This window comes from Coloeus monedula, assembly GCF_965178545.1.
Source record: "Coloeus monedula genome assembly, chromosome: 7".
Taxonomy (NCBI): Eukaryota; Metazoa; Chordata; class Aves; order Passeriformes; family Corvidae; genus Coloeus; species Coloeus monedula.
This window is the reverse complement of record NC_138787.1, coordinates 19,116,778-19,260,956: the sequence shown is the minus strand read 5'-3', so window position 1 is coordinate 19,260,956 and position 144,179 is coordinate 19,116,778. Positions and strand designations below refer to the sequence as shown.

The 144,179-nt window shown below is 38.6% G+C and overlaps 1 protein-coding gene across 6 annotated transcripts; it reads right to left on the bottom strand.

Moving 5' to 3' along the window:
* Positions 1-56,464: 56,464 nt before the first annotated feature.
* On the bottom strand, positions 56,465-129,723 carry SP3 (Sp3 transcription factor). Of its 6 annotated transcripts, none has more exons than XM_082284725.1 (16): positions 129,423-129,722; positions 128,960-129,084; positions 128,665-128,781; positions 117,583-118,948; positions 105,119-105,311; positions 99,292-99,488; positions 96,906-97,103; positions 93,669-93,767; positions 88,420-88,542; positions 88,166-88,272; positions 83,252-83,354; positions 79,884-80,028; positions 77,122-77,208; positions 74,948-75,041; positions 73,216-73,372; positions 56,465-57,117 (listed from the first exon to the last, which is right to left on the bottom strand). In XM_082284725.1, the coding sequence occupies exons 1-8, from the start codon at positions 129,427-129,429 to the stop codon at positions 93,751-93,753; spliced, it is 2,220 nt and encodes a 739-aa protein (XP_082140851.1). In that variant the 5' UTR covers positions 129,430-129,722; the 3' UTR covers positions 56,465-57,117; positions 73,216-73,372; positions 74,948-75,041; positions 77,122-77,208; positions 79,884-80,028; positions 83,252-83,354; positions 88,166-88,272; positions 88,420-88,542; positions 93,669-93,750. The 6 variants fall into 6 exon arrangements, with proteins under 6 accessions (XP_082140851.1, XP_082140853.1, XP_082140852.1 ...); XM_082284726.1 differs by lacking the exon at positions 56,465-57,117 and adding an exon at positions 60,211-60,300; XM_082284727.1 differs by lacking the exon at positions 83,252-83,354.
* Positions 129,724-144,179: the final 14,456 nt, after the last annotated feature.

The following is a 144,179-nucleotide window of genomic DNA, read 5'->3' as shown; positions in this document are numbered from 1 at the left end:
AGACCGCTCTTTCCACCAGTCAGCAAAAAGGATACTAGGAAGAAGGGCAGAGATTTCTTGTTTAAATGAATTGAGAGGAAAGGTTTGGAGAGTGAAGAGAAATCCAGAAGCACAAATCTAAGTCACAGGATGCCTTAGAGGTACTGATTTCCCTGGTGTGGGAACAGGCCTTGACTTGCAAATGTGAACTGTGCCGAAGCTATTGCGGATTAATGTTGGGAAAACATTCTCTGTCACCTGGTAAAAGTTATTCTTCCTGCAACCTCTGAATTTTAAATGGTTCCTTGTGATCTTACAGGGGGACCCTATGCCATTTTTTACGCTGATGTGAACCTGAACTCACAGACAGACTTGAGGATAGTCAATATCCAGCAAGAATGCAGAACATCACTGGGACCTCTGCGTGCATTGTGGTTGTCAGAGTATTTGTCAAAACAGATCCTGCCAAAACCCCCCTCATACTTAGCAGGCTAGAGGAGTTCTTAGAGACTCTGCAGCAATGCCAGGGTAAGGTAGCTTAATTTGCATTTGGTGGGCTCCAAACACCAGTGGATGGCACAATGAAAACGGCACTGAAATCCAAATGCTAAATAAAGTTAATTTCCACTAAAAACCACTAAATTAAAAAAATCAACATTTCGAATAACGCAAGCCAACACAGTCTAAGAAACAGCAGACATAGTGAGAAGGAGCAACACGGAAAGTAATTACAACAGAAAGGCCCCACAGTGGAGACAGGAAATACAAGGTTAGACTTGAGCATACACTGCAATTTGGAAATGTTGCCTTAGAGCCAGAACATCACTGCTCTGAAGCTTCATCTCATTAGGATTCTTCATTCTCATTATGATTCAAGGGCTCTGCTTGGATTTCATCTTCCATTGGACTGGATTTAGCATGGCAACACATGGTAGAAATTAGCAAGGAACCACTAAAGAGAAAAAGGCACCCCAGCTACAGCTACTCTGGTAACAATTTCAAATGTAAACATCTTAGTATACCCAAGTATTTGGGGTGGTATTGCCTTGTTGATTTTTTTTAATTAAAGTCAAAACTCTTGCAGAACCTTTGAAATGGTTTCTTCAGTCAGAAAAGAATTTTTCACCAAAAGCTATCTTAGTAAATCTTGGCCTTAGCAGCTGACATATTTGGATTAAAAATTAAATAGGGCTCTGAGACTTGAGATTCTCAACACGTTTGAGATTTTACTTAGGTGTTTGTTGAACAGTTTTTATTTTATTGGTTCACTGGTCACTTTGCTTTCTCTTTTTAAAAGCAACAGCTATAATTTTACTAACAGTGAAAAAACTGCCAATAGCACTGTCATAGGTTAGCAAAGCATAGTCTCGGATGTGATGTTCTTGCAAAGGGGTGCTTACAGCTCCTCTATGACCTGACAGAGCCTATCAGCTGGCCAGTTTGAATATGGACAATTTTTTAAGCCGCTTAAATTCTGACCACCTCTGTGATCCACACTTAAGAATAGACAAACCGCAGGCAGAGCTCTCTCTCGTTTCCGGCACTGGGACAGGTGGCTGCGGGGCCCTGTATGGGAGCCACGGCCATCCTGGAGCCCATGGGCCCTGTTCCACCCACGGAACCTCCCCACAGCCCTGCTGTGTGCGGATGGAGCAGCCCGGCTCCCCCGCTCCACTGTGGCCAAGATTCAGCTGAAGCTGCCTTGCTGTCCGGCAAAGATCATGTGACCAACAGCGATAAGCAAAATTCCAGCTGCAAGGCCGAGGTGAGATTAACCCTTTTAGTGCTGTGAAGAGCTGAAAACCTGAGGGAGGAGAAAGAGGAGATGCTTAAAGCTGAAATTCTGTTGTAAAGCTATGATATATCAGACTACCCATTGTAATTTCATGAGGGCATGGGGGGTGGAGCGTTCAACTGGTACTTGTGAGCAAAAGCACCTGCGCTGAGATAGGCAGATGCTGACGCAGCTGTAATTTGATGAGAAGTTTAAACAGGGAGAGATGGAAGCGATGAGGACTTTTGCTCCAAATGGAAAAGGAGAAGACCTCAGTTCCTAGAGATGCTCCCAGAGATAGTCCTAGAGTTGAAGATGAGGAGGACCCTTTGCTCCCAGGGAAGGAAAGGGCCTCTGTTCTTAGAGATGAAATGCTCCCAGAGATGGGTGAAGATAACTTTTGTTTCTGAACGGCTCAACCTTAAAATTGCACCCCAGTAATTTAAGAGTGGACCCTTGAAAGCAGCTGTCGGAAAAGCTGCAAGTCGAGGGAGGGGACTCACATGCGAGCAGAGAACCAACCCGGGTGGCTGTCTCGTTGTGATAATTTCTCCATAGCATGGGCAACAGAGACTCCTCTTCCTAAATGGACTGAACCAGGTTATTATGGAAGTGGTAAACAGACTGAACATCTCAAGGGTTGTCTTTTTACATTGTCACTGGGAGAAGGGAGAAAGGTGGGGGGAGGAGAAGAGTTCTGAAGGTGTGGTATGATTTTTTTTTCCTTTTCCCCTCTTTTATGTCTGTTAATAAATTTCTTAATATTCTTTCAAGTTTTATACCTGCTTTGCATTTCTCCTAATTCTTATCTCACAGAAGGTAAATAGTAATGAGTATTTTGGACCAAACCACTACAGCACTGAGCAGAATTTTAGAAAAGCAAATACAGACAAAATACCAGAGAAAAGAGATGCATCAGACTGTGCAGTATCATCTTAAGAAAAACTGAAAGTTAGTGTTCTTGTATCTGAAACTAGAAGCACTAGAAAATGTACTTATCCTACCATAACAGTGTTACAGGGTCATCAGGAACAGCTCTTCTCTAATTAGGATTTTCTCTGACCAAAGAGATCAGATGCATTAAAGCAGGGCAGTTTATATTTGAAAGCACCTTTCAGACTTTCAGTCTCAGTCAGTCTGCAAAAACCATGTGAACGTGTGGCTCATTGACAGCACCACAGGGGCTCACACAGTGCATGACACTGACTTATCTGTAGAAAGAAGATGAAGTACAGCCAGGTGACGCATTATGTCCTTCTCTTGAAAAAATATCACAAGTTTAATTATTTTCTTTTGCTGCACAAATATTTTCACAGCAGCTGGTTAAGATAATATTTACTAATGTGTAGCATTCATATCTGAGTTTCCACGTGCCCCCTGTAATTTGGGCTTGGCTTTCTGGCACTTTCAGCAAGATGTTAAGCTTGTTTCAACTGCAAAAAAATGCAAATTTTCCATTTGCCTCCTCCAGTTTGGATTTTAGAGACATATAAATAACTTTAAGAGTTTGGGCACAGTGCCCATTTTTCACTGCTTACTTTATGTTAGGAACATGAGTGGTACAGCCAAAATAATGGAAACCAATTATATTACCTTGTAAATTATAGTAGTTAAAAAAATAAAATTATTGAGAAAATGTAATAAAATAAGGAATGGTAAGAGATAAACAACCTAGTGTAAATATTTTGGCCACCACTCCCTAAACTGTATTTAAATCTAAACATGATTTTAGAGTGAAACTTTTCTTTTTATATTGCTATGTCCTAAGCTGTAGAATCCTGTTTTCCAGACATCCTGAGGTGAAAGATGTGAAGACCAAAGCAGAGGGATACACTCTTGCCCTGAGAAACATGGCTTAGAGACTTAGGTACAGGGCTTGGATTGTTCCACGATTTGTGCCCTTTTCTTTCATCATTTTCCCCGGCCTGAAAAAAGCTGGCAAAGCTTAGGCCAAATTTTGTCTTTAATGTGAAATTGCCCATGTGACTTTAGAGGAGATATGATTAGTCTAGAATTTTATACAGAAATGAACTACAGCTTTGAAAATGGGAACAATGGCTTGAAAGCACAGCTGAACCTCATGCTGAGACACTTAACTGATGCATGGAAAGTCATAATAACAGCAATGAAAGATCTGCAGTATAGATATATTTCTGGGAGTGGTACTTATATTAAATTAACTGTTGTGGAAAGTTTTACTTCAGAATGTGGAAAAATCTGGCCCACACCACTTAGAAGGGATTGCTCTACCTCCTTAAGAGGAAAGACAGGTGAGAATCACCTCACTTGCATCCTGGCATGATGTTTCCTAAAGGTGTTTGTAAGTCTACTGACATTAGGCAATGAACTCCAATTTAAGTGTCCTCAGGAGAAAACTCACATTATGAAGCAGCAACAGAACAAAGAACTTCATTGCCCTGGAAACTCTGCTGCTCTCCAGAAGGAAGGCATGGCAAGACCAGTGAGCTCTTCTGCACCTTTACTGAGCAGCCTGTGCAAGCTGGGTCTACCAGACAAACAACACCAGGACCTCAGGACTATGTTATTGTCACTGACGTCTGCTACTGGTCACTGCTATCACTACCCATGTTCACTAGATTACCTTGCATGTTTCACCATCTGTGAATTCCACCAGCTGTGCATTTAGTCCTGGAAGACTGGACATCCTTTTACAAAGCTGAAGACTAATCCTGCTTGCTCTGTATGAACATAACCAGACCAATTTATTCATGTAAAATGGTCTTTTTCTTTGCAGAGGTCCCGGAACAGAATTCTTCATACAGCACAAACAGCATTTAGGTTCTCCTGTAGAATTTTAACAACTGCATCAAACAATTCCTTTCCCTTTCTGAGGAATGGAAAAATGCAAAGTGTCCAAACTCCAAAATGTGCCCCATTAAGCATGAAGAAAAGAAAGTTTTTATGCATTTACTATCTCCCATCTTCCTACCTCCAAAGTATTAATTTACTTTTTTTTTAGCTCCACTCACCTGCTTCACATGCTGTGTTAACAACACTGAAGTTGCTAATAAATACCAACTGCCTTCCCTGAGAAGAAGTGGATAGTCAAGCTCAGCCTCATACATCAGTCACTACTGTGTGTAAGTGTAAAGATGCATGTATGTACAGGTGGATGTGTCATTCATGTATTATTATTCTAATTTATAGGAAGAAATTTACACAATAAAATCCTCCCCAGTTAATTGCACTTAGAAATGTATCACAAAGCTGCAGTGAAATTTCCGGAGTTCTGCCAGCTATGTAATAATAATCATCACATATTTGCAAGGCTGCCACAAAACAACACAATTCATAGTTGTCCAGAATGTTCAATATTGCGACAAAAAGCACAAACTGTAGTTCAAATAAGTCTTCACTATGAATGCACTGGATCATTTACCTTAACAATGTGAACGTGCTCTCATTATTATGTTCAACTTGATTAGTGTGTAGTCTAACATTTAAAAGTGCACTTCGGATGAAAGAAGGTATGAATGCATGATTGGTCCTAATAAATTGAGCAACCCCATAATGAACTGCGAAGGATCTACAAGAAACCGATAGACACTGGACAGAGACACTCATAACTAGAAAAAAAATGGCAATAGCAAAGGGAAGATGGAGTGCTCTCTCCTATGAAACAAAGAAATAGACCCTGCCAGCCCACCTCAAATTTGCAAAGTCTGAACAGGAATAGATGGCATCCCTTTCAGCATTAACAGTGATAATAAAAGTAGCGAGAGTAGGCTTAGTATGGATGCTCTGTAGCAGCATCTGCTGGTTACTACAAGGAGAGCCATCATCTCCTTCAAAAATTGAGAAGATACCCCTGGGTAGAGAGGCATGACTTTCCCCATGCTGGAATGGTCCATTGGACAGGCTTCAGGATTAAGCTCCAGGAAATAAGAGTATAGCTATTGTACCATGCCTCAATCATTCTGCCTGTAACTTGAAATTATTCAAGAACCTCAACTGAAAGCACTTAGCATTTTATGGTACTGTTAAATCTTCACCACTGACACAGTTACAAAGAAAGGAAAAACAGAGAAGAGAATATTTGATTCAAGGGAGAAGCCAGCATTTGCAGATGTTACCAAAACAAGGAGGAAATATATTTGTTTGGACAAGAAACAACAACCTTCCCTCTGGAGGAAAAATGAATAGAAACCACAAACTGGATGCTCATACTGTATGTCATGGGCACGTAAAGCAGCAGAATGGACTACGTGGCTACCTTTGTGTGGTGATGAACCAGCACTAGTAAACCAATCCTTTTCATATTCTGAGGAGTTAATAAAGTTTCCTATATGAACAATCTCCTTCTGCCTGAAGGGTAACCTTTTTCTTTAGTTCACTTTGAAGTGGACTAAGTTAGACTGCAGCAAGGCATTTACTGGGAGGGGGGGGAGGGGGGGGAGAGGGGGGATGGGAATAAAAAGAAAAGCTCATTGTGAAGGGCAGTGTGGAAGACCTATTTCAGTTTAAACCCTCTCCTCTTTCACAGAAACTTCCTCTGCCAGGTGATGAAACCCCCAGCGTTGGTGGAGCCAGCTGAGAATATCTATACACAGCACAGCGTAGAGTGCAGCTCTTTCTGGAAAGTTTAGATTAGATACAACAAGCAGATATGGTGCAATGCCTCAGCCTTCCCAAAACCCTTGCACTGTAATATTCTGTTTCTTCAGGATTTTCATATTGCTTTCAGTACCTGACCTAATTTGAGCCATTTCCTTACTGCATGTCACATTTGAAGAAATAGGATGAAACGATTGTTCATCGGCCTAATAACAAAATCTTCTCCTTATATACTGCCCATGTGTTTCTGGCTGAATATACCTGCAAATGGCCTAAATAGCTGAAAACATACCTACTTAACAGAAATCAGTTTTTTTCATCCCAGGAAGTAAGCAAAAAGTACCAAACAAAATCCTACTACAGCATCCCTGCTGGCACTCTTTGTGAATGGGTGTGGCTTTCTCTATTGAAAAGAGGAATGCAAAAGCCCTCTCAGGCACATGATGATTCTTAGGACATCCTGTGCAGAGCCAGGGGTTGGGCTGGATGATCCTGATGGGTCCCTTCCAACTCAGCAGATTCTGTGATTCTGTGAATATGATACAGGTCTAAAGAGATGGTGGAAAGTACACTGCAGTAAATTTGGCATATGATACTGTTCAATGAATAATGAATATGAATTGTTCAATGCTTCAGTCTTTTTTTCCATAAAACAAGACTGATGATGCATTTTGGTAATGATAAAGTAAAACAACAAGTTCTAAGGTTTCCATGCTATTGCTTCTCCCCAAATTATCATAGTGGTTATGTCATCAGTTCCAGAGGAAAAAAACCCACAATCAAACCAAAGAAGTGGGGACAGAGGTATTCTTCCTGCCACACAATTGGTGGAGTTTTGGGTTGAGTCAACCTTCTGTTTTGTTACACACAACTAGAACTTCAAATTTCCCTGTGGCCCTATATTTTTGCATAGTTGTTGGATAGAGGCAAACTCAGCTGGTCAAGTAACCATGACTGAAGCATATAACTATGCCTCTGTGCCCACTACAGTACCGTGGCTCTTGGGATCTTTCAGCTACAATGGTCTGGGGTCTATGGCTGCAGCTACATTGTGTCTGCTCTTACCAAGCCCAGTTTTTATGACTCAAGAAACTCACATGTGTGTGTGAATTACTGGCTTTTCAATTGACAGTGAGGGAGCAAAAAATCATCTACAAAATAAAAGCTTAGCTACTTGCATAATAGTCTCACACATTTTACCATGTGTTTACTGTCAGAACGTGTTGTAGTTAATATCTGAATTTCTGCCAGACTGCTGACAGACAGAGTATGATCTATTTTAAGATTTTTCTTTTTTTTTTGGTGAAGTTACGACTGCTAGACTGTAAATACTGTGTGCAATAATAGAAGCATTAATTTGACATAGCTATATGTTTCAAAAACGTTCGTAGTTTCCTTACATTTTTCATTCTCTTTGCAATTCCAATTAGAAAATGCATGATCATTGGTGCCTGGAGTTGCTACAGCCTATTTTAAGATACAAAAATTATACGAAATATTTCGTTCATTGCTGTTGTTAAAATGGTGGTTTGTTGTCTAGTAACTTTAGATTTACCTATAGTTCCTCTTAAAATCAAACACAATCCTGAAATCTCTATGCACATCGTGGCAAAGGACACCAAAGGAAATCAGAGCAAGGGAGCACAGTGGAAACCTGATAAACTTTTCCAGCTAATTACAGGCTTATCTCTCTATAAGGCAAACAAAAGTAAATGAAAGAGCTCTAGATTCAAGCCACAGTAGAATTTTCCTTTCCTAAGTTTCATGGACAATTTCTTCACTCCCCAGGTTTTACATGTTTATACTTTTAAAACTTCAGAATGATCCATATACTGCAGGGGATTTAAATGGCATGCACAAGGAATCCTAGGGCATCCTCTACCTATTTCTTGTTTGTATCTCCTGGAGCCAAATTCTTTAAATGACAACATCAAAATCATTACATTCTGCTGCCTTTCATGGCTGTTGCAGTTTTCTCATATTCCCCTGTCTGTTTTAGAGCATACTGTGAGATAGCTTTGGGTTATGTAATGAACATCCTTAAACCAAAAAAACATCATTCAAAAAGGACTCTTTATCTTCATTGTTTCTGCTAGGGCACCAGTCATACATCCATCCCATTTAAAAACAATGAACATTATTTATTTTTCTTGTTTTTAGTAGAGCTGTATATGGAAGATTCATTTTCTGCCTTGATTCCTTTACACTTGCATGTGCTAAAGGAGAATACATGTACTTTTCCAGGATGGCAAAACACAGCCATGAGAAATCTTAGTCTCTAGTCAGCCCTATTCAAGTCCTTTTTTTTTTCCCCTTCACTGAGCTTTGCATAAAGCTAACCCAAACCCACATGGATTTCTATAATATCCAAAAAGAATGACAATGACTGATGTGATGTAGGTGGAAACTGCCTGAAGAAACCTAAATTGTAACAGGAAAAAAAAATTGACATTTTAGATTTTAAATGTTACACAGTTTTTATAAAGCCTCAGTCAATTTATTTTATTTATTCTAATGAAGAGCATTACAACTGCTTTACTGCACTGAAGCAAGCATCGATCACACCATTAATCACACCTTGTGAATAGTCACAAATCAAGTTCTAACAGCAAGCACTGAATCAGGAGCAATGAAGCATAAACTCCTTCACAATTTATGATCTCTCCAATTGCATCTTTTCAACCATTAAATTGCAAGATACCATAAATTTTTATCTTCTTCACTTCAGTCACATTATTGATTCTGCCTTGTGAAATATAGAATAGCTGTAAATCTAGGCTATTGAATTAAATTTAAAGTCTTGACTTCAGAAAAGAAACCCAACACACTGCCATGGCTGTTAATTTACACTGAGGAACAAATGATAGAAACATTAAAATTTAAATGGACAACAGGGATTTCAAAGAGCCAGGGTTCTGTCAATCCTAGTCCTTGTCAACCTTGAGGGTTTTTCTTTTAGCCAAATTTTAGATCAAAAAGTGTAATAAAATAAAAGCTCCAGGTGGATGCAGAACAGATTATTCTTGCAAACAAGTAAATGATTAAGAGGGTAAATCAAAGCTACTGAATAAATGTTTAGGTTTAAAAAACTTCACTGAATTCAGCACAATTTACCTAATTACAAGGATGCGGTGCTATAATACAAATAAAATTGGCATAATAGAGTACATTTTTACTTCACTTTACTAGTGAAAAGATCAGATCCCTTAATATGCCCACAAGATTGTCTCTAGAACATCATAGGCAGGTTTTCCAGGGAATGGTGCATCCATCAGAAATGAAAAGGAAGATACACCAAAGTGGAAGCCTTCATTAATTAGTGGGAACAATATATGCAGATAGAAATAGAAGCTCCCAAGGGACTGGAAGGATATAAAAGTAGACCTGGGAAACATGTTTTGGAAGAAAACACAGGGGGGCACCTAAATTTCCAGGTTACTGGTGGAGGAGTTTCATGAAGCTGTTGTGGGTTGCCCCTGTGAAAGTGATGTCTAGACAAGGCCAAATGCCAGGTGCTTGCTGCTGTTGCTCTACATGCCCCAGTTTTCTGGGTGCCTGGACAGGGATCACAGTCCTCTCCCAGACTCTGAGGTATTTCTCCTTCCTGCTTCAGGGAAACTGGGTTGGTCCCCTAAAGGCCCATTGCCTTCAAGGTGAATGCCTTATACCAGCATGACAAAACACACTTCCACCATTTCCATTCCCAGCAAAGGAGCCCCTGCCTGACAGTGAATGTGCTCCTGGGTGCACAGCTCCCTGACCCACTCACTGTCCTCCAAGTCCCTCCTGCATGGATCACAGTTGTCCTCACCACGAGCCCAGAAACACATCATCTGTTACACAGTTTATAGGATTCAGAGGCTGAAATTGGTTTTCTGGCACATGGCTTATGTAAATCCCCACCCCTTAGAAAAAGGCCATAAAGCTATTTGCCACTGGCAGGAACAGAAGCAGAGCAGACAGAGGCAGGGTGTCATGTCTGTCCCAGCCTCCCACATCAGCCTAACCAGCCGTAGTCTCTGGATCTCAGTTTCCGTATCGCAGAAATGGAACAAAGGAATTTTTCCCTTCCAGGGAGCCAGCAGCAGGAAGGACCCATGGCCACTCACCATAGCTGTACTGAAGAAAGGACAAAGGACTGGGTGGTGAAAGAACAGAGCAGAGGACACAGGCAAGGCAAGAGCTGGCAAGGCAGGCAGGGCCCTCCCCTCTCCATGTATGCAGGGCGTGGAATGGGGGATTTAATCTCTAAGAGCAGTTCCACATCAGGACCACTGCCAGGAGCAAGCTCCTTGTGCTACTGGTGATGGCTGCCTACTCTGCTTGCAGATGTGTGTGTAGGAGGCTGGGGTGGAAACAGGGGTGGAGCAGGTAGACAAGTCTCTGGCAAACAATTCAGCCTCAAGGGAAGGAGGAAAATAGGTCTCCTAGCCCAGGCTCTGTTGACATACTCAGAAGTTGCCTAGAGATATTCAATTGTCTGCCAGGCCCAATTCTAGCTATATTCAATCACGTAAATCAAATCAACTAAAAGGGTGGTCTGAAGAGTTTGTAGTAGGAAGCACTATAACTGAGGGGTGGGATCATTCTTATCTGACCAGCATGTACGTCTTCAGCAGTAACTTTCCTTTCTTTCCTCCATCAGCTTTTCCAGCCCATAATTATCTCCCTTTTTTTTCTACATAGAAAAAATTTGCCAAGACTAAATTTTGTATCTGGTTTTATGATTTCACTTCAGTCCACAGCTCAAGAGTCAAGAACATAATCCTTTTAAGGAGATGAAAAGTAGTAATCGCAAAACTCCAATTCGAAACAACCCTATTACTTCTTGTACAACTTACTGGTAGCACTACCTTACTTTCTCAGTACATTAGCATGCTCTAACAGGTCATACTGTCATTTGGCACCACACTTCACAGGGGTATAACACTCCCCCCTCCTCCCCCACCCTGAATTTATAACAAAAATGTTGTAAATTCCAACAAACTACAGAAAGCAATGTTGGTGACTCAGTATTATACCCCAAATATGCTAAGTGCACTGCATTCCTAGGCTGCTGTTTCCCACTAGGGAGATGAGTACTCAGTGCTTGGGATTGATGCGGCCCATATTGAGAAAGGAGTAACTGGCATCATTTCTCCAGTGCCAGTAGCAAACGTCTCTACTGCTTTTCGTCAGAACAGCCCTTGCTTTCTAGCCCAAGGAGAAATGCATTTCAGTACTGACTGAGCCAATGCCCAGCAGAATCCTTCCACATAAAGCCACATACAAATACAGAGTATTTTTTAAGATCATTTTAGATTATTTACAATCAGATTCACAACTCATTTATGCCAAAAACAGTGTTTGTTCTGAGGATTCTGTGTTGTGCTTGTACTATCTCTGGGCTTTGCATTCCTACTTCTTTGTTGATTACTGTCACTTGGACTTCAATATTATGATCTGCAAACCTCCCTGGATCATGTAGTACCCATCCAAAACATGCTGCTGCTCCTCTTACTGTATTATACTAGTTCATATCTGGAAAGGAGTATCCTCTTCCCTTTTAACATCTGGAACTTTTTCAGAACAAAGAGTAAACTTTGGGTATTAGGTCAAGGAAATAAACATGAAGGAAACTCTATTGCTCTTTTTTCTTTGATCAATCAGTTACTAAATTCCATGAAATAATCAATTAGCCAGAAAACAGAACAAACGCTGAACACAAAAGACATGCTACTATCAATAAATATTTTTGGCACATAGCCGTAGAAATGACCAAATCTAAAATGGCCATAGGCTCAGACTCATATCCAGAAGTTTAAATATTCTTTCAGACTTACATCAGAATTCTTTGACTTGCTTTGCTCTGAAGTTTGTTTCTTATATATTGGAGAGAAGATGTGTGCATCTGAAGCCCCTGGGCATACTGTTTCTGCTGCTGGCCAAAACTTCCATGATCATAGTTTCTTTCATTTCATTTCCTATTTCAAGTGAAAACTGAAAAGCACTAATCAACCGAAATGCCAAATTACAACTATGGGAAAGCACAAGCCTGCAGGAACAAATAGTGCTTGCTTGTAAAATCTTTTTGTTTGTGACTGTTAATTAAAACTGAATCCAGATCAGTAATGCTTCCCCTGCCACTATGGACAAAACTAAATAAAAAAGAAAGAATTGAAGAAAATAGGAGATTGATACGTCTCTTACTAAACTCTCAGAAACATTTTGCACCTTAAAATTTGGGTTCCTTCAAGGGAAAAAAAAAGGAAAAAAAGGGAGAAAAAGGGAGAAGGGATAGTAAGAACTGTCTAGAAACAACACTCTTGTTGCTTGATCAAAATATCTGCTCAGAAATATTGAGTATCCCAGAAACAGTAGGGCTTGTGGAAACAAAAAACTTATAATAATGGAGACAGTTAGGTGGCCAGAATGTGTGTACAGCATGGGGAAATATAGTGCAAATGTGTTGTGAAAGCTGGTGTCCCTGCATGAGGAATAAAGTGCAAAGCCTAGGACATTCTGCTAGTAGGAAAAGGCATGGCAAATGGAAAAGAATTAACCATTTCCAGGTTTCTTAATTTACAATACAGATGTAATATTTAGTATATGAATAGCCCAACTGAACTTAAGCATAACAAACCAACACTTTCTTCTTGTGGAAAAACACATTTGAGGAGCTTTTCCTCCTACAATGTCTGTTACGTGATATGTTCCCTATTAACACATTTAAACCCAGACGATTGCATGTGCAGATGAAATATACTTCACAAAACTGAGACTGGCATCAGCAGGCAATCCAGCTATGAGCAGAAACCCTTGAACAGGAAAAAAATAGCAGACAAGCTTTAATGAAGACCTCACAAACAATTCATTAACAATAATACAAGAAGCATCCAGCGCTTTAGTCCCATTTTTGAAGCTTTACAAGTAGTAAATTTTACAACACTTTCTGAGGTCAGGTAAGATATTTTACTGAGTGATCAACAGAAAAAAGTTATGTTCCCAAACTCGGAGTTGACATGTGTGTGCCCAAGGACTATGAGATACAGTTTTTGAATTAGTAATTTTTCCTAACAGAACTACATACAAGCTCACTGGAGACAAATAGAAAGGTCTTCCATTAATTATGTAAGTAAATTCATAGCCCTGATCCCCAGATATCCACTCTTCCTAGGTCTGGACACCAAAACAGAATAATGTCTGTGTGCATGCTCTCTCCCTATGTGCCATGAAAAGTGTTTAATCTGAACAGTGGTGATTATACCTGTACATTGGTGTAGACACAGCATCTAAATCTAGTTTTGGTTTGCCCCACAGGACACAGGATTTTCTTATAAAATAAATAGAGAAAAAAATCAACTTCATATCCCTCTTTAATAAAGAAATTATGCTCCTAATTAGGCCTGCAAAAAACTGCTAGAACTACTTTGTGCCTCTAAACCAAAAGCCTGGATTCAAAGAGACTTTCAGGGATTCAGAAGTTGGACCCAGGTCTGAAATTAAAGCTAAAGACTATTGTACACTCTTCACAAAGCTTTGGTTTTACTTCTGCCTTCTCTTTTTCACAGCTGAACCATTTGATCAACAAAGTTTTCAAAAAACTCAGTGAACTGCTCTGAAACTCACTACAAAGTATGATACCAGCAACTTTGCACAAAAATTTCTGATTTAAAAATGATGGCAGATTTGGTCTAATTATTGATATGTTCCAGAATCTTCTAGATTGTATTTCCTGCCGTTTTCCAATAACTTTCCTGATCAGGCTGAATCTGATCAGAACTGCAACCTTCCCCACTTTTAAACAGTGCCAGCAAGTTGCTTTAAACTCCTGCAGATAATTTTTTTCAGTTCAATGAAAATTTAATAATCAGTAATTCTCTTTGAGAATTCACCTTTGCCATTCCCTTTAAAATAGGAGGGGATGGTGCAGGAAGATGGTGTAGTGCTCAACATCAGGAACAAATGGCTGCTGTCCTTGAAGTGATCTGAGCTTCTAAGGAGCCAAGAACCACCTGACAACCTAAAACATGTAATTATGTGTTAGCTGTCCTTTCCTGATTATGTTAGGAGGAAGTACTTGTATACTGAAATGAGCCCTCTAGCATGACAGAGCTCTATAGAGACAGCTCTGTCGCTTGGAAGGGTGAATGCTACAGCACCCTTTTAATGTTCTTTCTCCAGGAAACAATGGTATTTGTTTGAAGGTGTGAGAAGGAAGACTGTCAAGCAATGAAAAGGACAGATCCATTGTGCAACAAGAAAAGTACTCACTGTGCAGCAGCAGCAGGTGCCAAGGATACTACAGGGTTTCCAGTAAAGGCTGTAATTAGGCCTTTTATGGCTATGACCAGAATCAGCAGTCTGTGAAGAGCAGCAAACTGCTCTCTTCCAGAAAACATAGGATTTCCCAAAGTTTTCCTTGGTCTTTAGAAGGATTCAGCCTTGCACAAAACTCTTCTGAGAAAGATGTCTGCAGTGCAGCCGTATGCAGTCCCATCAGATAGTAGTAAGCAAAAAAAGTAAATATTTTTTAATATATAGTTATTTTCTAAACAGTTACAAGATGCATAAAAAAGGTGTTTCTAATGTGACCTGTAAATCAATACTTGGTAAGCAATAAAATAATTAGCAGAATTCTTTAGAGAATCTGAAAATCTTGCACAGCAATATTTTAGTCAGACTTGGGGAGGATCTGTAGCATTTTGCAATAAAACCTTACAAATTAAAACATAATTTTTAAGAACTGATGTCAGTACAGAGACAGTAATATTTCAAGGAGGGAAAGCAACAATGAATATAAAATAGAAAAATGCATGAGAATAAAGACATAAGTTATACCAGGTCACATATTAACAATCTGTTGTATTTCTTGCTCAGAAGAGTCAATTTTCACCATCCATTTCCATCTCTGGACACCCAGTCCATTTCCATCTTTGTAGATCTTCAAGGACAGACTCTTCAGATTATGACTAACATTAAAAAAACAGAGAAAAATTTTTTTTCTCTCCCAAAGGAAGTATCTTGGCTCAAATTAATTTGTGGTTTAAGCACTGGCTACAGATGGCAGCAGAATCTTAGAGAGTGAATATATAAGTGGATATGGGCAACAGAAATGAGATGGGATTGATGCTTGCCTTAAATAAAAGCCTATATAAGCTAAGTTTGAGGTTGATGAATGGTTTCTGCATATGTGACATTTTAGTGACTGCTGAATGTAGCGATTCTTGGCAGGGTGGTTATGGTGAAGTGATGCTGAGAGCCAGAGACAGTGCTGGAAAGCCAGAAATTATGGGATCTGCTCAGCTCTGTAATTTTGGCTGAATATACCAGTGAGCACATGAGTCACACCCTTCACTTTGCAATTTTTGTCTGGTTGATTGATATGAGAACACCAAGGGATCTCACTGAAGATAGATCTCAAACTCAGATATTAAAAGATTCACCATGAATGCTCATCTTCTCTATTATACAGTGTTTGCTGTCTTTATTCTGGATTGCTTTGAATATCTATTTTGTCATTGTTTCCTTTTGTGCTCAAAACAAACAGCTTTTCTCCATCATGACTAAGAGAAGATGGCATTTAAAGTTAGAGTCATTAATTAGGTAGTCTTAGACTGAATGTGTACATTACAGGAACATTTTACTTCTCAGCAGGTGTATTTCGGAGAGTGTTAAAATATTTAGTGCATTTTGTAATGGCTGTTTGAGGAATATATATGACCTCAAAACATTTATCAACTATTGGTTTCAATTATTGCAATTATGAATGTTGTTAACATTGCAGAGTCAACTCTACTAGTTAAATACAGATTTAGTCAGTAAAAAGGAGAAAGCATGGCTAAAGCAGGTAGAAAAATCCCAGACAGCTCACTGTACAGTAAAAATTTGTAAATGTGAAGATTGAACTAGATACTCAACAAAAGATGGAAAGAACAGATCTACCACAATCTTACTCTGTAGCATTTGGCATGTAAGGCAGGGTTGTGAAAGCCTGTACTTCATCAAGCAAGTAAATTAATAAATACCACAATCCATTTAAGATGCAATAACTCTTATTTACTGCTTAGATTTTCCCCATAGATAACAACAATTGTTCTCTGATTATTAGTTGAGATAATATTTTATTGTGTTTCCCATTTCTCTACAGTTGCATGCCTGCCTAGATTTCAACAACTGGGTAGAGATAAAGCATCATTAGTCTAGAGCAGAATTGCCAATTGAAAAAAAGAATTTTGATACAGGGCATGTGGGAAGGGCAAGAAAACACTTCTATCACTGAAACATGCCCTCAAGTCAGGACCATGTTTGTAAACTACTTGCCTCAGATCCCCAGCACATGACAAGGCTCCAGGCTCTGTTTAGATTTAGCCAACAGTGGACTTTCCCATGTGCCAGAATTAGACTAGCAGTAGCTGCAGAACAACATCACTCTGTTATCCTCTACCATTACTGATGATTTTAAACTGATTCAAGAATTCTGTTGCACACCTTTCAAATCAAAATGAAGTAAGCTTGAAATCAAACCTTAACATACCTACTCAAGTTTCAGAAGTTATGTTTCTCTGTAAGAAAATGCATACATGTTGCAAACCCCCAAGTAAGCAGAAGTGAAGTAAGTGTACATACTTCTTGTGGTTTAACCCCAGCCAGCAGCCAAACCCCACACAGTCACTCACACAACAGCAGGATTAGGGAGACAGTAGGAAGGGTAAAAGATAGAGAACTCATGGGTGGAGATGCAGACAGTTCCATAAGGAAAGCAAAAGCCATGCACACAAGCAAAGCAAAACAGGGGATTAAGTGCTTGCCATGGGCAGGCAGGTGTTCAGCCACCTCCAGGAGAGCAGGGCCCCATCACATGTAACACTGACTTGGGAAGACAAACATCATCTCTCCAAATGTCCCCAGTTCCTTCTTCTTCCCCCCACTTTATGTAGTACATATGATGCCATATGGTCTGGAATATCCCTTTGGTCAGCTGGGGTCACCTGCCCTGGCTGTGTCTCCTCCCAGCCTCCCATGAAGCCCCAATATCCTCACCACTGTGGCCGTGCAAAAAGCAGAAAATGCCTTGGCCCTGTGTAAACCCTGCTCAGGAATAACAAAAAGATCACTATATTACCAACACTGTGTTCAGCACAAACCCAAAACATAACCAAGTACCAGCCATCGTGAAGAAAATTAACCACCCTAGCTGAAACCAGCACAATACTTGATTAAGAACAGGTATGATCAGATGTTTACCATACCATGATTTTTATGATTTCATACATGAAACAGGCCTGACTGCTGAAGACTGCTTTTCTATTTAACAGCATGACAGGCAGATACCATGTTTCCCATAGCACTGTACATTTAGTTTCTTGGGAGCAAACTTGCATCACTGTATAATTAGACAGTTATATTTAAATGCACCTGCTGTGTCAGTGACTCTTCTCCGTGTCTTGATATGTCAAATCTGAAATTAGCCTGTGCCTTCTAGAAATGCCTTTAGTAAAGGGTGAGGAGATACTTTTCTGTAGGGTCAAATCCTGCAGGCGTTGCACCTGAAACAGTGAACTTGTTCCCAGATGTGCTGACCCACCTTCACAGGCTTTGTAGCCTCCAATGGGGCATGTATTGCATTCTTTTCTGTGCCAGCTCAACTTTAATGACCGCAGAAGGACAAAACATTGTTGAGTTCATATTGTCAAAGCAAACAACTGCAAATCTTCCACATGCAAGCATGCTCTCTTTACCTTTCTGTTCTCTTATCCATAACAAGCATCTTTGAAAACCAGGCTGGACAGCAAGGAGCAGAATGGAAATTCTGTTCTTACTGTTACTCATATTGTGCCATTTTGAGCAATAAATGCAATGGTTTTAAAGTTGCACTATCAAAAGAGAGGGAGCATACATGTCAGAAAGTATGATAAGATGTGCTCTTCATAAGTGTCAGTCCAGATTAGCTTCAATGCAGAAAAGCAAATCATTAAAAGTACTACCAACATCATCTTTGTCATAACAACAAAATGAGTAATGACAAATAGTTGGAATTTATATTGGTGCTGGCATCAATAACTTTGCTGGCAGAACCTCACCTAGCATATTTACTTACTCCATCTTTTGGTTTAGCATATTTAACTACATATGGCATTCCCGAATTACATAAACCTGAAAGTGCTGAGTGTTCCTAATTCCCATTGACTTCCCTGTGAAATGGAAAGGATGCCTAGCACCTTGCAGGGTGAGAATGCAGCATTTTCCTATGTCTACTTCTGTTCCTAGCTCTCTTGTAGCAGAATCTCATAATGTGTATTCCAGATGGCTTTTGTTTCAAGCACCATTCCCCTCAAGCCCAACTGCTTATGAACTCCCTATAGATTACAGTCTGGAGGCTGGGAATTTCTACTTCATTCTACAGCAAGGAAATATGTAAGCACTTTAATCTGTGTATTGGTAGCTGCAATGTTATAACAAAGACCCACTTAAGGCTGCACTATACTGAATAGAATTCGCAGATATTAGAAAAGCCACTGATTCAACAATATTTATTACCAATCAGATTTCTTAAATTTCCCAGCAGCAACTATTTCACTAGCAATGAAACAAACACACCAAAAAGATACAATACAATTTTCATGTCCTATCTGCTGCAAGAACTAGTCTCAAAATCAAGCACAAATGAAACCACCTGACTGTGTTGGCTCACTTTCAACACGCCAGTCTCCCTGACTTTGCCAAAGAAATGTTCCGAGTCTCACACTGAGAATGACAGAATATATGACTCCAGTGGCCCATAAAAAGAAGCAGAGAAAATGTAAAGCTGGCAGACAATGTCATCTACTGGCAACAACTGTATGACTTTTCTGTTGATTCTGCTCCAAAGGTGCAGCTTCAAGACCAGAAATATTTGTAACTGTACACATGCACTGTAGTTAAAATACACTCTCATGTATTTTATTCTACTAATGAAAAGAAATGGATGGCTAATTTCACACCTGACATACAGGTATGACTCAACAGAAATAAATGGAACTGCATCACTTGAGGCAAGAATAAATTTGACCCAGAGTTCTTGTTTCATTTTAACTTATCAAGAGAAACCCAGAGCTAAAATTAGCTTACAGTAGAAGTCACATGGTAACATGAATAAATCTCTTCCCACAAGTTCTGTGAAGATGCCTCTGGCTGTGAACCACAGCCATCTGTGGGCAATAATCCTGTCTATCTAATAAATATCAGGCAAAGTCATAAATTACGTGAGACTGCACCATACATTAGAATAAAGGAACAATGACAGATGGCAGAAAGCCCATGAGGTCACTGCAGGGGTGAATAGAAGTGTGCAAAATGTAGTGAAGGAACTGCTGGGAAATGTAGGTACATACAGTCTTCAAAATATTTTGCAAAGAATAAACAAACTACAAGCAAACTGAAAAATATACGGGTAAAAAAGCATCCTTTCTGTGCTGCCATTTCACAGAAATGGAAATGCATCTGTATCTTTACACCCAGACCATGACAACTATTAAGTCTTTGCCACTTAATAGGAAGTGGAAAGGCACAGAATCTGAAAGAGGTTTTGGGGAGAAATTTTGTTCAGGAATTATACAATGCTCCATGTATTTTTTCTACCTGGAAAGTGAAGGTGGTGCAAAACAAACCAGGACAATGATGTGGATGGAAAATGTCTCTTAGAAACAGCTCTAAAATTCATCTGATTTTTGGAAGAGGTGCTCCTCTGTGGTTCCTCCCAGGCACCACAGCAAGCAAACTGTAATATGTGAAATCAGATTCTGAAACTATTAGAAAGCCAGACAACAGCTAATTAAACTGACAAAGAACTTTAGATATTGAAATCTGGCTTCCTACCTTAAGTCTGTCTGTAGCTATAAAATGGAAAATACCTTAGAATCTAAAATTAAACATTTCTTTTGTGGCAAGCTAACCTAATGCTTTGATTAATCTGGTAATTTTACTTATGAACTCCAGCCTGAGTCAAATGTATTCACATAGGCAGTGTCACCTCTGGATACTGCAGATAAATACACTGTTCAAAAATGGCTCATTTCAATCCCTGGAAGTCTTACTGAAATACTTTCATTACTTGGTGCTAACAGAACTTCATCAAAAAAGCAAGAACTCATTGTCATGGCCACCTGCATGTTACCAAGTAGTTGCAATGTTTGTTTGAACAGGACTCACAGAGTGTCCAACTAAACCCAATTTTTTTCCTACAAAACACTACAATGGTTTACCAACTGAAAAATCAAGTAGTGAGCAAAATATGCATTAATGAAAACATTTTGATGATTTCTCAGGTCAACTACATATCATGGGATGAAGGAAATGGGCCACTTTCCATTTGAAGTGGCTTTTCATCTGCTTCTACCCCTTCTACTTCTTCTACTTATAAAGTTCTCTTTGTCTCTAAAGATTTTGTTTGCTAGTCCTGTGTTAGATAAATTTTTTTCCCCACTTAAGAATGCGCTGACAAATAGGACTTAAAAACATTCTTTTGAAAGTGGAAAAAAACCCTTTAAATTGCATTTGCTCAACATTAACCTCTAATCACTTGGGTTAAAGACTTCATATTGTTTCATATACTGATTCTTAAAGAACAATGGCACATACACCAATGGAAGTTTAATCTTCATGGCACTTTCAGGTTTTTCTATGTCTATTATAGTCACTACTGGCAGATTTTGTACAACACTGACATCCTGCACATCTCCCTACAGGACACAGTCCCATTTACACTACTTATTACATTAATCCAAAGACACTGAAGACTTCACAGGCACTGCCTGAAGTGTAAATGACAACATACTTCAGCGTTAATATGTTTATCCCATGGATTCATCAAGCTCTGGGTTGATATTTATAAATCTGACAGTATTGCTCACATGCAACAGTGTTAAACACAAGATTATTTTTGCAGGATTGGGGGCTCATCTACACTACAGACTTGAATAACTTCTGAAAATCCAGTGTCTGCTTTCCAATAGCACTTACAATAATGTTGTGAAATATATAATAATTGAAATCTCTCAAAATCCTTCTGGGAGATGGATATATCAACACTGAAGACTGAAGAATGCACTACTATTATTCTCCAGAAAAGGAATAATACATGAGAGTTTTATCAACCTTTAAACAGTAAACAAAATGCACTGGAACATTCAAGCCAATTTCAGTGGTTGGGAGAGTAACCACCACCCAGAAAATTAGGACAAAATTTTCTGACTGAAACACAAATTAACTGCACTACATTACAGAACTGAGCAACTACACTTTAGATCACACTTTATAAAATCTCAGGCATTCATTAAAGGACAGGTGATGGTTTAAGGCAGTTCCAAATCTCCTCCTAGGGTACAGGGATCACGTGGTATTTTTAAGTCATCTGGAGACGTTAAAGGGAAATGTCGTATCCATCTGCCCCCTATTCACACCAGCCAGCAGGCAGAAGCCAGTCCAAAGTACACACAGATATATATTAAAAGACATGGTCATGGCTGCTGCTGTGTCCTCCTACTTCTGAGGGAAAAAAGGAGGCAAAAATTTTCCAAGCAAAGCTTTGGAAACTCCCAGAGTTGAGACTTTTACATTGAACAATGCATTAAGAATATCTGGGAGGGAAAATCCTGTGCTGGCAGATAGGAGCACTGGATGATCTACAATGGTCTGTTCCATTTTTAAATTCTATCATCAGATTTGTCCTCAAGTACAAACCCTCTAGGAGTTTCTTGGGGGCGGTGCATCCCTCCACAACCCCTACTGCGGGCTCTGGCTTAAAAGCCACAATAGAGTCCTTAGAATCTAACAACAAGAGCTATTCTAGGCGCTGGTTAGGAAAATGGGATTTAAAGGAAGTTTCTACTATTGTGCAAAATTAGGGCAAAAAATCTCCTTTCAGATAAGCAACAAAGTATATCAATTCCAACAGTTTGCTCTCCTGCTGTTGTATCCATCATAAAGAAAGAAGTCTTTCTGTGGTGAATAAAGGTGATCGTCTAATCAATTAAGATTTCATAGAAAATGCGGAACAATTCATCTGTCTGCCCCACCCTCTTCCCAGGTTGAAACAGGACCTTTCCACTTTACTCTGCATGTCACTTTTGTTAAAATGACAGGCACCTCACAGAAAACACCAAACATACATGTAGAGAGAGAAGAATTCCCATTTTGAGATCCACCATACGAGTGAAGGTTTTTGAGCTATGAATTTGATTGCTCTGTATTGGACAATTGCTTATATAGCATGATATGTATCATTTTTGTATGTGTGGTTATTCATGCATTACAGTCCGATCATGATTACACTTTTTTGATTACACCAGTATTATTAAAGGCATTTCTGAAACTGATGTAAAGTGTACATGGCACAGAAGTAATAGTAATACCATTCACTGACCTCATTATTGTCCATGACATTTCACTGATTCAGTTGAATACGGCCAATATCTCTACCAAGCACAATCTATTTTGGCCTATCATGGACTGTGGCAGACTTAGGTTTTTTTTACACTTGTTGAAAACAAGTTTTTTTTACACTATGTTGAAAACTTTCAGCTGAAGTTTGAAAGTTAATTTCTTTGAGCCATAGCTATGTATTATGTTAGTTATTCTTTTATCCTATTTTACTTGAAGATATCTTAGAGCCTCCCAACTCCTCCATTGAAGGATGAAGAAACACCAGATGTTCACAGTACTGAGTCTTAAGGCTAATGTTGCTTCACAATGACATCAAGTTGGTATAGCTCTTATGCTTTAGCCTCTAATGACAAGGACAGTGCCAGAGTATAGCTACATTTTCTCTTTATTTGGCTATAAGTTGGAAATAATTTCTGACTTCTGATCATTTCACATGCAGGAAATATAAGTAGAAAAAGAAGCATTAAAAAATTAAATTTAGAAGGTTAGCATTGCACCTGCAATACCTGAAATATATTCTAACGGAATTTTGCCATTGCTGGTATTTGTTTAAAAGGGTTTGGCTTAATAAACAAAAGAGAAAAAATAAAGAGAACAATAAATTAAACAAAACACGGATTGCTGTCTATATGAAATGCAGAGAAAATGCATAGAAACAAAGAAGGAAAATATATCCTCTAAAAATAAACTATAAGACATTAAAATATAGGTAATGTTATACCTTATCTAATCTACAAAAAAAACCAAAACCCAAAATGAACAACAACAAAAAAACCCAACCAAAAAGATTTGCAAAACGTACCAATTTTACTCAACTTACCTCGGGTTCGCACTGCGATTCATAGAATCTGTTGTTCTACTGGTTATGCTGCATATGCTTTTGAAGTATTGAACTTTAACACACATACTGTTTTATGAATATATTTCCCTTAAAAAGCCCAAGCAAGCAAAGCAGGTGTTTATGGAGTGTATTTGAAAATATGATTTCTTTTACCCGACTTTTCCCCATTTCAGCATTTGGACATATGGTGCTACTCTTGGGGATGGTCCTGTGCAGGGCCAGGAGTTGGACTTCATAATCCTTGTGGGTCTTTTCCAACTCAGTGTATTCTGTGATTCTGTGAAAGATAGTGTCACAGCTGGCAGTGCTTCTACTTGTGAGAAATTAAGAGTCACAAGATCTTAAAATTAAAGATAACTGATAACCCAACATAGATGAATATATTTTACAAACATCCCTGTAGGACTAAAAAACCTGAAAGAAATTCCCAGATTTATATAAAGAATTTCCCACCCTCAATAACTATTCTGGAATATTTATTTAAGAGAAGGAGAAGCAATAAGAAGACAAATAAGTATTATCTTCTTGGGAAATGCTTCAGAAAGAGATGATATATAGAAGTGGAAATTCTCAAATGATTGCTTTCTTTCTCTAGAGAGGGTTGGGTTAGTGTTACGTGACATTTTCAGATGTTTCTAACTTATATTATCATGAAGTGTTCACAGTCCCCTCAAAGCAGTTTTTGCCCAACCCTACTCTTTGCAGCAGTGCTCTTTTTTTTTATCCAAGAGATGAGCAAAAAAAGAATCTAGATGTTTTAAGCTCACAGAAAGACAGAACTTAACTACCCTAATTCTTGTATCTTCCTGACATAAGACAGACACCCCTACTGCAATTTCAATAAAATGCTATGATCTTAAAATATAGCACAGCCATGCATGTTAATAGGACTCAGTATAGTAAACCTATGCACCAGAGAGGCTCTGCAATCATACTGCAAGATCTGGCTTAGCAGAACTGATGAATACCCTATGGGGATAAACTTGGCTCAGACCTCAGTTGATCCTTAGAGCTCTCTCATTCTAGGCCAAATGAAAATCCACAGAAGCAATCGTTAAATGCATCTCCATTTTTTTTCCGGGGAAGTACCTGCAAAATAAAAAGTTCCATAGTGTTTCTATAACTGGAAGCATGAATAAGCAAGACAGGATTGCAGACAGAAGGGTGAACTGTATGCCTGGTGGGGAACGGGCCTCATATGCCCTTCAGATGTTAGAGTCATGATGCAGCAGTAAAAAAAGTAAAGAAAGAAGCAGGGGAAGCGGTCAATAGGTCAAGGAGTACAAAACCCCTACTAAGCCCTACCATGCTGCAAATTGCTATCCTCTCCTCTCTCCCCATCTGCTCTGTGACTGGATCATCAGGCACTAGGAGCTGTCTAGCATGGCCTTGTTCTGGATTTCAACATGCTTTTGAGAATGGTGTAGCAAATGGATGATTAGCTGATCTAGCTACTCAAAACAGCGCTCACTGCTGTTCTATTCATTTTTGTGGCACTGGCCATCTCTCAGTACTTTTGACACTCTTCCTTGGTCACTTTCCATCCCAGTGAGAAGCTCGGGGAGCCAAGTACAGTTTGCCAATTACTTAGGATTCTCTAAAACTGATAAAAAGTAATTAGCTACATTAGCAACTCTGCTAATTATCTCGGTCATTGCAATCACCATGTGAGACAAAACAGTGATGTTGAGGAAGGGACAAAGGCATAACTAACCAGCACAGTAGAAAATTGTTGAACAGGAAGACCACTCACCAAATCACAGGTGCTTTACTATGTATTGATTTATATTTCACGTGTCTTGGTGATCATTACAGCAATACATATATATCACATTAAAGTCTGTTTAGGGAGCTTAACATGTTGAAAGAGGTAGTGTGCTTTTATTTAACTGATGAATGGGCATTTGATGTCACTATTACTGGTTCCCTGCAAAGGAAATTAATATGTCAAACCTTACTTTGTGGGTGTTGCTATGAATTTCACTACATCTGAGGGAAAAAAGAGAAGAAAAAGTATCAGTCTAATATAAAACTTGATTATACAGAAATTAAATCAATTAATTAACATGCAAAGGAAGATGTCTTGCAACTCACACTATAAGAAAAAAGTCAGAAAAAAATATTAGCAGCTAATAGGAATCACAGTTCTGTGATCATTGATTTTTTTTTTACTTGTCAACAGCATTGTCCTTTAACCACCAAGCTACTGTCAGCCTCCTCCTGTTCCATCTGATCATATAGATAAATCACTTGCATATATCCTTATACCCTCTTGTGGCTGACACTAGGCAGCATTAGTTACAAATAAGCTGCCAATTTGAAAAGAATGAAGAAATATAGAAAAATAATTTTAACTTCCCACATAGTTACTTCAAAAGCTTAATGATTTGACCACTCTTTTTATCAACAGGCACTTTATAAGCCTGGCCTGAATAATTCATTGGCTAGACAACTGTGGCAAAAATCTACAAAGTATCACATCCTCAGGGGCAAAACCCAGTAACAATGTTAAATAGTGACCAGACTACTGGATTTTGTTTGAGTGTTTTGTTAGGTGTTTCAGTCCAAATTCAGAATAACATCTTAAGCCTGTGATTAAGGTTCCATTGAATTCAAAGCATTCACAGCACATGCCTAAAGTTCAGTGTTTCCATTTTTTTTTTTTAATATAGCCAGACTGTTAAAAAATACCCAAAAAAACCAAAAAACCCACGACAACAAAAGTACAATACTGTTAGAGATTTTGGCAATTTGTTTCAAGAATACCAGACCAAGTTGCTGAATAAGTTAAGACAATACTGTCTGCATTTCTAGCATGAAACTTCCTAGACTGTTTTCATTATCTAGACTGAAGTACAACCAAGCAAAGAAATGTAAGTAGAGAAATAACTTTTTAACTTCTCTATGAAAACATTGTTTTTCAATCACAGTGCTTGTTAGCAATAGTCCATCAAGTCAATTATAGTGTAATGACAGAACAGACTAGTGACTTTGGTGATTTAGTGAATTGCTGAAAAGTCAAGTATGACAAATGTTGGAGCAATGACGTCCATCACTTTGAAGAAAGTGATCTTCAGCCTCCTTTACAAAGACCATCTCTGCCAGTCCCACTAATGCTTTCTTCTTGGAACCTACACAAGAAGCAAAGATGTATTTGTTAATATACTTTGGGTTAATGGCTTGGATCTGTAGGCAAGAGTAGATAGAGGTGATTTAAAATAATTCTGATTGTTAAAGTAGAAATCTAATTTGGGTAATAAAAATAGAAAGCCTGGTGTTGGCATTGAAATGTTATTATGTAATATTCCATTTCATTATTGTGCAAATCAGTTATTAATATAGACTGTGATTTACATATATGAAGTATATATACACACAATGTCATATGCAAGCTTACGTATTTGTGTGTATGTACAAACATATATATACACATGCTATAATCTATATAAGAGAAAGAAGCAGAAAAGTCAACAGTGCCTTTTCTTGCTGTTATGGCTAGTAAGGGCATTAGCCAGATGTTGAAACTCATAGGCATCAAACAACAGTGATCATTATAGTCTTCAATCACCCCATTTAGAATTTACAACAAGCTAAGCAGAAAACCATTATTTCCACCTTCAGTATAAAGTTTTCCTCTGGCTGAAAACAGAGCTCTGCAATGGACTGATGCACCATCTGTTCTAACTTCAGAACCCTTTTCCATGAAACTTCCAGCAAGGGGAACAAGCTATTGATGAGACCCCGGAATATAAGGACATCATTAGGGAGTATCATAATAAGATTAAAATCCCTTGAGGGATCTCATCAAAGCCCAGATTAAAAAGAAACCAAAAAAAAAGAGAAAAGACTGACATTATAGTAACAAACCATAATATAAGGCATAAAATTAACAAACATTATGAATTAATCATACTTAGACAATTACAATCCATATGGCTAGTTAAACTCAATCTGCTACATGTAGTGGCATAGTCTGGATACTGTATATTCAATGCCAGTGCATTTCTCCCAGGATGTAATTACTTAATTTTGTGAATGAGAAAATGATGTGTAAAAGCCAATGTTTCCATGGATTCAATGCCCCAAGTCAGATAAAATGCATGAATGCTTATGAAATCTCGTGACACTTTTTAACCCTATTTCATCGCACTCATATTACCTTTAGGGATGTAAGAACAGTGAATCACCTTCACACTCACTACTAAGGTTAATACAAGAAACAAACTGTGTTCAAAGTCTAATTTTCTGCAAACAGGATTCCTAGGATTTAGATTACAACAAATGGCATAAGATTGAATCAAGCAGTAGTTCTTGAGGATTTTTACCACTTGAAGCACACACATTTGGATTCCGAGAGCAACCACTTTTTCCTTACCGTTCCACTTATATTCAGACAGGTGATTTCAGTCTCTCAGAGGACTTGGCATTGAGATTCTGGTTCACTTTCCTCTTTTGTCTTATATAGCATGTCACGTCCAGTGATATTATACAATTTGAAGATGTGGGAAGTTGCAACTCCTGAAAAAACCAAAAAACCAAAACCAAACCAACAAAACACCAGACCAAGCCAACTCTAATATTTTAGTCCTTTGTAGACTCTGTAAGGAATTTCAGGCTAATGCTTGTTCCTTTCTCCTACCAAGTTCTGGAGCCCAACTTGTTCTTCTACAACGTCTGGAAGAAAACAGTTTATATCCAGCATAAGCAAATTAGTTGGGCAATAAACTTCACCACTTTACTTGTTCTCTGAACTAATTTGAATTTAAAAAATATGAACATTTTAATTAATGACAGACACATTAAAAAAAGGGAGTTGTTACATGGAAAAAGAACAGTAGATACCTCAGAACTATCTCAAGATTTATTCCATTCAGTTATTCAGATCAGGCTGCTAGAAGGAGGAAAGACTGTATTCTTGTATAACAGAATCTTATGCCTACCAGAGGACTGGTTTTGGAGGGAGAAGACATCATCTTTCACTTAGCTCATTAAATGGTTATTAAAAATAGGTGGGACTAGTGAACAACAACAAAAATGAAACATTTTATGGAATTGTGAGGATTTAAATTGTCATAGGTCCAGAAATTATCATTTGTACTTTCCTATTTAAGTATCCACAAAGTAATATCAAAACCCAACACAGGTCTATAAGCTCCAGGTTTACTTCAGTCATTTTGTTTCAAGAACAACAATCACAACAAAGACATTAAATTACTTTGAGACCCTGGCCATAGAAATCCAAATTACTTTGCATCTTTAAGTGAAAGTGCAAAAAAAATGTTATGACTGTTTGAAATCAGCAGATGTTTGTTAACCTACAACTTTTTTGCATACAAAGGATTTCTGGTTCAGGATTCTTCTTTGTTTTCCAGGGGACAGGTACAAAGAAAAGAAACATTTTCAATTTCCCAATCTCTGACTGGCAGGCCTTATTTAGAAAATACGTACTTTCTTTGGGTCCATAATGTCATTTATCTTTGTTATTTCTGACATGGGGCACCTACTACATTATGCAATTCCAGGCAGATAATTTGGCTTCCTTCATAGTAATTTGATGTGCTCCAAACCTATTTAAAAGTTGCAGTGTGGTTTCATAAGCAAACTAATCCCAGAGAAGGCACAGAAGGCTTTAGAACACAAATGTGCAAGAGCAGAGTCTTGGTCCTGATGACTATGACCAGTAAATGCTTTTCTTGTTCAATAATATACACTTAATTAAAGGAACCAAAGGGCACTCTAGTCAGTCTTGTGGAATTATTGATGCACATTTTGAATGGTTACAATCATTCAGCTTTCAGCCACATGCTTTATAATACCTTGTTAGGAGCACTATATTCACCATGAAATCCTGTGCTTGTCATGACTTCTTGCTTAATTAAAATAATGTAATCAAAAAGCTCACAGAACAAATGTTGACTGAAAAAATTATGCTAATCTTATACATATCTACTATTCACATATTACTTTCAGCAGAATAAGTTGACTAATGTGTTAATAAAATGAAACATACCCAACTATCTTGTCAAATGCTATTTTTATCTCAGCATTTACATACATTTGTCATGAAGGGGGTACATTCTGAGTAAAAGGAATAAACACTGTTATGATTATACATGTCTGACATGATGTTTTCATCTGAGCATCAGGCAATGCCACATGCATAGGAAACCTGCACTCATGCAGTCGTAAAGCCAATGGCTTCATATCAAAATCAAACTTACAGAGAACAGGACAGCTTTATTTAGCAAGGGGATGCATCTGATTAGATTTGTTCTGAATTTGGCCCTGAACACTCAGATTAAAAATGTGGCACAAAACTAGAACCAAGTATAGCCTGCTAGGATTGAACACTGCATTTCACTGAGACCAGAAGAATTTTTGTACAGAAGGAAGAAACTGAGAAGAATCTTCTCACAGTCCATATCTACTTCAGAATGTTATCAGTGTCAGGAAGCGAGGCGGGCCCAATCCCCTCACACATGAGAGACATGCTTGACTCTCTGCACCAGGAAGGACTTAAAGTATTGCACTTACAAAAACTGAGAGCTAAGAAAAAAGGGAAGAGCAGAAAGACCGGTAAGGAGAGGGACTGGAGAAGTGGTGCCATTTCTGCCTTTGGAAAAGGCCAGGTAAATCTATATAATTATGCACCCAAGCTTTCTCAGAAAGGACAGGTCTTTTAGCAGCCTTTCCTCTACTCTCTGAAGATACTGGAAAGAGATAATCAAGACCTGAGCTGATACAGGAGTGTACACTAATGACTTGTCTGCTTTCTCTCTTAGTGCTGCCGGAATTCAAGTACAATGCCAAGAGTATTTCTCACATTCTTGCTCCTGAATATGCTGGGAACTCTCTATAGTCCATTTCTAATGAATACTGCCCTGCCCCCCAAATTCTTTAGTATGCTTGCCTAGCAGCAGCATTACCAAAAAGTTTAATTTTTTTCCTCCAGCACCCATGTAGATGGAATACAATGTGCAGAGATAGATTGACTTTCTCATGAGTCTCCTTGAACTGGCGGCTCTTCTGATGTCAACACTGTTTCACACAAAGTCTGAAATCATCATTGTATAAGCCCTGCAGGGGGAAAAGAAAACATGAACATGTGAGACAGAGCTGTACTGCCATCATCCTCTTACTGTGTTGTTGATTATGAGAATTTGTGCCTAATCCATAGATCAGTCAAAAGCATCAATGGCTTAATGTCAGCGACAAATTCATAAGGTATCTATAAGCAATAAGAATGTTTTATAGCAGCCTTTGGACTTGGACAACTTCAGACCTAAAAATGCACAGGAAACAAATTGTTAATACTAGCAAGAAACAAGATAAGATTAAGAAAACCCCATTAGTAGTTCACAGATCAATAAACATTTTCTTGTCTGAGATTAAAAAGACATAAATATTTCAGAATTTGATAAGCACAAAAGACTGATTTTATACCAAGGAATTTTCAAAAAAGGCCGCCTATATGCTTTCCTAGAATGATGATCCAATAAAATGAGAAAGGTATTGAAACCTGAATTTAGCATATACACACAGGAAAAACTGTGGTAAATCTCTCTTGGGATAGTCAGAAAAAAAGCTCTAATAAACCAGCAATGCTTTACTATTTCATACCATCTTTTACCAATGTATTTCAGGTACTTTCAGGGGAAGAAAATATCCAGGTTTTTCTTAAGTTAAAAAATTTGTCTCTGCCACACAGTCTCATATAGCTTAAATTCTTAATTATTTTAGCTCCCTTACAGTCTTCTGTAGCCTGTTTTGCAATGGAATATCCCAGTATATCTTAAATTTTTAATTATCTCAGATGTATCTACCAATCTGTCTTCATGTCAGTTTCTTGACCTTCAGCTCTATCCTTTGCCCATTTCTTATTGGGAATACCTTAAGACCCAGTGCTATAACTCAGAAAAAAAAATAAAAGGGGGGGGGGGAGAGGGGTTTTTGTATCCACCAAAAAAGAGTTTTAATATTTTCTGGGAGACTTTTTCTTTTTCTTTTTCTTTTTCTCCCCCCCCCTTTTCTTTCCTGGTTTTACTACTATGAAAACCTGCCATTTCCAATTCAGCAGTCTCCCTTAAAAACCAGAAAAGGTTACTCTGCCATAGGATAACACAAAACTAAGCCTGAAAAATCACTTTATTTCTAATTTAACTTTATTCTTTTGCCAAACCCCACCCTGCAGTGTCTTAACTCAAAGTACCATAACAGAAAGCAAATCTACAGAAATGCAGCTGAGTTCATAAAAGCATTCCAATACTCTGGTTTGCCATAAACCTTTATAGATACTTCAAACTAGCAATAGTAAAAGAGAAAAAGAGCCTGTTGCAGTGGTGAGGGCCCAGAACAACAAGATAGACCTTTCTGTGGAGTGTTTTAAACATAGTTCATTTGATTCACAAAGATTTCAGGAGGTCCTCTAGGCACTTTTGTTGGTACCTGTGTTAGAAGGATAACCCTGTCAGCAGAAAAACTCCAATGGCACACCTCATCTTTTCTGATTGGTGATAGACAAAGGGATACTTTTGCATTCACTGAGGTGAAAAGTGAGAAGTCTACCTTTCCAAAGAGGGCTCCACTGTGTCGTTTAAGGGACTTACTTACTTTGGAAACAGGCTGTTCTAGAGAGATTGGAAAGTAGCCTGTCTTTATGAGGCTAACCCCCAGAGATCCACACAAGCATAGACACATAGAAACATTTTGGTTGGAAAAGACCCTTACTGGCTGTTATGTATAGTATATTGAAATACGCTAGACAAGAGGACCTGATCACAGGAGAGCACACAATAGGAGAGACTAAAGGGCACAAGAGCAATGTCTTGTTCAAACTACAATAATTCAGGTTCCAAAAATACTGGTAAAATTAATCACTAACCCTGCCCTAGAGAGAACACTTTCTTTGTTTTAAAAAATCATCAAAATTAAAATCAGAATGGATTTAAAACCAATCATGCATTTCCTGAGCACTGCTGTCATTGGCTTCATGTTTCTTGTTACATTGAATAAATAAAATCAAGAGAAAACAGAACATTTTAAACAGTCACACATCTATAGCACATGGATTCTGTGTGCCTCTGTCTCACTTTTCTGGTTGCTTAGCTTGAGAAACAGCAAAAAAGCATAAAGGCTATTGAGATGGGTCTACCTCCGTGACTCAAAACAATTTTTTTTTCTGTCACAGCCTACTCTTTCCTACGGTTTGTTATTTTAGATGATAAATTTGGAGTAATAATTATGACTGACACAGTACCAGTAGTAAGCAGTAAAATAACAGGCAGTTCATAACAGGCTGTGGACAGTGGGAAGATTCTTCTCAGTTTCTTCCTTCTGTACAAAAATTCTTCTGGTCTCAGTGAAATGCAGCGTTCAATCCTAGCAGGCTGTACTTGGTTCAAGCTTTGTGCCACATTTTTAATCTGAGTGTTCAGGGCCAAATTCTCTATGAAATTACTCTCATAAGATTGACTTCACACAAGTACAGTCACCATTTCTGAGATTTCTGCAGAAAAATATTTTGATCAACTGAAAAATATTACATCTGTCAAAATAGCATAATACATATCCTTTGTGAAGCCTGGGACTCTCTGTGCCTAACATGCCTGCAAGTTCTACCCACTGGGGAAAAGAAAAACCAAACCAGAAATTACTACTGAAAGACAAAGTAACACTGGGGAAGGGTGAGCAGCTGACACCTTTGATCTTCTTTCTGCTGCAGCAGGAAACACGAAGGCTACCTGAGGAATGCCTGACACACTCTGGTAGTTTTAACCCAAAGAAAGCAGGGCAGCTACTCACAGAGCATGTTTCATTCCAAAATACAACGTTTCCTCAAGAAAGCAATAAATTGCCCTGGTTTAATTTGCAAGGTTTTTGTTGGTTTGGTTGGTTGCTCAGGTTTTTTTCAATAAGCTGTTATTTCCCGTAGTCAGGTATGTAAAACTGAATATAGGCAAACAGAACAGTGTATTTTGATTGTGATGCTCCATGAGTAAATTCCATCATGCATGCATCTTTCATTTGATGTTTCCATAATTCCATCCATAGTGCTGTTTCCTCAACTCTCCAACCCCAAAGCCATCTTACCCTGAAACAGCAAATGCCAGCATTCCTTCAAAAAATAAAGCAGGAGTTTCTTCTGTTCTCTTAGCATATGTAAATGCTCTTGAAGAACTCTCACCTATTCTTCTCTTTTGATTTTGCCACATCAAATTTTTCTGCCTCAATCAAGGCAGATTTCTTCACTTCCTACCCAGTGATATTTTTCACCTGCTTGAAGAAATCCCTTCTCCTATTTATCAATCTCTCTTCTTTCATCTCCTGTGCAGCAGGCACCAGTGCTTCTCCTTGCTTGTGCTAAATCTCCCAGGCTCATTAGTCCTCTTCTCCGCCCTTGATCTTCATCTTCTTCACCTTTGTGATTGTCTTCCATGTGCTTTCTGATATCTGTGACTTTCTGAAAACCTTTTCCCTTAGCACTGCAGTACTTCTGCTTTCTTCTGTGACTATCTCTGCATGATCCTCTAACCCTGCAGTATTTCTTGTTATTGCTGTAAACTGCTCACCTTGTACTTTGCTTGCAGGTCTGCCTCCATCGGCTTCTGAGGAATCAGACTATTTCTTTTGTCCTTTCCTGATCAAGATGCTCTGTCTTTCCACCTTCCACTCCATGAGTCATCCTCCTTTTTTTTGTTCTTGTACACCTCTCCGACACATTGATCCCACAGCTTTACCTAAGAGATAATTGATATCTCCCTCTTCCCATTTGGTGAAATCTAAATGATCAAACTTTCCTGCTTTTCTCATCAGCTGTTTTTACCATGTGAAAGGAAGCTATTGTTCTTATAACTATTTCCAAACTTATGAAATTATATTTGGAGAGTGATAGTATTGCATTAGGCTGAAGAAACAAACGCTACACAATTGCAATTCTAATTTCATATTGTATTTGTTCATGATTTTAAGGCTGCAGCTATTTAGAAAGTACTGCAGATTATGCTTTTATTAGGTCATTTCTACTGCCATCAAGAGCAAGCCTTGCTGTAAGCTTTGAAGTTGGACATTTTTGCTGTACACACAGTAGTGGTCAACATAAGCACTATTAAGGTGACATTGCCGAGTCTGTATCTCAAGTAGTTTCAGCTCTTGACTCAGGACTAAAATAGTGAACCAATCTCCATGTCTGCTCAATACCTCGACCTCTTTCTTTAGAAAATAAAGGCTAGCAGTGGGATTTCTAAAAAACAAACAATTATGCCCATCAACCTGATGGGCCCCTAATTTTTTTTTTTTTAAATTTTGTAACAGGGCCGAGATTTGGTACATAAACTCTGCTAACAAGACACAGAAAAGATACAATAATTCCATATTTCTGGCTAAAATATTTTCAGCTGAGCTATGTGAAGACACAAACAATAACAAGGACAACCATGCTCAGACAACCTCTTCTACCACCAATTGAGGCCAACAAGAGACTTTTCATTGACTTGGATCAGGTCCCAATTAGCTGGAAACAGTATGTGCATGCTCCAGCACTCAGGTGATGAAATGGTTTGTTAGCAGACCACATGGTTTTGATTAGAGGCCTAATGAACTAATGCCTTAAATCAACAGGAAATGCAGCATCTGGTCAGCACTTCATTGCCTCCTTAAGCCCCAGACACATCTTAGTATTGCCTCCAGCTCTCTTATGCTACCCCAGTGCACAAGAATATTAAGGAAGTAGTTCTTTAGAAGAAAAAGAAGTAGATATTAATATATTAATTACTACAAGTGAGACACAGGAAAAGAAGTGTTGCTGGTTCCAATATACTATGCATCAAGTTTCTTCCAACTGAGACAAAAATCTTAGGCCTTCTCTAGTTTTCACTGTCCAGTATATTCTACAGCATGTTCTTTGAATAACTAACCAGAGTTAATGATGTAAAACATACTTATTAATTCATAAACGTATTTGTCTCTAGTAGATATTGAAGTACTTTATACTGATATTTACATGCTGTATCATATTGAGATGTTTGTATCTGTGGCAAATAATTTTACTTGGTTTTTACAGAGTCCCCTGGCCCCTACCCAAAATTATCATTAATAGGGATTCCATATTTCCACACAGCTTGTCAGTTTGATTATTTAAGTTCTTATTTGGTGTACTGAAGACCTCAATCACCCCTTCAAAGCATGCAGCTCCCTGTAAGGCCTCCAATGTCTGAAATACATAAGGATCATCATCATCATCATAATAGCATGGCAGCTGTGCTTCCTATAAGCCAGAAAAGTTGGTCCTGTACACAACAGACACACCTCAGCCACAGTGTGCCATCTGCCTAGTTAGCAGTTAGACAGACACAGCAGATAGGAACAGCTGCTCCTGACAATGTGAAAAACATCAGTACTTCCTTAAAGGCTTTGGCAATGTGGATAAACAATTTCAGTGAAAAGAATATTTTAAATTGCCACAAATTTTCGATGCAACTGCTATTATGCATCACACCACAACAAAGTGATTATGCTCAGTAGAATGGATTTTGTTCAGCAACTGTAAGACTGTTAAGGGATCTTTTTGTTGTTTGTGTTGCTTTTGGTTTCGCTTTTTTTCCTCAGTTTTACAGAAAACCAGTTAAAAAGGTTAAGAGACCATTTTGTCATGGACAAGGTTTCATGACACACTGCAATAATGTACTGTGAATTTTTTCTATTTCATTCTTTCAAGTAAAACAATTTTACCTTCACAAGTTCACTATGGTCTTCATCTTGAACTATTTATTTAGGCCATTTATGTAAAGACTGGATTTCTGAGAAAACCTCAATACTGTGTCTGGTCTGCAGCAAAATTAAGACTTATAATAAAGCATTGTGGAGATGGGAGGGTGTTTGGAAATGCAGAGAAACAGCATAATGCTTGATCTTGGCAGCTATATGTTGCCAAAAGTTGGATTTTACAGTGAGTAAATGTTAAAATGCAACAGATGCATGGAAAGATGACAGGCTATAGAGGATGGGTGAACAGATATGCACTACACACACACACACTTCATACCTACACAGTTTTTCTCTTCTCCTTTGTTACTGCTCATGAATAAACAGAAAAATTCTAGGTGTCTGACTCTGGAATGAAGCTGCTCATTCAAACTGGGGTGTCTGTGCCCCTTTTGGAGATCAGCTGGTTGCAGGTAGGAGGAATGGAAGACAGAACAGCTATCTCTCACCTGCCTAACCATGCATAAGGGAGCAGATATTGCATGGTGTCTCTCACCACCTCTTTCCTGTTTGAGTACTCACAGTCTGGAGATGGAATAGAACATTACTGTAAGTAGGCACTGGCAGTGCAGAAGTCAGGCATGGAAAGAGTCAGCAGTACAGACTCCACCTCAGAAATTGATATGGAAATAAAACCGATTTATAGAAAAAAACCAAAAACTATCTGGAAACATAACGCAATTGCTATCTTAAATTTTGTATATATTAAACTTTCTGGCTATCTCCATAAGTGTGAGATTTATGTTAGTTGTGAAAAGATCAGTAATTGGAGGCAAATTAATGAGAAACTTGCTGTCATATTACAGCATGCATTTTTAATGGAAGTCTTTAAATATTTGGACAAAATATCTATATATTTTTATATGTTAATTCTTTAACTGGTAAATGTAATTATCTAACTCTAAAGCAAAAAATATAAAAGGACAAAAATGGATTTAATCAAAATATTCTGTCATTGCCATACATAAGCCACCAGAATATCTTTTCAACAAATGAAATTATTCTTTATTTTATGCTTTTAAAAATGCATTAGTGTAATTGCTCTGCAACAAATTACCTTCTGTGCTATAAGCGTGGCTACAACATCCCTCGCATGTACATCAATTGTGCATATTGTCATGATGTTCTGATGATCACCAGGGGTGAGTTCCCCTAACAGCATGTTTATAAGGGCATTCAGTTGAGCAATCTGCAAAATAATTATATTTCAATGGAGATATTACACTGTGGGGAAAAAAACCTATTATATGTCAAGTGCTAAATGGAGCAGTTATAGAACCAAGACACATTTATTGGTGCTTTTAATCAAAGCGAATAACTTTTGCAAACTAATAATGGTGTTGTTTTCTTACAGTTTTAATTTTACTCCTTAATAACAAAAATACACTTTTCTGCTGGCTCCCAGAACTTAATTTCAGAAGAGATAAATACTAGTCTGATACTGCACTTGGAATGCTAGTCTGTAACTGCACACGTGATAAAGCTAATAGATGTTTAAAGTATCTTATCTCACGTATGCTTTAAAACTCTGTTTCCAAAACAGTCACAATACACTTCATTATTACTACAGGAAATGCAGGGGCTGGGGAGGGGAGGGAAACAACAACTCTTTGGGGCCTGAGTGCCTTGATCATGATGACTTCTTTGTGCCAGAGGAACATGAAAAGCAGGATCCCTGAACAGCTTCCTACATCAGACTGCTAAGTAATTCCCCATCCTGATGGGAATGGTGACACTGAAGAGGTGGCCCCAGAAGCCACTGGCAGGCACTATGAATTAGACTTATTCCCAGGCATCTGGACATCTTTATTTAAAAAAGGATGCTTCTGAACAAAAACAATAAAGTATTTTTGGACTTATTTTTTTGGGGGAGGTGAGAGGGGAGGGAGGGAAGGGGATGGGGAACCCAGAACAGTCCTAAATTACACTTGCTATGAAATAACAATAAGCAAATAAGCAAATCTGCTTTTTAAATGGTTGCAAGACAAATCTTTGACAAAGCCTGCCAAAGATATTAAGGCACTGATTTTAAAAAGCTGATTGATGCAGAATCCCACCTTTGCAATAGGGGAGTGTTCGCACTGATGAAAGAAACAAGAATTTAAACACACACATCCTTAGGAGATTGATACAGTGGAAAGTAGTGTAATGTTTTCTAGAGATCACTTGATTTTGGCATTTAAATTTTATAAACCACTAAGGTTTCAAAGATTTGACTTACACCATAAGACTCATGTCTTTAAAATTACCATTTTTATACATTTTGTGCATAACAGGTTCTCATACCTACTTGAGATTGCAGACTTTCAGATTATTTCCAACTATTCTTTTATATCCTTGAAGATTTCACCATCCTTAGCACAGACTCTCAATATCTAGCAAATCAATTGTTTCAGCTGATTTTGTAGCTTATTTTCACATGCTGCATCTTCAATGATTTTTTTCTGCAAAAAAGTTGCGGAGTTCCTTCTAAATTCACTGTTATTCTACCTAGTGTAAATATTATTTCCTCTAACATCTTATGGAAGAAATTCATATAAATATCATTACTAAGTGTTAATAACATCGCAGACTTTGTCATGTTGCTTCTGAAGATCTTCTTGTTAAACCTGTTTCCTGGAAAAAAGCAAAACATACAGACCTGGAACCTGGGCAGACCAGGTGACTGGAGCTCAGCACCCTGGAGGACAGAACAACCTCTGTCCTAACCCCGGGCTCTGAGCTACACAAGTTAAACTATGAAAGACCTCAGTCCTGTAAAACACACTGTGATCTGCCTGCTCAGAACACAGGTTTGTTATGAATAAAACCTTTGGTGTTCTGCTCTTTTCACCCAGTCTCCTTTGACTAAAAAGTCCTACTTCACACCTTATGTGAATTTGCAGAGACAGATGAAAATAACTCACTTTTTGTATGCTTGTCTTGAATTGTGCCTCTCTCCCCAAGCTCTAATAATAGGATATAAAAGCTTGTGGATCCAAGAGAGAGAATTTAATGGAGATTTCCCTGACATGGAACCCATAGAGTTGCCTCAAAGGAGAAAAGAGCTATAGAACAAAAAAATGGGGTAAAAATCACCAAACTTCATTTTCTCTCAGTATACTGTTTATGCAGTAACACAGCTCATACACTGCAACGTGCAGCACTGAATGAATTTTTAGCCTGTTTCCTACCAGTATGAAAAGAATTATTTTGGTGGCCTACATCCAAAGACACAGCAGTGTCACTGTTCATATTACTCAGTGATTGCATATAATTTGGCATCACTGAAACAATTGCAGCTCTGAAAATGTTGAGCTCTGGGCTATTATGAAGGCTAAATTAACTCTCATCACTTGAGTGAATGATCCATTCACACCAAGGTCAAAATCACTAGTTGAGCAGCACAAGCAAGATGACACTAAAGCTGAGTGACCTGCAGTTGCATATGGATAAGACTTTATTATTCTCTCAGACAACCTGAATATTACTGAAAATATTAAATTAGTTACTGTAGAAAAAAATTAATATCTCTGTGGAAAAAGTAAAATCCAACCTATCTTTCCCCTGTTCGCTTTGCACCTTGGGTTCAGACAAAAATACGAGTGCTATGAGTGAGTGACTGAAGTTGCTGAGGCAGGAATGAAAGTTCAGGAGGAAAATGAGGTGAGACTTTTGGTTTCCTCTTGAAAATTCTTAAACTAGCCTGTAGATCAGGTACTTGAGTGCACTAGCAAGACAAGAGAACAGAGAAGAAGGGAGGTTAACAGGCGATAAAGGGAAACTAGAGTCTCCCGGGGAATAAAATTTTCTTTTTCTGGAGGAAAAACGGTTTTCTTTTTATTCATTTTAAGTTCCTTCTCAATCCGCAATTTGAGCAGATCAAATATGAAATCTCCATGTCATAGAATAGTCTGATACTGTTTTTTCTGAATGGCAATTAATAGTTATAATAAAAAACTTCTTTCAGAACAAAAGGTTGGTTTTTTTAAGTAGTTGCCCAAAAAGACAAAATCTTTCAACTTTTCAGTCAATATTAATCTCCACTTTTTGAGTCAATATTAATCTCTGCATCCATCTGCACAGTCCTAAGTTAAGTTCTCATCCCCCATGGCTCACATTCTCCAGGCAGCCCGTATTTCATATTGCACATTGTTGTGTGACTGCATTACATCCCATTATTGGTGGCAGTGGCTGAACTACAGGAAGACAGCATGGTGTGTCATGGGTTACACAGTTCAGCAGAGACTCAGGTTCCACAGGGGAGGAGCAGGAAAAAAAAATAACTAACTGCAGTTTCCAGTAGAGGCCCGAGGGAACCAACAGCATGAACTGTGGAGCTACTTGGTCACTGGGACCTCTGCTTTATGCCACACTACAGTAATGACCCAGTCAAAATTCTATTTTTGATGGACCATATATGGTTTCATTTACTTTTCTTGACAGGAAATTTACCCAAAGCATCATTTTCCCACAGAAAATATTAATGTGTTTCAGGGGTTTTTTGTGTGTTTGGGGTTTTTTTTGGTGGGGAAAAGAAATTGACTAATTTTTTTTGATTATCCAAACTTCCTGCTCCTCTCAGGAGCCAAGGCTGCATGTCAGGCAATTCTGTCTAAACCTCAGTACACACTTGTTCTGGCCCCTAAACCTAGGTGGCTTTGGTTACACTGCCTCCTCAAACCCACTAAGGTATTTCATTTCCAGTGTGTGAGGATACTTTTATTTAGGAAGATGAGTCTTTACATTCTGAGATTTCTAATTCAGCTTCAACAACAATCTTTCCATCATCTTTGCATAAAATTACACTTCAGTGAGCCTCAAGGGGAGAGAAAAAAGAATACAGACAATAGTCATGCTTTGTACAATTAGCAAATGGTTCTAGGGTAACAGAATGGACAACAAAGATACCCATTTTCCCTTGAGTTCTCCTCAATGCTGTCTAATTGGCTCTGACCTCAGGATCGACTGAGCTTCTCCTATTAGATGTAACAGGAAATGTTGTTTGCACAGGGAGGCTAAGGTCTGTAGAATTATTTGGTTCATATCTTTCAATTCAGCAGAAAATCAGGCAAGAAAATACACCACTCAATAATCTGACATGTTCTTCACCAAAACACAGGGCATTGAAAAGTACACAAAACCACTGTTTATACTGCCAGATTCTTATTGTCACCAAATTTTAGGTAACATTGTCAAATAACTTTAGTGCTTTGCAATCTGTTGATAGATGTTGAAGAAACCTATATTTAGAATAATATTCATTGGGCTAAGAAGAGTGATTAAAGAACACAACTATCTAGGATGAAAAGTTTCCCTGCTTTCAATGGTTACCGTCAGAAACGATTTTCCGTAAAACAATTGCAGAGAGGAAGTGGCATCATAGAGAAAAAGTGGGACTCACATCTTCCACAGGGATCATAGAATCCTTCTGGTTATCGGTCTTTTTAGAACTGTTTTTAGAATTACTACAACAGGTTTGTTAGAAATATTAGTTATTATTGAAGGAAATGAAACCAAAGCAGAACAAAATGAATGGGGCTGAACAGAGCCAAGTAATTCTTCTCTTTTCTGTACTGCAATCTTTCTATATAATCTTACTCTCTAAACAGGTGTTTGACATCATCAGAGGAAATATGCTGTGAAAATGAAAGTATTTCCATTGCTTTAAGGTCATCGGTGTTTCTAAAGCATCATAAACCTGAAGTCTAATCTGCAAAGCAGCTCTGTGTACCAGAACACTTCCTGTTCTGCTGAAATACAGGTTAAACCATTTGAGCACATAGACACAGCTGGTCACCCCTCAAAATAAGGAACAGTTGCTTCTGTCTGTTACGTGCACATCTGAAGCATGCACATAAGAAAATCACTTGGTTGATAAATGATTCACAGTAAGGACATTGTTTCTCCAGACAGATTCATATTACTTTAATCGTGATATTTTCCAACTCATTTATGCAAAATATTTTTGGTCTCTCGATTTCTAAATAAGAAGTTCCTTAAACATTACATTGTCTTGATAAGATATTAAGGTCATCTACAGGATTTGAAATTAACTTACTGCACTGGTGACATCAGACTTGTAATTAGAAATGGAGTGTTTGTTTCCAAGAAGGGCAAGTTCAACATTAAGAACTTAGGAGGTTTGCTTTCACAAAAGTTCTGAAGGTGTCATTTAAAGAATCACAGAACTTTCAAGTTCTCAGCTGTAAAATAGGGCTAATAGCATTTTCCTATCCACAGGAGCCTATATAGGGGCAAGTAAATATATGTCTTATATTTAGAAAGATGAGGAGATAGCAAGACATACAGTAAGGAAGTTTTCCCTGTGGAAAACAAAACCTATAAAAATTTTGTATAACATTCAGTAGACAGTTCTTGTTCAAACAGTTGGTACTCAAAGAGTTACATTCAAACAAAAGCATATGATAGGCTCCCATTCAGGTTTCTCCCCCAAGAGACCTCAGCCATTGTCTCACCAGCCTTTAGAAAGTGCCCCAACTACTGAGGCATTCTTCAATTTCACTTTGATGTTACCCCACATTGTACCAAATATTTAAATACTCGGTGACCTCATCCTTCTGCCCCAAATCAAAGTGAAATTTTTGTCTATATAGACTGCTTTGCAACATTTGGAGGACTGACCAATGGTATGTTTAAGTTCATATAAGTCCCCAATATATGTAAAAATTTTTAAGATAGGAAAGAATGAGAATTATTACCTTCTACACTTGTTTCTTCTAAGTTAGCAGTTCCTTCACCTCCTGATCATTCATATCCCCAAAACATTGGGGGTTTATTTCATAGTTCAGTTTTTAAAGTAGGGTAGAATAGAGAGACATCTAACAGATTCTGGATTATTATGCTTCCAGCTGGTATTTAATTCCTGTAAGTCATTCTTAGGATGTTAGTTTACATTCACCATTGTGTGTGTGCATCTATTTCATTCCACTGCCATTTCTCCTACTGCTTTAGCTGCACATATCTGTTTATCTCACAGCTCCTCTGTGCAGGTGAACAAAGAAAAAGTCTCCATGTGTTATTCACCTGATAAACTTTGCCTTAGAAATAAAGCACAAATATTTCAGGAATAAAGTTATCCAAAATTCTGCAAATCCAGAACATAAAGACTATTGTGCCCATAATTTCTGGGTTCTGAATTACAAGAAGGTTTAACTTCTTAAACTTCAGCTCTTTTCAGATGCTTAATCATTGATTCAAAAGCACATATCCTATGTCCTAGTGCTTTGACAGGTCTTTGTGTCTTACACAGCAGACAGTTGTGAACAAAAAGACAGAAGCAATAAAGAAGCAAGCAGGGTAGTGACTGCATCTTGGAATTTGACTTCTGAATCTTACGTGAAAGCCAGCTGGGTAATTTGCTGGTTACGGAAGAAAAAATAAACTCAGAAGGATATTTTCAGAAGTACTTTGAGATTTGGGAGTTCAATCCTGTAATACTTGTTTCCCCAATTTTTTTAATCCTTTGAGTTCAAAAACCCTCTAATGAAGGGAATTTAACAAGCTACAGGCTCCTACATAATGCAGAGTACTCAGAACATGAGAGATTATTTCAAGTAGTGAAACACTGTTCATTAGGGAAATGATCACATTTGCAAATCTTCTGAGCTCCATCTCCATGTGCTCATCATTTATTTGTTTCCATGGAGTTTTCATCCAATCTTTAATACTTGTCTATAAAATTTAAAAAATAAACAAACAGCTCCTACTACATTCTAAGCAAAGCCCATGGTTTCCAGCTCATCAGCAGGTGAATATTTATGAATATGTATGGTATACTAATGCAACAATAAAAGTTTCAACATTTAAAACCTACTGATGCTGAAAAGTAACCTAAGAGATTTTTGTCCTTTGTTATCGGGAAGGAATCCTTAACTTTATGGTTTGATTTTTTGCTTGTTTTCAAAGTTAAAACACATTTCTAAGGTATTAAAATTCCACAACTAGGAATCAATTCACTTCTTATTCAATGTATTTTCAGTAGCATTAATTGATGAAATGTGTGCAAGTAACAAAAAAGAAAAAACTAAATTTCAAACTTGAGATAAGCAGTTATATCTCTCTTACAGTCATAAAATGTATTGACTGAATTTTTCTCGAGATTCTCAAAGAAAAATCAATTAAGGTAAATGTTTGACACTCAAGGAAACTGAAAGCAGAAATATACATTATTTACCTGCTTTAGTAGATGCAATGGCTCCAAATAAAACTGGATCTTTTAATGGAATTAATGAAAAAAAAAATTCCAAAAGTTCTCTTGAACTTCTTCTCTGGAAAAAATCACCTGGAATATGTACTCAGTAAACAATGTTGCATTACAGCTGCTCTAAGTAACTCATTGTCTGGGTGCTCTGCACCAGTATGAAGTGACTTTATTCCTGAGAAATTACTCTACTATTCAAACAGCTCTAGGAGACATTTGAAGATGATGAATAACCACAATTGTAAGTATCTCCCACATGTAAATCAGTGGACTAAAATGTAAAAAAAGTCCACCTAACTTGCAGAAACATATGGTTTTGCTTTGGGACTAATGATTCATTGAATTCAAAACTTCAAGTAAATCACTAGTATCAAAAATTCTGATTAACAAAAACCAGTTAGCTGCAACACTCCCATTTACAGTGACTGCAATTGCAGTGGCAAAATCATTATAGTACAAGATACTAAAACCAATAGAATGTACTTAGAAATAAGCTTTACAAAAGATTTGGGTTCTGTAAAATGAGTTCAAGCTTAAATCAACTTATATTTAAAAAACTGAACAATGTTATGCTCATGTAAAAATAAATAAAAAAATAAAAACCAGGAAGATCTTTTGCTTCCTAATCTTGTCAGGCACTCTGTTTCATCAGAGCAGAAGGAGCTTCTCCTATTCTTCCACAACAATAACTTCATCTCTGAGGTAACTGTGCACTCATGGACATTAAAATAAATTTTGTCGTCTTTTGGAGACTGAATGGCTTGTGTACCGCTGCAATTACCTCTGAGGAAAAGCTGATGAAAAGAGAAATCTGTGATGACCACTGAAAGGGACTCCTGTCATTCTGAACAAATGCAAGTAAAGCTGGATGCCAGATTAGTGACTTAATCATAAAATATAAGTCAATAGACAGGATTCTGTTATAATCCATCCAAGGCCAGGTTTTCATGGTTCTTATGTTATAAAATAGGATTGCTGCAAAGGTTATGCTTCTAGGGGATTATTAAATGGCCATTTTGAAACCTCCTTTCTTTACACTAAAGCAATATAGAAGAAAATGAAAGACAGTTGTATAATTTCCTGAAAGACACTATGACAAAACTTATCCCCACCAGGAACCGTCTTATCCATCTGAATCCATAATAACATGCATTTAGGTTTGGAACTCCTCCAACTTCAAATTGATTTGCCGAATTTCATAAAAAGTAGTGAAAAAACCACTTTGTTTCCTCCTTGACGACCTCTGAAACACATTTCAGCCTCGGGCACTTTTTAAAGCCATGCACAACAATTCAGAATAGAAAAAAATGACAGACCCCATACTCTAGCAGTGCCTGTAAATACCATTGCAATAATGTTATCATTCACTGTCAGATACTGAAAACGTACAAATTGAGGCAGACACTGTGGGTTCACATGCTACTAGGTGACGCTTTTTCTTCTCACTACTCTTCATTGCTTATTCGGGCAGATACCACTAATGCATTTCCATCCAAAGGAGGGTTATGATAATGAACTAGTAGTGCTTTTTTGCAAGGTGAGTTAAACTAAGTCTGAAGTCTAAGTTTGTAATATTGTACAGTTCACAGACAGAATAATTTCAGATTGTTTCTTAGACCACTTGAGGAGAGTTTATAGGTTCAGAAAACTTGAGCAAAAATCCAAACAGCTTTATTTCAAAGTTCCTTCCTCAAATATCCAGTCTGCATATGTGCTAAGCATGAGGCATACCCAGAGCCTGTTTTGTTTATGACATATCCCCATAACTCTGTGGTGTTTCCTGATCCTGGCCATTCAAGAACTGAGCCGCAGGCCTGGGAATCGAGCCAGACATTTGTAGCAACACATGACAGTAGCATGCCCCTGGAAAACTGAGTACTCTGCAGCCACTTAAAGCCTACTAGACAATGCTCCATCTACACTTTCTTCTTTTTTTTTTAATCACAGTTTATGTCTGCATTACTTTGTTGCTGATAAGCCATGTTTCTGCGGCTTTAGTGCCACAAACCGCTAAGAGCTCATCTAAAGCTTGCTATCATACAGGCAGGAATTGTATTTATTTCTTTGAAATAGAAGATGAAGAGCATAGAGTCAGACCATTAACTTGATTTCCTCATTTTGTCCAATAAAAAATAGCAATTCTGCCCTGAAAATTGAATTTTAAAGATTTGTCTGTGTGTTCCCCGACCAAGAATTTTTATGCGCTAAATCAGTATTAATGTAAATGAGCTACAGTTCCAATAATACATTAACAAACTTGTGGGAATCCTTCAACAATCAGGCCATGTCTTCAGGGTTCCACTGTATGTAACAAGGTGCCTCTGGTCAGTGCTACTGTCTGCGACCTGACAGAATTGCTGCCCAGTGCCCATCATCATGGTAAGCTGGATTCTACACATGGTAGCCCCCATTCATCACAAAATCACCCTTAACATATGAAAACTATTAAAATTTAGAAAGCAGTGTATTTGCTGTTAGAGAAGTATCAGGAAATTCACTAAGATTGTAGACCTGTTCATTTTTTTCCATTACCTAGCCAATAGATTTACATTTTCAGATAGTCAAAGAATTTTACACATTAAAACATTCCCTGGATGTCTATTCAAACTCAAATATAGCTTCAAGGATTTCCTGCAACTCCAATAATCTACATCTGGATGCTGAAGGAAATATTGACTCCCTTCACTTTACTTTCAGAGGTGTTAATAGATAAGGAAGAGCCTTTTTGTATTCAAAATGTAAACACGTGTTAATGAGTATCACATCAATTTGCTTAATTATTAATAAATTCTATGCAAACAGGAAATAAACATATGAAATCCAGCTGTTGGAATAGGACAGGAAGGGGTTCAACTCACATTTCATCACATTTCCAAATCTGGGTTTCATGTAGACAGAAAAACTTTGTGTGAACCAATGAGGAAGAGTAATGCACACAATTGTGTCTTGATCTGGATGCAGTGGCACCCAGAGAACTTTGACATGATCACAGCTTCACTGGGGTTTTGAAGTATAGTGTGACATGACTTGACAGTTCTCCTTTTCACTGACCCTTAGACTGAAATAAGAAAAAATTCTTGTGGACCAATAATCTTACCAGAAGGAACAAACAAGCCTTATATGCAAAAATGGTGTAAGACAATGATTAAATACACAATACTTGCCTGTAAAAGCAATAACACTTTCTGTACTGACCTTCGTCTCTTCCTGCTGTGTCTTCCCCTAAAATGCCTGTGGAGGTCAGTAATGCATAAAGCTAATAGGGGACTGTGAGTGCCAGGCCCCTGCAATGTACTGATGATGGAATTTTTTCTCTGCAAACAAACAAAGGTCTGCTCACTGTCAACACTTCACAGAAAATTGCTGGACTCGTCAATTACGCCGCTATAAACAAATGTATAAGCATATATGTATTTAGACATATACCTGTACACACTCACACACACTTCTAAAATCATGAAGCAAATTAATATAAAAGCAAGGCAAGGCAAATAATTTCTCATCTGGACAGCTTACTATCTAGTCTAACAACAGAAGTGGCAGACAAGTGGGAATATTTCAAATACAGTAAGGGATAAGAGGAGGACAGGTTTACAGAATTATAAATTATTAAGTAGCTTGTTTGAAACAATTCTGCATTTGGGGGTCCCAAGTGAGCATTTCATTTGTTCATTTGTTTAATTAGAGGTTAATAGCTGCATTTAGCTCTGTGGAATGGAACTGCTAGGACCTATTTGAATTACCAAGGTATTAGGGCAAAATTTGAGAAAGTTCTTCCTCTTTTGAATAATTTTTTTCGTTCCTATTCATATAGCCAATTGATATCCTCAGTATGCCACACACTTAGACATCCAATTTGCTACTTAACAGTGCAATGAATGAGCAAACCAGTCAAATGAGCTTTTCCCAGGTAAATAACAGAGCAAACCAATTTGTATATTTAGCACTGGAGAACAGATGTAAGGCGGCAAGACAAAAAGAGAGCTATAGCCAAAAATACAAATTAATATAATTTTATGTTGTTTTATTATAAATAAAATGATAAACACCACCTTTGTTCTCCAAGTGTATATATGTAATTTTATATCCCGAGTCTGCCATTCAAAAGCACTCAGATTAGGCTGCAAAAGTTATCTATGCACAAATTTGAACAAGCAACTCTTGTTCTCAGTTATTTTTGTTCATGACTTTGTTCATGATTGGATCCTCATAAGTCACACAAATGCATTAATCTTTTGCATGAGAAAAGGGATAAAAGTAAGTTTACAGCAATTAGAGTCTATTATATGAATGTTAATAAATATAGTCAAAATCTGGAAATGAATGTTTAAGCTAATATTCAACAGAAAATCCTACTGTTTTACACAAAGCTAGTTAGCTAAGTTGATGTAAAATCTGGTTAGAAACAGTTTTACAGTCAGAGGATATCTAGTTAAGAGTTAGCAGTGGATAGTGTGTAACCCATCCTGTCCTAACGGGCATATCCAAATAGGTCAGAAGAACTGCACCCAGAAAGTCCTCATTTCTCTCCATTGACTCCAAACACAGCCTAAACTGACTAGTTCAGGTGTCATAACTGTCTTTAATTCAACCCTGCCAATTTATAGGAAGGTTAAAAACCTTCTTGCTGTCATTTAATACTTGGATGCTCTATTCTATAAGGAAACGTGTTCATTCCAGAGACTCCTTCATGGAGAAGCAGAGATGAAATAAAGTCCAAGAGAGTGCCAACACAGATATTCAAGTATGGATCTGAACTTTCCCTTAATTTGGAAAAGTTCCCAATTCAAACTTCTCTCAATGGTTTTGCTGTTTAGGATAAGACAAGGCCTGCTTGGATGAGCAAGGAATTATTCTGTAACAGAATGAGTTCACAAAAGATGACAACTCAGGTCAGTTCAACATGGGGCTCTCTGCTACCCAGAGGACTAGCCCTAATCACACTGAGCTAGTGTGGGGCCCTTTTATCAACTCTCTCTGCTAGTGTGCTCAAAAGAGGACTAAGGCTGTCCAAGAGACAAAGAACTAACAAACCTCAAGAAGATACTTGTTTTCTGCAAGAGGATTTCCTGGCTCTCACACCAAACAATATACTACAACAGCAGTCCTACTCTAGCTAAAGTTTATGAGATCTTGGTGCTCCATCTGTGAAAAAAGTTGCAGCAGCATAGCCATGTAGGCTTGACATACCCCAGCCCTTTTCTATCTACCCCAGTTCTTTTCTATCTAGACCTATCACAGTATAACATGGTGACCTGGGTTCTGCTCTGCAGCAACAGGCCGTGAACAGCTCCCTCTGAATTCAGAGGAAACATCTGACAGCTAAGGATTCAGGCTTCTGGATTACCAACTACTTGTATCCCTATGGCATTTATTTTTCTTATTCGGCATTGCTGTTTTCCATATGAAAGTGTAAAGTCATTCAGAATAATTTGACACTCTCTCATAGCATTGCTTTTCAAGGCCAAGTGGTAGTAAAGTCTTCTTCAAGTAGGATTTAGGATTATTTTTTGGAAATCACAAGAATGATGCTGCAAACTCAGATTATTTTTATAAAGAGTTTCTTTCCATGTATGTTTCTATTACAGCTCTTGCAAACCTAAGCAAGGTGAAAATTACAATAAAACAACACATACAAGACAAGCTGGTGATCTGAGACAGCCAGCACGGCATCATTAATGACAAACTGTGCCTGACCAATATGGTGGCCTTCTATGAGGGAAGACAAAATGGTGTCATCTACCTAACTTTCTGTAAAGCCCACAACAGTCTCACAGAACATCCTTATCTCCAGACTGGAAATGGACATGAAAGTGAAGGGTGGGCTATTCAGCAGATAAGGAATAGGATGATTTGGCACAGCCAGAGGGTTATGGTCAGTGGCTCTACATTCAGGTGGAGGCTGGTGATGAGTGGCGTCCCTCAGGGCTCTGTCTTGGGACTGATGCTTTTTAATATCTTTATCAACGGCACAGACAGTGAGACCAAGGGCAGCCACAGCAAGTTAGCCGATTACACAAAGCTGAACGATTGTTCTGTACCAACCCCAACCCCCTAAAAACCCAAAATAAGTAAACAAAAAAAGGGACCATACCACACACATCACCATCTCTCCCCTTATTTTTATCAATTCTGCAGTCACTGAGCTCCACAAGCCCAAGCAACACTCCATTGACAAATCAAAGGACAAGGAGAAAGCACAAATAAAAAATTGACTTCTAACTTGAGACCAAAGTTCGTAATCAGCCTGCAATCAGAATATATTTTAGAATCATTTCAATGTTTCATCAACTGAATTTTCAAAGAATACCGGTGGATTCTTCATTTAGTTCTTGATCACGGAAGAGAAACAAATCCTCTTTTAAATAATTTATCAGCTGCTTTTATGTGGGACTTCTATTCCTCAGTGTAGACATCACGAGAATGGTCAGTCAAAATGCAATGTAACCAGGTAAGCTACACTTTCTCCAAAATTTATGTCTAGCTGGGAAAGCTCTTTTTGTTACATTTTTTGTTGTCACAATGTGGAACACTTGAGAATATACCTTGGTAATTAATTTTGATGCAGTTTTTATTTTGATTGTAAACTCTGATTAGTACTCCAACATATTGATAGTGACAGATATGTCATAACAGTTCATAAAATCATAGTTATTCTTAACTTACCCATATCCTGGAAAATACTTGAGTAACAAGCCTAAAGGTCACTTTTGTTTTTAAAACATCTGTTTCTAAACCCATACTGTTTAACCCAAAAGATACAACCTTCTTACTGAATTAGGGTTCCTTAGAGGTTAAGCAGGTAATCCATGGAGACTGTTCCCTTTTTTTTTCCTTAGCTGCCATTCCTTAAATATGTTCCATCTCAGGAACTATGAGTCATTTCACTTTTAAGCACTCTTATTTCCTTTAAATTTACCTAAAACTTTATTAGACCCAGTCAGTACTGCCCTGAAAGACAGCCCGCATACATTTAAAACATTCCCAATGGAGAATAATAAAACATTTAAAATCTATATTTGATCTGACAACAGTATTATCATGTTTAAATTAGAAACAGATTAGACATAATTGAAGATAAAGAGGACACAAGCATCACTCCCATTTTGGTGGAGTGGGCTTTAAACTATCAGATTCATTCAGAATACATTACGCAGAAACATTGAATTGTTAGCTTTAGACAGCCTTTTCTAAGAGTTTACAATTTCTCAGTTCAGTGAAGCTTGCCACCAGCTTGTTATCAGAACAAAAAATGAAAAATCATTTGGTTCAGAGCACAGAACTGATCTCACCTCCAAAAGTACACGTTTTCTTCTGATAACCAACACTTCTTTGGACTGTAGAGGTACCGCTTCATGCTTTACAGTGAAGTCAATCTTTTTAAGATTCTTCCACATTTCAGGTAATTCCTAACCACATTACAAGTAGATATTGTTTGTCAGTTTGCAGAGCCAACAATCCCCCCCCCCCCAACACACATACTTTCATTCTCCCCAACTTTCCCTGCTTTTTTCCTTTTTTTGAAATATATTAGTTGACTTTGTGTAATTCCTTCCCTATTGTTCTTATGCAGTGACGAAGACGGACTCTTTACTCAGAGTAATTTGCTAAATCCGATTTATGGAAAAGATTAAAGTTTCTTTACAACATCCTACATTTTCTAATTAGAGCATGTTTACATATATTAAATTTGGAAATAATCCTCAGCAGCACAAAAAACACCTCAGTGATGCAACTCATGATAAAATAGTTTGATAAATATATTCTTTTGACCCACCCATAAGAAGGGTGCAAAAATGCACATAGTAACAACTGAATGTATTAGTAAATCCCAAACATGTTAAGTTCTTCTGCTTAACCTGCTTAGCTCTTAACAAGGGTGTGCTTGAACCCACTGTGGTCCAAAAAAATAAAGCCATATTCCTTACATTGCTGTTAGACATCCCAAAGGTTCATCTGCTTTATGACCTATACCTGTTGCTGACAAAAAAGTCAGCCACAAGTGTAGTTGAATATGGACATGGACTTGCTCACAAAATATAATTAGACATAGTAGTTCAAAGGCAAAGATACACAAAGATAGATGGGTTTTTTTTATTGTTGTTTTGAAAAATTTACATGGGGTTTTTGCAAACATTTGTGTTTAGTCTGAATCTCATTCAACTTAATTCCACAATTCTGTGACACAGCTGAACCTCATTACCTCCTTGCAAGTTATATTGCTCAGAAAAGTTTCCTATCACTGTTTGAAGAAAGTGGCTAGAAGTTTAATAAACCCTAGCAATCCTTTGACAGCATGTAAATAAGAACACTGTGAAATACCTGTCTATAAATTGTACTTTTAAATGGATATTTCCATGCAGGTGAAGTTTATTTTTCAGCTGCATTAAGAGGCATGACAGATTAGAAATGAATAGTAAAGAAATTATTTGGAAAGATTCCCTGTTTTCATATGCAGTGTAAGTCTTTACATTTCCTGCAAATGATGCTAGGGAAAAAATAACTACAGAAACACATTTAGTCACTTGGAAAAATCAGGTTGATAGCACAGCTCTGATTCATAAAGAACCAGTGTTTTGCAGACTAAAAGAGTCAAACATTATAATGGTGCTATTTTTACTGCTTCAATTTTTGGTCTGCCAACACTTCCCTAATTAAAGTTACATTAAAGAGCATGGCTCAAATTTTCAAGAGGATTGCCTTCAATCTGCATGTACCATCTCTGCACCATTTCTGCAGCTCTGTGTGCAAACAGGCATACATCATGGAGCAGCAAGAGCTGGCTGCTTCCCAAGGGAAGGTGAGCCAGAAGCCAAAGTTACCCCAGCAGACAACATCCTCATCAACCTGTCCCAGAGGGCCTTAAGCATGGCAGCAGTGCCAGGTGTTTGTAACTGGGTGCATCAATAGCCCCAGACACAGTCAGCAGTGAAACAAATCCTGGGTCCCACCAGCGGGTGCAGCCAGGAGTGGTAAGACACAGAGAGATAAGGGCAAGCAAGAGCACACAGACTCTGGTGTCCATCCAGGAGAGTACGCCTGGAGCACAGGTCCAGAGCCAGGTCCAAGCACCCCCAGGGGGCCGGGCTGAGGAGAGGCTGCAAGACAGGAACAACCTGTAGCTCAGAGAAAGTGAGACCCCAGGGCTGAGCTTCTGTGGTGTCCCCTGGGTGTGGAGTAGAGCCCCTAGAGAAGCTGGTCAGGGCCATTATAACTGCACTCAGGACACTGATAGTTTGCACACCTGCAAAGTGATTAAGCTGCTAATTACCTGATCTACCTGCACAAAAAAATGGATGTCCTAGTCCTGCAAGGTTAAGATTACTCTGTAGATTTTTAAAGTGACAGAATTTAACCTGCCTCCTGTTATGCACAGAAAAACCTGTTAATTTTGGGGCAGAGGTGAATTGAGACATTTTCAGTATTTGTTTGCCAAATTAAAATCATGTGCTACCTGTGAGTTTCTTGGCTGAGATCATCTGGAAAAGGAATTTTCATTTACCCAGAAATGTTCATGTTTCAAAAACTATTTTTGTCCCAGCAGGGCAGTAGACAGAACCATCTGAAAAAAGGGAAAACCTTTCAACAGGTTTTATATAAAACTTGTATATATCAAAATGCAGCAGTGGATTTCCCCGTGTTTGATGCATTCATCTGGAATATGAGAGAGCACCAAGACCAAGGTTCTGCTGTAATCAGACAGTGGATTAAGTCCACTATATCTCACATGCTGTGCTGAACCCCCTGACCAAGAATCTTTAGCTATTTGAGCCATCTGATCACTATGTATCCTTCAGTTCTGCTCTTAGTGCCAAGGAGAGGCATTGGAGAGGAGAAAATGTTACATTTTTTACTTCATTTCAGGATTAACTGAAATGCAAGAACAAACACAAAAATAAGAGCAAAGTCTTTTAGGTGGGCCTTCTAGGACATATTTGTGCAATGTGGAAATCCTATTTTGTGAAAGGCAGACCACATAAACTAATGGTCCTGTCTGGCCTTGAAATCTATGTTCGATTAATAAAGGAGATCCATAGTTAAAACCTGACATCAAAAATGCCTTTAGCATATGACTATTTAGTTGAAAACACTACCTTCCACTGACAAATAAGTTTTTCTTCTTATCATTTTAATTGATTCTTAGGAGGAAAATGCTGGTACAACACTGATAAACACTTTTCATTAAGTCTCTTGAATGCAACTTGAGGACACTAAGAAAAATGTCCTATTTTGGACACAAGTCAACCGAATATTTACCTTAGAACTGGAAACAGACAGCAAATATCATTATATTTTTAAATATATATTCAGTAAAAGAAATGTCCAAGGAAAAGAGCTTTAAAAAAAAACCCAAACCAAATGCATTTAGTGTTATTTTTATTTCACCTATACAAGTGTGTACCAAAATTTAGAGCTGTTATGTTGCACCCTTACCTCCAGTTCTTCATGGGAACCTCACCCCCAGTTCTCCCAGCTGCTGTCTGCAAGTTCTCAAGAGGTCAGTTTCAAGACTTTGAAAATGTAATCTATGGATTACTGTTTCTACATAGACATTGGATCACTGAAGGAGTGGCTAATCATTGAAACAGACTCCCCAGGGAGGTAGTGGAGTCACCATCCCTGCAAATGTTCAAAAACCAAGTAGACATGGCACTTCACCATAAGGCTTAATGGATATAGTGGTTTTGGGTCGAAGGTTGGACTTAATGATCTTGAAGGTCTTTTCCAACCTTTATGAGTCAATGGATGTCCCATTATTTCACCCAGAGCTGTGTACTCTCCTCCTCACACTTTCTTAGTCGACCTATCTCTGGTTTCATGAGTGAGCCTCTACATTCAGCAACTTGTAATGTAAGAAAACGTTGAGGTCATTAGCACAGAACACCTGAAAACTTAAAGCAAACCAAACACATAAAAAATAGTAATGAACAAATAAATTCAATCAATACACAGAAGCATGGTGTTAAGGCGTAGTTGGTGGGCTCCTTTTTCCTCTCTTTTTAAGAAAGAGGGAAATGCATTTCACATGAGTGACAAGTTATTCCTGAGAAATATCACGGACTCATTTACACTTGACCATCTCTTCCTTTTCTGCATCTACTGCAAATGGTCAATAACCCTATTCAGGTTCTCAGTGCTGCAGAACCAGGGGCAGGGACTTCCTGTCTGATAGCAAGAAATAGTTTGGATGGGCATTTGAGGGGATGGGTACAGCCCTATGATCCACATCCATCTTTTAGAAGAGTCCAGGATTGCTATTAATTTCAGAGTTCCTCTCCCAAAGAATGGATCAAAAGTCTGCAAAATATCTCTATTGTCTCATGGCTTAAAGGGATGAAAGGGACTTAAAAAGATCATTCAATCCATCCTTCTCAATATAAATATATATATATTATACACACATGTAAAGAGGAAGATTACGTATATATACATATATATGTATATTTGTGCTTAGGTATGTATAGATAAAAATCTTTATTAAACAGAAACTAGAGAAGCTTGAATAAACCTGATCTGTTTTCCTTAAAATTTCAGGTTCCTTTATAAATTAAATTCACCAATTAAATTTAAAAAGCTAATGGTCAACTTGATCTGAAACAACTACTAAAAAATTGTTCTGATTTGAAGATTTATTAACTTATGTAGAATATTGGTCCTTAAAAAAAAAAAGAAACATGATGAACAAGAGATTTCAAACAAGACAACAAAACAGTACAATGATTTACATTTCATTAATAGACACAAGAAATGAAAGCAGAGGAACCTCTGCAAAAATGGAAATACCTGTTCTTTAGAATACAGTAAGTCTCATGAACATTTTAGAACCTCAGAATTCTAATAAAATTCCAGCTTCCCTTTACTAAGAAATTTTCCACAGAGCAGAAACTTCTTCACACATGCAATTTTATCATCAATCCATTAAGTACCACTCTTTGTTAGTGTTGTTCCAGAACAGACAGTGACCAAGTCCCTCTTCCTCATAGCTACTTCAACTTATTTCTTCCACATCTGATCTACATAATGCTAAATGAACATCCAAAAGTGAAAAAGCAGTAGAGGCAAAGATTAAATTCAAGAAAGAAAAGACATCCTTAAAGCTAAGTCACATGCCAAGACCCAAGATATTGCACCGATGGCAATGACAATTATAACTTGTCAGTTAGCAGCAGGTTTCCTGTCTGCTCCCTGAAACAACTTAATAGGAAATGACTGCTTCGATACATGTTTCTCAAGTATTATAATTTCTGTTTCATGCATCACACTAACATCAAAAATTTAAAGTACCTACTGTCATCAGCTAGACACAAAACACTGTACTTGTTATTACTCACATCCTCCAACATGTTGATTTAACTTACAGCACTTGCTAGTGAGGTGGACTGTGATTCAGATCCTTATGACCATCAGCGTCACTTTCCAGTAGAGCTTCAAAAAAATGCAGTATTGTGCCCAACTTTGTCCTTTGTTTCCTTTTCACTATTGTACAGTGTAATCAACTTACATTTGATTTATTTTTGCCTGTGTAAACTGTGATTTTGATATTTTTATTTATCGATATTTGTTTCCATCTCATATTAAAAAAACCTGCAAAAGGAAGAAATTGCATAAATTTTTGCATGTCCTGCTAGTCTGGCAAAAATACTCTTGCACAAAAACTTGCATTAACATTAAATTTCTAGCAAAATTTTTTCACTGTAGTTCACAAAACACTTTTGTCTGCTATCTGTGGACATAACCCTCACAGCTTATAGAGAAGGAAATTATTGTGGATACATAGCTCAGCTGTACTCGCAGATCTAGGAGCAGAAACCGTATCAGGTGTCCTGATGAAAAGTAGTCACCAAGAAAGCAAATATCCAACCAATAATCACAAAGAAACCAGCAGTTCTTGAGAAATGCCCAGCCTGGAATATGTAGAAGTCATTTGACACCAAATGCTCAGTAAAACAGGCACTGTAAAGCCGAAGACTGCCTGTGCACAATGCACAAGTGAAAGTAGAAGGCAAATTCATGAACCAGCTTTGCAGAGAGTCCATCCAGGTGCAGATTTCAGTATGTGTTAGAAAGGCACTCTCAACTGGGCAAGTGAACCAGAAGTTGTTAAAAAGAAGTTAGCTAATATAATTCAAAGAATATGTGCTGATGGAAATGACGGGATACATTCATAAAACAAGAGAAGCAGAGGTTAAGGAGAGCAGACTATGACAGATCATGGGGAACAGATGGGAAAAGTCCTCACAGCCTCTCTTGAGATATTAGCCTTCTTGGCATAAGTCCTTGGATAGGGGTGAGTCAGATGGGAAAACAGTTACATTCAAATGCCTAGAGGAAAGGTCAATTGTGACACTTGATAAAAAAGGCAAAAAAAAAAAAAAGAAAAGTAACAAAAGTAAGAATAACTGGAAAGGGTCTTTTCCAAAATATTTGACAGTCTGTCTTCAGATGATGCAGCATCATAGCTGTTTTTGATTAGTCCCCCCATAATATCACAGAAATTGCCATTGATATTAAGTCCAAAGAAGGTTTAAAAGTTATTTTACTGCTATTAAGAAGAAGCTGCACTTCAAATAAAGGAGTGGATTTAAATGTTGCCTCAGTGTTTTCATTCAGATACTGAAGAAAACACTTGATAGCTTTGAACAGCCCATCTACAATCATGTGTTCTATGTATTCAGGGTAGAGTTTCCATTCATCAGAAAGAGGATCTGTCTGAAGCAAATACTGATTGTCCTGGAAAGAGTAATTTAGAGAATCAGTAACAGGGGTTTAGAATTGCTCTTCTCAGTGTGTATTTCTTATTCCAGTTAACTGAGTCCAGGAATAAAGAAACTCTCACTTTGATGAAGAAAAGCATTCCCACTATTTACAACATAATTACCTTTTCATTGTAACTTTTACAAGTACATCTGGAACTAGTTACTGAAAACTATTTCCCTTTGGAGTTAGATTTGCATCAGCAAGTGCAAATTCTTGTTCTAGCTTTTACTTAGTCCTGGCTTTCCTAAACGTATTTAGACCTATTTAGTGACAATAGCTACTCCCAGAAAAAAATATGTACTGCATCTACTATCATGCAGACTATCTGGCAAATCTTTTCCACTGTTTCTTGAATTGTGCTTTGTAGAGTTTTTTTTTAAATCAATGGATAGAAGAAAGGATTTCTGTCATTTTTTTCTTGACAAAAAAAGTGTTTGACTCACTCTGTACAACATCGAGTTTCACATTATGCTTGAATATTCTGATTCTCTCATTCACATTTTAAGCAAGTTCTCCCTTCCTGTTCACTATGATCACAGAGATCTGCATTCTGCCAAGTCAGAAGCAGACATCAGTTGTTTGTCAAAACTCTCCAAATCATGTATTCTACTTGGCTTTGCAGCACAGTCTTTCACAGCCTCTGGCATAGATTTTAAATACAATTAAATTTGCAGTATAAGAAGAGTAAGAAAAACTCTTTTCTTTCTAAGGTTATCAAAAATATCTTTAAACAGATTCCTTCCTTCTTTGTTCAATCCATTCTGTACCAAATCCAAATTTACCTGTTATGCTGCAATAAACCATTAATCTTTTCACTTGGGAGGAAAGATAGACAATCAAATGTGCTCAGTCTTCTAGTTTTAAAAACACCTTATGCTAGGTTCTCGGTGTATTCAACCTTCTTATTATGATATATCAGCTGAGTCTGCATCCTATTTATACATTAGTAGACAACCTGGCTTTTAATGTAAACAAAAAGTTCCAGGATAGCCTATAAACCTGAGTATTTCTCACTCTCCCTAAGATGGATGACTGGACAAAAGCAGGACAAGTTTCTCTTACTGCAGCTCCTCCTTTGTCTTTCTATCATAGCTTCTGTGTGACATACTCAGATTTTAGTTCACTGATAATGCAGCAGACTGGTAGAAACATGAAGGTGAACATGACCCTGTTTTGAAACTGGATGATATCAGCTTGTTTGTATTCTATAACGATGTGGTTTGACCCTACGAAAGTCTATTTTACTGGTTGTCCATATGCAAACTAGAACCATTTTAACTAAAATCAATCCAACATAGCAACTTTGATTAAAAAGGTTCAAGCTAACTTTTACAGAGAAACGCAACGTATGTGCCTGGTACATGAGATGTCATTTCCATCAGCAGGAAGAAGTGCCATTAGATAATTTTTTTCTTTGTTTCTATGAAGGAAACTCCCATTATTCACCCCAGTTATGGCAGTAGTTTTGTAAAAATACATATCTGAGAACTGGACTAAAATCAACAATGGATTTTATTTCAGCCCCTGAAAAGCATTTTGCTCAGCCTAATAGCAGAACTTTCATCATCCTTTACTAGGCTCATAAACCACTTTGGCTTGATTTCATAAATTTCGTGGCTGAAGGAACTAGTTTTATCCATTCATTTAATAAATGAATGCATTGGAGGTCAGCCTTTTGTATTGAAAGAAAAGTATACCTACACTCAGTAAAACTACAATGTATGATTAACTACAAACTACAGAGTAACAACCATCTCACAGACAAGATAATTCCAAAACATAGTTGATCATAGTTTGGTTTTGGTTTAGTATAGATGAAAATTTGAGATTACTATGGTTTTGTCAATTTTCTACTCTGTTTTTATATTCCCATACATCTGTCGAAAAAAATCTTTTTTATTTACCTTGCAAAGTGCATCTCTTGCAATGTGAAAGCACTGCAACCTCCTGGTGTTAGAAGGATGTTGTAAAATCTCAACATATTACACCCATTGGAGAAATAGCAGAAAGCTACAGAATCACAAAAGATTTTGTTATTCAGAAAAAGGCGATCGGACACCAAAAAAAAACCCCTTTCTCAAGTTACCTCATTGTAACTGCAGAATTTACTGAAGCAAAATTTATATCAGCCTCCTGAGAGCAAGAGCTACAAGTCTTTGCCATCTCTATCCTGCAGTGTTGGTCTCTTCATTTAGATTTCATGTACAATATCCTTTTTAAAAAATGAAATCTGAGTGGCATTTCTCTCATTCTAAGCCACTAATGCTTCTCAGGGACCACATGTAGTACGAACACATAATCCTGTTACACTCTTTTGGACCCTGAAGTAAAAATTCATGACATTTGATACATAACTTGTATCTTGTGCTTATGTCTAGAATGAAAGAGAACTTTTAGCACAAAACAAAATAATTGCTAAAACAATTCAAAGAAATCCTTAATGTCATGCAGTGAATTTACTACTGGGTTACTTTCTAACTAAAATTACTTCATACCATCCAAATGCAGAGGTACGTTTCACAGAATCGTAGATTATGTTAAGTTGGAAGGGACCAATCGGGATCATTGAGTCCAACTCCTGGTCTTGCACAGGACATCCCCAAGAGTCACACCATGTGCCTGAGAGTGCTGCCCAAATTCTTCTTGAGCTCTGTCAGGCTTGGTGCAGTAACCACTTCCCTGGGGAGCCTGTTTCAGTTCCCAACCACCCTTTGGGTAAAGAACCTTTTCCTGATACCCAACTTCAGCTTCCCCTGGCACAACTTCAGGCCGTTCCCTCGGGTCCTGTCACTGGTCACCACAGAGAAGAGATCAGTGCTGCTCCTCCTCTTCCCCTCACAAGGAAGCTGTAACTGCAGTGAGGTCTCCCCTCGGTCTCCTCTTCTCCAGGCTGAAAGACCAAGCGGCCTCAGCCGCTCCTCATACGGCTCCCCCTCAAGGCCCTTCACCAGCTCTGTTGTGATTCTTTGGACGCTTCTCTATATTTGTTACCTTACACTGTGGTACCCAAAAGTGCCCCCAGCACTCGAGGTGAGGCCGCCCCAGTGCAGAGCAGAGCGGGACAACCCCTCCCTTGCCTGGCTGGCGATGCTGTGCCCGGTGCCCCCAGGACACGGCTGACCCTCCCGGCTGCCAGGGCACTGCTGACTCATGTTCAACTCACCATTGACCAGGACCCCCAGGTCCCTCTCTGTGGCACTGCTCTCCAGCATTCCCCATACATTCTGTCTGTACATGCAGGGGTGCCCAATCCCAGGTGCAGAACCTGGCACTTCCCTTGCTGAACTTTACATGGTTGGTGGTTGCCCAGCCCTCTAATCTGCTGAGGTCTCTCTGCAGGGTCTCCCTGCCTTTGAGGGAGTCAACAACTCCTCCCAGTTTTGCATCATCTGTGAACTTGCTTAGTATCACTTCCAGCCTGCATCCAAGCCATTTACGAGGACGTTGAGGAGCACAGGGCTGAGGATGGAACCCTGTGGAACCCCATTAGTGACTGGACACCAGTCTGAGGTCACCCCATTCACTATAATCTTTTGTGCCCAAATTGTGAACCAGTTACTCACCCACAGCATGACATGTTTATCCAGCTGTGTGCTGGACATTTTGTCCTGAAGGATACTGTGAGAGACAGTATCAACAACTTTACTGAAACCCAAAAAGATTACATCAACTGGCTTCCCTTGGTCAGCTAGGTGGGTTACTTTGTTATGAAAGGAAATCAGGTTTGATAAGCAGGACTTTCCTCTCATGAAGCTCTGCTTGTTGCAACCAGTGACTGCATTGTCTTTCAGGTGTTTTTCAATATGTCCCAGAATAATCTCCTCAATAACTTTACTGGGCACTGAAGTGACACTGACAGGACTGTAGTTTCCAGGGTCCTATTTCTTGCCCTTCTTGAAAACTGGGATGATGTTTGCCAGCTTCCAGTCAGCTGGGGCTTCTCCAGATTCCCAAGATTGCTCAAAAATTTTTGAGAGATTATGCAATGACATCAGCTAGCTCCTTGAGGATTCTTGGATGAATCCCATCAGGCCCCATAGATTTGTAGGGATCTGGAGCATCAGATCCCACATAATTTCAGGGTGGATTGGGAGTTAGTTGATCATTCTCACAGCCATGATCCTCAAGCTCAGGACACTGAGACCCCCTTGGTCCATCATCCATGTTGAAGACAGAAGCAAAGAATGCATTAAACACCTCTGCCTTGTCCATGTCCCTGCAGATATGGACACTTACTTTAATAGCAGTGTGAAATCTAATTTCTGCTGTAGCTGCCAAGATAGCCAACTGCTCTTTTTTTATATTTTTGTTAAAGAGAACAAGTTGCTTCAAACTTTGTGCAGAATTTTTCCTCCTCTTCCACATGATCCCTGCAGAACTTAGAGGAGGAGGAAAAAAATTCAATGAGAAGTATACTTACAAGTATGATTCAATGCTCTTTGAACAGATTTTAAAAATCAAAAAGCATCCTATGAGAACTTTATGAGCACATTTCCATATTTTTCACACACGTCAAAGTATACCTTTAATTGCTTATATAAAGATGTGCAGATCTGAGCTTTTAAAGACAGGAAATAGAACCAAAATGTCACGGGCTACGTCAGCTTTCTTGTACATCTATGCAATCTCTGCTGTAATTATTTTCTATTGGGATTCTAAAGAACTGGATAAAGCCTGTCAACTTTTTGTCTAAAGTTTAAGTGTTTTGCTTTCACTGAATTTCATCAGAAGGTAATTTGGTTGTGAAGGAAAAAAAAAAAAAAGACATTCTAAGCATCTGCATGTTCATTTTAGAGTGGAAGTTTAATATAATTTGAATTTCAATGAAATAAGATGAGAAAGTGTTCAGATTTCAAGTATTTTTAAATTTCTCATGAACATTTCAGAGCCTCCAAAACTTGTTTTTTGGTTCACAAGAGCATCTGCTTTTTCAAAATCCCCCAGTTTCCTGCTACTATTGCTGCACAGTCAAGTTCCTTTTTATAGTATCGCCTTTTCAAAATCCTAATTCGGGGGAAGTGATCTTCCATACTCCTGAGTGTCTCATTTCCACACAAGCAATAAATATCATTACAAACTTGATCAGTAAAGAGAGAATTTAAAAATTTCCATGGCCTACATTTTGGCCGGAAGGATTGGCAAAATACGACAAATCCTCTGAATGGTACAGTAAATATCAGAATGAACTAAATTGTTAAATTCCCATGAAATCTGCTTGTAATCAGGCTAAAAATACTGTGGGAAAACTGCCTGTCTCATGGTTTCTTCAATAATTCTAATTTTGGTTTTGTTTGAAAGTCAGAATTGCCTAACCTGAAAATGTATGGAAATGTTCCAAAAGCCACGGCAGCATTTTGAGAAGATCAGCAAAAACTGACTGCAGGTTTATTTTGATTTCAGTTCAGCTTTCTCCTAAGTCATTTGACTAATTTCAGTATGTGTGGAAATATGTTTCCTTACTTTGTGATTACTTTAGAAGCAGTTATTACCTTAAAAACAGAGAACACAGAGAATTTCATCTCTTACGGTAATTGCAGGCTTAAAAATGAAGACGCTGCTCCAATCAACTTCCTGTTTCTTTGAAGGAGAAAAGATTTTTAATTTCTATCACTGAGGTGTGAAAATGAACAGAAAAAAATTTTGTTCTTCTAGTTATTATTTAACAGGTACATAAGTATGTACTTGTAGAACAGTCAGACTACCAAAAACACTGCACAGCAGGACCTATGAAAATACAGCGTGTGTCTAATGGGAAGAGAGAAAACAGTAGGTATAATCCAGAAAACAGGCAAAGAAAAGTACTGTGTTCCTGAGACTGCACATAAAACTGTAAAGAATATAGAAAACAATTGAAAATACCTAGCTAATTACTTAAAACTTATTTCAAACCCCAGCTGAAATATAACATATCCCTTTGAGAAAAAAAAAAAATATTGAACTATACTAATTAAGGTAGATCAATTAATTTAATTAATACCAAAATGTAAGCAAATTAGTAATTTTAAAAATAATGATTAAATTAAGAAGAGGTGGGAGATTTTTCCTACTTACTGTCTTTTACTCTCAAACATCTCTTTGTATCAGGTAATTTCCTCATCAAACATTGACAGAACAACAGAAAAATTGGGATAAAAGCTAGAACTGGTGGCAAGTCTTTCCAGCAGATTACTAAATATCAGCAAATTTGCAGAAAATTCACTGAACAATAAATAAAGAATTGCAATTTTATTCTAAAACATTTTACCCTAAAACCTGCATATTTCCCAGAAGTTATTCTGTTAAAATGACAGAATAATTTGCTGATTAATTATAGGGAGCTTTTTTTTGTTTTTTAGTGGGAGTTTTTTTGTTTTGTTTTTGGGAGGAGGGTTTGTTTTGTTTTGGGTGTTTGTTTGTTTGTTAGGGGTTTTTTTGGTGGTGGTGGTTTGGTTTAGAGTTTTTTTGCTTGGAAAGTAAATTAGGAATTGCATATGGGAAATATACATAGAATCCTGGTTTAGAGTTACCTTTCTTGCCTCTTCAAATGCAAGATTAGCATTTTGTGTGAATAGTAATGGTGTTGAGGAAGAGATTATTAAGAACTGAATCATGGGAACTAATTTAATGAAGTTATGAAAAAATAAATATAGAAAAACCAAAATAGTGGAAAAATATAGGTACTTTTAGAATGAATCAAAGACATTCTCACAAAAGAAATATAACTATATATAAATAGATAAAAAAATTATATATGCCTTATTTCTATAACTAATTATTAGAATAAACTTTATCTTTGCTCAGTTTGTAGGAGTGGTTCTGAGAGGCAGTTAGGAATGGTGACTGGAACAGCTGGTGAAAGACACATATCTTGTGCTACTGGAAATCAGACCAGACAATATGCCCAAAAAATACCTCTTAAGAAGAAATGAAGTACTTGCATTATCCATTTCCAAAACAACACAGGACACAGAAGTAGCAGTCATAAAATGTGAAGAAACACTCTGATGCAGCATTGTGAGACAGTGCTGCAGCCTGGCAAGTGGCACTGGCCAGGAAAAGCATAAGGGCTTTTTTAGCCCTTAAGCTACAACAGTGGGCAAAAAAGCCAGTGGTACAAAGCTCTAAGGAAACCATTCTGGCAGAATGCATGAAAACAGCTGTCCTAAAGCACTGGACACACATCTGTCATAGTTTCTCCACATACCCAAATAATGGACTGAGATAAGAAAAATTATTTTTCCTCTGATCTGGTTGTATTTTGAGTTAACATCACTTGGAAAAAAAGCCCGTGCTATAGAAGACATTTCTAGAGCTATTGTGAACCACCTGTTGAATCTGTGACAATCCAGTCTGTCCAAAATAAGTATTTTTACTATCACAGAATCATAGAATGGCCTGGGTTGAAAGGGACCTTACAGATCACCTACATCCAACCCCTGCTGTGGGCAGGGATACCCTATGTAAATGTAGTTATAATTATTTCCTTGACACTGTGGGAAATGGCACTGAAGCTACCACTTCTGCAGGTGTCAAGTCTTCAAAAGGCAAATTGCAGGTGCCTAGAGGACAAATTCAAGAAATACAACTAAAAAGTTTATAGTGTGATTTTATATAATTTTTACCAATAACATGTTTGCTGCATTTGAATATGTATTACCAGCAGCAGTCTCAGTTTATGACAGTTCATGGTTAAATACCCCATAAAAGCTAACTCACTTGTTCTATTTTGAACTCGCTACACTCATGCTGACAGCCCAAATTACAGTATTTTATTATATTGCATCTTTACTGTGTATTTTATTTATCTCTGTTGTACCCTTTAGTATTTGGCATCTATTCAAAATCTTTTACCTGTGTTCTCCTGCTGTTCTGGGGGGTTTTGTAGCTTCTTTTGATTTGTACTCAGAGCATTTTCTTTTACTTTCACACTGTACAAAATTCACTAGTTTGGAGAGCTTAAGCAATCTCTCAATGACACCAAATCCCATTTGTTCATCTGATTTGCCACACAGCTGCAAAGATAGCCTGTGTATTAAATCACCAGTTGTAACCACCTGTAAAACACTGCTTGTAAATATGCTCTTCAAGGCATCAAGCCAGCTTAATGTAGCAGTTAAATTTTTAAATGAAATGTCACAGGAAACATGTATGTTCCCTATAAGCAATTTGCAATTCAACTGGTTTGCATACTGCCCGTTTACTGTTTGTTAAAATTCATGTCTTGATTTTTTTATGTGTCTTCATAGGTTCTGCTAACAGAGCATCCATAAAAACTGGAATTTTTCATGGGGCATCTAAGTTTAATCCCTGCGGCAACAGCTACATTGACTTCATTTTTCCTGAATTTCTTTGAAAGAAGATATTTTCTTAGATCTAAAAAGTTCTAACAATGCCTTGATTTGGCAAGACAATTCATTGTGTAGCTCTACAGAGTAAGTACTTTGTCTTCGATTAACTTTGGTTTTCCTCTAAAGTCTGAAATTATGGCCTAATCTCAATATAGGCATAAAATAACATTCTTCTATTCAACAGTTGCATGGATATGAACAGTCAGTGAGCTTTGTTTGGTGACATTTAACTTTATCATTCTTCCATACCCATTGCAAAACCTTGCCTTCTCCCTAAAGTTCCAAAGACGGTTTTTATCAACAACTTTTTCTTTTTATGTATTTCCTTGTCTCTCTGGAAGACCATTTCTAAATAACAGCTTTTGAGGAGAGAGCTTTTCTCCATTTTCATTTGGGTGAGATTTTACAAGGGTCTTAAGCACCTGCATCTTGCAAAAGTGAAAGGAACATAGATAGTAATGGCCCTCTCTTTCTTTTGAAACTTTCTAACAGGTTTGAAATCTTAATGAATTAGAGAATCTACAACATTTATATCAGAGAAAGTTCTATGTTTTATTGTAATACTTTTTATGGAACTAGTGAGTTATTTTGCTGAATATAACTGCTGGATAAAGAAATCCATGCTGTGAAAAGTTAGTTTGCCCCTACAAGAATTACTTTGATCAGCATCACCCTTCTTCAACAGAGAGAGTACATGCTTCCCATGTTTCTCAGGCAGCCATATCCTATCAACTCTCTGCTTTCTTCCTCCACCACAGCACAATGTCCATTTTCTCCCGTATTTTCCTTTCCCCCCCACAGTTCTCCCTTTGTTCTATCTGTTCTCCATTACATGTGGTACGTTTGTATGCTTATATAAACTCCTTCTCCTTATTCCTGATTTTATGATGCATCTATTTTTGTTTGTTGTACATGTTGGGATGCATTTGTACAGCGCTGAAAGTAAACCTCTTCTATCTCAGCAGGAAGCTGTTCCTCAAAGCAATTATGCCTGATGGCTCTCTTTCCATTTTCCATCAGCTTCTCAAGAAATTGTATTTCCTGAAACCCTACAAATTCCCCTTTAGAATCTTACATAACTCTATGTATTCAACCATCTCTTTTTCATCCTTCTTCTCTTTTTCATTATGTTTTTCACTTTGTTAGATATTTGCCTCATTTACTCATACATTATCTATTCTGATACTTTATATTTTCCACCACTATATTGATTGCTATTTTCTTAGAAATTTACAGAGTTTACATAGGATCACGGCACACAGCTCCCACTAATTTTAGTAACTCCCACTGACTTTAATGTGAGTTTTGTGGCTAACTCCCTGGCAACTCAGAAAATACAGGGTCTAGTGGGTATAATCTGAGTTTAGAATCACTTATTTAGAAGAATAAGCTTTTAAAAGTTTTTTCTGGTTTTGTGGTCTTGCATTATTACAATTTTTAATAGCTGAGGGACCAAAGAAGACATTTTCACATAAATTAGAGTATTTGAGGTCTACATGTCAAGATTCAGAACAAATTAGGAAAGATTAGTCATTTTCCCCTGAGTCACCATCAAATTTTGCCCTTGCTTTTATCATTGCAGTCTATGGTGGTCTTCTCTTGTCTACTGCAGATGAAAAAACACGACTTGAATAATGAATGAGTCTATGATCAAAAATATGCAAATCTTGTTCTTCATTTCAGAATTTGGACATATCAACTTCAATTTCCTAAATCCTCTCTTCTAACTCAAGCTATTAATGATGCTAAGACAATTATCTAACTCTACCAGACTGCCTATTGTTCATTCAGCAGAAACCTTTATTTTTAAAAGAATGTCAAACTATTTCTGTAATATTTCATATATTATTTCATTTTTCTTTCATAGTCTTTCTGTGTCTTAAGTAGTAGCCAGGGTGTTCACAGCTACAAGATAAGGAAGCTTTATCTGAAAAAGTAACATATTCTTATAGACCATCTGATATAACTAAGAAAAAAAGGTGAGCTTTTAGACTCACAACCCCTTCATCTGTATCTTAATCTTGTGTTCTTTTCAACAGGACTAAAACCTGCTGTTACTCTTTGGTCATCTAAAAAATATGTCCCTTTTTTCCTCTTTCTTCATGTATCTCTAAAGGCAGTTTCTCCAAACCTGGATATTTGTGCACCCATTTTCCATTCCAGACATCAAGCCAGTTCTCACATAGCTACAATCTCTAGTGCAATTGAAGACAGCGGGTTTTCACTGTTTGTTATATTTGCTTTTAAAGTAAGTCCAGCAGTTTACAAAACATAAACCTGAACATTAGAAATACCTACTGTAAATCAGAATATTAAGTTCTTATTCAAGGCCAAACTGTGATTACCCTTTTTGTAATTTCAAGGGTAAAAATGATACAAGTGCTTTATATCAAATATATACTGGCAGCCAACCACTGCTGTGGTCCTGAATACTTCCAGTGATCAAGGTGTTGGCAGAGTCCTGAGTCACCTTCTCAGACGAGTAAGGAAGCTGGCCATGAAAAAGATACTTCAGATTCCAAAATGGCCAGAGGACCTTAAAGCAAAAACCTTTTTGCATCCTGGGTTTCAGAGAGGTAGTACCTGCAGTATCACTTGCTGTGAGTAAACAACAGGATTACATTCACTGTCTAGTGTTGCTCCTTTGTCAAATAAGCTGTGATTGGAGTCAGGGTCACCATGTTTCCCTGCATACCAAGTGACTTGCAGCCAAAATGACTGGCACGGCCTACATCTATCTGGTCTTCAAACTGTTGCAAGCTTGTGTTGTAAACACGTTAGCATTGATTTTAGTTGAGGCTAAGGAGATGTATCTCCTTTGTCTATATTTTCTTTTCCCACTTTTTTTCTTACTGGGGAGAATTTTATTCCATGTGAAAGTCTTATATAAAACTTGATAGCATTTATCCAGCAATAAAAGTCTTGAACATTGAAAAAAGAATATTTGACAAAATTATTCATTTCCCAACATTTGCTGTTTAATTGCATGAAGACTAAAAGCTACACATGAACCAAATTTAAATAAATTTTTAAAAATCAAGCTGTGAAAGTACAAAATTTAAAAATTAAAAAAAAAAAAGAAAAAGAAAATAAAGAAAAAAAAAAGAGAGAGCAAAACCCCCAAACCTGTGGCTGTGATAAACAGGCTAGCTGCAGCATGATGTATTTTCATTCTGCCACCCATTCACACTATATTAAATTTTACCTCTGAGTCCTGAAAATTGCTCAAGGCAGCTAAGTTTTCATTGGAGGTTTGCCTGGAGCCTTTTTCAGGATCAAGGCCTGCTTCATCAGGTGTCCTACCAACATGAATTACACTAGTTCAAAGTACAATTCTCATACAAATTAATCACAGCACGTGCTCAAATATTTATCAAAATGTTTCTCAACCTAGTAATTTCACTCTATAGAATTTTGAGATATGAAATAGATTAAATATTTTACCTTAGAAGCAGATTCCAGTCCTTTTGACTCTTGAAATGCAGGATTTAATATTGTTACTAAGTGGTGACCATTCATCTGCCAAGTGAATCTCACATGATGAGAGAGCTTTCTGCATTACAAATGTATGGAAAGTTCTATCTCAAAATTCAATTACAAATATCAATACTTGCTATTCAGAGCAACAGCTCCAAAATAAAGCTCTTTAATTTCAGATTATAATTGAAAATGTAACCAAATTATTGTATATTCTATTGCTTTTGACACCACTGACAAATACAGGAACTAATCCTGTACCTGCTACTCACATTATCACTAATGCAAGTAATCCCATTCAAATTAAGAATGTGTAAACAAAAATTATTCATGTAAGTAAAAAGTACAAGATAGAGTGGATAAATCCCCTGAAATTGAATGATACAATCCATTTATTTAGTTTCTTTCTCTAAGGTATGTGGTTTCACATGCCCAGCTGGAGCTGAAAGTACAACTGAGACTACAAAAGCTTAAATAACAGATACTGCACAAGCAGAGGTGTATCAGCTGATACAGCTGTTGATCTTTTGAAAAAAGCAGCTCCCGGGATCTCCCTGCATTCCTCAGTTCATGATCTCCTGCATGCTTATAGTCCAGGAGGCTCTTGACTCAAGCAGAGGGCTCAAACTTAGGAGCTACTACATAAGCAGGCATAGCCTACTTCCATGACAGTCCCATTAGAGGAAATGAGACAGAAACAAACACTGACAGGATTATACTTAGAACTTTTTTCTCTATTTTCGTGCCTCAGTTTTAGATCCTCAGCCCACCACTACTCAGTTACAGCACAGATGACTTACCAAGAAATGGCATTATAACCAAGATAATAACATCAAAGGAGCATTTCAGTAAGAAAAAGTTTTAAAAGTCAACACCATTCTCATTAAAAAGGGCTGAATAAAAATGCTATGGATAAAATCACTTAGATTTAGAGTACAGTTGTTCAAGCTACCTGGTATCTTCAAATATTAAAATCTTGCCATGTTCAGCTCCACAACCAGTATTGAACTATTCTAACCATACTTCTGCCACATAGCTGAGCTGATGGAGACAGGAATACATTTCTCAGTGAATTTTCCATGATTTCTAGTCACCATGAGCCATCAGGCACGATTCAATCTGCCTCTATTGCAGCTGGACTTCTTGCCAGCTGTTACTGACAGTCCAGTACTATATGAAAGTGTCAATCCTTCAAATGGTAAGGTAAAGCCAATTAGTTCATAAGGTTAAAAGCAGAGTTTTGTGGAGGGACATCCTATTTTTATACAGTTTCTTTAAAAATTAAGCAAGCCATATCTAGATTGAGCATGTGTCTTCTGTGCAAGAGTAATAGTCACATTTCACCAAAAATTGAATAAGTCTATTGTGTAAATGAAGGACTCCCTAAGCACACATTAACAAGAGAGACCATAGCCATCTATCATCTCAACGATCGCTGAACAACAGGATCTGTAAGTAATTTCGATAGAACAGATTGTGACAGCTTCATAGGAATTACTGCAAGTTGCAGAGGCAAAAATCTACAGAATAAAAGGAATAGAAGTAGGATGTAGGTTGTTCTGTCAATTCACATATGATCAAGCATTGAAAGCAGCCTTGCTAAAATAAGTATTTTTCTCACTAGAATAAAAAGACGCAGGGGATAGTACAGGAGTGCCTGTAGTGTCACATATGAGCTAACTATACTGAGAAAATCAAATAAGGATCTTGTTGCTAAAAGAAAATATCAATAAATGCAAAATATTTCTTTTCATGTTTCAGTAAAAGCAAAAATAAGCACTGTATTTCTCATCATATATAAAAACATTATACATATATATCTATACCTATATCTATATATCTTAGCTTGACTGGCCTCCCAACCAACCTATCAGTCCTATGAGTAAAGTGTAAGAACAGAAAAATCTGGATCTATTTCTTACAAGAAGGTAAGGCCAAGTTATTAATGCATGACAGAGTCTGGTATAGGTGAAGTAAGTATTCTGGCATTATTTCAGTCATAAATCTTTTACCTCACCTCATTCATTTGTCCTTGTATATCATCTTATACAGAGATAGTCACAAGAAATTTGACAAGTAGGGCAGTGCTAGAAAACTGCACTATCCTTTTCTTTGAGTAACAATTCTGATTTTCGCCATCTTATGGAACTCTCAAACAAGAGACTCACAATGAAATGCTTCAAAGACAGTGAGAGCATATGGCAAAATGCAGCCCTCTCATCTCAACTTCTCTGCAAAAGAACTAAGAAGTTACTGTCCATGAACGATTAGAATTTATCTGCTAGCCCATAGCTGTGAGTAGTCAGAAAGGAGCTAATTTAGAATAGTTCAGAAATGCTTATCCACATTAGTTTAGCCTTTCATGCCAAGACTTCTTTTACTACGACGTTAAGTGTATCTTGTCAATAGGGAGGTGTTTACAATTTTGCACGAACAAAAAGAAACAACAAAGTTTAAAAAGACAAACTGAAAGGAACAAAAGGTAGTATGTCAATGCTCTAGCAGAAGGCCAGTTTTTTACTTACAATATGCTACCTAAAATTCAGCACCTACATGTTAAATAAATAATTTATATTCTCTCTCCTCTGCTAAGAGATTGCTCTGTGTATAATGAACAAAAGCAATTCAGATTGATACAGATCACTTCATCAGTACCTCACTGCACTTTACAAAAGCTACTAATGACCCTTCCTCTCCCTTCTATAGAGCTCAGTGGGAGCTCTGTGACAACGTTCATGGGAGTTGGAGGTGTCTCAATTCTCAGCACTGTTGTGAGAGGTATGAAAATGGTTCACAACTGCAACACATTACAGGAAACTTAGGCCACAAGATGGTGTTCTGAATGCACATTAGAAGCCAAACCAGCAGATCCCAAAACACCTTAATAATGACTGATTCATCTAAATTTTAACACCTCTTTTCCACATTTTTCTGAAACTTTGATGTCTCTCAGTGTTATTATCCACTAACTTCAAACAACTTTTGTAAGTAAAGCACACTAAAAATGAAAAAAGGAGTATTACTTAGAAAAATGTGATAATAGTAAAACAACACAACACATTGCATGTAACAGTTACAGAAAGAGCTCTATGGGAATGTTACAGCATTTGTATTTACTAACCTGTTGTAATCCAGTGGGCCGTGTTTACTTTTCTGTGTTTGCCTTCCAACACCAATAAAACTCCTTCCTCATGAATAAACTTCTTCACTGTACACTTTTGCTCTCTGACTCCCAAGTGCTTTTTTCTCCAGCTGAGATGAGTAGCTGGTGTGAAAAACTTCAGGGAACAGCAAAACAGTTTGAGACATCAAAGCTGCTTCTATCCTCTTTCACCAATAAAATGTTTAATTTGGGCTATTTCAGCAAATGTGCCTTCAGTGACTATCAGTGGCTTCATTCAGTGTTAGTGTCACTAACACTGAAAAATGTTTCTGGGTTTTTTACCCAAGAAACAAGAGTGCTAAAAAATGCAGATTGAGACAACCAAAAAGTAACTGCCTACCTAGAAAACAGTTTTGGCTAGCTAAAACATTTATGCTTCCATAAATTCTGTTTCTAAAACAGCATTAGTGTTGGCAACCTACTCCTTGTATCTTCTATCATATGAAAACTAGAGCACTCCATCAGGAATTTGAGGGTATTTGAAGTCACACATTTGTCCCCTGTTTGCCCTCCTCAGAGTGCCATCTCTGAGAATTCCCCCCCCCCATCCCAGGGATTTCAGGTGGGAAATTTCAAGAAATCAGTTTTTCTCCACTTCCTTTTCTTCCATTAAGTTATCAAAACTCATTTTCCTAATTCAGGCAACCCCCAACAAATTTACAAAATGTAAATCTGACTGTAATAAATACAAAAAGCAAAAAAGGTGAACACTACAGAATGAAAACCTGACAGGGTAGTGACTTTATCCTGAAGAGAGGATTACTTGGCACCAGGTCACAAACTCAGTGCAGACACGAAAGTGAGACTACAGCAGTTAGGGTCAGACTCAAGAATTTAAGTCTTCACTGAAACACCTTCACTGAAAATCCAACTGTGTTTAATTTCAAGATACAAGTTCTTCTGCTCTCTGCTTCAGGGCAGTCAAATGCAATTCAGCTTTGATCGAAAAACCTTATATTGTCACAGCACATATAAGCTGAGGTAAAAAAGGACTAAAACAGCTGTAGAGCTTTTGGTCTGAAGCATTCTGTCCAGAGCTTAGAACCTGTGGCTGTTAAAATCAGTCTGCACAGGGAGAGACAGCTTGGTTCACAAGTTTATAGTTAAATACTCTTTCCAAGTAACTTGGAAACCAAATCCACTTTACTAAAGCCACTTTTTTGAAACAGCCCCAATACGATAATGGGATAGTTTTGATTAATCAAATTTCAACCATTGCAAACATGCCATTTTGAAAAGCAGAGTCCTTCTCCCCAATAACTGCTAATTCCAACCAGAACATTCTGGCTTTCCTTGTCTCAAGTGAACATACACATTGTTTTTCTGACAATTAATACATCATGGACTACACTATGTTCCTAAGTCCACTACTTTTTTAAAAATATAGGACATAAAATTGTATTTAATTGTGTATAGAGCTTAAATAGTAAAGTGATTACCCCAGTACACAGCAGCATTTCAGAAATTTTATTAAACAGAAAATACTACTGCAGAAGAAAAGTTCCACTGGGTAACAGCTGCCCCCTTTTCTAGGGTTCCAAGTATTTGTTGTCTTTTAAATACAAAAAATGTTCTTAAAACTTCTGAATGCATGCACTTTGCTGGTCATTTTCTGTTCCTTCTAGGTCTATTTTGAGAATCTCTGCATAAGCTCATTTCAATTTCTAAGAATACATATAATTATACTCACAAGTCTGAAATCTTGGCACCTCTCTATTTCTAAACATAAGATTCTATTTAATCACATAACTGTACAATATCAGGCTGTGATAGTGATGATGCTCCTGCAAAAAAAAAAAAAAAAGTAAAAATTGTTTTGCTTTTCAGTGCTTGGTGCATAAAAATTAATACCCATTTTGATCTAGAAATGCATGAAACACAGAAAAACATGTAAGTTCTGACAGACAAACTGAGCAGAGATGCATGTGCATTAGTATAACAGGGCACATACTTAGTGGTATCAAGATGATCTGTGGTAGAGTAAACTGAACAAAGGAAACAAATATCTAGAGCAGAAAGGAAGGCAGAAGTAGCAGCTTTTCAGGTTTTGAGGAGAATCTCTTGTATGAATAAAATCCCATGGATTGGCATCAATCTGCAAGTATTTTCTATCATTCTGAAGATTGTTATCCTTCTTCTTTTTCCAAATAAACAAAAAACACCAAATAAATTACCTCAAACCCAAACTAACCAAACAAAAACCAAACTAACAAAAAAAGAAACCTTTTCAAGAAAATAAAATTTAAAAAACCTAGAACAAATACTCAATATCAGATGGTCTGAGTTTTTTCTTTTAATTTTCTTTTATTTCTTCTCAGACAAAATCCTTTGCCAACGTTGAGCAAAAGTTAGGAAAGGTTTGAGGTTTTAAGGGCTCTTTTTATGATGAATACACTATGAACAGCAGTAAAAAACATCATCCTACCCTTCGAGCTATCTTTTCCTCAACATTGTGCAAGATGTAGTAAATATTTACATCCTCATGCTTCACTCTACTCCCCTGTATAATGATATGCTGCCATACCTACACTGTCTTTATCTAACGTCTGATTCATTAATGATTGTAAGGAACACTGAGAAGCTCACTTAAAAGCATAATATCAGAAACAGCTTTTGCAAGGAGCATCATAAATGAAGTGTCATTATAATAAAATTCAACTTTTCTATAAGAAAGGGTACAATTACATTCATATATATTTCCTACACACTAGAAGGAATTATATTGAAAGTTTCTAATCAACAAAAATGCACTGATATCCATGTTTAAGTACAAAAAGGATCATTCAGTAATGACTCTATTTTTAATATCCCATATTTGTGAACTGGAAGCCAAATACAAGAACAGGCTTAAGCTGATCCTTACCAGACACCAGGCCACGAAGGGTTACAATCTGCATCTCTGCTTTGTTCCTGCTCTCCTATGCCAAGGTGCAACAGAGAGGCCTAGCTCCAGGTGATTCCATGTGCCATATGTGCTACATTTCCTGCACACTCTAGGAGCTGGGAACAGGATTTCCAGATTTATAGCTAGTCTGTTTTTCTTGCTTTTTGCCAGTTTAAACCCTCTCCTGTTATTTATACATTTTATTTAATTTGTGGTTGTTTTGGTTTTTTTCCCCAAATACCAAGGACAATTAAAAACATACAACAGACAGGCACAGCAGGAGAAATGGAAGTATGCTCTCAAAGACATACAGCCAAATTTAGCCCTTTGGAGAATCTGGTCACAGAAGCATGAAATTTTCACAGATGTCTGAGTAGTGCAAGGATAGCATGACTGACATGTTCCGCTGTCTTTGCTATCCAGAATATTTTTGTGGATGGCTCTAGATGTGGGAGGGGCTTCCATTTCACAGCATTTGAAAATACATATCCACATAGCTATTTCCAAAAGAGGAAGACATATACTAAAAACGCTGACCCACATGCCAAGCTTTAGCCTCTCTGAGTGGTCCTGCTGGCTTTGAAGGGGCCATTCATACGGAAAATTACATTATTTAGCACAGGCTTAGTTGTATGGCCAGATTTTAGGATGTATGCCAGCTTTGCTGAGGCACCTCAAACTGATTAACAGCTCTGCCATGGAGGGGCAACAACGAACACAGGAGGCAGAGACACTGTGGGTCATGCTGCAGCTGCGCTCTAGAGAGCTTCAGCACTGGTGATGCTGGCATGGGAAGAAAAAGAACAGGGAGACAAGACCATGCAGACAACAGTTTTGAGGCTATTATTAGAGTGTGAGGAACTACCCTTTGCATTAGAGTGTTCTTCTAGTAGACATGTGCTGCATGTCTACTAGAAGAACACTCTAATGCAAAGAGTAGTTCCTCATACATAGACTCTTCATGGAGCAAGCATACTCACCCAGGTTTGCAGAGGCAGTAAGATAGCAATCACTGGCAGTAATTGTTCTCCTTCCAATTAGCATTTGGAGTGATGATGGTCTAAACACTGCCAGGAACAACAGAACAATAAGATAAACCCAATGCTACAGACTAATCAGTTCTCAGATTAATTTGGAAATTAAAAGTCTACAAAAGCCACAAGCATCAGTAAATATTTTTCATTTGTTACAAGTACCATGATCCAGATTTTGCCCTCTCCAAACATCCCTATCTCTTTAAAAAAAAAAAAAAAAAAGACCAAAACATTTTAAAATAAATTCCATGCATCAGCCTATTTTAAGCAACTGAGTCTACAAAAACAGGGCTCAGGGTCAACGGCATTAATCCAAAAAACACTACTTGCTACAAAACAATATACTTAACATCACAACCCTATTTCCACGTTCTTGTCAGAAAGACAGTTTTCTGACCACATTCACATAATTAAATAGCAGTGAATCTTTCATTAAATACAAGGCCTTATTCTCATCTCACAAGAATTGATGGCAAAGTTGCTAGCTGAAGTTTGAAAACAATCACACTCTATTTATATCTAACATACATAACATGCTAAGTTTGGGGTGGGGAGAGGGTCTGTGTGTTTGTTGTTGTTTTCTGTTCTTTTTTTCCCCCCATAGGAAAAAGATCTGGCAGCATACATCTATTTCATGGTAAAAATGAGCTATTAATATTATCCAGTAATTCAGCTGTTTCCCAGCCTTTGGGCAAACTTTGGTGAAGAGAGCAGACTCCCTCTTTTCATACTTGTTAATCTGCCAGTTTCCTCCTCAGGAATTTACACGCAAATATGTTCATTTTCATGCAAGTTAGAGTCTGGTAGGTTTTTTTTTCAAATAGTTTACCAGAGTAATAACTATCATCTGGCTGTAAAGCTACACCCTGCACTATGAGTTAGGTGCTGAGTGTCTGCTTAGTAAAGAAAATATGGTAAACCAATATCATAATTGCACAAAATGGAATCCAGATACAATTCCAGACAGTTACATTGAATGCTGATCACTGGGGAAAAATTTAGATCTTTCAAACAAAAACTCACAGCAACACTAGAAAAAATATAAACTTACAAATAAACTGAAAAACAATTGCTTTATGCACTGAAGTCATTTACCCCCAAAAGATGGGAAAGAGCTTTCTCGTTATAGGAACCTACACTGGGGTAGAAAATACACATTCTGAAATGCCAGATGAAACCCAGAAAATGAATGTTTTCTATTTCTCCTGGGAGACTTTTTAAATTATCAAGGTAGAGACTCAGTAGGAAGCTTTTTAACATGCCAGTTTTATCAATTTTTTCTGCCTTTGGAGTGAAATTGCTGTCCTTGGCTGCCTTGATTTCAGCCACTCTGACTCTCCTTTTGCCAGTTACCAATCATTCTTTCAGTGTATCAGCACAGGTCAAAAGATGAAGACATGCTTACATTCACTACTCCCACACTTGCAGTTCAGCACAGGCTATGGGAATGCAACATTTGTACTGCCAGGGCGCTGGGAAAGGGTCTTTGTATAAATGAAATGCAAGTCTTCAAGTTATGGCCTAGGGGAGACTTAAAGAGCGCTGACACCTTTCAGTTACCCTCCGTGTGTATTCTGAAACCATTGACTGAACTCCCAATGTCTTGTCCCAGCACGCACAGGATTCAGTGCTAACCCTGGAGCTCGCTGCCTGAGCAGACAGTTGTTTCAAGATCCCAGTCAAGTGACTGACACAGCGATAGATCCTGAAAGCCAAAGGTTCACTCTTTCAGTTGAATGGATGAAAATCGCTTCTTGAAACCAGGACTACAGGTAACCTAAGACAGTTCTCTCTCTTGATGAAAAAATGAAGCTTGTGAGATATATTCTGGGATACCCAGAGTTATTCGTCCGACAAGAAATTCTAACACTGCTCAGACATGATCTACATGGTTCAGAATACAATGTAATATGCTCCTCCTAAAAGAAGTTGTCAGTATCTGGTAGATTTTTATTACAATTGCTCACTATAAAATGCACTATTTAATTACTAGCACGAAAGGGATTCTAGCATAAAGGAAGAAGGTGAAATGAGACCTCTCCACCTTTTCAACAGTTAATGTACTTGTGCATGCAAAAATACAATGCTTTCTCATATGTATTTTTAATGATGCATTGGATTTTCTTAGATCTGTGGGATGTAATTTCTCTGTTGGTGTCCTTGAATATGATGTAATACCTAAAGGAATATATGACCACAATATATAATTTAAATAAATCTAGACTTCCTAGGATATTGGTCAAGAAAAGATTTGTGATTTTGTGCCCAACTTGACTGTCCATTAAATGGCACGTGCCTAAGTGCTCAACTTCTAAAATATACTATCTTTTCTAAGACATTTCATGTTGAACTTCTAAAATTAGACAACTACTTCCAAAATGCTGAATTAACATTTCTACAATGCTGTGTATAATCTGGAACTTTACATTTTTTTAACCAGACAACCAGACTTCAAAACATCCATTCTTCAGGTACTATAATAAAGTAGTTGTCAAAATAAGCAAACTTACACAGAACGTAATGACAGAAACCAAATATTTTTAACAGACAGTGTCAGGTTTTCAATAAAATAGAGCACAAGTCAGTTCATGACAAACAGGTATTTTTAGTGTGCATCTTAGAATCTACAAGCTGTAAGCATATACGGCCATTCAATATTTATATGCACTATCAAAGAAGCAACTGAACATAATGTGAATTTTCCTTACCTTGACTGAAAACTCTTGTACCAGGACAACCATATCCACTGGGAAAGCAGTATTATTTGGAAAGAGGCCAGATCAGACAGATGGCAGAGAAAAGGGAACCAGTAAAATGTTCAACGTTGAAAAGTTTCAGTAGCAATGTAACATGCTAAAAAACAAAGAAATTGGTCAGTCTCTTCATCTTCTGATATTACTAAAACCAAACAAAGGTATAGCAGAAGCAAAACGTATTTTTCTAAATTAAATATAAATATAAACAAATAAAAGACCAAATAAATATAATCGTCTGAGATTTTGAGAAAATGATCTGAAATATTCAGTGAAATAAGTTATCAAACAGTACATTTTTCTCTATACATGTAAATATATTCATGTGTTTTCCAAATAGTATGCAGTATGCCACTTAGCTACCTTAATTTTTAGCATTAGTTTTTGAAATTAAGGTAATTTGATTCTTACTGTTTCTATGAACTGTATGACCACCCGCAAATTTCAAATTTATAACTTCGATAAAAAACCAACAGATTTAGTTCAGGTGCATGATCAAGGCTACGCCCTTCAAGTCACTGCTCTTTATTTGATGTAGCACTGCTCACAAAAAAACTCAGACACTGTCTGCTTTAATGTTTCATGCACTGAGCTTAGGGATGCCCAGTGCAACCCCTAAAGAAAAGATTTAACCAGATCTAATTATCTGATCTAAGATATTAGACAAAGATTCGAGCAGATCTGCTTCTGTTACAAACAACACACAAAATGTTGATGTGGTTCCATCATCCAGTCACTTTTATTTCCCACTTGAATAACTGTGGAAGGTTGATAAATTTGGGAATGAAACTCAACTACAACAACTGCATCCCTAGTGGTCAGGGAGATAGGTGGCAGTGAAGCATGCAACAAGCACCTGCTGAGACACTGGGGGCAGTCCTGGTGAACTACAGTGAAACCAGCTATCTTTGCAGACCCTCTGAGCAGTTCAAGGAAAATATTTTAGATAGCCACACTATTAGGGCTCCTGCAAATTTTTGTATTAACCACAAGTCGTGTATCTATACATACTCTCTGTATCTGCTGCTATCCACTGCAAATACATGGACAATATGGATCCCACTGTGCCAGTCATCATGCTATTCAACTATTTTCATTTGTGCTGCCACAAATAAAGAATTAAATATAAAAGTGGTACCTCTGGTATGAAATCTAGCTTTTGTTGTCAAGATTATTTCCTTGCCCAGTGACATAAAAGTGATCAGTATGCCATTATGTGGATAAAACAATTAAAAAGTTTCTCAGAACTAACTCTGTCATCTTGGACAGCAAAATTACTGCTGCAAGGAGCCACCAGCACATTTGTTTTCATTGTAATCAAATGCACCATCCTCATCAAAATGGTAATTTGACAGGGATTTTTTTGTTCAACTCATGACAATTTATCCATGTCAGTATTTATTATCTTACTGTCATGAAAGCTCCTATGCAGACTGCTACTTCATTATCCATACATGAGTTTAAAGCAGTAGTTTGCCTGATCAGAAGTGCCAAGTAGCTTATCATTTTATATTTGCCAAAATTATTTTGTAATAGGCCACTGAGTTTTTCTCTTAGAAAGCAATCTGTACTGAGTATTTTCTTAAAATATTAGATAGCCAATGCCTCTACTGGATTAGTACAGTTCATTGGAGTACAGTGCTATTGCTTCAATTGAATGTATCTTGGAGTAAAAATTTTGGCTAGTTGTAATGAAAACAACTATCAATTCTCAACCATATTTTCTATTTAACACCTCTGTAAATTCTCAGAAGTAATCTCTTTTGTCCACTTATAAGAATATAAAGCTGGAAAAAGTGGATTTATTATTAGCAAAACACCAAGATTAATAAATGCTGAGTCTTGGCAAAAATCTGAACATTTTACATACTCCTCTGGGAAAGTAACAAAGGCACAAGAAAATGTACCAACAAGGGTATAGCCAGGTAACGATATACAGAAGACTACATTAGTGATGAGTATTTCATTTATGAGGGAATTGGACTTCTGGCTGCAGTTTGTTCCTTCAAACGTTAAAATATTTTGTCTGTAAAATGCCTTCCTATATTCTCTGTAGAACATTTTCCTAACCACCACCAACCCTCAGTATGTTCACCTTTGTATGATGCTTGTATGTACTTTTTAAAGTTGTTTCCATCTCTTCTGTCTGAATTTTTTCTGCAGTACACCATCCCCTGACTTACTGAGTTGACCTCAACAGTCAGCAACACTCTTCTTGATGCACTGGTCTTTCTTGACTGGGATTATTTCTAATATCTGCCTGCCTTTGCAGGAACTCCATGGATAAATTCCTGTGATTATGCCCTCCAGTTTGCCAGCTTTCTGTCAGGTGTTTTCTTTCCTTGCGTTCCCCTGTCTGCATCTGAACTCTCTAATCCTGTATTTACACTGCAACTTCTTTGGGGCTCTGGTTAGTGTTTCCCCCACCCCCAGAAATCAGCTGTTTTGACTTCAAATATAGTTTACACATGCCAACACAAAGTACTTCAGTTCCCTAACACCTGCATCTCTCAGTACATGAATTTCCTCTTTTCTCTGACAGCTCTCTCTGGATCACTAGCTGAAGATCATTGTGGCTGAAGCAGAGCTGCTACTATCCTCACCCTTCTCTCTCTCTGAGTTAACCTTGCACAAGGTCTCCTGTCATAATACTGCCATCCTGCCAATCCGTCAAACTTGTAATTCAGATATCTTCAACTTAGACTTCTCGACAGGTCCTCTCTTAATAGCTATATACAATATTTACAGAGCCTTGCTGCTTAGTGCAGGAGGTAAAGTTTTTCCCAACCATCCATATAGACAAAAGTCTCCTCCAAGCTCTTACCATCTTGGTTTCTTCAAATCCTGCCAAATGCCATCCTGTTGGATGGTCAAATAGTGACACATATAATTAGCTACGCTGCTTTCCATGCTTGGGAGGAGATTTTCAGAAATAACTGTGCAGGACCATGTTATCTTCAAATCCTTCCTTCATACTTCTTTGTTTTTTGGGCTTTTTCACCCCTATGTCAGTTAAATGCTGAGAAAACTGCTGTGCTCTGCTCCCAGACCTGCACTTCCATTGGGTCTTCTGCTTCCTGGTTACACCCACACTGCAAGGTCTTTGGAGCAGGGCCAGCTTCTTGTGTTTGTACAGTGCCACCCACAGCAAAGCCCATTTTATGACTAGGACTCAGAGGACGTTGACCAGTACTGCAAACCACAGCAAAGCATCCCTGCGGTAAGAGCAGCTGGCTCTGTCAGCATAACCTTCCTTGCTGCAGAAGGGAGAGAACCCTCAGCAGACCTTTCTTCCCACACTTGTCTACTGCAGCTTCTCTCACCAAAACAATGTCTGCTTGACTTGGAGGGAGTTTCTCCGAGGGACGAATCAGTGTCTCACTCTTTGAAGCTTGTCTAGCAATCAACCAGCTCTTTTTTCTTCATCTGAGAAAGAGTAAGGTAAAGCTTTAAGAGACAGAGCAAACAAAAACTGTCAAAACAAGCAGGGTTAGATCCAGAACCTATTATATTTAAAGGAAATGCTAAATTTACTGTAATGGGCTTTGACAAAAGTCCCCTGTCACAAAGAAAAACAAGCTGAAATTGGCTGAGTCATCAGAGTAAGAGGCAGAGCTCTCATAGTCCCACCACTGAGTTATCCAGCCATTCCCAGCCACCTGCTGGCAGTTCACACTCCCTCTCCAGGCTGCCTTCCTGTAAAACGAACATATTCCAGCTGCTCTGCAGTCCCAGGCCTTAACCCTTTCTTCCCTCAGTAAATACTCACTGTCTTCCACTGCATCTTTGTTTTTCCAAAGGAATTTCATGTCATGGTCTTTATACAACTCTGTGATAAGGCCTAAGAGGACAGGTGAACTGTTTAGATTGCAGAGTAAAATAGACAAATAAATAAGCCCCAAACTAGGATCTTCTTCCCTTGAATTCAAGCATGGGAATTCTGAAGGGGCCAATAAAATAAAAATGGTGATCTCTTCTGGATCTGAACATTTTGCAATCACTTGGTATTTTAATTCTAATGAGAACATAAAAATAAATGATAAACAGGCCTTAAGCATTTCCCTTTCAAATTTCTGTCTCAGGAACAATATTATTCCTTGCCACCCAAGTTTTATATATATACTCTATCCATACTTCTCATATATATATATGGATATAAATTTCCTTATGCTAGTTCTATAGGAAAATTGCTACTTTTGTAAATGTGTAAAAAGCAGATACAGCCTTAGTACTGTTGCCATGTGTTACTGGTCATCATGAGAACAAAGTCATGGAAAAAACCCTACAGTTTCTCTATAAAGACAAAAGAAAGCCTTATTTTGACTTCACTAAACTAAACAAAAAAGTTTTATTAGAATTTCATACGTGTCTTCTTGTCATACTCATAACCAGATACAGTATCAAGAATGAGCTTCATCTGTGGTTCCCTCCTATTAGGGGAAGGTTAAATAAGTTCTTGCTGCCATTAATTCTTCAAGAAGGTTGCTTTACTTTGCTGCTTTTCAAAATGTATTTTCACATCCTCAGGCACTGCGTGTGGCCAGCCATTTTAACTGTTTCAGTTTGAGTAGAATCTGTCAGTAAGTCAAATGCAGGGACATAATTTAGGTTCTAAAATGTGAATCTGGGAGATGATGGGGGTAAAATACACTTCTGAAAGAAACCTCTCAGCAATAGGAGGTCTACAATGACTGTACAGACACCAGAATAACAGTAGCATGCCTTTAAACCCACCTTGCACGCCAGCTGTTCACATAGGAAGAGTCAATTCATAGTCTGTATGTAGTGTCTGTTTAGTGACAGGCCACATTACAAAGTCATTACCTGATGTACCTTACTGCAGGACCAAGGTACTCTCAAATGCTTACATATGGAAAGAAGCACTTGGGGCTGTGGTGAAAATATCCATGAGGGATAGCATTGACTTGCACCTTATTGGAGGTGTTTACATGAGGCAAGCCAGCTGTTAAAAGGAGAAAGCTGATTCAGTGCTCTCTGTAAGGACCTAAGACATTTTGAGAAACAGCCTCAGTTATTAGGAACAACGAGGTTTTGGTCATCATCAAACATCTTAACAGGAGGCTAAAGTGCACCTGGGCCTACATCTGAACTTTCATGTAGTTGAGAGTCCTTATCAATCAATAGAGCAAAAAGGATTGGGATAACAGTTTTTACTACAGAGAAATAAAGCAACAACATTCATTCCAATTTTAACTTTTTTCACTTGTATGCAGTGATAGATATCTACATTCTCAATCTTTTAAAATAATTTTTAAATTATATATTACTTGTAAGGGTAACAGAAACTGTATAGCATGAAAAGCAATTAGAGCACTGTATATCCATAGGAAGTACTTCAACAGATAGATGTAGAGAAAGAGGAAGAAAATGGATTACCCTAAAGCATGCAGGAATTGGTTCAGAAATGTTTCAAAATTCTGCAATTGAATTCTGAAGGCAAATATGGGAAATCCTGTGCAAACAACAAAAAAAAATCCTGTGGATGAGGACTAATCTTCTCTACTAAGCCTATATCCAGAGCCTATTCCCTGCCCTTAAGAAATCTAAACAAGGAGATATGGAACAAAATTTGGATGTTTATTTCTAGATCAAATATAAATCACTCCTTAGTTCCTTTTGCCTTTTGCAATGTGGGGGGTTTAGATCCTGCCTCTTAGGTTTTCTACACTCAGAGTCCATTTTTTCACTGTGATATGAGCACCCTGTGAAAGAAGAAAACTGACTTTCAAAACAGCTAAGATGGCAGTCACAAGGGGCTTGGTATACACTTCATTTGAAGATGCTAAAATTATATGTCTGAAGAGTGGTTATTTGAGAAGTATTGATTTTAGGTCTGAGTTACAAATCTCTCCAATTTATTTTTGTATTTGACTCTTTAGGGAGACTTATAGGGAAAACGAAAACATGAATTTCCTACTTAAACTTCTTTTTATGTAAAGTGGTATGCCAGTAAAATAGCCTTCAATTGCCACACCTCTAAATGGCTGCTGGAGGTCCAAGATATGGGGACACAGGGCAAGAGACATAACTTTGTCTGGTTTTTTGAGTAACTGGTGACCTTACTCTAACCTGTGTCTATGTTGATGATTATATCCTTCTAATATACTATACAACAATGACATTTAACAGAGATTAAATGTTAGCCAGCTTTAGCCAGCTCTTGCTAAGCAATGTATCAACTACCAAAAGCAAAAGCTGACCAGTCTTTACAAGTTGTTAAGTAAGATGTTTGGAAGATATTTAAAAGACACAATCTCCAGGCTAGCCGAAGATATTTTCTAATTTTTTTCTTACTCAGATAGCTCGAAATGGTGATTTGGGCAGCTGGAACCTGGGGGCATATTTGCTTCATTACATACATTATTTTGTCAGCTGGAGCTCATTTTTTGTTAGCATACAGATGGACACAGAAAACCTTCAAAGACCTTACAAATATATTTTGTTTTAAATGTAAATACCACCCTGGTATCATTAATAGCTAAGCTAGCTTGTTTCTCTTACCATTCTACACCCTATATGCCAATAATCTCAGGGCTTTATTTTGCCCGATATAAATTTTCATTAAGCCTGCAGAGGGCTCTTTCTGTCTTTCCTGACTGATAAGGTTTAATTGGCCTCTAAGGATAGTAAGCTGCTTGAGGGCTCTTTCAGAATCTGTGTTCCTCTGCTTCTTTGCCAAATATTTTTTTATTTCATCTAGTGATTTGTTTCTATCAGCCTCTTTTCTCCATTTTTGTTGCCAAAGCTGCTACATTTTTTCTCTCATAATGTAAGCATTCCACTCCATCAGTGTTCTTGGAAGAAACACCATTTTTCAGGTAGCTCCACCTTTTCTTTCAAAGTCCACTATGTTATGTCCAAAAAAAAAGTTTAGTTGGAAGATTTTTTCTATTTGCCTCCACTCCAGTCTAAGTGAATCTCTGTAATAGATGTGTGGGCTGACCATGCCATTTAACTTCTTTCCAGCAAGGCCAAACTGAATATAAGGAAGTCAGAACATAATTGAATCTAAGATAAAGACAGGATGAAAAAAATAGAAAACAAAAAACCCCTATTATATAAAAAATTCAAAATTATACAGAAAAATACTGTCTTTCTCTTCCTTAATAATCACATAATATTCTTGAAACTTTTTTTTCCTTCTTTCTATCAGGGAATACTAGGATTCTTGTATGATTTCCTTCAAACTGAATTAAGAGCTTTGCTATCCTTCTGTATTTTCCTGATTTTTCATTCTCTTCTGTGTGGATACAGAAGCCTCCATTTCAGCAATATCCTATTTCCATAAAGAGTACTGAATCTATTATTTGCTTGCTGTACCTCTAATTGTGCTTTTATAGTTTCAGAAACAGTTCCATTCTGCAACAGTAATCAGCACATCTCTAGTAGCTCAGTTTTTGGGCTGCCTTTGTAGCCCGTAGCCCTCTGTTCCTCTATGCAGCTTTATTTATTTAACAGATTTCCAACCATAAAGTTTGTAGCAGTCAAAGCCATCTCTCTTTTCATAAGTGGGCACAACTTTGAAATTAATGGCCATTTCATACAGCTGAATACTCAGAGAGCCAAGCTTAGCCAGAGATGGATTCTGATTTTTCACAGATGATACTTGTTTTTTCACTAGTGCAAACCCCAAATTTCGAACCATGACATCCTCAAATATGGTCACATGTTCATGTCATATTCTGATGTTCAAAAGTCTTTTAAAATGGAAGAGATGACTGCTCCAGAATTTGGTGAAGTTCTGGGTAGTAACAGCAGAAATTTTATCAAAAGGAATCTAGCAGAAGTCAGTAATGCACTGTACAATATTTTTTATGTGTAAGAACTAAAAATTGCTCAGAAAGGCTAAAGCAATGTACTCTTTATATTATCTAAAACAGGGAGAGAGAAAAGGCAAGACTCCAGAGAGACAAAAGTTATGGGAAATAAATAATAGGGAGGAGATAGATAAATAGAATGTTAAGACAGAGAGATTACTGACAGAAACAGTCTGCTTCTGATCCAAATGTGGCAGATGCGCCCATTAAAGCAGCTGTCTCAAATTAATAAACACCTTGAATGGAATTCTGCATCTCCTAAACATCCAGGGGGAGAAGATTCCACACAATTCTTGACTGCCATTAGCATGCCTTCTGTAGTCCTTGAAATGAAAAGGATGAGAGAGAAGAGCACAGAAGTAAAGAGTTTAACAGCTTCATGCAAGTATTTATGCTTACCTGGCTGAAGAGAATCAAGAAAGTATGTGCTCCTAGCTCAGGTGCTTGTTTATAGCTAGTCTTGGACTTCTCCATTTTTCTTCCTTAGCACATACAAAACTTTCATCCTTCAAGAAATAGGGATCTGAGTTAACAAGCAATGATACACTTGCCTTAGTAAGTTTACAGATACAAAGGATATATGTCAACAGGTACAAGATCTCGTTCATAAACAACAAAGCCCCACATTACCTGACAATCCTCAAATACAGTACCTGTTTCTCAGCCTGGTTTTGAAGTCTTGGGACTGTAAATTCAAATTTCACTTGTTTGCTATGCGCAAGTCATCTGCACACAGTAAATGGACATATCAAAAAGTGTGCTGTCAAACATAGAACCTAAACGAGAAAAGAGTAGAAAACTTTTGGACTCTGTGGCATTTTCCAGTTATGCTACATCAAGTGTTCCTCAGATTAAGCACAGGTTAAAATATACTCAAAGAGAAATGTCAGTTTAAATTGCAGGGATCACTAATATGTACTGAACAGTGCACTTGAAAAACAAATCACATTTTGCATGCACACGCCAGTCTTTAAACATTCAGATTACAAACTCTTTATATTTGACATGCCAAGTGGAGGGGGGGGGGGTTGGTATTAATTTTTTAATAACTTAGATAACTATTAATTTTTAAAGAAATTTGTTGTAATCTTTTACAGTTGTTTACATGCTCTTGTTCTGAAATCTACAATCTTCCTACAGTATTTGGTGCTGAGTTTCAAAGCTAGTCAAAAGTATGACAAAAGTCACGAACACTGGGAGAAAATTCAGAGCCCTTACTCAAAATAATAAGTGTTTCACTTGACTTATTTTTTGTGGTATAACACTGAACTGAGCTTTAATATGGCAATCCCTTTATGACTTTTGTCATAACACTTACCAAAACAAAAGAAAGTAACTTGTGCGTAAGCAATAAATTATTTATGAACTTGTAAAGATAATTATATATTTTTATAGAAGTGAGAATTTTCTCTAATTGTATAGGCTTTATTGCATGAAATTATAAACATGGGATAATGCAGTCTTGAATAAGTTTTGAAATCTATGCATGACTGGACAAGAAAGATTAACAAACAGCTTTTTTAACCTCAGCATTCCGAGATATAAAGATCTCTTGAAGTGACATCAGGCCGGTTAACTCTGCCCCCTTTTCACATGTTCAACATTCAAGAACAGGGTCCTCAGTTTGTTTTTTCACACACTGTCTCACTCATAAGCAGGACAGAGCAAAGTTTTGACCATTTCTACCCCAAAGCTCTCTGCCTTCCAGAAATAAACAGGAAACATCTGTTGCTCTTGCTTGAAGAGGCAGGAGGAACAAAGAGGATTCTAAGAAATTTGGAGAACTGCAGAGGAGCCAAGTATTAATTGAGACTGAAAATGGAGGCAGTGAGGGGATTAACACTGGGAAGTGACAGTTCACCTCCCTTACTCTGCTCCTGAAGTTTGAGCTTGTCCATGATTATTCCCACTCACTAGTGTTCAGTATTGTACCTGTACTGAACAGGAAAACTGTAAAATTTGCCACATCCTTCAATCCTCTCGATTTGAAATATTTTTTATAGCTACTTCTTCCTCTGAGGACTGTTAAGACTTCCAGGGAAGCTGGAAAACACCCCTCTCACTCCAAATCTCAGATGAGCAAATACATAATTGTCACATAAAAAGCTAATTAGCACAACTGAAAATGGCACTATTTTACCTCTTCAGGTAAATACTGACTGGGGAGGTAATGATTTTTTTTTAAGGAAATGTAAGAAAAGTCCCAAAATGACATTAAGAATTAATATAGTTTTAAAAGGTTTGTTATTTACAGAAAAGACTTGAATAGCTCCTTTGGAAGCATTTCAAGCTGTTAAATAATTATGTATTTAGGACACATTGCATGGAGTAAAAACAGCTACAAATGTACATGGAAAAATTATGATTAAATCCCATTATCTCAGACAGCAGTTTTGGCACAAATAACCCCAGACAGAACTCTGGATTTAATTCAGGAACACAAGGCTATGATACCTATGAGTGCCTATGACACCGCCTCACCTCTCACCAGCATGGCAGCACACTGGCCAAACATCACTTAAAAACAAAGGCTGCCAATGCCTGTCCCCCCCACCCTCACCACCTGCTCGCCCTTCTCCCTCTCAGCAGGACCTGGGCAGCCCTTGGGGATGGTCCCCAAAAGCAATAATATTACTCTAACTGTGCTCTGTGTGCGTGTCAGTGTGCACAGGCCTGTGGCAGCTGTGGGGCTGTGGAGATGGAGGGGTCTGTGGCTGGCCCACCACCAGCATCCTGTGGGGCCTGGACCATCACAGGGTGGCTGCAAGAGCCCTGGAGACCAGCCCTCACCACAGCAGGGAAACAAGGCCTGTGGGGCTGGGCAGCTGAGAAATAACCTTTTCCTCAGACAATAAATAAAACCAACATGCAAAAGGGCTGCAGAAGTGAAGAGGCAAGCAAGCCTGATGCTGGCACAGGACCAACCCACTCTCCCGTACTTAGTTCCTAAACTAGACACAGTATCCTTGCACTTCACATGAAAGGAATCAGCCAAAACGTGGCTCAAGCAGCACAGTTCAAGCTTCAACACGTATCTGTTTTTCTCCATCATAAATCATTTATAGCAGTGCGTATTTCCAGATACAAATTTCATTAGTCCTCAAGCAATATGCATACTATGGGAAACCTCAGTCTAGCATGTGGGCTTCTGCTGGGATTATGGTATCTATGACCTAGCAGAATTACAAAAAGACAGAGAAGGGCACAGGTCAGTAAAGAACCAAAAGGCAGTAAGGACTGCTGTGAAAGCATGATGAGTGTTAGAACGCTTTATGCAGCTCTCAATTTATTTTTTTGCGCCCCCTTTCCTTGCTTTATTGCCTCTTGTGTGACTCATCAACAGCCCACCCACCAAACAGCTTCAGTCACACTTGTCTGGAGAACTCAGACCTCAGAGGGTTTCAGTGGAGCACCAGGGATTAGGATCCATAAATTATATTAACTCTTACTATTGTGTGTCTCCACAGCCTTCTGCAACCCTACTCCAAGTCACTTATCCAACCCATCTGTTCCTAGCTCTTTCCCACCATCCTCACTTTGTCCTTATGTTCACAAGTCTTCCTACCAGTCCACAAGAGCACTCGTTCCTTACCTGCTTGTTTGGTACAAGCTGCTTTTACCAGGTCACGTACCTCAGGTCTTCTTATGCACTTCCCCATGCTGCTCCTGAAAACTATGGCAAAGGGCTGCCATACAGCCCAGTGTCTGTCTGCTCCAGCCACATTTGAACATTACACTTCTTTTTGCAAGGCTATAGCTGAGGTCCCATCAAGGAGGCAATGCTTACATAGTAAGGGATGCAGCTGTGCCAGATTAGCTTGTACTCAACCTCTCTCAAAGAGGCAAAGAGTATAACCAAAAGTAGCAGGAGTTCAGAAAAGTGGAAGGTCCCAGTGCAGGTTGCAGCCTAGCTAACAAGACAGGGCTACTTCCCTTTCGGAAGCCATTGTTTTCACCACTAAACCTTCCAGCAGTACCACCTGTAGTACTAGAATCAGCATCTAGTACCTTCTTCTATGGAGAAGAATGGCTGACAGAATTAAAAAAAAAAGTTTCCAAAACCACAGTGGCAGAAGCAACAGGATCTTTTTGTATTCTACTCTTTTCCCCATCTACTGATAATGATTCATGCAGTGGCCTAGAGAGAGGACAGAAATTAGGCATCAATTCAGCAGTAAATGTAGAACAGTCCTATCAAACATCATCATGATGTCTCCACCACAGGGTAATCACATGCACAGAATCCCATTGATTTTCCCTGCAAACCTTATGCCATTTCTTCAGATAGCAACATAATGGAGTAGACTGTTACATTCTCCCATGTTTGTCAAATCAAAACATATCCTGATGGAAGAAAAAAATCCAGTTAGGAAGCAACTGTGATGAAGCAGCCGTTTGTGGTGCTTCTGCATAAATTATAAATAAAATTGTGTGAATATACACATAGAGGAGCAGGTTCCATAGAAACAGAAGGGAGAACTTAAGAATATGGGTAAGTGAGTGGCCCAGCATACGTGAAAGTCAGGGAATGCTTTAGATGATATAATATTTCAGTGATATTTTGTCCATGCCTGGAACCCAGCTCAACCATCTCTCTGATGGTTCTTCTCTTGTCAGGGGTCACAAGATTCCTTCCTGAAAGACCTTTCCAGAGAAAGGTGTGTTGGATTATGTGATACCACTTATCAACTGATTTTTGCTGTTTGAAAATTATTTGCTATGGTGACCCGTCAGCCTATAATCCTTGCAAAGATACTTTCTTCAACTAGTTTTGTGAAAAATGCAGCTATGTTTAAGATATATAGAGAAGTAAATTTTGTTATATCTGTAGGCACGCCAGGAGCACGATCAAGATTTGAACTTTCGGAGGCCATAAGAAAAGCAGTGCTCAAGCAACAAAAATAGTTTCAAATCTTGCTTTGGAACATTTTCCTGGTGGTGTCCATCTCATGTTGAGCTCAAAATCTGTGCAACTGAGTCTTCTGACTAAAGAGAAACCATAGCTGGGGAAAGAAGGTTATTCCTTGCAGGTAATTTTCATAGCATTCTTCTGCCAACTCAGCAATAGAGAAGGGTACCAACTTGTCCAGACAGAGGCTTGGTCAGTGTCAAGATGCCAAAGCGAGCTCTGGAATTACACAGAGATTCTGTTTTGAGTCAGAAATGGCTTTTTTTTTCCTTAGTTCCAAGATGAAAGAAAGAATTGTATGTAAAAAGGCTTGTAAAAAATGCTTCCTTTTGATACCATCTTTTAGAAACTAGAGCACAGAACAACATGATGCCAACCACTAGTTCCCCACCGTTGTGGAAAATGGCTGCTATTCATGTCTAATTAACTCAGCCATGTCATCTTCTGCCCTTTTCTACAGTACATGCACCACACTCCTGGTGTTAATGGTAGTGGTAAAAACCTGGAGGAAAGACAGCCAGCTGCCCATTAGTTCTTTACTTAAAGAAGCCAAGAACCACTCTTGACAGGTGACTATTAGCTCCATTCCTTCATTCCCCAATATCCAGGAAAACTTGTGAGGCAACGTATCAGAGCTTTCCTGAAGCCATTGGGAAGGCTTATCTTACTGATTCCAGCTGCTCAACATACCTAAAACCAAGGCCTGGCACTTCTTGTTCAGACAAGCCCAGAAAAGTGCTCTGCAGAGTCCCATGCCAGAGGAAAATCTGCATCATCAGACCAGAAATCTTGCTCCTCACAAGCCTTTCAGTGATGTTATTACCCTTAGTCATATTGCTCCTTGACCTGATAAGTAACTGATTAAAAGCTCTTGTTCTCTGCAAGAATCACTGTTAGTTTGTAACTTGCAAGGATCAAACCATTAGTTCATTCAGGAATGAACCCAGGAACACTTAAGACTATAGCAAGTGTACAGACAGGCCTTTTACTTACTGAAAGGTGAACCATTGAAATTGGTAACACGATGCTCTCAAGCTCACACTCTCCTGCAGACCCAGTTTTAAGGTCTTCTTAATTAGTAGTTGTACAAGACTGCAAGAGAGAAAAACCAACCAAGGATCTAAGGGCTCCCATACCAAGAACCTATACGAGCGAGAAGTGTGACATGAAAATAAAGATGTAAAATGATACAAACTGTACCAGTAAGGAGCAAGAAGCACACCAAGCAACCATTGTCATGAACCCACGAAGAACTAGAAAGCATTCCACAAAATGCACTCTTTTGTCTTGGTATCACATGAATGCCTAGAGGAAAGCAAGCCATGAGGTAGCAACAATCCTAGATACACCAAAGATCTTACACTTGGGCTCGTGAATCCACACCCTGGAGGTGAGCAGGAAGCTTTCAGAAATTACTATCCCACAACACAAACACTATGGCTGTGAGCCATGAGGCAGACAGCCCTTAGGCTGCAGGCTTTCCATGAGACTTCCAGAGTTACTTTCTTCCAAAACATCTACCTTCTGAGGCTTCTTAACAACAACATATCTTTTTTTAAAATGTGCTACCTAAACACTAATTCAAGTAACCACTTGATGTAGTGAGCATAAAAGTTCTGAGAAATAAAGCAATCTCATCTTCAGCAATGAGGCATCAAAACCCTTGACACCAAAACACCTTCACCCACAGATGAACATCAGTGAAAATGTCATTCCATAAAACTTGTGAAAAGCAGTTTGAATAAGAAAGTAGCCCTCTTCCCTCCCACTTAAAATAATGCAGTAATACAGCTACTGATGGCTAAGAGATGAGAAACAGAAGCTAAGGATCAGAAATATACTAATATGCTCTGTATACTAAAACAGCTTTTGAAAACCAAGCTCATTCACCTGCCTAAAGGAAGTGGATTCAGAGTATGTTAATATATTGACAACATCCATGGAACACTGCAAGTCTAAGCAGAACTGCCTTCCCTCAAGCTGCTGCTCTCATCCCAACCAATTTCATCCTTTCATTTTATTAAACAGACGATTAAACTGATGGTGAATTAACTCCCTTTTCTCTGTACCTGTCAATTTCTGTTGCTCTGAATCTCTAAAAGATTTGCATTAATTATTTTTTTTCCACTAAACTGCAAATTCAGAAAATCCTTCCTACATGACTTCCAGTTCTCATTTTTCTAGGCTGAACTCTGCTGGGTTTATTCTAAATTATCCTAGTCTGTCCTCTGTCATTTGATACTCCCAAGACATTAGACTTCACAAATAAAAGCTTTTCATTTTCATTAGAGCATCATATACAACTATTACTCTCTTTACTCTCACAGTTCTCAGCCACAGCTCCTTATTAATCTCCAGGTATTGTGCACGTGTCAGAGGACTTAAATGCAATCTATAGGATGGGGCCTACATATTCTGCATGCCCTGCTCAGCAGAACACCAAAACGTCCCCCCGACACCAACACAGCACATTCGTGTCCACCACATACAGGTGGGGGCTTTTGAGCAAGGAGGTGGAAAATTACCATCTCTGTGCCCATAGGGAAAGGAAACACTGTTTCTGCTTCCCACCACCTAGTGCAATAATAAAACATCTCCGGCTATCAAAACGTATTATGAAATTACACCTTGTTAGTTAACAAGAAGCACAGTAAACTCAAGTCAAAAGAAAAAAAAATAGTGTTTTATTAACTACCACACTGTTATAATACACTTTAAACGTACAATAAGGTAGCCTTTAAATTTGAGGTGGTTTTAAGAATAACAAATGAACAGATTTCCAAATGTTTGTAAATAGGTGAACTGCAGTAATTATTGTTGTACATTTTTTGAAAATGGTATAGCACTTACAGACTGGCTATATAACTTCATTTTGTACATTTTCTATAATTGAAAATATAAACAGTAATTAAAAAATAAAAAGAAAATTCAGCATAATAAAAAACATATATGTTTATCAGTTAAATGTACTGGATACATACAATTTTTAAGGGAAGAAGCAAAAAAGGAAAGATGGCTGATATTTAAATGCAGATTGACTAACCAAAAACTAAACAACAAACAAATAAAAACCTCATAACCCCCCTAGTTCACTATGACTATATCCATATGTTTGGGAGTACTGTCAATATGGAAGTGATTTTTCTTTTGTATTTGCATATGTTATATTTTACTGGTAATTTACATGATGGCTTTTAAGGCCCTGGCAGACAGATGTTTTTTTGGAAAAAGGTTTGATAAAAATCACTGCTGAGACGCAATACACCTTATTTTTGGTCCTCCAATGTTCAAAAGAAGGGATATACCTCACTATAACATTTGCCTTACCACCCAAATGCTTCAACCTATACATATTTATTTTTCTTAACATTTTAAGCTTTTTAAACATTGGTTATATTGCCCACCTTGGTTATTGAAAGAATATTAACAAGACATCATTTTGGCAAATTAAATCTTAAACATGGCTTTTCAACAGGATTTAAAAGGTGACTATCCCTAGAGTTCCATGTTAAAATGTAGTTTGCAAAATCTTACAAGAGTAATGCTTAAAATATTGTACATAGTTAACCTAATTAAAATAATTAGCTTCAAAATGACAAGTTGATGAGCTAAGTAAAGCCTACACTATGTAACATTTGCTTGGAAACTTGATTTGTCAGTTATGCATAATAAAAATTCCAGTCATCAAGAAAATTACAAAATTTCTTTTATCATAATGTGATTTCTTTTCACCCATCAACTTCTTTTATCTTACAATAGATAAATACCAACATGTTCTCATTTTTTTTACACTAAACCACACAGGATTGATGCATTTGGTTAGACTACCATTTCCATCGTTAAATTCTTTTTTTTTTTTTTTTAATATAACTTGGTAAAATTTCATCTCTTCTAGATTCCAAAAGTACCTACAAAACCCATGCAATTTTACCATTTTAATATACTATGGAATATCATACAAAGTAAGGCATTTCAGTGTCATGTATAACCAAGTTACTGTCAATCCAAAAATTTTTGCACATCAATAAAAAGATATCTAAGAACTTAGGAACAATATTCTTCTCACTACTGTATAAAAATAACCACAATTAATAGGTATCTTGTGTAATATTTACTCCATTGTCTCGTTTCCCGAAACTGTGACAAGCTGTAAAGGTATTTCAGTGTTGGTAAGAATATCCTGATTGCTGGTGCCAGATGTATTAACAGTTCCTATTCCTGAAACAGAACCTTGTTGAATATTTGCAAGGATAAGTGTTGTTCCTCCTGCAGTAATCAAAGTATCATCAGATGTTGCTTCTACTGATGCCAGCACTGTACTGCTAGAGTGAATACCTTTTTTATTCTGATGTGTTTTAATGTGTTTGGCAAGGTGGTCACTTCTCATAAAGCGTTTTGAACATTCTGGACAGACAAATTTCTTCTCACCTGTCAAAGAAGAAAAAAAAATATTCAAGAACATTAACAATTAAATTAAACTTACTGCTTTTTAGAATCAGAATTCTAACAAAAACTGTACTGAGGAAGAAACTGATCCAACATGATAAACTTGTGTATTACATTTCTTGACACCCATACAATCCTTTATACAAGAACTAATTTAATTTTCTGTGTCACCAAGTTTGGGGAGATCTTTCAGGCATGCTAGAGAACATAGCCATCTCATATCCTCAGGCTGCTAAGTTTCACTGCAATTATTACCGATAAGTAACTTCTAGGAGGAGAACAAAACCTACCAAATGATGGACAGGGAAGACTATGACCTAGAGCAGAATCACACTTAAAACCGACACACAAGCGCATTGAGTAGTTCAGGTTTGAAAGGACCTCTGAAAGTCTGTTCTGATCTCTTCCTAAGCAGCCACCTATGAGATCAGCTCTGATTGCTGAGGAATTTACCCAGTTTTCTTGAAAACTTTTAAGGATGGAGACTGCAGGAACTCTATGGGCATCCTCTTCCAGCACCTGGCTATTCCCACAACTACAGTTTTTATTTATAGCTGTTCTAAACCTTTCTTATTTCAACATACACCTGTTGTCTCTCATCTGTCAATGAATGCACCATCAGGGAAAGTAACTTTGCCTTCTTAAGGGTGGCCTTTGCAGGTAACTAGAAAATTACTACTAAGCTCCCCCTGCCATTACTGTTCTCTTTGTGCATCTGAATCCTACAGCCTTTCCTCATAAGGCAAGTGTTCCAGCCTCCTGATCATCTTGGTCACTCATTACTGAACTCAACCCTGTCATCAATGTCTTTCTTATATTGGATGCTGAAAACTAGATGCCATGTTCTAGATGCAGTCTAACCAGAAGAGGGAGATAATCATTTCCCTGGGACTAGGGTCTTTGCCTCTCTTGATACAGCTCTGGGCATCATTGCTGCTGGCTCTTGATCATGTTCCACTTGTCTATCAAGACTCCCAGGTACTTTTCAGTAGAGCTGTTCCCAACCTCTCCATGCTTAGCCTGCATTACTCTAAGTGTTAATTCCATCCCAGGTGCAGTATTTTGTGACTATTCTTGCTGAATTTCCTAGGATTCCTGTTAATCCATTCCTTCAGCCTCAGTCCCCCTGAATAGCAGCCTTGCCATCAAGTGCATCAACTGGTCACCGCAGTTTGGGGTCATCCACAAACCTAAGAAGAGTAAACTCTGTTGACTCCTCCAGGCCAGCGATAAATATTTTAAAAGAGGTCAAAGGATAGATCCCTGCAGTTCTCTACTTTTTACTGGTAGGCAGGCACACTAGGAGCCATTAACCACACCCTCTGAACTGGATCATTCAACTCGCCTTTTTTTAGAAACCATCAGTCTGTCCATCCAGACAAACTGTAACATCCCAGCTTGGCTTCAAGTATCCAAAATGTCTACACAAAAGCACACCATTAACAACAACATGGAATATTTTTCACAGACATCCAGAGACATTTTTCTAGGCAATGTAAATGCTGATAGGCACAAAAATTATTTATCTATGGGTTTTTCAAATACTATGATTTTAAAAGGTAAACATCCTGTAGAATGCAAATATGGATTTAGTTTGTAGGAAAACAGGCAAAACAGACAATACATTTTAAATTAGCTGCTCCTTGAAAAGGTGGAATATCTACATTAATTTATTTTCTTCATATTAGACAGAAGGAGAAATGTGAAACTGAAGTTCCTAATGGGTGGTCTTAACCATGAAACTAAAAGATGCAGAATGATGCACCATCACATGCTCTTCTTTGATCTTAGCAATTATATCTAATCTCCAGGCCACCTAGTCCTCTATTTTTCTCTAATTGAAGTTTTAAGATAAAAAAAGAGTTATAATCTGGTTCCAAAAAATGAACTGCATTGCTGAGCCTGAATCAAAGTATTCTGATTAAGCTACATTAAACACTACCGTAAATGTCAGTTCTGAATCGAGAGGTGGCCGTTTTATCTCCTCAGTCAGACCTGCCAAAGATTCCAAAGTGAGTGAATATCAGTAAGTATTAGCTGATTTTAGAGAAATCACACTGCATTAAAATCAATTCAATTCAAAGAGCTGTTCTCCTCTTACAAGTTATTTATCCAAGCCCTGTCCACAGCACTGCTTTAGTTAAATACAGCAGAATCAAAGACTGGAAACCTGTGTGCGTTCTTCGGTGTCGCTGGAGCTCATCGCTGCGAGTGAACCTTTTGCCACAGAACATCCAGTTACAAACAAATGGACGCTCTCCAGAATGCCAGCGGAGATGAGCTCTCAAATGTGAAGTTTTCCCATATACTTTGCCACATCCTGGTATGTGACAAATGTGTTGCTTCTTTTTTCCCAAGTTGGAGCCTCTGTTTAAAAAAAAAAAAAAAAAAAAAAAAGAGAGAGAGAGAGAGAGAGAGAGAGAGAGGGAAGTTATTCATTCTAATATAGTCCTCCTAAATACTGGTCATACATATACAGGGGGCTACGTGTACCACAATGGATCTGCAAACCAACCCACGTAGCTTCATGTTTTTGTTTCAAATACAACTGGATTCCAGTACACTCCATAAGAAGCTGAAAATAAATTCTATAATGCTATCCCAATGCCACAGCAAACTATAAATTCATCTGTGTGTGCAATATATGTGACAGAAGCATAATCTTTAAGAAGCATACATGTATATGAAGTTGGAAATACAGTTATTACAGCAGTTTGTACCACTTTGATGCTGAAGTGCCCATATTTTACGTTTCTCTAAGTTTCAGGTTTTACTGTATCAAAGATAGTTTTGGCCAAGAAAAACACAAATTACTGCAACTGCCAAAACGGACACTGGAGATTTTGGCAACTGGGTAGAGAACAGATGGGACTTTTGGCATCTTGGGGAAACCTGAGAATCAGTTTGGGGTTTGAAGACAAGCATACTGACCTGAATGCTTTCACTAAAAGAGGTGGAAGCTGATCTTGCTGACATTTAAATTAATTCCTTGTTTTTTTTAGTTTAAAAAAAAAAATCCACAATGAACACAGAATTCTCAGATCGTATAATCCAGACTAAGCTTGATGCTTATTTTAAGATGCTGTCTCACTGAAATGGCAGGTGATTGATTCAGGGGAAGCACCTGATACAACAGCCTAATTTTTTTTTTTTTTTAATCAAATCACAAGAGATAGATAAAAGAACACCCAGAGAAAGATCAGTCTGGCCAGTGCAGGGCATCATGATTGATTTTAGCCAATTTAAGTGTTTGCTACTGAAAGGGTCACTTGAGGGAATAGGTCTGGCTGACAACACAGCCACATGAACGGTAAATGCTGGTGCAAGGGAGGAGATTGGAAAATGCAGCCAGGCATAGGCCACCTTATTCATCAGCAACGTTAACTTAGAACACTTAAATGGATTCTGAAATCACAGTCTTGGGTGCTCCATCCTCCATGACTGATTATACAATTTTCAGTTGCCTCCCTAGGGCAATTTTTTTCTTTAAACTGGGTGCTTTAGCTTCTGGTTTACATCTAATGAAGGTTCAGGGTAAAGTGCATACACGCTTCATGGAGCTAGCAACTGCAGCAAGCATTTCTGAACATGCACAGAAATGAACTCACTCTAAAACCTCACAGGATCTAAAGGGAATTCCAGCCTAATCACATATGTACCTAAAGCATTACAGACAGTCCAGGAAAGTAAGGAGATAAAATCCCACTAAGCCATAGAAAATGTTTCTAAGAACTCTCAATATAGAGCAATCTTTATAGTGCTTCATTAGTCATTTTGTCTCAGAAGAAAAAAACATCACTTTTACCTACTAATTATTTGTCATGACAAATACAAGTTTTGATTTCAGAACAAATTCAATGGCAGCAAAAGCAGAGTCCAAAAGGCTTTTGATCCTGCTTTTGTAGCAGGATAATCATATGAGGACTTCATCCTCACACCTTCTCCGAATATAGTGTCTTCCCTTCCACAGAAATCTGTACAAATATTTTGTAACTTGGCATGATATGGTACACAAATTGGATGAAATCACATCAAAATTTCCCTAGAATGATTTTAAGATTCCCAAGTCAATAATTTGAAATTGCTTCATTGCACCTTTCATCTAGACTGAAGGAAACCAAGGTTGAACCCATGGTCATTACCATGCATAGGTGGTATAGAATACGTAATCCTAAGCACCTCACCTATGTGGTGACAGAATTCCTTAGCAGACTACATAGTTCAAAGTGAGGGGGAAATTAGGGATCCACAGAATGAAACCCACAAGACTACTGTGAATTAGCAACTAAGTGTATTTTTTCTACACAACTTCATATGGGCATCTGCATGTTTGCTTCGTGTGTGCTCTAAACTGACAGGATATAAGCCAAATTCCATCTGGACACTTTGCAGCTGTAACAGTCTGGCACTATGCCCTAACACATCATGCTAAGAGGCCTTTCTTGCTGCACTGGCCAATAGCCATCATCACTGAATAAATGAATATGACTCCAGCCTACTCCTTGAGGGGAGTCTTAAAAACAATTAATATTAAAGTACTTCAATGGAAATGACGTTTCTCAATAGCCAGGCAGACTGCAACTGTTTCAGCAGGAAACACCTTCATCCACCAAGAAACTGGACTTTATATTCCACAGTATTTCCAGGAACAACATTAAGTATTTCAAGGATAAAACACACAATTATTTTAAAAATGTGGTTTTTAGAGTTACATACCTGACATGGTGCTCAGAAGCACAGTTCCTCTATAGATCAGACAGTAGTAGTTATATCTCAATGTAATTGCAGATGTAATTGTTAGGAGGGTGAAATCTCTAGATGTAACTGCGAAGAGACTAAACTTTCTACTTAATTTCACCCTAACTAGAAGCTTAATACATTCTGTTTGGAACCAGAGTCATCCTTTGAGGCATGTGTCTCTCTCTCTCTCCACTTGCTTACTCCCCATGTACTATACAAGCTTGGGGCTAAAAGGTGTTAATTTACAAATCTAATACATCATCCTCCTTTCCTACTTTTCCTCCCACCAAGTAAGGCAAAGATAATAGTGGCTTCCCACTTCATAAAACTGGTACAAATCTGAAGACTGCAATGTAGTCCAATTCCAAAAGCCAACAGCAAAACCCAGAAAGAATTTTTCAACTTGCCCCTGAATCCAGAAAACAGAAAATGCAAGAAATACCAAAACCAAGGCTATGCAATAGATTAAATTATCATGAAGTCTGCATATCTGAAGCTATTTTCCTCTTCCTACTCCATTCAGAGCATAGGAGCAATAGTATTAATTGACTGAAACACTATTCAGTTTTTTCCCATTGATTTAAAGAGCTTGTTTTACTAGTTACATATTATTTATGAACTGTGTTATTTGAATATGAACAGAATTATTTATTTCTCCAGGGTGTTTTTTCCTCATTGTGGGTACTGACAACACTCACTCAGAGTGTCTAAGGAATTCACAAACATATTGGCTTTATCATCTTAATGTTTCAGTATGGTGAACCTGAACTAGTACAATCACTTTGTACATCCAACTACGGCGTAGAAAGAGATTAAGGGCAAAATTGTCAAACACCCACCAGAGCTTGAGGTGTCAAGTTCAATGTAGTAGAAGCACGTATTTTTAGAGTACTGTAGATGTTCGCAGTCTGCTCAATCAGCCTCACAGGAATTAACTCAGTACTTCTGCAGTGGAAAAGGTGGGGTATATAGATATATACCTCCAAGACTTCAGAGCCCTGTTGCTGCACTCCTGTATCTCATTCCCTAAACACCTCCCAATTTCTGCAATAAGTGAAGCAAGTGACAATCATTACACAGCCCTGATTCACTCCTGTGTATCAGCCATCCCATCCACCGAATGGCACTGACAACATATGAAAAAACAGTATGCAGTCAAGTAAGACTTGAAACCAACTGATAATGTATATGCACAGGGGATAAAATTAAAGTTGCCCAGGATATCTTAACTTAAATCATTTGCTCAGTTTTAAATTTTGTAACTTTAACATCATTTTAAGAATTGTGAATGCTATCTGAAACTCTGCAAATCATCAACAGAGTTGAAAGACAAATCAAAACTTAGAATTCCAGCACTAGGGATAAACAGGTAACTCTAGCAGCTACGGAACATGATCAATGCTCAAATATTCCTCCAATTGGGCTTATTCCTTTCTCCTAAACTCTTAAAGGAATTCTACATTCTGGTGGGAAAGTTGCTCTAGCAACTGTAAGCACTTTCACTCTTTTCTGTTTCCCCACCATTGTCTCCTTCATTATCCTGTTTCTCTTCCAGTTCTAATTCTTCTCACATCCTGACTTCTCGTCCTACTTTTCCTAGTTACTTTGTATGTTTGATGTGTCCAGGCCTTCCTTTACAGTGGATTTCAGTGGATCTAAACTCTGTCCTAGTTCTTATCTCAACTCTTTCCCAAAATCGCATATCTGAGTTTTCAGTCAGCCTACACCCTTCTCCAGACTTCCCAAACCATTTCTCAAAAAGATTCTCTCTTGGGCTGAAACTTTAAACATTTTGTAGCAACTGGAAAAAAGAGGATTTTACAGCAAAGATTTCTAAATTAAAGCCACTGTAGTTTGGAACAGAGCATGAAGAAGGAAGACCAAACACGTGGAGTCTCTGTTTCCTAATATTACAGGCAGTGCAAATCACATTTTCAGTTTTCTCCTGAAATGAAACAAATCTCAACCCAAGGTGTACTTTGGGCAGATTTTCATGGCAGAATCAGAGTTCAGCAAGAACTTAGCAATGTCTGTGCTATGTTGCAGTGAACTACACATAGAAATTTAACAAGAGGAATCCAATAGATGATGATGATGATGTATAACCCGCAAATATTATCACTAGCTTTGCTGGTGGTGTAAATGTATCAGAGTCTTTTTGTCTTAAACATTTAATACTTACTTGGCATGGCTGCCTAAGATACTACCTCCCCGTGCTTGCAAGGAAGGTATCTAGAATATACAGCAAGAACTGACAAGAGACTTGACAAGAGATGTAACTCGGCCAGTGCTATTAGAACTCTTAGTACCACTGGAGACTGACAGGTTCTTTACAGACATTTTACAAATTTACACTATAGTTCCCAAATAAATAAAGATTTCCATTTTAGTGAAGAAAGTATTATCAAATGGACAAATTTTAGTGCATTGGAAAGCAGCCCCTGCACAATTCTATCAAGCACAAACACAACTAAATATTTTCATTTGTAAAAGGCAGCTTATTATCCCCCCTTCCCCTTCTATATCCATAATCAAGACATTTAAAATTAAGTGTTTTGAAGTAGAATAAAATCTTTATTATAAAAAGATGAGTAATATTTTAATGAGATGCACAATAATGAAGCATAGGTTCCAATGCAAGACTGAAGTTTAATGAATTGGAACTTAGTACCTCTTTGTTAGTCAAATCTCACCAACTTTGACTGAAAACAGTTCAAAACTTGTTATTTAGAGTTATTATACAAACCTTGTTTTTCCTAGGAAACCAGTGAATAAGAAAACTAGGAAAACTGTATTTTTGTAACACTCTAAACAATTAAATTATGGAAAAAATGCTCAATCACTGAGGAAACGCAGGAACACAGGATTTAATCAAGTTCTTGACATATGATAGGAAGCCAATCACAGATGTGCATATTCCAAACTATCTCATTTTCATATTTTTAAAAGCAATGTTTTATCCCCCTCACTTCATATTCCAAACTATTTAATTTTCATATTTTTAAGGGCAATGTTTTATCCTCCTCACTTGTACTAGGTGACATCTAACTCCAGCAATGGAGTAACTCAGAAAGGATGGAATAATCTGCTTTTTCACCTGCAAATCCAAAAATGAAAGTGGTAGTCCTTTATTGCATAAACTCTTCTGCATAAACTTCTACTTTCCTCTCACTGCAGGCAACAGAAGCTCCTTTTTTTCTCGCTCATTATTTGTTTTTCATCATTATATGCATGATATGACACTGAATTTTACATACCTTCCACCACCTTCTTTGCAGTTGGGACATGTACACGCTACTCGTCGCAGTCTTTTTCCCTCCTGATGTGGTTGGTCCCCTTCATCATCTACAACCTGTACTCTCAAATGTGTTAGATCATTAGTATTCAGCGTAGAATCACCACTGAGCTGCCACTCTTCTGGATCAGGATCCTCTTCTTTAATCCTAATATCTGAGAAAAAGAACAAACACAGATCCGTAAGTAGCCCATTCAATAGACAGAAGGAAACCAAAATGATCAAATCTTTTTACTCTTAAGAGCACTTTGTCAGTCACAAGTCAACATCCTTAACCGCATACTGACATTGCTTCTGTGCCCTTGTAACCTGTAATGTATTTTAAAAGTTTATCTTACTATACATTTCAAAGTTGAAGATAAGCTATAACAAAATATTATAGTTTAAGTTTGAACTGTTCTTGGTGAGGAATGCAGTCACCAGGAGAATATTGTTTGCTTGAAACTTGGGAAAAACTGAGGAAAAAGGTTGGACAGAGGTTGAAGAAAATGTAAACATATGTTTCAAATGATCCTGAGTAGCCATTCTGTTCCCACAGCATTTCTGAATTAGTGTCACATGCAGTAAAAACAGCTTTCCTCAATGGTCTTCAGAAGTTTTCAGTATGCACAGAGATATATAAAGTAATGTGAGAAATCAATCTAATAGAAGGTTTTCACCTGAGAAAGACCGAGATACCTAAGGAAAACAATTAAATTAATGTTTTTGTTCAATTTTCCCCTTTTCACCTGAAATTTATGTCTTTTGCACATTACACAGAAAAGAAAACATTTAGGGAAGAGTGTTATTCAGCATTAGACAGCGATAAGCAACACATGAGCCACTTCAACATTTTGATATACCAGCAGTCAAAATAGGTCTTAGCAGTTTCCTGAATGCAAAAAGGCCTCCTACTTACTCCTTATAGGATGGACATTTGTAAGTATGTGTACCCTCTCCATACAGAGCATTTATTCAATGTAATCAAAGAATTAATTACAGCATCACAACAACAACTGTTTTAACAAATTTACATTTTAATAGGAACATTTCCTCCTCAAACACTATTCTGTATTCCCAATGGGTTTAAAGTCTGGATTGCAAAAAAAAAAAAGAAAAAAAAAGAAAAAAAAAAGAAAAAAAAAAAGAAAAAAAAAAAGACAAGACAGTTTGTACTATCATTTTCTATCATTTTAGAAAGGTGAACCCCAGTGCCTTCTTTGGTTCAGCATAGTTTACTTTGCATTTTTTCTGTGAAAATGATTACCCACTAGCACAAACTAATAAGCAAACAACAATAATTGGGGGGGGGAGTGCTATTTATTTATTTTATTTTGTTGAAGCTTCGAACTAACATCTGTGTGTCTTTCTGGATATATTCAAGTGATTGCTTTTTCGGCAAAACAAAGTCAATTATCACATAGACTTTTATCCTTAAACACTGAAACCTTAATTGAGCATTGAGCATTGTGCCCACTCTAAGCTCTTTCTGGGAGTCAGTGCATCAGCCATCATCTTTATAATAAAGACAAAGCTTCACAGATTGCATGATAGAACATCAGAAAAATGGTGCTGGGTCATATGATAAACAGCATCCTGTCCCAGTAGAGATCAGGAAAGAAACCAAAGAAAAAATATGTAAAGAGTAACAGTTACCTGGTCTACCTTCAAAATCATCTCCAGCATTCTTCTGTTTAGAGACAAAGGATATTGCTACACAAAAATTTGCTTGATGCTAATAAAGTCTCAGCCCAGTCATCCCCAACACCACAGCTTGCCTTTCTTTTGAACACATATAACCATATGCAGGACTGTCCTGTACCCTACATCACTGATGTAACTACAGTTTAAGTAATTCTCTAGGACACCACTGCATTGGGAAGAGAATTCCAGGTCAAAACCAGGGAAGTCTAGAATGCTTATCTGGTTTGGCTGCAAAAGCCAATGGTAGAAATTAAGTTTGTGTGACTATGACGCTCTGAGCTGTGGGAATCCAAGAGCAAGCACACTCACTTCTGGAGATTTTTTACACGCGTAGTGCTACCGTGGTAAGCTTGCCCAAAGTCACCAGCACACTCAGCTTCACTGTTACCCTAACAAGTTCACAATTTCAGACAGCACCATAATAAATATCTTTCATGTAAAGTCCTAGAAAACCTGTGGCAATTCCTGGTCTTCTGCATAAGCCACCAAACTACCTTTCCTACCAAATTAAGCCATTTTCTGAGACTCACCTAAAAAATAATTATTATTCTAATTTATTATCTGTATGTTATATATAAAATTAATTTTTTACAAGCAAGCATTAAACCACTATAAAACATAAAGTTTATAGAATTATCTTTCAAATAAGTATACTAATACATTCACTTAGAGCAACTTAAGAAAAAAGCAAAAGCTTGATTCACTCTTGCACAAAAGGGTACGTAAAAGGAATTTAAATATAGCAAGGCAGCAAGGCTGCCAGCACAGGCCAATGCAAGTCTCCAAGCAGTTCTTTAGGACTGCATATGTTACACACGATACTCAAAATTCTTTTACCAATCAAATGTAGCACAAATGTACAGTGTATAAATTCTAGTTTTATTTAAAATAAGGATTAAAGGATTGTTAACAACGTAACACAGTGTTTTAAGAAGATCATTTCTGTATGATCTCACTAACACTGGACACTGGTATATAGTGTGCCTACAAACTCAGTAGCTGAATCCAGTTAAGACTCCATCTATATACTTCAAAAGACGTTTGTCCTAGCAAAGGTGAATGGAACAAATTAGTGTATGGATCTGTGCTGCCAAGACCCAACTCCACTACTGAAGTCAAACATTCCATGGAACATATGACTTCTCATATTATACTGACCACCAAAAGTCACACTCTAATAACAGAGATACACCTAAGAGTAGAAGCATGCCCAAAAAGTCTATTACTACCTGCCAGTATCCATGACTTTCTACCTTCTATGCAACGGTTGTTCCACTTTACAAACTTTTGTCATAAGTTCCTTCCACTTTTTCATTAGTATCTTGCTATTTCCAGTTTCTCCCAATCACCACCAGCAGCACAGAGATTTATAATAGTTTTATAATGATAGAGGCATAACTGAGAAACCTATTTGGACAAAAAAAAAAAAAAAAAAGAGGGACAGACAAAACATTCCTAACAGTTGAGGATACTGGAGAAGACAACAATTGACATAGATATACAATAGTTTATAGCATTATTTTTAAAAATGCAAAACTGAAATGAACACAAAGTAGTATGGTGTTTTTAATTTTGTGCTGTGTTTCCTGGTTATCTTGGTAAGGCAGAAAGTGCAGGTATTGCTTTAGTTATTCATCAGAAGGACTATCTTCTACTCCAGGCATACAGAAAAGTACCACATAAACTGGAAATTTACAGACAGGACTTCGTAATACTTATTTATGTAGGCTGTACTTTAAACAAAACACAATTAAAAGAAATATCAACAGATAAAGTGTTTATCTAGCCTCTCCAGGATGCAGTATAGCAGAGAGTGGATTGCATCAAAACCCACAGTGAATGTGATTGCCTTAAATGAGGTCCTTAGAACCAACCTGTTGCTCTCCAAGTAGGTTTCACATTATGGCAAGAGATAAGGCTAAAATTCCACCAGTATTTTTTGGAGGGAGGAGAAGTGCCACTCATGAAGATGTTGAAAGGGCACACCATGGAGAACAGCTGCAGATTAAGTCTTCTCCAATGCAATGGAATTTGAGAATATGAAAATTCATGTTGATACCAGAGACTATGTTTCTCTTCTGGTGTTCTTCTAGATGTGCTCTGCTCTAACTCAGCCTCAACTGAGAGACTTTACACATATCCAGCAAAAAAAGGGGCCTAAAAGAATTTATATAATCCCTAAAGTCATGACAAGCTGATGCAAACACTAGCAAATCAGAGACAACTTTTGTCCTCTACCAATTAAACACAGGCTAAATGAAGGTTACATTTTCTCCACTACTCTTTTATTTCCATGCTTTCAGATTTCTATATGCCCTTCCTTTAAAGTACAAGACTTAGTTCTAGGTTAAGTATAAAGGTGAATTTTAGACAAAGATACTGTTTCAAACTGCAAACAGATTCTGAAAAATATATATTGTGTTAAAGTTCTGCTTCCTGTCTAGTGTGCTAGATTTGGTTTAGGTTTGGCTTTTCCAAGATGGAAATTGGGATCTTGGTGTACAATTGTGTTCCAAAAGTAGTATTTCATAGTCATAGAAAGCCCAGAGCTGGCTACAATATGGAATAAGATTGAGTGTATTTGGCAAATAAAACCAATAACTAAGAGATCTGTTTAAAGTGCTTCAGAGAAGAGTAACTAAATTTACAGGATTAAACAATGCAGATGTAAATGCAGTTTAAACTATTCTTGAGTACATGTGAACTATGATCTAGTGTGGAGAGAAATACTGTTGTCCACTGCTATACCCAGGCCATTTACCAACTTCATCAGGTATCACACGAATGCCTCAATTAAGCTTCACATTATGTCTTGGTCTGTTTCAACCAGGACTTAGGAACACATTATTTTCTTTATCTGTCAAAAAAGTTATTAGTTTGCATAAGAGCCACAGAAACAGGGATAAACAGAGAAAGGAAGAGCATGCAGATTTTTTTTAATGTATCTGCCTTTGCAGAATGTCACAAAGACACACTCAGTATTACTTTGTAACACTCTGCAAACTGTGAGCTTCTAGTTTAGCTGCTTTTCCTAGATGCTGAAAGCCACCCTGCCTTTTAACTCAGCCAAGCTTTACAAACTCCTGATCTGAGATGCAGAAATATGGTCTTTGAACTGGAAACAGATTTGCAGCAGCCGGGCATATACCTTCACACCTATTTCCTCACAGAATCACAATCTGTCTGCCATTTTAATTGTTTCCAATAGTTTATTTTTCCAAATAGATGCTTCCCTTCCTACCTTTCCCAAGGAAACAGGTATTAATTCCCACTTCCTTTCCATCTTGTCCAGTTAATTTTGTTTTCTGTTTTCTCTGCAGTTCAACCCACATTCCCTTGGAATCTTGACTCATCTTGCCTTAACCTCTAGATGTGAGGAAGCTTTAATAAAGACATTTAAATTTCTTAAGACGCTGTTCTTGTTCGTGTCCATCTAAACTTAACTATCGAAATAAAACTCCCTCTACCAGTTGACCAGCTGTGCAAGTCTTTCAGACAGGAAACTCAACAGAATTAATGGTTTTTACTCTGACTTGCCCCCAAATCTTAAGTGTGAATTTATGCATTTTTATTACACAATAAATTACAAGGTAACATAAGGTACACTTCAAAATGTCGTCTTGAAATACTGATGAACTCAGAAGGAAGACTGTCATCTAGATTCAATAGTTCTAAATCAGATTTTAAGTTTCTGAGGAAAAACAGCTCTTGTGTACAAGTCTAAAAGCAGGACCTTACAGTACTCAAGCAGTACCAGCAGAATGATTAAAAACACAGCAACAGACCTTTTCCTCGCAAGAAATACCACATACTGTATCTCCAAGTGATCCTATTCATTATTCTAAAGCAAATATTTAAATATTTGAATCATGAAAGTACTTTAGCCAGTGCTACCACAAGGAGCACATTATGCATCAAGGAACAGTTACTTGCCCTACAGTAACTGTACTCCCTTGAGATGTGCTGTCTACAGATTCAAGATTTTGGATTCCTATAGACAGTAATGCCTGCTGCAGCCTGCACTTACTTTTTCTGTTCTTCTCACAGTTGAAAATCTAAGAGGGTTTAACTAAATAGGGGGAAGAAGAGTTGCTCATGCTTAACACTGAAGAAGCCAGAAACTCCAGAAATATGTAAGGAAAGCAAGAGGACACAGAGAATTCTCTGACCAGCAGGGCTAAGTATTTCTACATAGAAGAATATCAGACTGCTACTAGGGTCAAACAACAACTGTCAGCAGTAATTAGGGAAGACAGAACTGTTCCGTAAGGGTTTCTGTCCTGTATTTAGGTAAAAGCCAAATAATTGCCCTGCTACTACATGACAATGAAAAGCTTCCCACTGACAGTAAGTCAGGAAGATATAAAAACTGCTACCAAAGCAAACACTTAATAAATCAACAGATTAGGATAGTTTTCATTTGACACTTTTTAAGAGAAGGCTGAAGAGCCCTCCGCAGTTTTAATGCTGCGAGCCTTTGACCATGTGAATGCTCCAGTGGGTTAGAAAAAAGCTAGTACTGTGATAATACTGAAAAAGAGTAAACAAAGACTCAAAGAAGTAGGGACAGAATTAGTGCACTCAAAATGCGATTATGTGAACAATTAGATTAAAAACTAATTTTCTTATTTAAATCAACGATGCCACCGTTGTCGGTGTAATATACTTGAGAGTTCTGCACAGCAAGTGTCTTACTAGGGTACAGAAGAACATTTCGATTAAATGAAGTACAAAACATACTTGGAATACATGAATTAAATACTGGCATGAATTTTAGATGCAGATTGAGAACTATCATTTCTGTATGATAAATTATGACAACATCATTGACAATGTGTATTTTTATCTCCTTTTGCTCTTGAAAATTACTACCTTTTGAAAAAAAACTGTGCCTTTTACAAGCAGTAAAAGACAACCCACCTACAACCCAGCCTGATCTTCAAGAGGGCAATCACAACTAAGGTCCTGGTGAGTATTCCTGGCATTATAAAAAGGCTGTCGTTGTCCTTGGTAGAAACTTCAGATACTTTCTATGAGCCAGATGCACTGACAAGTTTGGTTTTGATCTCACAGATCAGATACAAAGTATATGATCCTGCCAGGAGGTTCAAAAGGCAAGAAAACTGCACAGAGCCTGAAACAATGGCCGTAAAGTGCTGAGACTGCAAAAAGACAGAAGACAAGTTTCCAGACTTCTTTTTAAGTTAGAGCAGTACTGGAAATAAAACTCCTTCCCTCTTTCACACCATGGATACTTGCCATACATCCCCAGAGGTGTATGAGAGTTTTTGTTTTGTGTCAGGAGTAGCTTGTAAAAAGGGTATTTGAAAAATGAAAAAGGAATGCGTACCTGAAACTGGGTAATGCATTCTTTTGTGAACATCCTGAGGATATCTGAGACTAAGGTAACTCAGGCTCACCTCCTGAACTCTGAGAATCTAAGCTGCATCCCCAGACACTCAGCATACACAACACACATGCAACAAACTTTCACCTCACCACCACCACCTGTAAGAAAAATCATTAATGAGCTGTTTTGGAGCAAAGAGCAAAAAAGCACATGAAGTACTAATGCAAAGAAAGAATGTGACAATTCAGTATTTTCAAGAATTTGAAGAAAAAATGTAATTCTATTCCGAAACAGTAGATATTGCACTAAAAAATTAACCAGACTAACTGAAGTTCCGCAAATTTTAAGTGAGATAATTTACTATGTGCTGTTATAAGCATGACTGTGAAACACGTACAAGCACGATCATCTAATTCTTCCACAATTTATTAATTTCCTTTGAAAATGATGCTAAAATAAGGAATGTAATTTAAGCATGCTGACAGCAAACTATTTACACAAGATTGGTACATAAATAGCTCTAATTCCTGCACTAACTTAAATTCATCAGTTTCCAATTTAATTTTCATATTAAAAAAACAGTGGGGAGAATTGTTTTCTACTGTTTTAATTTTATAACATGCAAACTAAATGCCTCAAATGAAAATTGGATAGCCGTAGACAGATGTTGTCAGATGAAAATATTTACTTAACATCATTGCTTCAGTTTACTTCATGCTTTTCATAAGACTTCCTTATTTTTTAAATCAGATTCTATTTCATAATGATACCACAGCCTTGTCTCAAAGTCTTGGTATAAAGAATGCCTTAGATGGAAAAACTGCATAATTGAAACTAAAATTAATGAGGTTGAAAACTGAAACTTAAAGAAAAAAACTAAGTTGTGCAACACTGAAAACCAGCCAAAACTTTTAAAAATGTCTAGATGCCAGAAGAAAGCCATGCTTTAAGTAGCATTCTGCACTACTTTATCAGAAGCACTGAAACATTGAAACAACCATCCCAGCAAGTAAAACTGTGAATACTTAACTTTTAATTTTGTTCATTTCAGCATTTACACTGTTTTAGGAAACAGGTATTAGACCAAAGCCTTACAAGGTACCAGCAGATGAATGATAAACTGTCACTTGGGCAACTATTTACCTTGAAAATTGTCAGCCAATTTTTTGGCCAAATTTAGAGTAGCTAAATTACTCCAGCATGACAAAGATGTCAGATTCCGACAGGAATGGAATGAAGTTGCCAGCACAAACAGCCAACCACTCCCACTCACTATCAACTGGCGTTAAGTTAGTAACTGGCCTGACTCTAAGGTCAATGGCAGCAGGCAGATGAGTCCTTAAGTAGCTGTTAACACTCTTGCAGAAGAGGAGCTGGGAAGAAAGATGAAGAAATGAAGACCTCAGTTCGGGAGTGACACTTCAGTCAACTCTTGAAAGGAATCCCTTTGACTTGATTCCAGCTGTAGACCAACCTGGAAAACTGTTTGTAGGGTTTTTTTTTTTTCTATTCAAATAAATGAATCTTTCAGCTGAGTGTGTCTGGGTTGATAAGCAGCAAAGACAATTCTCAAGCCAATGCTACTTTCTTTTGGGTGATTTGCTAGTGTCTTCAGATGCTACTGTAATGGTCAAAAGAAGTATATAAAAAAAAATTATCCAGCATCCTATAACAAGTTATGCAACCTATATAAGACCTAGTAAAATTGCCTTTTTTTTCCCCAGGAAATAACAAATCCCAAACTGGTTCAGTACATTAATAAATTAGCTGAGACACTATTACAATTAGATTTTGATTAACACCATTAAATTTCCTTCAGCTGGACAATGGCTTGGGGGCAGAGGGAAAATCCAGTAACTTAAAAATTCTTCCAAGCTGACAAAACTTAAAGTTTCAGAAACATGAAAGCCAAGTTGGTACATTTCAGTTCCTGACAATTTTCCAAAATAAGCACTACTTTATATGAAATGCTTGAAGAAGAAAGCTATATAAACATGCTAATAAAAAACTCCACCTTTCTTGATCAGGCAAATCACTAAAGAGTAATGTGAACAGAGCATGTAGTGGCTCTTTTTGTTACACACAATGCAGTATTTTATTACAAACTGCCAACAAAAGAAGTACACTACTAGAGAGCTTTCTCAGGTTTAATTTCCTCTCAAGACCAGAAGACTGAAGCCAAAACACAAGTGAGAAAGGTATCTCTCTGCCAGTTCTTCATATAGAGATACTATTTGATACAGCTTTTTGCTTGAAAAGCAATGCTGAAGAGTTTCAGTTGTGACTGACCAATACCCTCCCCTTGGTCACCACAACACTAAGCACAACGAAGAATACAAGCTCTAATAAACATCCTAAGACAAAACAAGCTTGGCCAAGACGTTTCAGAACAAACTCATTGCAATGCAGGTCTATGCATATGTATGCCTGGTAAAATAGACATTTTGGTAGAAACATACTTACTGGACATTTTTCAAAGAAAACTGTATACTTACTGGACAAAGCTATTAGCTTTGTATTAGTGTTTCAATGGCTTTCCATTATGTGAATAAAATGTAGGATCTAGGTAAAGACATTTTCTTCTTCTCACACACTCACAAGCACAGTAAAGATGTCCTCTGCTGCCCACCTGGGGAGTGAGCCTTGGAAGAACACCTCTCACACAATGGGCTGTAACAACAAAAATCTAAAACCTAACTGTTTTCACAGCTACAGTGCTAACAGAACAAAGTACATTATTAGGACTTCAGATAATTACCAGCCATCTCTGACTCAAGACTAGGAATATGTTCTTTTTATTTTTGCTTCAGGTAGACAAATTTTCTTAAATGAAAACAGAAAATACAGCCTGACTCTACTTGGTATGAAAGGAGTGCATTATCCAGCTTGGGGGAGAAAATACAGGGAAACCCTTCTTATCTTAGAATCAAGTAGCTTCACACCCTTTAACTTCTCTCATTCTGCTATCTCTTCCACTTACCTTCCTGTTTCAGTTTAAAATTAAACAGTTTTTCCTTATTTGCAAAAGAACAATATACTTTTGACTGAAAAAAAGGCTATGATTTCACAATCTGCTTCTAATTGCATATTTATTCTCCAACCTGAAGAAAGGGTGCCATACCATATTGCAAGGGGTTATAAATAAGAAGGGGAGAAACACCACCAAGAAAGATGGAAAAGACACTGAAAGTCAATCAAGAGAATTCAGTCTGATTCTGTTAGAAGCAGTGTCACACTAATCATTACTGTGGGAAAGTGAATTTCTTCTAATTCCTTCTAATAAAGGAGGGACCAATTACATTCTCCCCAAATTTAAGGAATGGCAGTTTTAATACCTTCCAATCCATTTATTATTCCTAGACAAGTAGGAAAAATGTCACTGTAAATCTCCATCTTATCTTTAATACAACCAGGTGTTTATAGCTATGCACTTCAGGCAATAGTTTCTGCTACTCATCTAGTACTTCTGCCTATTTAATCACATTTCATATATCCTGGTTAAGTCTCTTGCCTCCCCGTGTGGAATTCCTTATAGGAGAATACAGTTAAAGAATGCTTGATGGAACTCCCTTGTATCTTATTATAAACCACCATTGAAACATTCTTGAGAATGATCAACAGACAAAATGATACACAGCACAGACCAGACTCAACTTCTTTCTCATGTGCCTAGCTGGTTTTTTTTTTCTTCCTTTCTCCTTTTCCTTTCTTTCTTCCCAAGTTTCTGCTACATTACTCCACAAGCAATAACATTAGCTACATGATCCTACACCAAATATAAATCTCAGAAATAATCCTCCTTTTATCAGCCAAAGGGCTAATAATAATTAGTAAAGGGTCCTTCTTCCAAGACTTAGATTCTGACATCTGAGTTTAGCTGCATTAACATGCAGAATACATGGTTTTGGTTACTGATGTCTATGCTCTCATAGGTAACAAGGTGTGATGGAGATAAACCAAGATTTTCTGTGGTCACTGTAAGCATAAAGATTTAAGAACCAAGATCAGCCAGCAAAGCAAATGCTGTGAGCAGTGCACATCTGTTTGGTGCTGTTGCCTACAAGCCAATGAAGAGCAGGCTTATCTAGAGCTCAATAACTTTACTTGGTGGTAAGTGCACAATACAGAAGTCAATTCCAAAACAAAATGAACTAAGAAACATCCCAGCGTATTATTTTCAATTCAAATTTTAGATTCCAAATGGGAAAGCAGGCTTCTTGACATAGAATACAGAAGTAACTATATAGGTATTATAATCACTAGCCATTTGAAACAAAACTCAGCAGGTCTTCTAGGCATGTTTCACTTAACATTGCATTCATCTCACAAGCTTAAATAGACAATACAAACATATAATACAAACCATGTATGTTTTATTTAAATATTTATGCTTCAGTATCTTGATGAACCAGAGGGCTGGATCTCATGATGACAGTGAAACAGTGATTCCCAAGCTACTTTGTGCAACAGTTCCCTCCCAAATAACCTCTACTGCTCACTCCGCCCCTCATGATTAGCCTGGGCACAACCCAGTAATGTGTTTAAATGGCTCCTGGTATATCAAAATCTCCTGAACCACAATCATCTCTTATTCTTTTTTTTAGGTAGTTATGCCCTGAAATTTGGAATGCACTGTATCAAATTTACAAAAAATAAACAGGCATGTTTGCTTTTTCTCACATAAGAAACACCCATTTTAAGACGATAATATTTCTTCTCCACCGAGATAAAACACTGAGATTAATGATTCTACTTTAAAACATAATGCAAGTAAGCAGCACTGAAAATTCACACATTCTTAAGCACAGCCTCCATTTTGATATTTACATGCTTGTTTCACTGCCACTTACATGAGTTTCCTACATCATAGTAATACTGATAGTAAGCCAGTAGGAAATTAATTTAACAAAAGAGCAGGGGGATAGAGCACCTCAGGGGCTCTGAAAATTTTCAGGGGAAAAAAAACCTGCATAAATAGAAGTATTTGGATTTTCCATAGAAACTTCACCTATACAGGACTAGGAAGAATGGGTATGTTGATGATACTGATGCCTTACAAGAGTGGCACCTGATAGCCAGATTTCCCCCTTTTCAATTTAGTATACAGATCTTCTCCATGGTAAGACTTATAAGCACAAACACTGAAGTGCTGTTAACAAATACAACCACTTGGGAGTTACATGAGCTTATCCTAAAAGGAGTGAGGTAGGACTATGTTCTACCATTACAGTTTCTAATGGAACAGCAGTTTCAAATAAAATCTATCATCACTGTGTTTAACCCAGTGTGTTTTGTCGGCTTCAATAGCAAGATGATGTTCTCATTATCACCATTTAAACCAACAACATGCAGTAATAAAAAACAATTTTCTGCAAAAAGAGTAAAGTAAATACCTGCAGGACTGCCAGCATTTTCTCCTTGATGCAGCTGAATACCAGCAGAATCTATAGAGTTTACTGTAACTGTCTGTAGATTTGGCAATTGAGCAGTGCTTAGACTAACTGGAGTTGATGTCAACGCACCACCTGCTGCAACTTGACCGAGAGTGAGAGTCTGCACAGGGGTCAGAGTTATTTGTTGACCAGGTGCATTCTGAATTTGCAAGTTCTGCAAGTTCTGAACTCCTTGCACTTGAAATGTCTGCCAGGTTATCTGCCCAGAAGGCGTCACTGTTTGTGCCTGAATTAGGAAAGTTCCAGGATTCAGCTGCAGTTGAAGATTTTGAAGAGCCTGTTGAGATATACTTTGACTTGCTTGAACACCATGGATTGTCTGTTGCGCAATACCTTGTACAATCTGGGCTTGACTGGTTGGCTGCTGCGACTCTTGTAGCTGTATGTGTTGTACAATTGGCTGTGCTGTGGAGACCTGAATATTCTGAGCCTGTGTGTCATCAGAGACTGACGTCTGGATGTAATTTCCCTGAAGATCAGAACCATGAACTTGACCACTAGTTGTGGTCAAGTCATTTGCATTTTGTTCCAATATACTTGAACTGTCTATGGTAACGGGCAATTGTGATGAAGATGACGTTGGCACAAATAAGTCATTATCAGTGGCAGTTTCTGTGATTTCAGGAGAAACTTGCTCACCAGTCCTTTCAGAAGTATCTGAACTATCCATGGCCTGTCCAGTATTTATCAAGTGCCCATCTGCATTAATGCCTGCTGTCATGGTTTGAGAACCACTGCCAAGTCCCAGAGAATCTAGATCAACACTATTGATGGGTACAAAAGTAATATTTCCCGGCAGTCCAAGAGGGACATTAGCAACTACTTGTGCTTGGCCAGGGTAAGATGAACCACCAATTGCAACTCCCTGAACCTGGACTTGACCAGACTGACCAGATAAGATATTCTGAATATTAGCTGAAGATGTTCCAGAGGCAATGATGGTTTGATTAGAGCCAGGAATGATCTGAATTTGACCAGTTTCTTGATTTATACTGCTATTATCAGAAGAGGCTGCAAAGCCAAGTTGAACCTGCTGACCATCCGCTGTCTGGATCTGGGGTATTACTTGGTATTGTACATTAGACACTGTACCATTCGATGAATCTGATCCTGGTGCAACAGAAAAGATTTGTTGATTTTGCAAACTCTGGATAGGAAGGACATACTGCGCACTTGAAGTTACTGTGGCAGCACCTGGAATCTGTACTATGTTACCAGCTTCATCCTTTATAGTGGTAGGAGCTGCAGACAAGACCTCCCATCTGTTTGGAGCTCCAGCTAATTGCACAGAAGCCAAATCCCCTGTCTGAATAAAAAGAAAAAAGAAAACACAAAATTAAAACAAATGTCATACAGACTATGTGTTAGACCAGTCATGCAATTAAACACTAGATATTGATACACTACTGGAAAACATGCAGTACAGCTCATATGACCACCAGCAATTGGATCAAAACTATGAAATACAGACTTTAAAAGTGATCTAATTCCTAAGTCAGGGTAGCCAGCCTGTGGGTCATGAGCTGCACGTTGCTTGTGAACATGTCAAATGCAGCTCTAATGTCATGGCTATGTCAGGTGACCAGCAACAGGGTTACTCTGGTGGCAGGGCTGCTGGGTGATCCAAACCCCTAGCTGTGGGAAGGAGGGAGCTGGCAGGGGCTGCTGGAACTCTCATCACCAACTTACCCTGGGACTCAGAAACACTCTTTACCCAGCCTATTGCACAGAAGTGAAGGAATCACAGTGAAGCCAGCGTTGCCTGTATCTCCTGGAGCTCCACTGCTTTTCAACTCTCTGTTATATTTGATACAGGTGAGCATGTTGTGACTCTTAGTACAGGGAATGTTAAGAGGTGATGTCACACAGTTGGAAAGATAGGACAGCCTCAGCTTGTTATACAAAACACAAAGCTCTAGTATTTATAAGCTTGTAGGAGTTAAGTGTTTCGCTAGGGAAGAAGACTTCTAGACTAAGAACTTTTACACTGAAATCATGTTTGGATTAGTCATATGCATCAGCTAGGAGGGAAAAAAAAATCTTCATTAAGTTAGAACAACAGAAAAGGCCCACGTTTCAGAGCAGACCCCCAGATGCTTAAAGAAACTATTATGCATTTGTTTGTTTTTCAGTAAAGAAAAGGTAAATTGCACTTACCTTTCTTTACCAAAGCAAGCTTTTTCAGAATAGAGTATTAAGAGCTAGATTTAACATCCTGCAATACTTGGCACAGATTTGCATAGTCAACCACCTTGGTATTGTAAATAACCATTAATCTAAAAAATAGGAAGTAAAGTTTCTCCTTATCTGTTTTACCATTCTACAGTAAACCAATGGATTACCTTAATATTAGCAATAAGTAACTAACTTGTCTTCCAATCAGTTCAGCTCTGTGAAACAAATCTAGTCTCTCTGGCAGAGTTCAGAGGACATAGAAAGAAAAGTTCTGGTTTGTGCTTCCACAGAGATCCTGTGATCACTCCTGGTAGGGAAGTTACCAGAACATACCGCAACTTCTTTCTGATGCTGCATTCTGACTTCCTTTAGAACAAAACCAGGACACACAAAATACAGCACACATCTAATTCTTTCCTAAGACAGCACTGAGACCTAGCCAGTCTGAAAGAATCCTGCAGGTATGCACCCAAGTGAATTTAGTCCACAGCATTAGATGGGACTTCTCTTTCACATTCTTATCCTATTCCTATAGCCCATGACACTACAATGTTTACATGTATAAGAAAGATATTTAAGTCTGTGTACTTATTACAGCAAAGTTTTACTGTGCTTATCAAGCTTCATTTTCAATAAGGAAATGCATAGCATGGTTCTAAATTCTTCTCAAGAACTGTAAAAATAATTACTGTGCAAAAAACAAAAGAATGCTAGCCTTCTTCAGCCCTCAAAGATATGGGCCATTGACTCTTATTAACAGTTGGACTCTGATCCTTCCATCTCAAAATATTCTGTGGTTCTTAAGTGTGATTCTTAATTTTTCAGGTAATATATCAGTAAATAGATTTAGCATCACCAGAACAAAACTAATTTTATGGCCTTAATGCTTCAAGGAAAAGACACAGAAAAAGGAGAATAATAATTCTCTTTTATTATTTTCTTTTCCTCTTGTACTGATCAACCTCTCATTTTAAAAACATGTTTAAATTTTTTAGTCTTTCAAGCTTGTAACATATGACACTAGAAGAAAAAACATATAATATTCCATATCACATATCTTACCTAAAAGAAGGCTAAAAATTCCATTTTCCTCTGCTACCACATTAGCTTTATACACTTGTGTTTAGTCTTGTTTACACATAGATACCAGCTGCTGAAACACTGCTAAGAAAGTTCATAACTATTCAATTCACATGCATATAAATACCTATTAACTGAAGGTTTCATAAAATATCAAAACACCCATAGAATTCATCGGTAAACATCGGTCAGAAAATACCTAAAGCAAAAATATGGTTGTTATATGCTTAAAGTGTGTCATTATAAAATAAATGTATACTATAATGTGCTGATAGTAGCTGTTAGAACAAAAGAGAAAGGAAAAGTAATGTAAAACATTACAAGTCTGATATAATTTCTCACTAATTGAAAACTATGTACAAGCAAATGTTGAAAGCTTAGGCTAAAACTGGACTGATCCAGTATGCAGTAACATGTCTATGTAATATCCTCCACAGAAATACTTCAAAGGGAGTCTGTCTCCTTCGTGATATGGAAATGACCTACTTTATTCTTCTCCCAAAACATATGTTGATTTCCATATTGGCATTTTCATGTTAGGCACACATCTCACGTTTTCATGATCTAGTGAAATCTTCCCTCCAATTCTGCTCTGTAATGACTTTAGCACAATAGAGCCACTCTTCTAGTAGATGCACTTGTCAGTCCATGGAGAAGTTCAGGGCAGCCATGCACAAGGATATGAAGCTATACTACACATACAACATAAAATGCCTGTTATTCATATTGCTCTTACAGCTGGCTGTATCAGACACCACCGGCTGAATCATGTGGAGGGAGGGGCAAAAAGAGGATGAGGCTTTCAAGAAGCTATCTCTATCAAAATTACTAGCATTAAAGCATGAAAAAAACCCGTATGGTAAAGAGTATTTGAGGATGATCTCTAGACTCAAATGGTCATTGGCCTCTCATAACAAGATTGACTGTTATGCTCTTTCTCAAAGTCTGTTGAGACAAGACATTTCTTGGACTTCTCTTCCTACTAACTGAAGAATAATAACCTTTCTCTACATCCACAGGCAGTTAAGCACTTTTGTAGTAACTCAAAATTTCTGCCACTGACACATGAGCAGCAACATCTGCAGCCCATTCGCTTACTGAGCTTTACATTCAAAATACACCAATTTGTTTGCTGTCTCAGCCATCCCTGAAAATTACTTATAGGGTAGAGATAAAGTAACAGTTTCCTTATCAACTGATACTCAAGCAGCAGTTATTTGGAAGCTGTTCCTTTAAGAGAAGGCTGGACTGTTTCAATCCAAAGGCTCTGTTTCAAGAGGAAGGGACAAGGATCTAAGGAAAGTTCAGCACTACTCAGCCAAGGAGGAGAGAACAGGAAGCAACAGGGAATTCACTGGAAGCAGCATGAGGAAACAAGAAAAAGAGATGGGAACAGAGCAAAGAGAGGAGCTAACACAACGCATAGGACGAATTAAAATCAAATTACATGTCCACCTGAAGAAAGGTCAAGCACCAACAAAGAGAAGAAGAAACAGCCACTGTTCAGCCTGTCTTTTGATTCTTTAACAGGCCTTGTATAATTTCCAGTGGGTAAAATAAAGAGATGTCTCTGAGACAAAAGTCCCATCCCCGAACAATCACAAGCCATGATAAATAAAAATCTAGTAATTGTCTTGTTCAATATGTTTAGAGAAAACTAAAGCAACATTAAGTCAAATGTGGGAGGAGATAAGAGAAAGACAGGAGATAAAATATCTTTCAGAAGTGATCTAAACCATACTGAATGATAGGACTTGAGTTATAAAACTTAAAATAAGCTTCACCAAAGTAAAATAGGGAAGAGGACAAACACCCCTGTAAGAAATGGTATCTGTTGTAGACACCTGCATCTCAACATGTCAAATGGACACATGTCATTAGCCATCAGTATTTTATTACTGAAGTCTACCAAACATTTATCTGTGCTGGTGGACTGCTTTTTACTGCACTTTTCAGAAAGTTACTTTTGCCTCATTTAGTCCTGGAGCAAAAGCATCAGCCAAACAAGCAGAGGTGGACAGATAATGAGTCACGAGCTCCTAAACATTTAAAAATCACACACCTAAGAAGACTGGACACTGCCCCATCCAAATTGTTGTTGTATGAAAGAGTTAGGGTTCTAATGCATGGGTTTAATAACACCATGTGTTTACCAAGCTACAGTAAACTATCTGTGCATTCTTAGGTCGTTACAAATACAAGATAAAATGCACTTGCTTCAACTCGTTCATTAAAGTATGAGCTAATACATTCTATCTTGTATTTGCCATAGGTTAAAAACATGTTCAAAATCAGTCACCGTGGTTCAGCTGACACAAAGCTGTTTCTTAAGGCAGATTAATTCTGTTGCATATTTGAGCCCTCTGCCAATGAAGCCACTCAATTTAGAGAAATACTTTTGCCCAAATCAAATGTTTGGAAACATTTAACCTTCAAATAACCTTGAGGGGAAAAAAGCTAGTGTTCAGAAGTAGTCAGCCTAGACTTAGGAAGGGGAAATAATGCTGAAATAACTAACCTCACAATGCTCTACGGTGAGAAGACTAGCTTGGTAGATGGGGTTATGCAAGGCATATATTTATCACTACGTTAGTTAGGCTTTTGACTCTGTCCCCCATAATGTAAGAAAAAGCCTTTTTTTTTCGTACCATGTGGGTCATCAAACACTGGAACATGCTGCCCAGAGGGATAGTGGAGTCTCTATCCTTGGAGGTATTCAAACCCACTGGACACAGCCTTGAACAACATGCTCTTGCTGACCACTTTGAGCAAGGAGGGGTAGACCAGACTTCTCCAGACATCCTTACCAGCCTCAACTTTCTATGAAATCTAAGACTTCTTACTAGTGTTTAATATTCGTCTGTCCTATTTTTAAATATGGATATGTTTTAAACTATACATTTCCTTAATTTTCCCAAAACTATAAAGAGAAATAAAACAAAATTTTTAAAGAACATCCCTAAAGCACCTTCTTCTAAAAGAACTTCTACACTTGGTTCTGATCCAGTACTAGAAAGACATAACTGGAATACAAAAACCAAAGAACATTTTAAAAGGTGAGCTTCTGGACAGCAGCAGGGCAAATACACTCTTAGACATCACATTCTATTGAAACTTCTTTGTTTTGCAAAAGTATAGAACAGAGAGAAGCAAGACAATTCCAGGCAGACTTTTCTACAGTGGCAGAACACATTCTGGTGCATCTGTGCACATCCAGAAACACAGCATCAGGAAGCTACCTTATCACCCACAAAAGTGGAAATGGATGTCAGATCAATTTTGAGCTTCCACAAAATGATCACACAGGCCAGAATACCAAGCAGTATGGATAACTCTGACACGTGGCATTCATGCATACTTTTGCCTAGTGGAAAACATGAAATTTGAAATGTCTTCCTCTTTCTCCATCCTGTGAGCACTCTTCCTATTCCTATTTCCTCATAAACTGAGTTTAAACTAGGTGCATCTCAGATGGTTAATCTTTTGAGGCATAAACCTACTAGAATTCTAGACTTTCATTAAGTTCTGTGAAGCACTGATACTCAATTCTAAAGATATGCCAAAGTAGTCTTAAAACACTCCAGCCTTTACTTGTAAAAGATACAAAGAAATGCTTTGCCTACAGCAGAGAAATGATACTCATCTTCCCCACATATGCTAACTATTAACCTGTCCAAATGTTTTCCACATCTTGTTGGTAAGCAACAACACAAATAAATCAAATAAATCATTCCTCCCAGCCTTTTTCTCCTTTTTTTTAATTTTTTTGACTAGCGAATCAGTGCAGCCCACATCACACAAGATGCAACTACACACCTCAACTGGGGCAGTCATCTCTGGCAGCTCCCATTCTCTGGTGGCTGCCAGAGCCAACAGCTTTCTCAGCCAGCCTGCCACTCTTCCCAGTTCACCCGCCTTCCAGACCGCCCACGCAACCCCCCATCAGTCTTGCACTGTATCCTAACCTATCCAGTCCCACCCAGTACAACCATAAGAATGGCCCTTGGGAGCATCAGAGTTCCAAGACAGCCTTTAGCTTTGCATTACAATGAAGTAAGAGAACATAAACAACTGGTTATCATCTCAGCTTTGTAGCTTCTTAAACAATCATCTGATCATGCTACAACCATACAGCTGACCAGCAAGGCTCTGACCTAAATCTGTTTGCTCTTTCGTTTCCTCCCTTATGCACATCTTTACCACCTTCTGCTTTGCTTCTCCTAACGTTAAAATTTTTTCACCTTTGTTTCCACCTAAAGTTAAAATCTTTGCAGATGTTTAAACTGGAATGAAACTAGAGTATTTATAACTAAATGAAAAAGAATCCTAAATATGAAAGTTTGAGGCAGAATTATTAGTCAAAGATGAACAGTGAAAAAGCAAGACCCAAACTAAAATTTCTCAGATTTTAAACTCCCAAGAGAGAGAAAGACATCCTGAGGGGCCAAAACATGAGCTGCCATTCTAGGTCAGGCAGTAGCACATAGCATCCCAGCAAGACTCTCACACAAACCAGCAGGCAGCAATATTCAAGGCAAAGTTCCCATAGCAAGTGTTTGAACCAACCATGGATGCAGCAGTATGGCAACCAAGGAAAAGGTTCTCAGGTAAGCAAGCCACAAGCTCAAGACCATCTACATTAATATCAAACACCATCAGGCAACACACTGGTGTTGGCTGATCATTAGGCAGCGTAAATCATGGCGTCAAAGCTGAAAGACTGCAATCTTCATCAATGCACAAAGACAAGATCAGCAGTAATGCCTGCTAGTGCTCTCATCCAAAAGTAAATACAGTTCTAACCAGAATCCTGGGCCAAGCTGAAAACCTGTGGTCTAGAGACACCCTGCCAGGTCATTGACAGGGTGGAAAGGAGAAGAGGGTTGAGTTTAGTTCTGCCAATTGCCTTCTTCATTTGCTTTTTATTACAAGCAGCTGCCATTTTCATTAGTCTTTTTACTTCCTCACTAATTCTTTCAGTGGCCTAACAGCAACGTCCATTCAAACAGCAGGCCTGGACTCAGATACCGATACAGAATCATAATTTCAGCTAGAAAGGACCTCTGAAGGTCACCTGGTCCAACCCCTGGGCTCAAAGCAGGACCAACTAGATCATTACAAACACAGTTACATTTGCTCCAGCTCCTCCCCAAATCTCAGACACGCAATATTCCCTGCATTCCTGTGGGAGTTTTGCTGTTGCTTTTAAATCACACTGCTGGTCTCTTGGGGAGCAGCTGCAGTATACCATTTCAGCCAGGACAGCAGTATGCTAGCCCAGCATGCTGGCTCCAGCCCTGCCAGTTTCTACCAAGCAAATGTCAGTAAAACAGTAACAAAACAACCCTGAAACAACAGCATCGCTACCCCTTTACATGCAGGTTCTTCAACCGGTTCTAAGAGGAAATATCTAGTTTGACTTCTACTATCCATTTGTATGGATTGAGAGTTCTATCAGATGTTCAGCTGGCAGAACTGTAGTCCAGGTATAAATACAGCAGGAAAGAGCTGCTTTCCCACTGCTACATTAGGCACCATCACCCATGCACAGGTATCAAACTGATTGATCTATACTCCTGGGAAAGGAAGGAGCATCACAAACTGCAGGAAGACAATTATTAAGTCTATGCATATAGACTTCATTTTCCATATGACTTATGAGGTACCTACAATTTAAGCCTTTTTAGCTTCTTCCCCCTTCTTCCACCCTCCAATAAGATAAACACAAGGGACCAGAAAAAAAAAAGAATCTTTATTGCACCAAATCTCTTTTGTTCTTCTGTTTTTCACAAGGAATGTATTTCAGGGCCTTTAGTCCCTCCCTTCTCTTTATTAAGGTCATCTTAATTAACTCCAGTGTCTAGTTCAGCTACTGTTAGGTATCTCCTTCAATTTATATTTAGTTTCCACCCAAAATATTCTGAATCATTCAAGAGTTATGTTGTAGGAGTGTAAAAATTACCAGAATGCTATAACCTAACTCACAGAAGATATGTAGGAAGGGCCTATCTGCATGTATGGAAAGTAGTGAGTGAGCTTATAGTCATTTAGTTTTAACTAAGATTTTGGCTTCTCTTGAATTGCATTTGCTTTCTCCTGAAAAGCCTCTTATACATAAATACAACAACATATTAATTTAACAGGAGTAAAGAAGCACCACAGCAAAACTGCTTTGTCCATTTTGAACTGCTGGGAACCATTTGTCCTGCACCAACATTCTAGTATCCTGTCAGACCTACTGCTCATCCAATCAATCAATCCACCCCCAAGATGCAAAATTCCAGCTGTACAATGAGAACAACCTTAGAGGTGGATATAGGAAAGCAAGCAATCATTTAAACATCATTGATTTTTCATAAATAAATTTTTCAGCACTGTATGCATCCGGTATTATGAAACAAATCTTAGAGGTATTGGGCACTTTACAACATCTAGAAATATTTTTAAAAACATACTGCTTGAGCAAATAAATAGGTTTAGCAGAAAGGATGCTTGAAAGGGGTCGGAATCTTAATACATTTTCAAGCTCTGTCATTAGTCTACAACCTGCTGTATGACCTCAGACAGCTATTTTGCTTTAGCTTCCCTTCATGTAAAGTAAGCTGAAACGTACAGATGAAAAGTATTTTGAAGTTTAGCATGCATTTAGAAACTTCTATCACTACACGCTGACATTTGTTGAAAGCTTGCCACAGCCACTTCATCCACCAATACGTTTTGCAGTTTTTCTTCCTATTCACAGAATCCTAAAACCACACAAGGGTGTTGCTGTGTACAGCAAGTTTAAAAAACAAGATTTGCTTTAAAAGAAGAAAAAGGTTTGGGGTTTTTTTTGCTAGTTTTAAAGATGTTTTTGTAAAAAAAAAAAAAAAAAAATTAGAGGTAATACGTGTAATTTTCCAAGGGCTAAGGCCAAAAAATTACATCATGTCATTTTAGAAGATATTTTGGAACTCTCTTTTAATATACCAATATTCTTAGGTATCATTTATTTAGAAATGCATAATCTCTTTGAATTTTATGAGCATATGTCAACAAGAGATTTAGCTAGACCAATTAAGGAGCATGAGTTTTCATTAGGCTTTTGTTATGGGAATTGTTAAACTAGCTTCAGCAAGAATATGTTTCTAGTCTGCAAGATCCATCTCATCACACAAGGTCCCAAGGTCATCAAGGCTCCTTTCAGAGGCGACGGCGCATGAGAGATAAGGACAGAAAATGCTACGAGGAACCGCATGATAACTCTCCCTAGAAAAACAGCGTCGATACAGGAAGCAGCTTTCCACCACCGCGCTCGCTTCTAAACAGCCATTTTACTTCACTACATCCTTCCCCACAGCCAGCCTTCATTTTGTGTTCCTGGCTGGCTGCGCGGTTCCAGGCTGACAGCCTGGCGAGGGTACCGGGGGCGCGCTCAGGTGGAGGTGAGATGCCTCCCAGCCTCGCCGGGTGCCGAGCGAGCCGTTCCGGTGCCAGGGTCGGGGGAGGGAGGCTTCCCGCCTCCCCCCGTTTTTGAAAGTAAATGAAGGCGCCGCTCCCAATGGCGGGGGAGGGGGGAGCTTGGCTCCCTCCTCCTCCCGGGAGCCCGGCTCCTCCTGGAGAGGCAGGGGAGCCCGGGGACCCCTCTCCTGGCAGGTCGGCCCTGCTATCGTCCCTCCCCCCGGGCGGGCAGTGCCGTGTGTCCCGTCCCTCCCCCCGGGCGGGCGGGCTGGCTGTGCTGTCTCTCCCCCCGGCAGGCCGTGCGAGAGCGGCGGGGCGGGCACTCACCGCTCCGGCAGAGTGAGAGGCAGCGGCGGCGGCGGCGGCCTCATCCTCCTCCGGCGACGGCGGGCCGATCTTGCTGCAGGTGGCCGCCAGCAGAGCGAGCGGTGACGGCTGCGCGTCCTACCCACAATGGGCGGGTTCAGGGAGAGAAGGGGGGTGGCGGTTAGTGCGGGACAGCGACCGGGCTCCTCGCAGACGCGCACACAGGAAGCGGCGGCGGCGGCACCGGCTCCGCACCCGCTCACAACGTGTCACCCGGGGGGGGGGGGGGAAGGGGCCCGGCCGGGCCTGCGCTCACCTGGGGGGCGGCCGCCCCGGCGGAGGCCGAGGCGGCGCCGTTGCCGTGCTGGAGATACTCGCTGTGGCTGCTGCTGTCCACGTCTAAGGCAGCCATTTCCTCTTGTTTCACGGGCTTCTCGGGAGCTGCGGGCACAGCGGGGAGGGGGAGGGGAGAGTCACTGACGGGAGCGATCACCCCCCTCCCTCCCTCTCCCTCCCTCCCTTCCTCCCTCCCTCTCCCCCCCCCTAACCCCAGCGCTCCCCCCGCCCTCCCGCACGGAGCCCTCCTCCTCCTCCTCCTCCTCCTCCCCGTGCTGCTGCCCCTGCCCCTCTTCTCCCTCCTCCCCCTGCTCCTCCTGCTGCTGCTCTCAGTGCCGCTCTCGCCTCGCTCGCACACGGACGCTCCGGGGCCGGAGCGGGGACGCGCAGGGCCGGAGCAGGAGCGGGGAGCCCCCGGGGCGGCTCGGTCGGTGCGTACGTACCGGTCATGGTGTGAGTGCGAGCGGCCGGCTGGCTGGCTGGCTGGGCGGGAGGCAGGCAGGCTGGCTGGCTGGCTCGCACACAGGCCCTGCTGGCTGGGGCTAGGCGGCTGCCGCCGGGGACATGCTTATTGTGCTCACGGCGGGCTGAAGCGGCGGCGGCGGCCCGAGCCTACTCCGGGTTTTTTTTCCTATTTTGATTGACGGTGCGGGAAAGCCGAAAGGTGGGGCTTGCCGCGGGAGAGGGGGCCCGGCCGACACCGCCGCCCGCCCGCCCGCCTGCCAGCCCGGAACTCCCGCCCACGCCCGCGCGCGCGCGCACCCTCATTGGCTGCGCCGCGCCGCCGCCGCCGCTCGCACGGGCCGCCCGGGCTGCCAGTCACCCGCCGGGGGCGGGGGGGGCGCCCCATGCCGGGGCGGCTTCCTGTTTGCCAGGGCTGGTGCGGGGAACAATGAGCGGGACCCGCCGGGAGCCCGCGGCCCGCGCCGGCCCGGGACCCGCCGCCCCGGGAGGCGGCCCTGCCGCCGCGCTCCCCTGACAGCGCCGAGCCCGCCCGCCCGCCCGCAGGGGTCAGCGCATAGACACAGCTGCGTGGCGGTGGCGCTATCCCCCCGCCCCCCCCTCCCCGCGCCCCCGCCGCTCTTGTGCCCGGGGGGCGCCGGGCCAGGGCTGCGATCTTTCGAAGTGTCCCCGCCGGGGTTGTCACTCACGGCTGGCGACAGCCGCGGCTCCGAGGCGGCGGCCGAGCACCGCCCGGCCGACACAGCGCCGCCGCGTTTTGTCCCTCCGGCGCTAAGATGTCGGCGCGCCGTACCCAGGGGAGCCGGTCCGCCCGGGCGGACCCTGCCCGGAGACTGCCGCTGGCCGCCCCCCTGCCGGACGGGGCGTCCGGGTCAGCGCCGGCCGCAGCCCGCGAGCAGCGCCCGCCTCAGCGGGGCCGCTCCGCCGTGCCGCCGTTGCATAAGCGCTGTGGCGGGCTCGCACCTGCCTGACCCGGGCCGGGGAACCTAAAACCTCCGCTGTCTCTAATGCAGAGCAAAACCCGTCCAGGATAATGCCGCGAGTTAGATCTTAACGTGACACGACTTCCCAGCGGGAGTACCTGCCCTGAGCTGGGCAGTCGAACCTTGGCACGGATCGAGCATTTGTGCCAGGAGGCTTTATTTTGATCATGTTAAGGAGAATTAGTAAGATTTCCCTTAACGTCAGGCTGGTCTGTGTCTCATGTTATGCAACACAAAGGAAACTGGGAGCTCTCTGATTGTTAAACTAAGGCAGGAAATATGTTTAAATTGTTACATAAGTATATGATGATACAGGAATGATTATTAGTGGGGCCTGTTTCTCTGTTACACCATGTAGCTTGTGAAGGGTTCCTGTAAAGGGGAAGAATTTGGGCTTGGCCTTCCGTCCCATTTGAGTGCGTGTGCAGGGTCACAGGAGAGTGTGTAGGTTGAGGCACTGGTTTTGACCCTTAGCTTAGAAATTCTCCCGAATGATGAATTTTTCATGGGTACTTTTAGTGTGGTGTTCCAAGGAGTCTGAATGAGGCCAAAAAACCCTCAAACCTACTTTCCTGTTACAATCTTTAATGTAATTAGAACTGAGGATTACCTAGGAGATACAGTGAGCACAGTCCATATGTCCACAGTTGGGCTGAGTATGTGAAGTTCCAGGCTCCTGAGATAAACTCATAGCAAAGTTAGTAACCTGGAAACCCAGCAGTATGGTCAGGATTTTCAACAACCTCTCTGAGCAAAGAATAAGCAGTGCTTTTTAATCAGTCCCAGCACTATGACCTTGCAGTAACTGCCCAAGCTTAGCTTGGACACTATTACAGAACAGGAAAAAACACACTCAGAAATTTGAATTTAATATCTGGAAGTTATGATGGAGGAAGATTGAAGTATTTTGCTGTCAGTGGAAGATTGTTCTTACTGTGTGATGTTTAGTCTTATTTCTAACCAATTTACTTTTGCTGGTATGTTGAGAGTACATTCAGGTGACTTAACAGTAAGTTGTAAATTAATCCCAAAGCTTTTTGTCACAATTTATTTTTTCAGGGTAGTTAAAAAAACCCCAGCCAAATACTTCTGTTTGTTAAATGTCTGTATTTGTTTACATAGTCACTTGTAACTCTACTTTAGAATCAGTTGTTGGTAAGATAGATAACACAGCCATAAGGAAGAAGGTTTTTTTGCAATTTGTATTTTTTATTTTAATAAGAAGCAAAAGTAACTCGGAAAAGAAGTCAGGGTTTTTTTAAACAGTGTCAGAAATAATTTTTAGCCAGTGAAAGCTAATATACACAACATCTAAAAATGCATCAGTATACATACATAAGGACATTTCAGGAAAAAATGAAAATGCAAAATTACCTGACCACTGTAGTATTTAAAAAAAAAAAAAGTCTTCTACAACTAGTATAGAACTTGCAGTTTGTTTGGCAATATCAGAAGTTGCTAGTGAAACGTATGAGAGTCTGTCATCCTGGAACCAGAACTATTAGTGGTTACTTTAGACTTTCAGTAACTGAGGTGTTCCTTTAAAGACTGATGTGTAAGAGAAATAATTCCTGTTCATATGCTTTGAAGGGGAAAATGATGTTAAAAACCTGCTATTTAGCAGGGTATTGCCAAATACTGACAATGGCATTTTGCTGTAGGAAGATTGTGTTGTCTAGGACTTAATCTAAATATGAGAGTTGTTCTTTCTTCTACAGCTGGGTGCATGTTGAGAGCTGTCTGACTTAAGTGGGATGTTGTCAATAGAGTAGTTTACCTACATGGATCTGATTGCAGGCCTGGGACATAACTGCAGTGCTTTAAGACAGAAAGATTTGAAGTACCAATAATGGGATTGATTTTATATATAAAAGTTTTTCAGTGCAATAAAACTCAGATGTAATTAGGCTTAACACTAGTGGAGGACCATCTTTTTCTAGTCAAGTATCTAAAATTAAGGGGGACACTCTTATGGTATTACTAAATTCATATAAAGAACTAAACCAGAATATTAACAGACTATTTTAAAAGTAGACAAAAAACTCAAGATAAATTACAAGAAAGTTGTAAAAAAAGATCTGCTATTATGAAAAAGAGGTGTAAAGAGACTCAGAATTGTTAAATAGAAACTGGCTGGTAATAGAAATCACGTGTGTCTATTTACCACTTCCCAGTGGAGATTAAGAACACATGAGAAGAAAAATAAGTTTGAAAAAAAAGACATTATTTGTAGGGTTTTCTGCTTATCGATATAGTAGCATTAAGACACTCACTAGAAAAATCCTGGATACATGAGGGAGATGCTGGTATCGAAACTGGACACCTGAGTTCCTGTAGGTGCTGGTCTTTCTTGCAGAGTTAGCACTGTGACAGTATCCCCAGAGCCTGAGCTCTATGCCCAATTGGAGGAGACATTGTTTTCTCTTTCTTGAGATTGCCCACCAGATGTACTGTACCCAGATGTGATCCGAATAAACTAACCATGACCAGTTTACTCTTAAAGAGCCTTGCCTCTTTAAGCCCTTGCCTCCTGCTTCCAGGCTGTTCCTGGTTAACTGCAGGTCCTGGGATTAATTAATTCTCGATCAATTTGCTGAAAATGGTGTGTTGTAATTTGAGCTGTGTAGATACAGAGAAAGTAATACTGCTCTATAAATAATAAGAATACATCTACCAGATAGCAAAATGCAGCAGTTTCAAAACTAAGATGCAGCCTTTGGGGTAAGTAGCAGTATAATGTGGGAGAGGAAACAATGTCTACCAGCTTCTGATGAAACTTGAGAGAAGGTTTTGACAGATGAAATCAGATCCAACTTGGAAAGAACTGTAAAACTTAATACCTACCCTGTATTTCAGTTGTAAGCTCAATGCTGTATTTGTCCATTGTAACTTGTACCTCATTGGTGTAAGTCTTGGAGCTCAGTCTCTGTGTGACACAGTACAAATTCAGAAGGAAGTGCACTGTCTAGCACAACTCCCATCCCGCACAGTGTCTGCTATACTTGGAAATAGCTTTTCTGTCTCTACAGTCCTTTGAAACTTTGGAGCTATGGCATGTTACTTCTGTCTTTAGAGGTCCCTTCTATTGGTAACCCTGCACTTCTTTAAAGGAACACATTATTGAAGGATTGTTGGTATGTGGTCCAGTTCAGTTTTCACAGTTGTGGTACTCCATTCCTCTGCAGAGTGGTGGTTTTGCCATGCTGAAGCCTAGAATGCAACGGGACAAGACGGACAGGAATGCATTCTGCTGTGACAGAATGTAATGCCAGGAAAACTCAGGCTCAGGTCACTTTAGTTTGAAAGGGTAGGTCTGAAATGCCATTGAAGAATTAGGAGGGATTCCATTCAACAATCTACCTTAAAACATGTCCTTTACTGGAAGGACAACTAGCAGGATTATCTGTAAATCTCATACCTCAGAAAATAACTAGAACACAAAAAAATCTAACCATTCAGGAGAGGTATATCTTTTTGAATCTGAGGTACCTTCTTCTGTTTCAGTAATCTAAAATTTTAGTAGAATCTGGAAAACCATGTTTTCTAAGTGCTGATCATCTACATGGTACTACAAAACCCAAGATAATTACAAGGTTTTGAATCAGACTTCTTAAACTTCGTAGAATTCAACTTCATTCTGAATTTCAGCCTTCATTTGCAATTTGTTTAAGTCTTACCAGACAAGAACAAGAGTGTAGCTATCAGTCCTAGATACTGCACTCTTAATTTCTACATCCTGTATGGGTCCATTTGCTTAAGAATATTGGGTCATCTTTCCATAGGGCCACAGGCAGGACTGACAGGAAGTTGACCTGTGAGGTTTAGTGAGTCAGCATATAGTAGTTGAGATAGTTGCATGACTTGAGTTCATCAAATAGGGAAATGAGCCCTTGCCTAGTATAAAACCAGCAGTGGTTCGAGAAAACTGTTGGCTGGCATTGTGTCATCATCCTCCAGAAAGCACCTCCCTATTCTGACATGAGTGGCTACAAGAACACAAATTTTGCAGGGGGGGAGCAGGCTGTAGCAGTAGGTTTGGTCTACCCAGAAGCTGAGCCAACCTAATAGCTCATGGACATTGCCATAAGAAAACAAATTCTGCAAAAATACTGCTTCCCATATTGCAAGCTATATTGAGTCAAACTAGACACTGTGAGCAACAGAGCTCCATGGGTGGGAGCAGAGGAGGAGACGTAAGGCTCCCTTCAGCAGCTGCAAGTGGATTAATTCAGGGTGTCAAGCTTGCTGGACAACACAGGAGTTTGCTTTTGGCTATGTTTTGTGTAAAGTGTCTTGTCAGTAGCCCAGGATTCCAAGCCTTTAGAGGAGCACAAATGGTACCTGAGAGCATGTGAAATATCAAGGCATTTGTATAGTCTGCTGCATAAGTGTGATGGTATCCAAGTGTAACCGTATGGAAGACAAATAATATGTGGTGAAATTGGATTTTAGGAGAGCATTTTTTCTGTTTTAAATGGGGAAGCAATTCTAAAAATACTGGTCTCTGCTTGAAACAACTCCACTACAGAAAGGTCAAAGAGAAATCTGTGGTACCTGGATCCAGCTGTTAGCAGGGGAGACACTTGATTCCACTGGTCTGCTCCCACTCAGTAGAAGCTGTTGATGGGATAAAGGCAGGCCTAGCAAACTCATGGGCAGCACAGCAGCCACAGCAGGAACGTGCCGGCTCCAGGCTCTTCATGCACTTCACTGGAGGTCTGAAACATGCTGCCTGGTAAGAGGAAGAAACTGTAAATAAGTAGCCTAACAACCCAGTCTGGGCACAAATCTAAAGGCTGTGACTCTTCACCGACACAGATGACTGATCTTCAAGGAATGGGGGCAACAGAAAGTCTGTCCAAGCTCTACATGCACCAATATGTGAGGACAGACCTCTGGAACATTGTTTTCAACCTAGTCATTGTATTTATGAATATTTTTGAGTAATTGGGACAAAATAAGTCATGTTCCTTTTTAGTCAGAAATTCTTCCTTGTTTGTTATAGCTGTAACTCTCCCCAGGTGATGTATTTTTTGTATACTTTGCAAATTTTCAAATTCTTGGGAGACATCTAATATTTGACTGGTAAACAGGTTCTGTTATTAATAATGTTAGAGAAAACTATTTCTGCTGGTTTTTCTTCCTTGTGTTAAACTATATCACTACAATAGGGAACAAAGTTTGGTGTAATTGCACAAGGGTTTTTTTTCCCCATTAATTTCATTATCTTCGTTTTAGTTGTGTAAAGAAAGGAATAAAGAGTATATTAGTTAAATCTTCCTTGTAAAATATGTGCGGTTTTTATTCAACTGGCAGCAAAGTCCATCTAAGTAAGAATTTTTTTTCATTAACAGTATTTCTTTCTTACAAAGATGGAACAAAGTCATCTAATCTCCCGCCCCTTTGGGAAGGGGCACCAGGAAGAAGCAGATCAGTACATAGCTGAAAACTATGTAGCAGGCTAATCCTTTTTTCATTTCATTGCTCTTAAATGAGAAATACATGTCCTTTTTTTCAAGCTTCCTAAAAGTTACTGCCTTTGGGCCCCATCATTATCCTGTTTGTTTATGCTTAATTCCTGCCCTTCAAGGTCATCACAACAGATAAAATATAATTATAGAAATAATTGGGGGAAAAATTGCAGATCCTTCAGGTGAGGTTAGGAAAATTGTTCAGAGGAAGAGGCCGCATAACCATGACTTGCAGAATCAGTAATACAGCATCTAAGGATCTTCTTCCATAACCCATCACAAAATTGGAATGGAAGTAAATAAATAGACACACAGATAAAAGTATAAAGCCACCCGAATTGAAAAAAAAGTCTTGTGTATTTCTTGTCTTGTGTAATTCTTTCTCAAAATTTGGCATTTTATTTTTAATAGCACTGATATAAAAGTAGGCCAGTGAAATGAAAGAGACTAGCAAATTATATACATGCACATATGTTTGCTGAAAAATTGAAAACATAATAGCAGGAGTTACACATTCTGAAAGGAAATACTTCTGGAGGGAAGAAGTGACTTGCTTTTATGAATCTCAGTCTGAATTCCCATTCCCAAAACAAAAGCAAGCAGGACTCCGTGGCTCCCTCTAGGAGAAGGAAGTCTGGGGCTATAGTCCAAACCACATCCTGTGCTTTCTCTGGCAAGTCTCAGCTCCAGCAGCCAGAAGGCCACAGTGTGGTCTAAACAGTGAGAGATCAAATGAATGTAAGGTCATTTGGAAACGTCTATGACAGTTTTGAATTCTTACATATCTTCAGGTGAGGGAGGGTTTTTTTTTCTTAGGGGGAAAAAAAAATCCCTGCCAGGATCTTTGAAAAAGGAGTTGTGGGTAGCAGCCTACAGAAGAGGGCTGGACGGGAGATGGTGTGACATGAGAACCTTCCCTGAGAGGTGTCTGATGCAAGGAATAACCTGACCTCTCAGGGATTCTCAGCATTTTGTTTTAATTGGTGCTAGGGGATTACACACAGCCCGTGTCATCTCGACTTGGGGGCTTAAATGCCCCCAGGGTGCCTGGTCTACTCTCCCTGTGAAGAACCCCAGTTTCTGAAGAGAGTTCTGGCATGTTCAGAGTGGCATATAAAACTTCTGTGGTCTTTCCTAGCAGCATCATTGTATTAGAGTAGACAAAACCATTAAGAGGCACAGAACAAACTAGGTTTGTGCCTTTCTACTCACTAACTTTGAAAGAGGTGGAAAGGTCTAGGGTTTATTTCACATTTTTCTGTGTCTACATTTCTGCAAAGTCAAAATATAAAATTTGGACAAGACCTTGGTAACGGATGCATTCCCCTTAGCTCTTACCATCCTGCATTGCCACAGGTAATACTCAAACTTCATCACAAATGCCAAGGAAGAGAAAGCCGAGTGAGATACGAAATTCCAGTTCTGGTCATAGAAGAAAATTGTTTAGGGGGAGGGGGGAAGTTACTAATTAAAATTTATCTAAGAAATGCCTCAGTTAAAGAATCATCAATCTGTTTCAGCTTAAGTCTGAAAGAGGCACATTTGAGGCTGAAAATGATAATTAACACACTCATGGTGCTGACTTAAAACACCAGTGGATGCTTTTTAACTGCTAATTAACCTCTGGCTTCTATAAACATCTTTAAAAAATGCACATCTTTATCACCTTTATTGCAGCTCACTAGTAATCATATACTTTACTTCTCAAACGATGCTGCAGATCATTCCTGGTCCTTTTGACCTGTTTCAATTTCCAAATTACTGCACAACCTTCCCAGTCTAATGACACTTGCAAACATCTGCACGTGCAGCAGGTGTCCTTCCTATTCCTAAAAATTAATTAACAAAAGTTAATTATTTTTTAATGTATTGTTTCTCTCTCTTGTGTCAATTAATATTTGAGTTATTGAAGTGGATCATTGCTATTAGTTTGTTTTCACAAAGTTGGAAAATTCAAACTCCACTATCATCTTAATTACTTACAAATGAAGGATAAAATTCCTTCTTTTCTGTGGCAGAGCTCCAAAAGACATAATGGAGACGGGATGCCGTGGCAAGCCTGCGTTCCCTGTGCATTCCTCCAGTCTCAGCAGGACCACTCTGGCACCGGAGGCAAAGCGTGCATGCCGTGCACAAGCATGACTGCAATTCCAGGACACAGAGCCCACTATATATTTTACTTTTTAATAGTAGTGCCAGATTTTCAGCAACACACCTTACGTTTAAGCAAAGTGGTAATTGAGTATTCTGTCTGCTGCATAAAAAACAGAATTAGTTCATTCTCCTTTTCCTCTCCCAAAGAAGTAGTATTGCAATAGTTTTTTCCCTGGCCTGGATTCCTACAGAAATTAAAAGGGGGTTGAGATCGTTATCTCTTCATACGTATAATAAATCTCTGTGTGTGCGCACGCACGTGTGCACACATAGGTGCAGGTACACACTTGCATGTTGTGCAAGAGAGAAGGAACAAGAACAAACAGTAGCCAATTTTAACCACATCTGACAGAACAATAAAAGGCTGAAAATGCTACATTTCTATACATTTCATAAGAACAAGCTGCTAAGTAAAAGGGGACTCACCAAAGTTTGAGTTAAACCCTTATTAAACACCAAGAAAGCTGTGAAGATGAAAAGATGTTATGAATACCCACCCACAGGAAAAGCTGCAGTCAGAGCTTCCAGCTGTACAGACTTAGGAGAATCCAAACAAGATTTGCCGAAGGGAAACCAAGCCCAATCAGATCTGCCCCTCACAGGTCCGTGCTGGATTTCTAATCCATTGCTATCCAGCTTTGATGATAGCATAGTCCACTTTTGCCCTTTAACTTTGGGGGGAAAAAAGACTGGGTTTTTTTCCCCCAGATTTCTCAAACCTGATGAGCTGAAACCCAGCATGAAAGAAAGGACCAGATTTTGTTCTTAAAGACCTCATGGGATACCCTCACAAGAATCTACATATGCAGTGCACTAGACAAAGAGAAAACAGCATCTTCTGGTTCACAGCAGACTAGAGATAAAATTCATGCCCTGGCAGCCTGGAGTTTGATCTTAAGGCAGCAGGAACCAGTGGTGGTGAAAAGCCTCTCATCCCACTTTCTCCATCTGTCCATGGGTCTAACCATTCTTAAAAGTTTGGTGAGGGGCACACATCTTGAGCCTCTAAGTGTTCCTGGTTGCTCTGTATTACAGCTGTGGTAACCGTGCAGAAGACACAGCTGAAGGAAGTTAAGTCAGGGTTCTTGGTATTGCTCACCCTTGTCAGTGCAGTGTAGGGCCCTCGGCTCTGCTGGTCTGCCAGAGACACTCCTGCCAGTGTCCTGCCAGTGTCACACCTCTCTGGCACCTACCTAAAAGGAAACTCAGAGAGGTCCAAGCCCAGTATCAATGGACACACAATCTTCAAGATACCCCTTAGCCACTACAGTGCTTGTCTCAGTCACATTTCTCCCTCTTCATAGCTTGGGAGTGTTTGACAAGGTTTGCTTACTTCACCCCAGGGTTGTGTGTTCATCACCTGTCAGCAACACATCTAGTGACAAGCTCTGGCACTCCCAACATTCACAATCCCCTCTAGATGACATCCTGACATTTTATGTTTTAGTCACAGTAACTCAGCTTTCATCTATCTCTCTCTTCTGCACTGTATATGTCAGACCCTCCTTTGCTAAGCATGCTTACATCTCTAAAAATACAGTCCAGGAACTTTCTATTCTTCATACTATGTAACAAGGAAACTTGTCTCTCCAGCTCAGCAATCTCACTTGTAGGTGCTGAAGCAATCAGTGCACCTAGGCTGCCTTGGATGCCTGTGGCCATATCTAGCAGTGCTCTGATTCACTGTCCTTCATACCCCACACGAAGGAAAGATAATTAAAGGATTCAGCAGCCAAATTCTGCTATTCCCCTCTTTTCCCCAAAAAGATTAACTCCCGAAAAACAGAGGTGCCCATTCTTGTCACAGGGTGACAAAAGGTAAGTGTGTAGCATAGTTATTCTTGCTGCTACATGTTTGTGATCTTATCCTGAGATTTTTTAATGAACTTTTTTTTTAAGCTTTTGTTGCTAAGAGAATAATAATGACCTAGCAAGGCAATAAGAATCTCCAAGGCTTGGAGCAATAAAGTCTTCTAAACTCTTAACTACTCTAAACTCTTACAGTCATCTAAACTAGCTACCTTTTGCAATTTTATGGGAATATAAATACCCATTCTATTCAGTATGTTATACCTGCCATTCCCTGTTTTTTCTAATATAAAATAAACAAGGTGAGTAGCCTTCTTTTTGTGCTTTGTCATTCATTACTTAAAGATATAGGGAAGAAGTTAAGCGTGTTTGTTAAATAAGTAAATATTTAACAAGTTGACTCCGATTTTAACAGTCTAAGGGAAACAGTGTTATAAAACCTTAGAAAGTTGGCAGTACTCATTGTTTTTTTACATGACACTCAAGTTCATCATTGGAGCCATTTTATTTCCTGGATGAATTACACCATTTCTATAGTAGGACAATTCAACATAAACATCTATAATAAAATAAGTCAATTAAATCGGCAAGTTATTTCTAGTCCAGAGGGAGAGAGCTGCCTTTTTCTTATTTACTGTTCCCTAAAGAGTTAAGGCCCCAGAGCAGTAGGATTCTGCAGAAACTCAAAGCTAAACACACTTGATTTCTGAGATTCTGGGACCCAGACCCTTGCAGTTCTGTTGTAATTCACATCTGGAAGTCAGCAAACATTTCCTTATTCCCATGATTTTCAGGCAATGGAGGAGGCAGGCTGGGAAGCAGATATCTAAAGGCCACAGGAAAAAAAAATAGAACAAAACTGAAAACCCACAACAAGTTTTAGGGGTTTACAAATTATCTGTGAAACTTTGAAATCTGCCCCCAAACTTTCCATGGGGAGAAGAAACTTATTGGTCAAAGTCAGAATAAAGGACCTCAAATTTTGGCTTCAGTAAACTGTGAGTTAGATACCACTTTTATCAAATAGAAATCAATAGGAATTAAAGTATGTTAAGGGTTTCGGGGAGGAGAGGCAGCCACTCTCTCATCAAAAATGAGTGGCACCAACATGTCAGTGAGCCGATGGTCCTTTCTCCCATTTCCTCATTGGGTTGTCCACCATTTATCCACATTTGCTACATGGTCATCAGTACGAGGGTTATAAGCAGAGACTTCACAGAGAACAGAAGTGGCTGTATCCTAAGTGAAAAAGCCTCACCCTGCCCAGTATCTTGTGTTTAATTCAACTCCCCATTCCAACCTGTGCCAGACCATTTAGGGTGTATTAACCAAGTCTGAGAACTCCCAACTAGTGACTACGCAAAGTAATTTCATTGCTGCAGCTAATCTACAAAGACAAATATTTTTGTGTTTACACTGTGAGAAACAAAATATCCTTATCTATCAATAAAAAACATTTGCTCTTTGCTGGATACCAACACTGTTCAACTCCAAAACTGTTTGAAATCCTGCCTTGTTTCTAATCTAACTCAGCGGTGCCCATAATAGAAGGAAATCAGAGAACTCCCTCTGATACCACTCTACCTCTCTGCTTGAGGACTCAAACCATTGAGGATGTTCTCCTCATAAAATCTTTTTTGATCGTGGAAGAGATTATCCCCATTTCACAGACATGGGTGAGATGTGCAAGAGCATCAAGAGCCTTGCCAGAGGTTACATGTGAAGTCTCACAGCAAAACCAAGAAACAAATTCCCATTTTTTTAAATCCCAGGCAATCCTCCATTTCACCATCTTTCTATCTCAAAGAAGAATGGATCAACATTCTTCCTTGTCCTCTCTTCTGACTAAGAATCTAATTTGACTAGTTCTGTTCTTTGGAAAACATTTTTCCCTCCTCTTGTAGATTTTCCACATACCTTCACAGTTTGCAAAGTGCTGCCACACAGCATCGCTTGGCATTCCTGGATATAGCAGACCAGCTGCAAACACAGCTCCCAAGTTCAACCAGCCCAGGTTCTGCCTGTACCATGCACCTGTAGTTATGCAGAAGGAGAACAACTTGAGGCATTAATGGTGAGAGAGGCTCTGAATTCAGCAGCATCTCAGTGTCCTCTTGGGTGCCTCAAAGCCTGAGCCTGAAATCCTGCAAAGCCCCCACAGATCCTGCTGCTGCCTGGACCATGCTCTCTGCTTTGGACCACTTTGCACATGCTTGTGTGTATGAAGTGCCTCTTTACAGCCCCATGGCATTAGAGCCAACTTGAGATTTTCAGCCTGGATGTTAATAGAGGCTGTTCCCAACATTTTGTCAGTTAGTTCTACTGTCAAGGTACTGGCTGAAGATAAATTAGATCTGGTTTTCCACCTTTTTATTTAAGGTTGTCCTGTACTTAATAAAACACCAAAACTAATTTTTCCAAGCCCACCACCTCTGCAACATTAGTAGCTGTTTCCTTGTGGGATGGTGCTCCTCTCTCAGTCATTTCTGTATGGTTTTCAAGCCTTGCCACTCACCCATCTAAGCTGTTAGGAAGGAACAGGAATGTCCTATTCTCTCTGACATTTACCTGTATTTTTTTGGAGTAGGAAGAGACCATTGAAGAATATCATGCAGAGTCTCAAGCAGTTCCCAAATTGATTCCTCAAGGCTCAGGCTGGTGAGAGGGCAGCACGACTCAGAGGCACAGCCCAGCAGAATTTGTGGAGAAACCTTTGACCAGCAACATGCTACTTGAAAAGCCTTTCTCCTTCAGACACATTCATGCCTTGAATCACTCACTACCAAATATAGAATACATTCTTTAAAAGATACTACTTTCCCCACACGAGGTATCTAAAACTGTTGGAAAAAGCAAAGCTGAAAAATACGATACCCCTGGCCATATATGAGACATGATTAAATCAAAATGCCCCCACAGGCTGACCCGGTGGCCATACAGACCTTCCCTTCACTTTCCCTGGTTGGCATATGAGATACACCCAGGCTCCCAGGGGTGCTGAGGCATTCCCACTCTGCTGGCTGTGTGACAGACCACGCAGGCACGCCTCGCTCCAGCAGCCTGTCCGCATCTAGGATGGGGCATTCAGCAGGATCCTTGTTAATAACAGGAAGATATTAAAAGTAACCAAAACAAAGATGTAACATGCTCTTGTCAAGAGGCACCAGCTGTTTCACAGTTGCTGCTCCCGTTGCCATCTTATCTGGCCATTACAAAAATGGTCTGTCTCAACATTTGGTCTCTGTCACACAGAAAATTGTCAGCTCCTCTCCCAGGGCTCCAGTCCCAGGCACCCAGTGCTCCCTTGGCCCCTGGCTGTTCTGTCCTGTTGCTCTGTGGCTGCTCCTGCAATGCCAGCCCTGCAGGCCATGGGCAAGGCAGCAGCACATGCCTTAGGCACACACACTCACTCATAGAAGCCCAGAAAGAGCCATATGTTTTTACATTTGAAGTCCAATCATGATATTAAAAAAAACCAATTTGCATGGTTTACGTAACATATCCTTTAATCAGGAAATGTAGTTCCTAGGAAAAGGTAACGGATGAGTAGGAGAAGGATAAAGTTCCTCCTACTACCTTTTAACCCCTTTCTTGCTGAATATGCTTCCTTTTTCCATCCCAGGAAGCAGACTCGCATTTTAGGGGCAGTTCTTACTCCAGAAAACATTTTAGATTCCTTCACACAAAGAAGAAGAAAATGTTTCTGATTCAGTGCTTACACTGGGTAGTTGTTTTAGTCCCCAGCACTGTGCCCAACAGGACCAGGGCAGTGATTGTCCCCTTGTACTTGACACTGGCCACATCTCAAAATCTGTGTTCAGTCTTGGGCCCCTCACTACAAGAAAGACATTGAGGTGCTGGAGTGTGTCCAAAAAAAGGCAATGAAGATGCTGAAGGGTCTAGAGAGTATGTCCTATGAGGAGCAGCTTGAGGGATCTGGGAGTGTTTAGCCTGGAAAAAAGGAGGCTCAAAGAGGACCTCGTGACTCTGCACTACCAGAAAGGAGAGAGTAGCTGAGTGGGATTCAGCCTCTTCTCCCAAGTAACAAGTAATAGAACAAGAGGAAACAGCTTGAAGTTGCACCAGGGGAGGTTTAGATTGGACATTAGGAAAAATCTCTTCACTGAAAGGGTTATCAAGCACTGAAATAGGCTGCCCAGAGAAGTGGTGGGGGCAGCCTCCCTGGAGGGATTTAAAAGCCATATAGATGTGATGCTTAGGGACATGGTTTAGTGGTATACTTGGCAGCGGTGGGTCAATGGCTGGACGTGATGATCTTAAAGAACTTTTTCAACCTAATAATTCTATGATTCTAAAAAAG

What these genes read in the sequence shown, in the direction of transcription:
- SP3 (XM_082284724.1), bottom strand. An exon ending in CCTCTCACTCTGCCGGAGCG is followed by an intron (nt 118,949 to 128,664) that starts GTGAGTGCCCGC and finishes CTTTTTATTCAG; the next exon opens with ACAGGGGATTTGGCTTCTGT. An exon ending in AAATGCTGGCAGTCCTGCAG is followed by an intron (nt 105,312 to 117,582) that starts GTATTTACTTTA and finishes TCTTTTTCTCAG; the next exon opens with ATATTAGGATTAAAGAAGAG.